Source organism: Pipistrellus hanaki, assembly GCF_964339955.1.
Source record: "Pipistrellus hanaki genome assembly, chromosome: 8".
Taxonomy (NCBI): domain Eukaryota; kingdom Metazoa; phylum Chordata; class Mammalia; order Chiroptera; family Vespertilionidae; genus Pipistrellus; species Pipistrellus hanaki.
The window spans coordinates 77,894,929-78,039,107 of NC_140510.1; the positions used below are offsets into that span (position 1 = coordinate 77,894,929).

The 144,179-nt window shown below is 44.3% G+C and overlaps 1 protein-coding gene and 1 long non-coding RNA gene across 5 annotated transcripts; one reads left to right on the forward strand and one right to left on the reverse strand.

Annotated features, from left to right (window-relative positions):
- Positions 1-18,223: 18,223 nt before the first annotated feature.
- Positions 18,224-111,028, reverse strand: KLF7 (KLF transcription factor 7). 3 transcript variants are annotated; one of them, XM_084892489.1, is made up of 4 exons: positions 110,432-111,028; positions 61,868-62,296; positions 27,028-27,151; positions 18,224-22,414 (listed from the first exon to the last, which is right to left on the reverse strand). In XM_084892489.1, exons 1-4 carry the CDS (start codon positions 110,531-110,533, stop codon positions 22,377-22,379), a joined length of 693 nt encoding a protein of 230 aa, XP_084748615.1. In that variant the 5' UTR covers positions 110,534-111,028; the 3' UTR covers positions 18,224-22,376. The 3 variants fall into 3 exon arrangements, with proteins under 3 accessions (XP_084748615.1, XP_084748613.1, XP_084748614.1); XM_084892487.1 differs by having other exon boundaries at positions 61,657-62,296; positions 110,432-111,025; XM_084892488.1 differs by having other exon boundaries at positions 61,660-62,296; positions 110,432-111,023.
- A 4,134-nt stretch (positions 111,029-115,162) lies between these two features.
- LOC311627089 lies at positions 115,163-126,181 on the forward strand. Of its 2 annotated transcripts, XR_014795832.1 has the most exons (5): positions 115,163-115,788; positions 116,455-116,512; positions 118,172-118,243; positions 121,714-121,812; positions 126,007-126,099. It is a non-coding gene; the product is annotated as an uncharacterized lncRNA (long non-coding RNA). The 2 variants fall into 2 exon arrangements; XR_014795831.1 differs by having other exon boundaries at positions 115,163-116,512; positions 126,007-126,181.
- Positions 126,182-144,179: the final 17,998 nt, after the last annotated feature.

A 144,179-nucleotide genomic window follows, 5' to 3' on the forward strand; every position in this document is an offset into this window, starting at 1 on the left:
TAAGCTGCAGAGAAAAATTAATACGAGTGAAGGAAGACAGCCCTGAGAGAGGAGGGGAGGATTCTGTACACAAAGAGGGATTGTCTAGACACATCCTTCCTGTTGGTTTCTCCCTTCCCTTCTCTTTCCATTTTTTCCGAAGCTCTGTTTTCAGACTAATTTGCCTAAGCATTCCTTTCTGTCTTTCCTCTTCCATGTCTAACTATGGGGGGGGGGGGGGGGTAGGGGCGGGAATAAGAACCAAATTAGCCAAACATTTTTACCTTGGGGACTGAGTGATAAAAATAACAGGCCGGGTTCAGCTCTGAGTCATTTCAATAGCATTGGAAGCATGTGGAGGAGCCACGGTGGGGGAGCTGGGGGAGAGGGGCTCAGACTCTCCCTTGAATTAGAACTTGATTTATTGCAGGAATCAAGTTCACAGTCTTCTCAGGGTCTGGTTTTGAGCAAAAGCAATGAAGATCTGCAAAATGCAAAGTCCAAAATGGCCACACCAAGAATGAGCATGCCTCCATCTCCTTCCTGGCATCAGGGAGGACCTGCAAGCCCATTGCTTACTGTGAAGCGTGCAAATCATGTTCCATGCTTCAGTCCAAGGGGGTGTGAAGAAATAAAAATGGTCAACTTTCTGTTATCTGGGGGATGTTTACTCAGTTTGTTGTTGATGCAAAACCTTTTTATTTCCCTCTTTTTCACTTGCTATTTGCCATGAACTCCCCTTCCAAAGAGGCAGGGAATGGGAAAAAATTGAGAATATCAGCAGATTGGTTGACTATTGTCATTTGCTTCAAAGCAACAATGGTGTTGCTTGTTTAGATATTTTTTTTCCTTTCTTTTTGGGTTTTTATATTTTTGAATGCACTAAAGTTTGTTTTGAATATGAAAAAATTAGGAAACATCCTAAGTGCCCATCAGCAAATGAGTGGATTAAAAAACTGTGGTACAGCCGAAACCGGTTTGTCTCAGTGGTATAGCAATGGTCTGCGGACTGAAAGGTCCCAGGTTCGATTCCGGTCAAGGGCATGTACATTGGTTGCGGGCACATCCCCGATAGGGGGTGTGCAAGAGGCAGCTGGTCGATGTCTCTCACTCATCGACATTTCTAGCTCTCTATCCCTCTCTCCTCCTCTCTGTGAAAAATCAATAAAATATATATTTTAAAAACAACAACAAAAAAAACACAAAAACCTGTGGTACAATTCTACACAATGGAATAGAATGCTGTGGTAAAAAGAAGGAATTCTTACCATTTGCAACAGCATGTATGGAACTGGAGAGCACTATGCTAAGCGAAATAAGCCAATCAAAGAAAGAGAAATATCACATGATCTCACTCATTTGTGGAATATAACAAACAACATAAACTGATGAACAAAAACAGATCCAGAGACAAAGAAGCATTAATCAGATCGTCAAACTTCAGAGGGATAGCAGGAGAGGGCGGGGGTAAGGGAGAGAGATCAACCAAAGGACTTGTATGCATGCATATGAGCATAACTAATGGACACAGACAACAGGGGGATAGAGGGCATGAGTGGGGGATGTTGGGGGGTGGGGGGCAATGGGGGGATAAGAACACATATGTAATACCTTAATCAATAAAGAAAAAAACAAACAAACAGGAGATGTAGGCAATCTTTCCAATAGATTCTGGTTTCGGTTTCTGGAGGAGAATTTGGGAGGGGCTGGTATGAAGGACATGGTTAGGGATGCAGCCCTGCCAACAGAAAGACTCTTTTCATAGAGACATCTGTGAAGGAGAACATGACCTCTGCTTAGACTCCAAGGTGGGAAGGAACAACGGAGCCACCCGAGGAGCAGGTGGCAGAGATGTGACCCTTTGGGGTGCATACTTGCCAGTTCTCCCAACACCCTCTTATTCGCATGTCATTTTGAGGTTTCTGTTCACATATCTGGTCTTACCTCTCCAGGTCAATGTGTTTCTTGGTCACCAAACCATAAGATTGTGTCCAAAGTCAAGGAGTTGGGCTATGAATGGTGCTCACGTATCCTGAAAAATGATGCTAATTATGTGAAAGCCAATACACTGGCTGAGAGAGTAGAAAGGAACCACATTTCACACTTGCAATGTGTTAATATGGGGCCTGTCCTGGAAAACAGACAGCTCTTAAATTGTAGACTCTCTGAGACCTGGACTCCTGGGATAGAAGGGAAAAATCTATTTTCTGCCTATAACATAGAGCCTGAAACATAGCGAGAGCTCAGCAGATGTTAGCTGCTCTTATTAATATTATCATTAACAATTCTCCCCTGGGGAAGGGGGAGTAGTCAGCCTAGAACAGTATGACCAAGGGGCCATTGATCATGACGGCTCAACCCAGTGCTTTCATGGCAGGACTTTCATGGGAAGTGGAGGGGGAGAGGGGAAAGGGAGGGAAAGGAGCCAGAAAGACAAGGGCCTGGGCTTCCCACTAATGAAGAGGGTCAAATTTATACTTTAATCATTTCACCAAATGAGGTGCTATCTTCAGCCTCAGAGTCCCCATGACAGGACGGAAAGTAGCCATTCATCATACAACCTTAAACTCTGCGCCAATTTTGGATCAGACTGCCTATGTGCTTCCCAAGAATTAATATTTTCATAAACTTTTAATTATCTTGTGAGATTCAATTTTATTGCAGTTTTATATTAAGTGTTATTAGGTTAACTGTAAACACAAATTATGGGATTCAAATGCATTATTTAAATGGCTTAAAGCCTCATTTGTCTTTCTCTTTATTTATTTTTTTATTACATGGAAGCGCCAAAACATCAGAAATGAGGCTGAGGGTTCCTTGCTAGAGATTACCCATTTGAGTGATTTTTTAACCGAAAGAACCCATCTGAGTCACTGGTGGAATTTCTTGAAAAATAACGCCTCACCCACCTCAAGAGTCTGATTCAGGAGGTCCGAATGTGTCCAAACCTGCACTTATTCTAAAACGCTCCCCAGCTCCCCAGTGTGCTGACCACATTTCTGAGTCATGTGCACGGATGGGGTCCGGGTGTCTCTCCTGACTCAGCATCCAGGGCTCCTCCCACCATTCACAGCCCGCACGTCATTTACCAACATAAGCCCTGTCGTGGAGGGCCTGGGGTGTGGGTAGAGGTGGGGTGCGTTTGCACTCCTTCAATATGAGTAAGCGAGTCCTTTGTTTCCTCTCATCCTTATTAAATCAGAGCCCAGAAGCAGGACACCATGTGGTGCCTCTTACTATGAGTATCTGGCTTCGGAAACAATAAATTAAAAAAGCCATTTCTCTCTCACTCTCTCTCTCTCTCTTTCTCAAGAAATTTGGTTTGGGAGGCATATGTCCCAAAACTTGAATGACTAGGAAGCTTGCTTTATGAACAGGACCTCGGTCCCTTTACCGCTGGGCATGGCAATGTGCTGAATTCCCCTCTCCCAGGATCCCGGACTGTGTCTCTGGTTTCTGGCCCTCCTCAGCACGCCCCCTGAAGAGGGGCTGGAGTCAAATGTCCCGGCTCCTCCCCTCCAGGACTCCCGAGACGCTGGGACAGCTGGCCCCTGGCGCTCCAGGAAAAGACTGAGCATTTGTCGCTGTGCCTTAGAGTCCTGGGGGACGGTACAGGACACAGATGCTGCCTGGAGTGGAATCGACCATGTGTCATCTTTGTGCTTCCGGAGGGTCAAGGCACATTAGCATTGGTCTTGCTGCCTCTCCGAGGGGCAGGGCGTTCGGTCTCCAAATTTCATTCAAATTCTGGACGGAAATGTCTGTACATTGACACTAAATCATATCCTGCCTCACGAAATCAATGGGCTTGTCTCCTGTCGCTGTCTAACTGCCTGTGAGTGCATCTCATCTCCCCGATTAGATTGTAGGTTCCTCGGGCAGGCACTGTAAGTTGTTCATCTCTGTGTCCCCACAGAACGGGTTCACTGCTTTCAGATCCAATGAGCAGCAGAGTTCAGGAAAGGAGCCCCCATCTAACTTAATGGGGCTATTTGTATTAAGTCACAACCAAAGGTGTGATCCTCAGGCCTTGTCCCTAATTGGCAGAAAGATGAAGAGCAGTAAAGCAGATCATTGAATACAGCCCTGTGGTAAGGGTGATTCTCTGCAAATAAATAGAATCATCTGTGGACATCACCATTTCAAGTTCCTAAAGTTCCTTGAATACTGGAAACACTGAGAAGGAAGATAAAAATGATAGTGGATGGCAAATGAGGTATATTGCTTTGGACTTCTCTTAGTGGAGGTATGGTTTTTATCAGCGACGTTTAAGTAGATGATTATCAATTGCTGAGGACTGAGGGAGTGAGCACTCTGAAACATAACTGGTAAGAGAGCAAGCCACTCTCACCTGCTATAAGCAGGACTAACACGCTTACATAATCCATCAATTCAACTCTAGGAACTTAACCTGAGGAAGTAATACAATGTGTGCAAAGATGTACGTTAAGAAAGTTCATGAAAATTGTAAAGTATTGGAAACAACACAAATGTCTACTAATGGGAGCTTTGTTGAATAATTTGTGACCTGACTATAAAATGGAATATTATGCAGTTATTAAAAGGTTAAGGAAAATTTTAATACTGTATTTCATGATTTATAAGATACCTTTTTAATTTTTTAACATCTCTGAAATTAAGATGTGTTTTATAGTCTACAGAGCATACAATTTATAGTCTGAGCATTTTTATTCTTACTAGTACATAATCTTACAATCACAAGTGTCTTTCATTCAGTGAAGTATGACATATTGACATGGATATATGGCCATTCCGGATTCAGTTAAAAAAGAACCCTATCTTACATAGATAAGATCACATTTATGTTAATACCTATGCTGATTTCTGGAAACCTATTCATTCATAATAGTTATTGTGTAGGTAGTGTTGTAAGAGCTTTAACTTTATCTGTTTTTTTTTTTTTTTTGGTAATAATAATTTGCAACGTTCATGTGTTATTAAGAAAAATGGAGATATTTCAAATCAGTTTCTTTGTCTTTTTCCCCCACCCATTATGAGAATTTCAGGACGGTCTGCCCACAGATGAGTCAGGTGAGCAAAATGTTTCTCTTCTTCAACCACAGTCCGCCACAAGTTTATGGTTCTCAGCTCTTAATCCAGACAGCATTCTGTGAAGCGAACTTGCCTGCCTGAGCTCCTATGTGACCTGTATCATGCTTAGTCTAACAAGATTTATGCCATGTTTGCTTATGATGAAGGCAGAGAGATGTCAGGGAGCCTTACGTGGTGAGGGAAGAAAGAACAAAGAGACAAGCCAGAGAAAGAAGCTAGATATCCTCCTTGTGGAAAAATAAGAAGCAGGAGAGGAGAAAACAAGGCATTTAGAAGCTAAGTTTGCCGTTTATCTTCTTCTGACCCAATGGCTACATAGGTTTAGTAGAGATGTAGGTGTAGCCATCAGGATATTACCTCCTTAGGACTATAGGACTGAACAGCTAACTGCTTAAAAAGAGAATTCAAAACATAAGGATAATCGCTTAAAATAATTAGGGCTTTTTAAAAAAACACATTTAACTGTATTACATTATTTAAACAACTATAATTAGATAATTACCAGAGTCATTTGAATTTGTTTAACGTGTGATTTTTAAATTTATAAGCCTTGTGCTAAGTAAAATGTTATCAATTAAATTAGCATTCATACCACTTTTGCTCTCCATAACTTTTCAGCTGCTGTTTTCTGCAATTTTAGTAGCATCTCATCAGTAAAGGCTCATTGTGGCTGGCCCGTCTGTTCCATTAATAATTTCTTAATTAAATGAGATGACAGCTGTCCCTCCTTGTCCTCACTACCTGTCACTGTTTCTTTCCAAAGTAATTTTTTTCTTCTCTCCCTTATGGCCCCCGGACACACACACACACACACACACACAGGCTTAGTGCCTGGTGTCTTTCACAAATGGATGTGGAATTTCTTCTCTGATCCTCACCGCCTACCCCAATCTGTTCCCTCTCTGTCTTCTTGATTTCAGTTCTATATATTTTTCTCCCCTAAAAAGCTTTTCTCACTTCTCACCATCTCTCATCTCTGGTTCTTTTGGTTGCCTTGGGTTTCTTTTCTGCTAAGCTCTCACTTTTTACCCTCAAACAATTTAACCACGTTACTATCCTTTTCTGTGTATTTCTCTATATACTTCAGCTAATGCTCTAAAATACCCAGTAATAATAACACAGTCCTTATGCAAAGAGACAAAATTAGTACCAGCTTCATCATGGAAACCCCTTATGGCCTCACAACTGTCATCACCATATATATATATATATATATATATATATATATATATATATATATATATATATAAAATCCCGATTGTAGCCATTCGTTTATTTGCTCAATTCCAACTTTTTTTCCCTAGTGAATTTTTTAAATGAGAAATGGAGAATGTTAATGTTGGAATAAGTCTACCTGATACCAAAATATAACTCCCAGGAGAATATGTTTCTGAAGTAGCCCATCTTGAACTTTTTTAAAAATCTAGGATTATCTTCAACTCAAGAATAAGAAAAGTGATTCAGGATTCAGCCTTATTTTATCTGGCTGATAAATGGACTTACCGGTCCCTCAACCGTGTATGTATAAATAGAGAAAGGATAGGATTAGAAAACATCTCATCATTGTAGAGACGAGGGCCCTGAAAGCATAATGCTTTGGGGCTTGAGCTGTCCAAAATAATAGCCAGTAGCCACGTGTGGCTATTTACATTTAAATTAATTAAAATTTAAAAAATAAAATGCAACATTTTTTGGTCACACTATTTATGTTTTAAGTGCTCAATAACTACAATGGCTGGTGGCTCCCACACAGGACAGCACAGATGCACATTCCCGTGTCAGCAGAAAGGCCTATGGGACAGCCCTGGTTTGGATGACACAAGGCAGAGGTTCGGGAATCTGGGACTCGGCCTGCCTGTAAATTGAAACCCCGGTGCCCTACAATAGAATGTATTTTGTAATGTTGTCTTACATTATAGGAACCTAAGAGGCCGAGTACAGAGGGAAACTGAATGAAATATAATTTCACCATGGTTGGTCGCTCATGAAAAGATGCTTTTCAGCTTACAAGGCATTTTCACATCCATCATTATATTTGAAGCTCACAATAGCCCCGTGGGAAGGAAGAACAGGTGTTACATCTTTATTTCCTAGAGGAGGGAACAGCAGCTCAGAGGCATTCAGACTTGTCCAAAGTCACCCTTCTTTTGAACTAGGACATAAACCAAAGTCTCCTGCTCCAAGTCCATCATGTTGAAAATCAGCAGGGGAATGAGTATTATTTTTTCAAATGAAAATTTAAAAAAAAAATCATGTGCATTAGAACATTCTAGAAGCCAGGTGCTGTGCCAAGGGTTTAAGTGCATGATTCTCCTATAATCCTCAGACTGAGCTTTAGCCTTCAATGTCCAATTGCCTACTTGACCTCTCCCCTTGAGGGTCTGATAAGTTTTCCTACATACAGTGTCTGAGGCAGCATTGCAATAGCCTAGAGAGAGAGTAACCTAAGTGAAGGTGGTGTTGGTGGACATGGATAGGAAGTCAGAGGCCTGGACATGGATAGGAAGTTAGAGGGTATTGTTCACTGGATTTGTTGATAGGAAAGGAGAGGGAAACTGATGAGCCAAGAAGGACTCAGTTTTTCACCTAAGCAACTAGATGGGTGTTAATTCTCTTTACCCAAGCATGGTGCTTGTTTAAAAGTAAATCAGGCAAGGGGACCCCCTCTGTTTAACTTCCTCAGTGGATCCCCATTGCTCTCAGAGCAAAGGCCCAACCCCTGACTTTGCCCTCCAAGGAAGGCACTTGGTCATCTGACCAATTTCCTACTTCATACCCTTTGGCTCAATAAAATTTTCTACATGAAGTGCAGGTGGGACAGAGAATGAATAGAAGAGTGGTGTTTTCACCTCTATCGCTTAGCACTTTTTCGACTTTGGGCAAGCCACTCAACCTCCCTGGACTTCAGTTTCCTCATTCAAAAGACAAAAACAGGGTAGCGAGTTGGGCTTAGACAACATCTATCCTACTCACAAATTTACGATGACTATTAAATGACATCCCTGATAAAAGCTACTGACAAGCTACTAAAACGATAACCAAAAGAGGTGTAACTTTCACTATTATCTATTGTCTCGCCAGTAAATACTTGGAGAAGTCCTTTACTCTTCATGTGGTACCTATGGAGAGTTGTTATTAAAAAACTAAATAATTAAATCAATTCCTGCAAACCCTACAGCAGCTTTACTACTGGAAATACTCAACCGGCAATAGGTTGACGAAAACCATTTTCCAAGACGGAGCCTTTTACATTCATAACAGTAAGTTAGACTTGCCTGGCATTTTATTTTGAAGGAAATCCAAATGATTCAACAAGCAAGCATTGTCCTTTTGGAAGGGCTGGGGAAACAGCCCCGGGAGATGATGCACAAGGGAAGCTGCTGGTGAGTGACAGCCAGAGGGAAAATGCTGAATCTCCTGCTCCTATCATCCAGTATCCTTAACAAAGACACTGTTCTTTCTGCACAAAAATAACCGATGCAGGAACCCCTCACAAGGCTTTCCCGCAGCTGAAGGAGCAGGCCGGACATGAGTGAGCGCTTAATCACCGCTCCCCTCTGTGCTGAGCTTCCTGCCCCCTCTTCCTCCTGGTACTCTCCAAGAATTGCAGGAAATCAGACCTCGAATATGGAAAAAATAACACTCAACAAAGAAAATGGCAAATATTTCCACCGGGGTTGTGTTGTCTGAAAACATAGCCATTAGCTTTTCGGGGATGAAGTCTCTGGAGGAAGAACAGGATTGAACCTCGGAAATGATCCCCCACCCCACACCCCCAGCCTCTCTGGCCATTGCACAATTAAGGAGAATCTGAGCTGGGCAAGGAATGGGGGGCTCACAATTGGGGTGGCTGCAAGAGAGAAGGAAAAACAGAGGAGCTGAGAGGCATGAATAGAGCTGCTTTCTCCACGGTCTTCCCTTCCCTGAGCTCAAAGCAGAGGCCACGAGCCCAAGGTTTGGAAAGCGTGTGAACAGCATGCCTATTTTCTCAAGGACTGAGATGAGACTCAGACTCAGGGCATTCTCCCCTGAGGAACTATGAGAGCCAAGGTTGTGTTTTGCTTTCCAAGGGGCAGGTGGACTGATGCTGGACGGGAAACGCCTTGGAGAAGATCGCCTGCAGAAACCAGGAAGAGGACCAGACCAGCAGGCCTGCCCGGGGAGCGGGCCTGGGGAGAGAGGGCAGCGGGAGATCAGGGCTGCCTTCCAGACATCCCATGGACTCCAGGCCCAGCCAGCCTCGCTCCCATCCCCATCAGCCAATCAGCTGCTCCTCGCCAGCTGCATGGGAGATCATCAAAGAGATTTAATAACGGTTGGCAAACGTCAAATTACATTGAATCTATACCAAATTCCAGACATTTAGGGCTGTGTAGTCATTAACAATCAATTAGTGAACTTGCTATTCAGTCAAAGCATTTGTTATACCCTCTCCTTCCCATGACAAGATAACACATGCTTTGCTTCCCACCCACCACCCCCTTACCCCCCCAGCTTGGCCAGGGAGGGAACAATCTAGTCCCTGTTCTCATTGCACTTTCCTTCCCTCGTGTGCTCCCCCAGAGGCACAGAAGGAAACACCCAGGGGCATGTGTACATCCCGTCCTGCAAGCAGGAGCTCAGGAAAGGGCCATCGGTCATTTTCCCTCTCTTTAGGGGGCAGCATGAAGCAATGGAAGCTAAAAGGGATAGAGAGAATCACCAGCAAGGATTTGGCCTCCTGGACCTGGAGGGGTGATGCAGCCATGGCACCAGGAGGCATTAGGTGACCTCGGTTCACCTCAAACCGCTCAGGTTCTGATGCAGCAGGATTACATTGCAGCCGCAGCGCAGTGTAAACATTGACCACAAAGCAAGACATCCCTCTATTGATTGCTGAGGATCTGCTTCGTCCTCCCCTTTCCAAATTAGCTCAGATTTATGTCCGTTCCCTTCCTGCTCCCTGAGCCAGCCCCTCGTCTCTCAGTGCTGCGGGTCAGAGGAAGGAGATAAGCAGGAATCTGTAGCCGAACATGTTCAAGATGAGCTTGCACAACTGGTCTGAAGCCTCGTCCCTTGTGCCTGTTTCCCTGCTGGGTCTTCCATGGCCGGGTTTTAGAGTCACTCTTCCAGACTATAGAAAAGGCCATATTGTCCACTGCCACATGGATTTTATGGTAAGACTGAGACATAAAAAGGGCTTTGTTGACAGACAACACACTCATTTGGTCCTCCAGGCTCTTAGTCCCAGGTAACTTTTGCTTCAAAGATGAACTGCAATGGCATGAAGGGGGCAGTGAGGAAGGGGGAACGGCTTCGCAAAAACAAATAGGACTTGACACAGAGAGGGTGTCTGAAGCCAAGGGCCAGACTCAGAATGGGGGAGTCTTTCAGGCTCCGTAACAGACTGGCATCTATGCCCAGGGTAGGGCCTCAGCCAGAGGTCTTCTCAGCACAAGGTCTGAGCCAGCAAGGCCAAATAAAAAGACTGAATCAAAACAAAACAAAACAAAACAAAACAAAACAAAACAAAACTCACTGCCCCAAAGAGTTCCCACCAGTAAATTTTTTCTTAAAAAAAGAAAGAAAGAAAAGAAAAAAAAGACACAGCCCGGCTGGTGTTGCTCAGTGGTTGAGCATTGAGTCATGGTTGAATTCCTGGCCAGGGCACATGCCCAGTTGCAGGCTTGATCCCCAGTAGGGGGCATGCAGGAGGCAGCTGATCAGTGATTCTTTCTCATCATTGATGTCTCTCTCTCCCTCTTCCTTCCTCTCGAAATCAATATATATATATATATATATATATATATATATATATATATATATATATCAATACACACACACACACACACACACACACACACACACACACACAGGGACACACCCTGGGAAGGTCCATGTCAGCCCACTTCGCAACGAGAATTCCTGGGACTTCACTGGCCAGCTACCTCCTGTAGGAACTGGTGATAGAGCGGTTCACATTGTGATAGATTCCACACAAAAGCAGTCTGACAATCCTCACTCTGAGAAGATCATAAGCACATCTGAAAATCCACATTTTTACAGAGTAAAAAAAATCAGAGAACACTTATTTGCATTTTAAAATGTTACTTTGTTTTATGTATGAGTGTTTCTCACACTATAGGGCGCTCTGGAAATGTCCCCAAGAGAACCTGCTAAATGCAGACGTCTAGCTCTCACTCCCAAAGAACGAGACTCAGAACACTGCACTTTTAAAAAGAACTCGAAGATTCTGATGCACGTGGTCACTGGTCCGCACCCTGAGAAACACTGCACGCTGCGTGCATTGAGACGGGAGTCACTGTCAACCTGGGGGATGATTATGTCGCATAGACCAAACCCCACCTGTATTGTAATGGACAGGACTGAGAGCTGAGAGAGAACATTTATATGTGAGGCTTCACAAGTTGCCTGGGATTAAGATTCACCACACAGTTATTTTATTATTGCTTATAGGACTTGGTAAGACGCATTCACCTGGGTATGTATGTGGCTGACACATGGTACATGACATGCACATCCCAGTGACTGACCACTCATGCCTGGCATATGACAGTGCTTAACACAGGAGGCTGTGCTGGGAGCTGGCATGCCACCTGCTGTTTTCTGTCTCTAACAGTACCTAAGGAAACCAGGGAAACTACTCAAACCATTCTCTTAGTAGCACCATCTATATATATATAAAAAGCCAGCAACCAAATGCCATAACAACCAGAATAACCAGTCGCTATGATGCCCACTGCAGCCAGTGAACGGCTCAATCTGGGGGTGGGGCCAGCCGGCCAACTTCCTGCAGCCCCTCCCCCCACCAGCCAACTGGGTCGCCCAAGACCATCAGAAAACACAAAATATTTGCATTATAATTCATAGCAGTAGCAAAATTCAGTTATGAAGTAGCAACAAAAATAATTTTGTGGTTGAAGGTCACCACAACATGAGGAACTGTATTAAAGGGTCGTGGCATTAGAAAGGTTGAGAACCACTGCTGTAGACCATCCTTTTGATCACATAGGGGGCTTTGTTGGCAACAAAATATTGCTTCAGTGCCTTTATGAAGTCATTTGATATCCCGTGTCCCTACAGTAATGAGCAAAGAGCTGCCTGCCTGGCTGCATAGCCCTCCCCACCTCCTGTCCCAAAGTTGGCCACCTGCTTCTATATTTTTTTTCTATTCATAATCCCCACATCTCTCATCCTCCTTGTACTAAAACACTTTCTTGTGAAATGATAAAATAAACTGATTCGCATTATAGTACACATGATGAATAAAACATAAAGAGTTGCCTCTTCCTGGCTAGTGGTAGTTTTAAAATAGGGAAACCTTTCAGCTATAAAGAAACATTTAATAGTAGAGTATCGGATGCCTGAAAGCTGGCTGGAAAAACACCTTGGGGTTGAGATGTATGTGTGTGTGCATATGTAGAGGGTGGCCTGGGGATCTCAGGAAACATGTCATAAAAGTGAGCACATTTTGGAAGCCATTTTATAGTATATGAAATGCATTTTTATAGCGTGTGCTCCTAGGCATTGGCCATTGATTGGGGGACATGAGGAAAAGGTGATTTCCTTGATGCAGCCTAATGGTCAGGGCTCCATTCCCAGAATAATGGCATGGCTTGGCCACACGCCCACCTACTGGGAGTGCCTTTCCCTGAGGGAAGATGGTTGTCCCAAGGATGGGAAGGCAAGGCAGAGGATGCCTGCTCGCTTCACTTATGGCCACATTATCTTCTTCCTCCTGAGAGACCTCTGGGTCCTTTAAGTAACTTCCCAGTCATCAAATCAGTCTTTATTAAATTTTCACATGCACTTAGTTTTAAATTCAATTTGAAATGTGCTCCAAGGAGCATCATATGGACTAAATAATTAGCTAAAGAGAAATGGTACAGAATAGATTTTAGAGAATGGCGCACAGCAGTGCCTCTCCAGTACCACCAGTAGTAATTGATGTAATTTTAATGTAATATAAAGATAAGTATTTTTATTGTGAGTCATATATTAATTTTCCATTATATGTAAAGGAAAACCAGTCAAATGAGTGGTTTTAGGAATACATTAGCTTTGGACAAAGCTAACACAGGGTAAGTGTTTAGAAAGTAGGTCCATTTAAATAAAAGTATTTAAAAAATAATGATATAAGGACTTTGCTAGAATTTTTAAAGCTATGCTCAAGTGATTAAAGTTTAAGAAACCCACCAAAACTAGTAGATCATATCTGCATATCAATAACCCTTGGTTGACGCCTGTGATGAAGATGTACTGATGACCTTGGGCAAGTTGCAACCTCTCTAAGCCTGTTTTCTTCAGGACAATGGTGGCCTTGAACAGGACCTCCAAGGTCCCTTCTAATGCTAGCATGTGGTGGTTTATCTATATTATAGGCTACCTTCTGTGGGTAATGAAGAGGAGATGGAGAAATTCAGTCAGTGTGGTCAATGGTGATGTCATGGCTAGACACACATAAGCATTGAGTTAGCTCCTGGTTAACCTCCCAGAAGCAGTGAGGAACAGAGGAAGGTGCACTAAATTGGGAGTCAGGGGACCTACGGGTGAGCTCTACCACTGACTACTACTATTTCCCCTCAGCTTCCCCGAAGTCACATGCTTTCTTTAACCCCCTGTTTCTCTATCAGTGAGGGCAAAGGGGTCATTACTGCGCAGTCTTGTTGGGCAGCTCAAATGCAGTGTGAGGAGACAAATTCTGCACAAACATAACTCTTGTTCTCCTACCCTCTTGTAACCATCTTTGTGTCATTTCATACTTTTTAAATAGAGTGTGGTGGTATGTGTAACTATATTATGATCAGACAGAATTTTTTTAAAAAAATAGGTTATATTCAAGCCAGTCAGTATTGATAGTTTCTAAGAGTTCCGATAAGATGGTTGATGTTGGAGAAGGAATGGTGAATTTTGGCTCATTGTGGAAAACCCCAGAAACCATCACCTACCAGTCACCTCTAATTCTTGTCTCAGTGAAAAGTTGTAGCCATCTCCTCTTCTAACCCTATCATCATAAGTGGAAGATGAGCTAGATATACTAAATTATTTATCAACCCCTCTGAGAGCACTGCTTTTTATGAGATTCCTTTCCATTAGCCAAGAATTCCCAATTGGAGAGGCGACCTCAGATTACAGCTCTCTCAAGGTTTGTACATTTCACTCCCCTAGAATAGCCAGGTTACACTTTCAGATTACTCCTTGTTAAATTCAAATTATGGTTATTTTTATGCAACTTACCAAGCTTGATTCTCTGATATCTGCTAGTTGATGAGGAGAAAAGCACTGTTAGAACGTGACACACAGAACTTGCAACTTCCAAATAGGGACAGCGCAGCAGAGTACAGCCCCTCAGTATTAAGTGTGAAGTGGTGTAGTGTGGGGTCAAGCAACCCCACCGCTTGGAGTCATCCCTGAATTTAAATTTTATTGCAAAAGTGGGTGCTCAAAAAGGTTGTGAAGTGGGTAACTTCAGTCATCTAGAATATAGTGTTCACTTATATAAACCATCTCGTTTCCTTATTCCAAATAGGTTAGAGACTTACCACCCCATCCTCTGAAGGTTTCAGCACAATATAGGTTGTCCTCCTCCTAACACGTCCAATTTGACATCCTTTACCAAGTCAGGCTTCCTTTTACAGAAAAATCAGCTTTGTTCTAAGCAGTACTACAAAGCTGTCTCATACTTTCTCATGCAAAGAAATTTCTAGGCGGACGACTTTGGTTTTGAGATGGTTCCATTGCTCATCTAGTCACGGACCTACTAAATCACCAGGGGCCAGTATGCAGAACTATGAACTACGGGCCCACCGGCCTTCCCACCTGATCCCATAGTTTCTCGTCAGTTAATCTTTGGTTGCTCTGTTCACTTACCTGCTCACTCACGGGCTTGAAAGATGTGACAGCTGATATTTACAATGTTCAAAAACCATTTTCCTGGCCCCTGCGGCATCCACTGTTCTCTTCACCTTAAGTTTCATTAGAGCGAGAATACAATCCCTCCGCTTCCAGAGCAAACCCACTGCAACACTCCTTACAGCTGCTTCCCTGTGCCCAGACATGACCGCACCAACGCAGAGAGGCAGCCACGGCAGCCAATCTTGCGCGTAAAAATCTATTGAAAAGCTTGTCAGATTCATCTGATGGCGGATAAAAGTGATTCACCATGGTACCCTTTCCCATAAGTCCAAAGTGTGACAAGAAAGCTTGAGCGGTGCTGTATCCCATGAAAATGACAGACGCGGTTATTGTTTCCAGTGAAGGATGCCACTTTTCTTGGGGAATCGCCCTGCAAAGGATGCTGGGATGAGAACACTAGGTAGACTCCCTACTGTCCTCCTTATTTTGATGTTCTTTCCTGGAAGTCACTTGTGGGAGAGATTTTAGCCAGTGTTCTTTTAGTTCTGAGCCTTTTCCCTACGCCTTCCCTCTTCCTCTTCTCAGTGCTCTGAGACAGCTTATATTTGCACCTAACTTCCTGTGCCATGGACAGGCACCCAGATTCCTCTGCCTCTGGTTAGTCAGCTCTTCCCCACCTGGCTACCAACTGCCTCCTGTAAATGGACTCCTCCCGCCTCTCACCTAAAGTATCGCCTCACCTGTGCCTTCTTCGCGCCTCCACTCATGGCTTCAAGTCATCCTTTCCAAGTACACTTCCACTCAACACTATCCCAGGACAAACTCGACCCCTTGCTCACGAAATAAACTGCTTTCAATAAGCCTCCTCTAGCCCCCTAAACAAATAACATCCCATAACCCACCCCGCTCTAAAATATTGCTTTTCATAACCTCCGACAATATGCTCCTTTCCTCCCCTCGAAGAAAGAAACCGTCTTCAGTGTTCCATCCTCTCTGGCACCGAGCCACCTCATTGAAACCATAAAATACATACCTCCCTCTCCCCTCTCCCCCCACACCCCAACCACACAAAACCTCCCAAACAAAGAAAAACGACCTCCCATGGTCTTCTGCCTTCCCGTTCTCTGAGAAAGAAAATTCTCAAGAGGTATATAAGGATCCATTTGTGTCTCTGAGGATTTTTCCTTCCCAATTAAGGAAGCTAAGGAGAGACAGAGTAAGGCATTCCAAGGCCAAACACATTCTACTGTTTATTACACATATTACATTCTTAAATAAAAATGCGTCACATAACATCTTTTGCATAGATATCTTACAATATACCAATTTAAAAAAGAATTATGAAACAGACCAGTAACAAAAATAAATTTTTTCTTCATTAATAATTTGTAACATTAACATACCACCATCATATAATACAAATAATAGTTTTAAATCTTAAGACTTTTGTACAGCAAAAAAACTCGACAAAGTAATATATTTATATTTATTTATATATATATATATATAAAAAGCTTAAAAAAAATAAAATGTCAAAAAAAGGCATAACCGAGGGCTATAAGACTGGGTACTTCTGTGATATATTATAAATACCAGAGAAGGCCTGAGAGAATGTGACCGGGGAGGTGGGTGAGGGGAGGGGCTGGGAGTAGGTCTCTCCAAACACACTTGTTAGACACATCTGGCAAAAAAGAAGATGGATAGTGCAAAAATAAATATTTTCAAGCCAACTGTTAAGAGGACAATAGAGATTTGAAAGAAAAAATGGTGGTGGCTGGGAAGTCGAGTGGTGGGGAGTAGGGAGGGGATGATGAAAGAGAAGGAATTTGGGGAGATTTGTGAAAAGGAAGGGGAGGCTCCAGAAATATGAAACATTTATTTTTGCCTCTGTGTTAGCAAGGAGATCGTGGCCATAACAGGTGTACTTTTCCTCCCTGGAATGAAGCAGAAGTGGAAGATAAGAAAAAAAAAAAATTAAGTCTGAGTACAGGAAATGCATGCTGGGAAAGAAAAAAATAAAATAAAATAAGGTTGAGAACCAGCCAATGAGCCCCAAAGCCTCTGAGGACCTAGATTGGCAGAACTTACTCTGTCTGGTCCAAAGGCCTAGGATGACAGGTCCCCTCTCCCCACCCTCAGCCCTTCCCCTTTATGTGGAACTCCCAGTGTGGTTTCAATAGACTGGCAATTATAAGCATCCATCCCCCCAGAAAGATATTAGGCACTGGTGGCTACTCCTCTTCAACGTCAGTAGCCTGTTTTCCTTCCGAGAAGGTACAGCAGGTACGTGGGCACACATCCGGGTGTGTGCAGACATACCACCCTCATTATTCTGACGTGGGGTCCATTTTATGGCAGTAGACAGAAGCTGGAGTCAAAGCAATTGGCGATTTCAAAGCTCACAGTTGAAAAAAATTGTATAAACAGTCCCCAACAAAGAATGGATCGACCTTCCCTCATCACCCTTAGAGGGAGCCCTGTTTGAAAAGAGTGTATCTTGTTCGGGATATTTGTGAAGCAATGGCCTAGGATTTCTCTCTCCATGTTTGATACCTGCTTCCCCAAGGACTTGTACTTAAGCGGGAAACACCTGAAGAATACAGTACTAGGTCGGAAGGGTGCACACAGCAGTTAATTGCAGCGTTAGCATCGCCCTTTCTGGGATCTATTAGGTACCAGCAGAGGAGGTTGAAGAGAGAGTGTTAAAAGCAAGAGAAAACCCTGAAGCCTCAGGCAGTTGGTCATGGGATCTCACACGGAGAAGCAGCTTTTGCTTCCTTGGACACTTTTGTGTTTGTTTGATCTCAAGTATTCCCAATGGTTCTCACTGAGGAAAGGAGGCTGTCAAAGAGGCCCTGACTAGGCGCAGGCCCTCTCGTGTTCACACGGAGGCATCACCATGTTTACCGAAATTTAATCCAGACCCAGAATGCAAATTCTCTCCTCCCAGCCCCTCCCCATGCTTGGCAGGTGGCCACTTCCGGAAGATGCCAGGGGACACTTCCGCAACCGGTTCTACTTAATGAATTCTCACTTTGGCAAAGATCTGGGTGCAAAAGTGGCCAGAAGTGCTGGCCCTCCTAAAATTTTTTTAAAAAAAGAAACAATAAACCTGATTTTTGTAAATTAAGTATGTTGCATCTCTGACTTTCCCCTCCCTTCTTCCTTCTCCTAAAACCAACTTCTGCAACAAAGAAGACAAAAGCACTTTGCACTGTATTTTCTCTTTTAGGAAGTGCCTTGCATAGAGGAAACTATTTTGAACCAATAAAACCAATCACTAGGTTTTTGGTTTTTTTTGTTCTTGTCATTCAAGTTTCTTTTCTTTTTTCTTTTTTTTCTTTTTTTTCACTTTGCCATAGAATTCAGGAGTGGGGCAGAATGCTCGCGGGCCCTGGGTGAGTCGCCCTGAAAGTCCCATGTCCCTTCTGATGCAAACAGACATGGCTCATCTGGAAGTTTATCCCAAACTAAAGTCCTTAAAAAATCTTCTCTGGCTTCTAGATTCAAAGAAGATTTTTTAAAACATAGGGATCAGTTCTGCTATCATGCATGAGGTTGGCTGTCTTTTTTTACCCTGTTAGAATCAGGCGATCAAAGATGTAAAAAGGGCACAAGAGGTGCAGGAGGAGAGAAGGTGAGGGTTTGAAGGGCTTTGCAAGGGAAAGCACGTAGAGAGGAGAAGGAAACGGTCAGCACGAAGTTCATTTTGGGGTCTCCGATCTCTTTATAAAACGCAGCTTTGTCATGGAATCCGAACGTCCGAACGCAACAGTCATCACCACCAGGCGTTAAGTTGGGCGGATTAACCATTAGTGGGGCAGGAGGAGGCCAGTAGCTAGGAGCAGCGCATCATTTCAGGTTTCCAAGTCTTTGACTTACAGCCGGGTGGTAGGAGACAGAAGCACAACTTGAAATAAAGAAAATTGTCAAAAATTGTCAGTGGCTTGGAAACACTCCTGTTCTCTATGTCGAACTCTGAACCCTGGATGAAGTGTGCTCGAGGGACCATCACAAGAAACACCTCGTCAGGTTTCTCCTTTCCGATCTGGGATCCTCTGGAATGCCAGGAGGTACCAATGGAAGGGAGAAAGCAGCGTGATGTGTTTCAAATGTCCATTGAAGCACTGTTTTAAACAACCTGTCCCTTTGGGAGCAAAACATTGTCAGGCCATTTCTTGGAAAGCCTGCTCACTCCAGCAGGCTCTTACCAACCATCTCTGCCATTCTGGAGATGATGGGCATAGTATCACCAATCAGCTTCCAAATGATAGGGGCCGTACCCCCGCTCCCGCGGACAGGACTGGTTATCCTTCATGGGTGTCGATTCCGCTAGAGAATAGTTTCCAAGCCATACCCTTAGCACCCACCAAATTCTCAGGCCAATTCTCACAGCCAACAGATGACTCTGAAGCAAGCAAGCGGTTCAGTGCCCCCTGCTCTGAGAAAGGTCAGGGGCAGATTACAAAGGACCTCAGTGATACAAGAGAGAGAGAGAGTAATTCCAGAACAGTTCAGACACTGATGAGGACCAAAGGGCCTTTGTTCCGCCACATTCAAATAAGGTCTTTTCCAGACCGCTGATGACAACAAGGGAGCAAACAAGCAATGGTGCCTCGTTTGCATTCTTTAACTTTCTTTTTCATAGAGCCCTGCATTGGTCGGTTCAAAAATTAAATTAAATATTCTAAACCCTTAGTAATAGCATTTCGAGAGGCCAGAACAGCTCCCGCTGGGGAGAGAACATTTGTAAATGGTGGCAGCCACGGCCAATGCCATCACCAGTGTGTGTGGGTGCATGTACATTCCTGCTAGAGGCTACTATGGGGAGGGAGACCAGTGAACCAACACAATCTGGGGTGTCTAAAGTTTCATCTAGTGCACTGACTGGAGGCGCTACAGTTTAATACATCTGAGGTTCAAGCCCCTCCCACCCCCCCCACATCCTTCACCCAGAAAGGATGCACCACACATTCAACTATAACCCCATGGCACACCCCGATGGACTGGCCACAAAATGCACTCCAATGCAGTAGAGAACTACAGGATTGTCAGCAAGCAGTGCTCCGGAAATTGTTTCTAAGTCATGTTTAGTTTTAAATCTTTGGAATAAAACTGATTTTTTTAAAATACCCTTCAACTAACATATACATCATTGCCTCTGGCAAATGGACAGATTTTTTTTTTTTGTGTGTGTGTGTGTGTGTGTTTTAGGGTGGTTTTTTTATTTTATTTTATTGTCGTTATTTTGTTATGGGTTTTTTTATTTATTTTTTATTTTTTGTTTTTTGGTCTAAATTGAAAAAAAGAAAAAGGAGAAAGTAAAGTGTAAGGGCCAGACCTCAGAAAGCCCCATGTGTCCAATTGGCAGCTACCACATCTGTGACAAAGAGGCTCCTTTACCCTCAGATGAGTAGATTCAACATTTCAGTGAAACCATAGGTTGCAGAAAGCTGAGAAACCAAATGCCAAGGATCTTGAAGGTTGCTGTCATAAATGTATTTGTGTTTCTTATATTATTATTTCCTCTTAAAGACTTCAGTGTTGCATCCCAAATAGGTATGGGGTGGCATTTTAACAGTCAAGGAGTCAAACAGTCAAAGGAGGGCAGGGAGGGGAGCCAGCTGGTATGAAGGAGCAGCAACCATGTGTGGACCAAGTGCCATTTTTGTGTTTTGTTTTTAGACGTGTCTTGAAGGGATGGTCCCAGAATATACAAAATATACAATCTGTCCTAATAACCACCCCTCTTGCTTGCATAGGCCATGTTATGGTCCTAAAGGCAGTCTTTGGAGTTGAGGCCAGTGCCAGCTAGCTAAGAATGCGGGTAGATAGAGATCGATATTGGATGTGTATAGGGGATGGAAAGGAAGGAATGTAACCCCTTCGGAGTCAGTTTGCAGAGTAAACGTGAGGCCTCTGTTGATCCTGGGTGCTCTAGGTCACAAGTCATGAAGGGCCTAGCCAGAAAATAAATTAGAAATATGTCTCTCCTTTTAGACAGATGTCTAGAGAAACATCTCAACCCTTTCCTTAAATGTCCACCCTTCATTCCCACAATGGCATTTTTGAATTGTGTGTTTTAACAAGTGGAGTAACAGGAGCTCAGTGGGCATGAGAGAGGAAGATAGATGATGTTTTTGAAGTCACTAGACTTGGGAGGCATCTTCCACTTTCCCCACTCCTGGAAAGAGAGATATTTTTTGGCTTTTGGTCAGGTCATAACCCAGAGTTAGGTTCAATATGCAGCTGCCCTTGGAGACTAGCAACATCTATGCTGAAACTGGGTACAGGGCAGCGATGACACACAGCAAGGGGTTGACCACTATGAGCTGAGGTCATGAAGCTTCAAGGGGATGAGAGAACTGTGATGTCCCATCTGATTGGCTGCTTTGAGAGCTGGACATCCAGGTGCTGAGAGAGTCCTGGTGAGGTTTAGTCCATGGAGGAAAGATAAAACATTTAAGCTTCCAAATAAGCTTTTCAAGTTTTCGTTAGCAAAAACAGAGAGATTAAAAAGAAAAAAATCTAGCACTGGCAATAGGTGAGGCTCAAGGGATAGACTGTGATTTATCATCAAGGACTTTATTCTCTTGGCCACTTTGCAGTCATGCTAGAAGTTTCCAGAATCCCTAGTGCATATGATGTGCAAGAGTCAAAAAAGTAAGAAAAGAAAACTCCTCCCTTACGAGTGAAGTCTAGAGAAATGCAGGCCAGAAAGGTGTAAGGTGTATTCCAGAGTCTGTCGCCGCTAAGGCCGTTGGTATTGACTGGAAAGATCTCAGTGGTGCTAAGAAGAACCAAAACCGATCAACAGTTCTTTGAGGAAGTCGGACGCACGAAATAGTAGGACTTTTCACACACAAAGGACAAATAAACCAAGAGTTAATTTTGGCTACCAAACTGCAATTTGGTTTTCTAGGTCATTTTCCCCCAACTATTTAGAAAGGAACAGTGCTACACATATGCAACTTTAAGACGCTGTGTTCTCCTATCAAGTTGCACGGAGAAGCAAGTTAGAGATAAGCCCCTCTTACGGCTGTCCACCTGCAGAAACGTCACATCCAATTGCTTTGATTTCCATTGATCACAGCGGGAAATAATTCCAATAGCGCTGGCGTGAGCAGCCAGTCTGCCTTGCTGAGTTCACCTGGTCTCCTTCTTCTTCGTCTTCTATCATCTGGCTAGGGCAAGGCATGAAGAATAGCCGTATATATTTTAAATATAGCTGGGTGCATGATAGTGAGTGTTTGGGGGGGGGTGTCTGTGCGTGACAGCATGTGTGTAAGTGTGTGACTGTGTGTGTGTGTGTACACAGAGGTGTAGAAGTGAGAACTTTCTTCTGCGAGGCAATGGGTCCCCGCCTGAAGTCCAGCCCCCTGCCTCATGGCGTTTCCTTCAGACAATGGCCGACATCATCGCAACTCTGGCCTTTAGGGTTTGTTTTTGTTTTTTTTAGATATGTCTCTTCATGTGGAGGGCAAGATGGTCCGATCTGGAAAAACACCTAAGAAATATAAACAACATCAAGGATATTAGAAAGGAACGCAACTGCCATCACCCCTTAAAAAATGATTAACCCTAACCCTTAGAGAGACAGGAGGTATGTTTTGAGCAGTGTATTAGGAAGGTGAGCTCAGGGGTCAGATTACTTGGGTTCAAATCCCAGCTCACCCAAAAGTTGTGTAACTCTGAGCACATTCACATCTCTGGGCCTATTTACTCCTCTGTATAATGGTGATAATTATAGCACTCACCTCATAACTTGGTTGTATGGATTAAGTCAGACCAACTATATAAAGTGCTTAATCTATTGCCAGGCATGTAGTAAGATCTCAATGAATATTAACTATTATTATCATGATTGTCATTATTAAAAAAAAATAGATTTTAAAATATATTTGTATTTTAGAGAGGAAGGGAGAGTGAGAGTGAGATAGAAACATCAATGATGGGAGAGAATCATTGACTGGCTGCATCCTGCACACCCACATTGGGGATTGAGCCCGTAACCCAGGAATGTGCCCTGACCAGAAACTGAACCGTGACCTCCTGGTTCATAGGTCAGCACTCAACCACTGAGCCATGCCAGCCAGGCATAACTGTCATCATTAAAGAAGAAATAAATATGCAAATGCTTTGTAAAAGTGTGAGAAAGAAACAAAGCAAAGACAAGCAATCTGCCTGTTCAAAAGGGAGACATGGGGATCTGAGATGGTAAGAAGTGAAAGAGAGGACTAGGCATTGGACAAAACCTCTCTCCTTTCCTTTCTACATTCTGGGAACTTGGAGGAAAATAGTATTGTTGATAGACCACTTCATTCGAAGAAACTGTTCAGTAATGCGTATGTTCTGGACTTTTATTCTGCCTTTACCAATTGCCTATTCTGTGCTAGGTATCTAGTAATATATGTACAAGCCTTCCATTCCTTTCAGGAAAAAGAAAGTGAGAAAAACAACAGATCTTTAACATAATATGAAATGTAATTGCACCCTACCAGAATCAAACTAGCGTCATTATTTGCTCAAATTCTAAGCAGCACATGATACTTAGCATTAGACTAGGTCCCTCACCATTGAGGTTTTATTTAAATGCAATACACCAGCAAAACTACTTACTCATGATTAATTTATAATTGCTAATTTATACTTACTCCTCATAGGAGCAGTAAAAGGTAATAGATAAACTCAGCATCGAGAAATGCAGGATCAACTAACTCTAAGGGTAATAGAACCCCAGAGGGTATTTCCAAGTATATAGCAGGCAGATGACCTTAAATAAGAAGGTCCTTAAGGACTGAAATTTGTTCATTACAGAGAACCAGTCGAAGCCCTATGGTCGTTTCTCTTGCCCATGAAAACGGCACACTATGGGCATGTGGGCAGTAAGCCAACAGCAATCCTCTTGGGCACCAACGAGTTAGATATAGGCTGATAATTTCTTACCACCTATAAGTGGGCTGATTCAATGATCAAAATGCCTCCTCTCCACTGCCCGAGACCTTGGAGATGCTACCCTGGGGAAGTCTCCCTGGATTATGTCTGTGCTGAGTCGGCATGGCCCGCCTATGGTGACTCGCGGAAGCAGAGACCTTTCACTGCCATCGGCAGCTGCATGCTCTGGGCTGAGAGACAAGATCCATCCTCCAGCAGCTGGGCACTCAATGAGCTGCACGGCTCAGTCCAATGGTTAAGGACATGGCAGAGCTGCCCCCTTCCTTTCTCCCCCAACCCAAACCTGAAGCCAGAGGTCATCAAACCCAATGTCTTATGGGGTCGGGCAGGTAAAGTGAATGTGGGCAGTGGGTCAGGTGTAAGAAACACACAGCCCACTTTGGATAAGTGGAGTGTTCTCTAGAAGACTCCACTTCGGATGAGGCGAGGAAATGCTGCTTTCCGTGAGAGCAGACAACAGAGCAGGGGTGGTGATCCACGTCAACGGACCATCCGTCTGCCTTCCTGTTGGGAGGCCGCAGGGAGTGGCGGGAACTTTAGGAATTAGTGACCAGTGGGTTCTGTTACTACTCAGCTCCAGGATACTATGGGCACATCATCTGCTTTTCCAGACAAAGCCAGAAATACGGAAATTTTTTAATGGCACCCAGCAATTTCAACTGTTAGCAAAACAAACAAACACGTGTCTGTTTTACTCTAGCTTATACATGAAAGTGTACATGGTCCACGCTTTCAGGAAAGGAAACCCCAATCCTGGCTTAGCTTCTAAATAAGGCAGTCTGACTGCTCACATTAGAGGAGGCAAGAAGGGGGTCTCTCATGCTCACACACCCGGTGATGCCAACAGGACCCAGTGTCCTGTGCAGGGCCACCGATGCCCTCTGTCTCTGAAGGTAGAAGTCTTCCTAGGAAGACTCCCCGGTCACCCCAGGCTTTCCTTTCACCTGCTGTGGGACCCCTCCACTTCCCGCTGCCACCGCCCAGACCTGCTCTATTCTTAGCACAACCCGTGCAATGGAAAGGCAAGGCGCTGCCCGTCATGAGACACCAGCGGGAGTCCAGCCCCTCTTTCCTGACATCGATAAAGAGGCAGGGTGACTGGCAGCCCCGCAGGACTTGGGGCTGTTCACAGTCTCCCCCAAATACCGCATCACAGAACCTGCACCGTCTGCTTCGAACGTTTCTAGCTCCAGGAACCATCCTACATTTGGATGAAGAAAAGAGAGCAACGAGACGGTCCATCTCTGACACAGCCTTCCCCGAAATATCTAGTGGGTCTGAATTATTTCTCACATAAGTCACCCAATCAGACTTAACCTGGATATGTCAACGGCTGCACAGTTGTAAATTCCGCAGTGAAGCCAGTTGACCTGAAGACAGAAACACTCTGCCCGTTTCCAGGGATGGTGGCAATCCGTAATGCGAAATCTCCAAGGAACAGCCTGGCCACCCTTCCGGGATGGGAGTGGTGTGTGTGTGTGTGTGTGTGTGTGTGTGTGTGTGAGAGAGAGAGAGAGAGAGAGAGAGAGAGAGAGAGAGAGAGAGCGTGATTCTGCCAATAGCCAGTATTCTCCTTCCTGCCCCTCCTCCCCATCACCCACCTCGCCATCCCCCTGGCGGCCTGGAACCTAGGGCCAGCCTTAGGTGGGAGTTGGGGGCAGTTGTCAAATAAGGAGAAACATGGCTAAGTATAGAGATACTTAGAAGTGCGGCTGGGACTTCTGAGCAGTGGGATGGAAGTGAAAAAACAGGCTGTGTTGTTGGGGAGCAGGAGAAAGCTAAAAGAAAAGAAGGACAATAGCTCCTCGAAGGGGACTTCCTCAGGCCTGGGGTGGGAGGTTATCTCTGGGCTCCAGAAGGCGTGGGGGCTTTATTTAGCTCTTAAAGAAGGAAGATAAGAGGAAAATAGCCTCTTCAGGAAGAGAGAAAAAAAAGGAGGAAAAATATGAATGCTCCTTTATAAGCATCTTAAAGGAGCAGAAGGCAACTGGCCACCTGGGAGACTTGGCCACCCCTGGCCTGGCCTCCAAACACACAGGACTCCAGAGGAAGGCCCGGGGAGGGGGAGGGGCAGCACCGGCCGGGAGGCAGGATGCGAAAGCGCTCACATTTCCTCCCGAGGAGGAGAGCCAGGCCTCCGTGGACATCCTGCGGGCCCTCCTGCCACCCTGTGCGCGGCTGGCCGAGCCGGGAACCCTGAGGCTCTCAGGGCTTTTATCGCATTAGAAGCATTTTTCTCATCATAACCGAGACCTTTAGGATTGCATTAAAAAGATGGTTAATTTTCTTAAGCTTCCTTCTAAACACAGAAATAGGATTAGAAGGATAACACGCTCAGATGCAAGCCCGTTATTTGATTATGTCTCAACCTAATCCTGCCTTCACCTTGGCCTGCAGAGTCTCCGTTTTGGGGTTTATTGGTTGATAATGCCAAGGCTGTCAGATACTATTACTAGGGTAGTTTTCTGCTGCTGCTGCTGCGTGCTCTTTCTCCCACTGTCAAAACGCTGGGGGTCTGAGATGGAATGACGGGATACATTCTCAAAGCCTTTCCATGGTTCAGACCTTTGTGCCTATTTTCAAAGGAGGAAGAAGGGTACAGGCCCCCAAAGGGTGGGAACCGTCTTCAGTAAATTCATGTCTAATAATACTTCAGAGGAAGGCCTTCTCCCCCACCATCCTTCCGTTCAGCTGGCTTTCTGCTCTTCGAGTTTTAAAGGATGAGGGAAAATGCTACTGATGTTAATAAAAAAAAAAAAAAAAAAAGATCAGAAGAACCAGCAACAGGTGACCATTCTCTATCCTATTACTTTCCACTCTGTACTAAAATGATCTGTCTCCTCGTTGTCTCAGGGGTAGGAGTCATGTCGTATGGATATCCAGGGACTAACACGGTCCCGGGCCCAACGCTGATGTCCAGGTAAATGCTTGTCTGATGGAACCAAGGATTCACAGTATCTGTTGACTGTACGCAAGAAGGCACCCTCATCTCGTGGGCTTTCTCAGTAAAGAAGTAAAAGGCATCCCCAGATCCGAGACTCTGAGAGAGAAGCTTGAAGCTTGTGATGAATCCAAGAGCCCTGGCAATCAGTCCCCCCACTCCAACCCCATCTCCACCCCCCAACCCCCAACCACCACGTCCAGAAGCATCGGCGTCTCTTTTACCTGTCGCAGTGGTTGCATTTGAAGGGCTTTGCACCTGTGTGTTTCCTGTAGTGCCTCGTGAGCTCATCGCTTCGTGCAAAACGCCACTCACACCCCTCCCAGGAGCACTTGTAAGGCTTCTCACCTGCAGGGAGAGAGGGAATGGCCATGGTCAATGGCAGAACAACGGGGCCACCTTCCTGCTCAGACTCGGCTCCCGGGGTGCCAGTCTTGGGAAAAGGCTGTGCCCATCCCCCCCGAAAGACCATGTCCTGAGGGCAGAGGGCCACGTATTCTCTGGTCTCCTGGTGTTTGGGTGGTTGTTGCTGCTGCTTTTTTGTGTGTGTGTTTTTTTTAACCTTCAAACGTGGTTTCCCAAGATCCCCAAATCTGGGGCTGTCACTGCCATTCCCAGAGTCAGAGCACTTCCTTCGACTGGGGAGGGATCAATTTTTATTTATTTTCTTATCCCCCGGAGCCCTCTGACCCCCGCAGCCCCAGCAGACAGGAAATGTGCTATTTTCATCCGAACCACAAATGCTTCTAATCTATTTTTCTCCAGAACCTACAGTAATTTACCATTTCAGCCCTCTCAGCCTCCTCCCGCCTCTTCTCTCCCACCACAAACTGTGCCCAGGTAGCTGCCTGCCCAGGCACAGGGCCCAGGTCTCCCAGAACCCCCGCTCCTTCCAGTAAGTGTGCGTGGACGGACGGACGGGTCAGGAGAAAGGGCCACAGTCTGAGGGTGAAGCAGAAATCACTCGGTGATTCCCGGCACTTCTGTGGAACACGGGTCCTATTTAAGGAGCCCGTCACTAATGACTCCGCGCGGTCCTATCAGAGAGAGGCACACATGGTTGCAAAATAGGTTCCAAGTCCATTTGAGGAGCAGGGGTTTTAGCCACAGGGAAGCTGCTTAAAAGCACGAAATTCGAGCTCTTGTACTCAAGTGACCTTTCGCACAGTAAATGCAGAGGGAGGGACGCAGGAAGGGAAGTGCATGGTTGTTCCTGTGCCTTTCCTTTTTTTTCTTAGCCCATCCATGCCCGTCCCCCAACATGACAAATATTTACCCTTCCAACTGCATGGTTTGTTGGCTCCAATTAAGAAGAAAAATGGTCTTTAAAGCCACATGGAATCGCGAGAGCTGGTGACCGAGCCCTGGAACAGAGGCAGGTGAGTGCCATGGTCAGGAGCTCCCACGCCAACCTTCCCCGGCTCAGCCTCCAGTTCGACCCCCCATCGTCTAAGCCTGCGGTCGGCAAACTGCGGCTCATGAGCCACATGCGGCTCTTGGGCCCCTTGAGTGTGGCTCTTCCACAAAATACCACGGCCTGGGCGAGTCTATGTTGAAGAAGTGGCGTCAGAGGAAGTTTAAGTTTAAAAAACGTGGCTCTCCAAAGAAATGTCAATCGTCGTGCTGTGGATATTTGGCTCCGGTGACTAAGGAGTTTGCCGACCACTGGGACTCTAAGTCAAGGAGCCTCTCTTTGCTCCTGTTTTCTTAGATGTAATGGCATGTACCTCCGAGGGTTTGGAGAGGATGCATTCATATTATGCGAATTAATATATGTTATCTATTAATTAGAACAGTGCCTGGCACGTGGGAGGTTCCCGTAAGCTGTAATCGTTATAAACTGCCAACCCCCACACTTCAGGGCACACAAGGGGCCAGAGAACCCTGTCTGGCTGCCCCATTATCTCTCCCTCTTCCATCGCTCAGCCTTCCCGAGGCAGCCCTGAAGGGGGCCTGGCCCCAGACGATCCTTGACTCACTTTCTTTTCCCCACCTTTTCTCTCCCCTTTAAGCCCGACTACAAAGTGATCACAATTCTTTATTTGTATCCCCTGGAATCAAACCAGACATGACTGAACACTGTGTTTCATTAAACCGGTGCCCCAGCGAGCCGCGCTCTGTGGCCCGGCGGAGAGGGAGGAGAAGGGCCGGCTCTGAAAGGGAGCCCGGGAGCCACAGGCGCCGGGAGCACAGGAGGGGACCGTTCAGCGCTGGGAACCCGGAACATGAATCACCGCACGGTGTCACAGGTTCGCCTTCGGCATCCTGAGAGCCGCGTTTTTACAAAAGGGCACCTGCCGAACTGCAGGTGGAGAGGGGAGATGTCAAACCCGCTCCGGGCCGAGCACGCCTGGGTCTGTCGGAGCTCATTGTGGCGCTGGGCCTCCGTGTCACCCGTCAGGTGCAGGGAGCCCCCGCGGTCAGGGCGAGGCTTAGGTGAGCCGTCATGGGAAAGACACGTTTCCTGAGCCTGGCACAGGTAAAGGTTCAACGAACTTGAACTCCCTTCCTCCCCAGGTCACCTGTGCGCTCAGGGGCTGCGGAGGAGACAGGGCTCACCAGATGCCAATAGGAACATTCAGAGTCCAGTTCCAGGCAGCTGGCAACCGGAATATTGGGAAACAGAGTCTGTGTAAGCTTTCGGGACGCTCTCCGTGTACTGGTGGGGAGGGGGTCAGGAGAAGCGAGCATCCTTTAGATCTGCTCGGGGTGAGGAGGGTGCCGAAGGGGAAAAGGGAGCCCAGCCCGCGGGAGAAGTGCCCTCTCCGAGTGGCGGGTCAGCATCCTTCTTCACGCTATTGATTGCCCACAAGGCTTTGTTACTTCAAGGAAATCTAGCACAAGAAGAACGACACAAAGAGAGCATGAGGCACCAAAGACTTCAGAAATTCAAAGCGCCCTCCACCCCCAAAGGCCTTCCTTCTAAGGCAAGTGAAACTGGAGGGCGCTGGAGCCCCGGGGACCCAACAGCCCAACACAGCCAGGCGCCTGGAAATCCCAGGACATTCCACTGCAAGGAGCAGCGACATCCGGTCCCCCAGAATCAACCCACCATCAAACCGGCCGTCCCTCACAGGCCACCACCTCCTGAAGGACAAGGAAGGACACGGAGAACACGAAAGCAGGAGGTTCCAGTGGAGGTCTTCGCGTTGTTTTTCCTTTTTCATTTCAAACCCGGTGCTTTTCTCCTGGCAAAATCTTTTAAATTAGCTCTCTTTTGTTTTATTGTGACAACTGATAGCCAGGATTTAGTTACCTCCCGTGAAAGAATGCAGGCTCTGAGTGGATTCTGGCACAGCCCCGCTGTCCTCCTCAGGAGCCATTCCAGGGTCCCCCTGGCAACTGTGGAGACAGCCACTACACAGGTGGCTTGCCTGGACGGAGTCAGGTCACCAGCACTGCTTCTGGCTCACGGCTCCGTGCTGTACGGAACCTCGCTGAGGACAGCCCCTGTCCCTGACAGCTTAGCCAAGTCACAGTATAGTGAGTCACCAAGCTATTTCCCAGGGTCTACTCAGTTTACCTGCAAGTTTCCATGTCTGCAAATACTCACTAAAAAGAAATTTAAAATTATATATTTAAAATAATCACTTTCAGTCAAAGGAAGGAGTGGTGTCTGAAACAGGCCGAGTTAAGAAAGCAGAAGAAGGAGGGGGAGAGATTAGAAATATGGCTTCATATTTAGGGTTTAGGAATAGTGGGATGAGGCTGACCTTGTTTCCGGGTTCTATACCCACTTCCTTAAGCCAAGTTCTACTCAAAAGGAGGCTAGAGAAATGGAAGTGTTTTTGCATAACCGAGATTCCCAGCACCACTGCTTCACCTTGGGGGTGGAGCCACCTATTATCCACAGTGTATGCGTTTTCATCCCAACAGCCTACCTGAAGACCGTGCTCACTTCATAAAAGCTTGAGGGCTTTTTTATAAAACAAAAGAAAGTTGTTGTTTGTTTGTTTTCAGAAACAAAAGAAGGGAAGGAGGAAAGAAAGGTAGGACGGAAGAAAGGTAGGAAGGAGGGAGGGAGGGAAAAGAAGTAGACAATTCAGTCATAATTGGAGCAGATTTCATGCTCTTCTCCCTCACCCTCCCTTCTCTCCTTGCTCCAGTGCGGATACTACTCCTGGGTATAGAACAGAGAACGTCAGACCCCTGCACAATACTAGACTGCACCGCACCTGGGGTCATGCTGCCACTCAGCTCACTCACCTCAAGAGCGAATGAAAATGTCAAAAGGACAGGCAGATGGGACAGAGGCTTAAAGCATTAGGACTGCAGTCCCGGCGTGTGTGAAGGAGGGCGGGCACACCCCCAGAGCGTGGAGGAGGGAGCGTGACAGCGCCTCTGTTCACAGTGCCAGAAGCAGAACACGCTCTTCAGAGCCCCCTGAATCTTAGGAGGAATGCCAACAATGACTTCTCCCTCCTGGAAATGAGCCCCGGGGAACTTGTCTCCCTGCGAGAGTCCATGTCACCGCCGCAGTGACAGCAGGTCTAACGAGGCATACACAGATCCATCACCAAACCAGGGCTCTGGGAGGGAGTGAAGGATGCTCGAGAAACAGGCCTGGCAACTGCAAGGCTGGATCATGGCAAGAATTCACGCTCTCCCACAAAATGGCCCCTGAAAGGTCACGTGGTCTAAACCAGTGTGGCCTCTGTTAGTTAGTTTCTTACAGAGTAAGTCTCCCTACATCATGATCATCAAGTTTGGTTGATCAAAAACACATAAATACTTTCTGGACACGTCCCTTTGGTACATATATAGGTTTGTTCATGAATTATATGAATACTTATGGTGGCAGTATCCATATAATTCACGAATTATATGAAAATACAGGGGGAACACTCTGTAAAATATATGATTATCTACCACTATGCTATAGACCTGAAACCAACACAATTGAAAGTAAACTGTAACTGAAAGTGAAGAATAAAAGAAATGCACTTTACACTGGAATTCGCAACACGCAAGGGAACATGTATATCCATGTTTGTGTTTCATGAGACAAACATTACACATGTGAAACAAAACCTGCTGTCTTATGGGTTAGTGAACACACTCTGATATTTCTATTCAATCCCAGTTCATCTACCAAAAAACAAAAAGTGCCATGACCCACTAACTAGGCTGGTGTTTTTAAAAAATTAGGGTAAATTAAATATGAAGAGAAGTTATAAATGTCCCTTCCTGCATTCAGAACGCTGTGCCGCGCACCCCGCCTGGGAGACGCCTGTCCTCTGGTATAAATTCGAAGAGCTTGGCCTCACGCTGGCTGGCCTCCAAACATCCATCCTTGGTCCCTCCAGTCTGCTGTCCGCAGCAGTCAGAGCAGTCCTCTGCAAACCTAAGTCACAGCATGCTGTCCTTCACAGGGGACCGAATTCCTTATATCCCCACATAACTGTTTCTGGGACGTCCTCTGAACTTCCTGTTATGCACTTGAAAACATCATTCTGCAGAGGGTCCCACAGGCTTCCCAAGACCACCAAATGAGCTTCAGAGCCAAGAAAGAGTAGTAAGAAGAAATTAAAATGTAAGTGCTCCAATCCCTTCCTAGCACTCTCAGAAGAAATCAGAAGCATTAAAGTCCCTCAGGTTTACATTTGCATCCCCAGACTTCCTTTCTAACCACATCTCCTACCCCACCCTCTCAGATTCCCCCGACCCATCTCACATGCTCCTCCCTCTGCCTGGATCACTCTGGCCCCCTCACGCCAATCAGATCACTGCTCAAATGCCTCCTCCTTAGAGCTGACCTACCTTCGCCATCCTCTCCTACAGCAGGTTCTGTCACCTTCCCCGTGTCAATCACTTGAAAATAAGATTGCTTCCTTTTTGTATGACTATTGTCTGCTGCTCCTACTAGAGCATAAGCTTCCTGCAGGCATCCAGTTTGCTCACTGTGGTGCCAAGGGCCCTAAGGCAGAGCCTGACTCAATGCCGTGGAACACATTCAGTGAATAAAGCATCCTGGTTTGCAACAACCACCCAAGCACCCACAGACCGGCAGGACAGCCTGTGTGGGCTCAGGCCCTCTCATTCTAGGTGTTAAACAGGCTAAAGAGTAGGTCATTCTTGCTTGCTTGTTTCAACCTGGCCACCCTTCTGTGACAGGGGCTGCCACGTGAAACTCCATCCGGGGTTTAATATTCCTCCCACCAAAGGGCATCTCCTCCCCCCCACCCCCCCCCCGCTTCTTCCTATCTGCCCAAGCCGAAAGGAGTATCCTGAACATCTTCCTGAAACCTTCTTCTCCCACCTGGGACCCCAGTTTCCTGGGCAACAGCCCCTCTGGGAAACCAAGTGCGTCACTTTGTGAAACTCATTTGTACAGGCTCTCACCGAAGATGTGTTTGGGGGAGCATAAGAGAGATGTCGGATGTATTGTGGTATAACTTGCCTTTAGGATGCAGACTGTAGCATGAAATATGAGCCTGTGTGTCAGGCTCTTGCATTCCAGGTTTAAAAGTCCCTTGAAAATAAACATCACTTAATGCAAATTTTGTGCATTCATTTCCTGATCTGCAAAATTTCAAGTTCCTAATCCAATTCCCAAAGGAGACTTAGGAACTTCGGCATGCCCAGTTTTCTGTTAGAACTAATTTTATCTATTTCTTTTTATTTATTTTTTAATGTGGTTACTAGAGTTCTGTTATCTGGGCATGTCAAGGTCCTAGTCTCTTTAGGACTTGGATTAGAAACGTGACGTTTTGCAGATGAGGAAATAGGAAAGCAAAATGGAAAGGGGGAAGAAGACTTTGTCATGGGTTTATATTGCCACTGAGTCCTTCTAGAGGAAATCAGCAAAGCCCTGGCCATTGCTTGCACAGCACTCTGAGCACTAGAGAACGTGAGCCACCTGGGGAATAAAGACGTCGAGAGAGAAAATGTCACCGAGCTTCCTTACCCCTGGAAAACGACTATGCCGTAAACATCACTCCGTCCCTCGGCAACCCCCTCCCGGTATATGGTGTCACTGAAAAGGACCTCCGGCTTTTAACTCTCTTTGGAAAACTATCTCAGCGTTCCTCGTCGTTTGCAGCTGAATTTTAACTATGCTCTTTTCTCAAGGTTTTTAAATTAAATGACTGATGGAAAATGAGACCAGGGCTTTATTTCCCAGAATTCCAAAGGCATTTATAACTATATCGTAGGATAGGAGGTACGCTCATTACTTAGGCTCCATGTTGATTTTTTTCATTTACTTATGACTTGCTCACCCCAAGGCCTACTAGGCTACTTGTTGGATTTGTACAGAGCATTAGTCACTTCTCAGGGCGTATTTGAGAGATGAAACAGAGGGGGGCTGGAGATCGAGATGCCAGGACGCAGGCTTTACTGAGGAGAAAAGTACCACTGCCAGCTGCTTTCCAGAGGAGAAAGAGAGGGAGGGCCGGGGTGCAGGCACCTGTTAAGGGGAGGAAAGAGAGGGGACGGGGCTTAGGGCACTCAGCACACGCTGACTGGTGGTTTCATGTAAGGCACTTGATTAGGCACCTAGGGACTTAGGAATCAGGGGCTTAGGGTATCTGGCAGGTGCTGATTGGTGGTTCAATGCGCAGTCCATATAGGGTGCCTGGTTAGGTGCTCAGGAATGTCCGGACTGCAGGTGGAGTTTACGTCATTCTCCATCCATCAGTTGGAGGAAGGGAGGATCTATCATCGACAAGCTGTATTCAAGCAACATTAGTGGTTGTTCTAATCTGTGCCGAGCAGTGACACTGCTGGAGACGGAAGGTCAGAGGTCCCTGCATCAGAGGAGCTCCCAGGTGGGAGAACCCCACGCGTGCATGCAAACAGCACAAGGCCCAGAGCGTCTGATAAATGCGTGTGACTGACATGTGGAGGAGGCAATCCCTAAGACTTTGAAGGACCATAGGGCGAGACTCTGTTGATGCCTCAATGGAGCTTGACTCATTGCTTTAGTGCAGGGGGGAGAAGGGGGAACATCCAGCCCGAGGGCTGAATAAGGCCCATGAAATCATTTGCTCTGGCCCTGCCAAGGCATTAGGGGTGAGTTAATGAAATGTTTGACCAAATATAACAGGCTTATTTTTAAGTTGATAATTTTGTGTGGCCCCAAATGATGTTATAAATATCCCGATGGCCCTTGGCAGAAAAAGGTTCCCCACCCCTGCTCCAGGGGTGCAAAATGGATTAGTCATCAAATAACGGGCCAATCCTCCAAAAACAGATTCTTCCAGTTCTCTCTTTGCTCGGAAACAGCGAAGTGGCTTTGTAGAGTCAATGAACTTCTTCTTTGAGACTTTCCATCCTTCACTGTGCGGAGAAGGAATAAAAAATAATCTGCTTTTTTATAGTTAGGAAGATTCAGTGGCATCTAGCGCATAAGAGTGACCGGTCAATTACAAAGCCCCAAATGGATAAACGGCGTTAGGATGATAATGACGATATCAAAGGGGAGTTTGCAGGCCGGCAGGAGGCCAGAGGTGGCCCTGGGACAGAGCTATCCATGACCTCGGGCAGGGCAAAGGGGCTTCTCCACGAGACTTAAACAGGAACCCGGCATCACAGTGAACCACTCCCCACGCTCACCTGGCCTTGTGAAGGAAGCACCGTCAGGAAAGGCACAGGATTAAACAAATCTTTGGGGCCATATTCCATTTTTAGTGACTTTAGCATTTCCAAAATGTTCCTTTAGAAGTGAAGTGTTAGATTCTTGGTGAATTTGTTTGAAATGTTGGAGGAAGACTGGGCTGGTTGGTCATAAAAGCTGGCAACCATCCCAGGTGCTGGAATAAGTATAGTTGTTGGCAATAGGAGGTTTTGCAACGTGCGTGCGACCTGTGATTCTAATGCATGTGTTTTTAGACACCATGGCATGTTTCTCAGAAGCCAAGGAGTATTGTAATATGTTCAAAGTCGAATTGATTTTTTTATTTAAATAAAAATGTATGCAGCACTCTAATATTGTTCAGTGGGCTGAGTGTGGTACAACTAGTCCCCGCCCCGACAAAGCAAAACAAAGAGCCACAGCTCTGTTTTTCTTTAAGATGGCAAAATTTACGTCATGTGCATTTCACCACAATTAAAAATTAAATTAAAACCCAGCACAGGGCCAGTAGAGAACAGAATGCATCAGAACACGAGATTTCCAGGAATTCCCACAGCTCTTAAAAAGGCAATTCCCAAAAACTGTAAACTCGCTAAGAACTTCAGACGTCAACACTCATACCTGAACTATTACGTTCTCAAGCTATGACAGATGCGTGTGACCATCAGGGGAAACAAAGGTTTTACTGGCATTGTGGGTAATTTGTTTTTAATTTTCTCCTTGTTTTGATTTTATTCTTTTTTTTTCTTTTGCTTTCATTGTTGTCCAAGATTAATTTTTTTAAATTATTTCCCCCCCCGCTTTTTAGGGATAATTCTCAAGAAAGTTTAAGATCAACTTAAAAATTTAAGTCTATTAAATTTGAAGGAAAAAGTTGTTAAAATATTCATCTCTTTACTGTCAAGATAACAACTGCCCCATGTGAATTTATTTGAAAGGATTCTGTGAGACGTTTCTCCCACTTATTAGTAAAGGTGTTACTTTGTAAGCCAGGTTCACACAATTCAATTTGATGTATTTAGGGAGACATTTAATTATTAAAAATGTGAATTGTAAAGTTATAGCCAATCTGGGTTTTGCATTTAAATATAAAAATAGCCACACTGCAGGGTACACATACAGAAATAGTCCATCATCACCACAATGGCCAAATAACTAAATTTTGAATTACTTTTAAAAATTTAACTTTAGGAATAAAGAAATGTTGCTTAAGCTTCACATATGTTCCAAGCTAAGTTACTATCGAAAGTCTCGTCAAGCCACTCTGAAAGTGGTGGTATTTCTAATGCACAAGTACACCCTTCAGAAATAAACCCACTCAGAATGGGGATCCTCCTCCCAAAGATGCAATCGGATTGCAGAAGTTGGCAACTCACGTGTGTAACTTCAAGCGGATAGAGGCAGAAATGTACTCTTCTGGCATGGAGACCGGTAGTAAGACAAGAATAGCTGTGGAGTACACAGCTTTGAGGGAGAATAGGCTACCTGACACCGACTGGGGAGGAATTAGCAGAGCCGGAGGGCAGTGGGAGAGGACGGTACCTGGGAGTCATGGAAAGAAGGGCATGGCAGCCCAGTACAGGGCGTGGGGAGGGGAGGCTAACTCAAACCTGCCCCAATCCAGGGCCCACGGTAGTCATCCATTAGCTCATGTCAGATTAGTTGATGCCTGTTATCCTAGGTACACTGATTTTTTTTCTCTTTGCTAACTAAAAATTGGAAACTATAAACAAATCATTTACTATTAGGATGCAAAGCTAACTTTCTGCTACCTATCTGATATACATTAAAAAAGAAAAAGAAGAAAAGATGGATCCATGGTATATATAAAAAAAAAAAAATACCAAAAACACACCATATGAGTAGATAATCCAAAATTACCTCACATCTGATTGGGGAAGTATCAAACGATTGGCTTCAGCATCCTGAATTTGTTCTGATTAAGCTCATGCCAATCTTAATTGTTATTGCCTGATTATATAAAGGCAGATGAAGAAGTAGGCTAAGCATATCAATATTTTATAAGGCAATTTGTCCTAAAATTAAAAAGAAAAAAAAAAGGTAACTTTATCAACCCTCAAGAAGCCCAAACTGCATCATTTAGATAGGGATGATGGAGAGTCAGACCTATGGACCAGCTACCATTCAGCTTGAATAGGTAAGGATCCAATTCCCTAGAGATTTTTAGAGGTAAATATTAAATCAGTAAAGATTTAAAACATCAATTTGTCTACATAACTGCCTTCTAAGGTGATCAAACACTTTTTTAAAGATTGAATTGCCCTCATTAGCTAAAGCAACCCAAATATGTACTTTACCTAGGCATGATGTCTAAAAAAATAGTAACCCCAAAGAAAAAATTTAGTTTCTTATTTTGACAAATAATAACCTAAGACAGATGCTTTTCACATATTATTGCCTACGTCCTTAGGAAAAGATGTCACAAAACCATCTTGTTTTATTTTTCTATTCTTACCACCACCACCACCACCCCCCCCCCCGCCCCCGCCCCACCACACACACACACACACGGCTCCTTACACAAGCCCCTCACTCTCCAACAACCCTAATCAGCCTCCCCAGCCTTTCCCACTTACTAGGATGTCCTCTCCTGAGAATGTGTCTGTCTTCTACATGTCACATTGGTCTTGAGTATTTCCTGGTCAGAAAACTACAGCCTTGTCTGAGTTTTTACCCTTTGGCCACTTATTTACTATGTCTTGAAGATATTTATCTTTTTATGCCCAGATCCCTTGCCCTGCTTTTCCCCACCCACACTACATGGAAGGCACTTCTTCATAAATATGAATTTGGGACATCTGACATCTCCCATTCAAAGTATTATCCAGGACTTGGGCCGGATGCTTTCTCACTTGCCTCCTTGTCATCACCCACAATGCCTAGCACAGGCTCGGGCACATTCTATATACTCAATATAATGCTTGCTCCTTAACATGTCAGTGAGTAATCAAAAAGCAATAGCACAAAAAACTTTGTCACCACTTTGCCTTCCAGATTCAGAAGCCCTAACATGCATTATCTCCAAAACGCCTCATCTGTGCCCACAGGTAAGAAGACAAAGTTAAATACTCAGACTTGTGGAATAATTCACTGAGGTGAAAATACAGCCTCCCCAGGGTGACATTAATTGTTAGTTCTAATATGTGCTAAACAGTGACCCTGCTGGAGACTGAAGGTCAGAGAGGAAAGCATCAGAAGTGCTCCCAGGTGGGAAAGCCCAGGCTTGCATACAAACAACACAAGACTCAGTGTGCATGGACGTGTGGAGGACCTTCCCAGGTGTGGAACCATCAAGGTCGGCGTTCCAGAGAAGATGAGCCTCAGAGAAACTGAAGGATGTGGGGACAAGAGCAGTGGGCATTTCAGGGAGAAGGAATAGTGTATGCAAAGGCCCAGACATGAGACAGTGCTTTGTCACTGCTGAGATGAAGGGTGAATGTATGAGAAGCAACTTCAAGAATGGACTTGAGAGGTGGCAAGAGCCACACCCACGGGCCTTCGAGGACAGAAGGCCAGCTTTAGTGACCTTAGCATTCCCAAGACTTAGAATGTTGGAGACGTGCCAAAGACCTTTCATTTACTTGATCGGACCAACATATGCCCATATTACTAGTCCTTTTTCAAACCCTCTTTTAAAGCACTGTAACCTAACTCTTTCCCCATCCTCTCTCTGCTGCTCCATAATAAAAATGATCGGGAAGAAAACACAATGATTAAAACCACCCATGGAATCCACATTAGCACACACACGAGCTCCCTCTCCCCCAAATCTGCAAACAATTCAGCACAAACATATTGACACCCACATATGCAGAAACACCCTCATGCAATCTGTCAGCCTCTATACCTCTAACCTCAAACAGCCCTAATTTTGTCAGTGCTAAACCCACAGCTATGAAATACTTTCTCTTCATGCTTCTACCAAATTTTCATCTTGCTCCCAAAATGTCAATGCAATGTGACTTTACACTTTGGAGGGGGGGGAAGGAGGAGTGTGAGAGATATTAAGATGTGGTCCATTTGACCCTTGCTCTGTCAAGTTACTAATTTCCTCATCACTTCATATTATTCCCATAATGCAATATTCTCACAAAATGTAAATTGTATGTTGTTTCTATTAAAAACTTCTGGCATTCCCCAGGAATCCAGTTTTCATGCAGTTATTTCGATTTTGCAAGGAAGTAAGATTTTTTCCCTTATCATGCACACATTTAGAATTTCAGATGTCAAGTGTTTCATGTTAAAACGTCTGCATTACAGGCTAGAAAGAAACTGCTCATGAGACTAAGAGCAGAGCAGCACCCGCCACATGTCCTATATTCATTCTCTCCTTTTCTCTAATAAGAGGTCCCCCAAATTTTAGTTGGGCTCTTGGCCACCCATAATAAAGACTCTATTTCCACACTCCATTGCTATTGCGTATTGGCACAGGACTACGTTCTAGCTGATGAGATGTGACAAGTGCAAGTTCAAGCTGTGCTTTTTTATAGCTGCATGAAAACTGGGTTCCTGGAAAGTAGGCTTGGGGGTAGCCATCCTGAATTGCATGGACATGGGCAATTCCTTAAGGGTGGAAACCTTTAGGATGGGCAGCCAATGGGATGGGAAGATCTGGGCTTCTGACAATTTCTCAGAGCACAGCTCTCTGAGAACCTGGACTTTCATGTGAAAGAAAAAAGTAATCGCACATCTTCTGTTGTTGGCTTGTGTCTGTTGGCTTGTGTCTCAGTCACAAAGAGTTTCATTCATGTTCTTATTAATTCAGAGGGTAACAGAAACCGATGAGTGAAAAGGATACATGCCCAAATGGCCCAAACTGGCAATATGTAAACATTATTTCACACCTGCATCTCACCTCTTTTATTTAGAAGGGTCGCCAGAGCTTCTGTAAATGGTGTTTAGTAGAAAAACACACACAGGACTCACAATCAGGAGACCTGGGTTCTCGTCCTAGCTTTTGCTATGACTAATTGATCTTAGGAAAGTTGCACACTCTGAGCCTCACTTTCCTCCTCTGCAAAATGGGGTTTACCTCTCCTTTCATGCTGGCCTCACAGGGCAACTGTGAAGTATGAAGAGAGATGATGTCTGTGTTGGTGCTTTGTACACTGTCAAGCACTGTACAGGCAAGGTGGTTAGTCAAATTCCCCAAACAATAATCCTGCTTTATTCACGCTGGCTCATATCAGACATACCTCCCTAGTGAACAAAGGGCCTGCAATCACCTATTTCTAGCTAAGATGGTTAGAGGTCAGTGTTAGGGTGGTGTTAGGAGTGGGACACCTCTTGGGGCTGGTCTTTCATTTAATGATCGGTGATGACACCCCAACCTTCAATCAACTCAACTAGCAATGCGTCATTGTTTAGAAAGCCAAAGGATTCAAACCAAACACCACAACCCAACAGGTATAGAAAAATCATCCAAAGACTGTGTACCACTTACAGTATGGTGTATAATATATTTCAACATGCCCCATATTCACTGAAATATATTGGCTTTCCTACTGGATATATGGAGGGTAGAATCAAGCCCTGATGAGATGTCTATATTTGCCTTTTCCCACAGGTATACAAAATGTCATATACAAACAAACTACATAATAAATGCATTTTTTTCAGAGATTATACCTTGAATGATTACTCTCAGCCAAGATCATGGCCCAATCCCACACAACCGTGACCCATGAGAGTGTTTTACAAACCCTGGGGAAATGTGCTATTGGCTAATATTTATCAAGCATTCATGATTGCTGGGCACTGTCAGACACCGACCAACGCCGTTATGTCTATCCTCTCCTTTAAACCTCTCAATAGCCCTCTAGCACGCATGCTATTGTCTTTTGCCATTTTATAGATGAAGAAACAGAGGTCAGAGACATTAAGCCTCTCACCCAAGTTTGCCAGCTTGTACGTGTACAGTTAAGATTTAAACGCAGGTTTAAACAGTCCACAGGCTAAACCACTACCTCACTCTGCCTCTTGCTTAATTGCCTACAATTAAAAACAAAATAAATGTTTACATTTGCCTTTGGAAACATCGTCAAATAAATCTTTACTGGAAAGAAAGTCAGAACTATTTACATGCACCCAGATAATAGCTGTTGTTTTTTAAAATAAGTGAAGGGATGACATCTACTGAGACCAGAAACCAGGGGTGTGACTAACAACGCGCTCTCCCTGCCTCAGGTCCCACGCTCTCACCTTCAGCTCACGTAAGAGTCTTCCTCGCTAGGATAGGGCCTCACTGAGGGGTAGGCAGTCGCATTTCCTCAGAGACTGAGACCACAAATGAACGCCACCAGTGTTCGCCCATTTCATTCTCTTCGTTTTCTAAAAAATGATCTGTGCCACCTGATCCAGCCCAAGGCAAACAAACCAAAGATGGAAGCCCCCAAGGCCAAACTGCAAAGCAAGGGCTTCACTCCTGAAAGCCCCACAGGGTAGAAGGAAGAAGGAAGATGGCTCAGGGTTGGACTACTTCCACCAACGCCTTAGCAGGGGTGGGGTTCTCCACCCTCCACCGCATCGGCTCCCACACCTCGCCCAGAAACTGCAAAGAGGAAGATCTGGAAAGTGTGAATGCAGGGAGAGGCACACACTGTGAGGCCGGAGGGCAGGTCTCTGCACAGGCTCAGAGGCCTGCCCGGTCCAATCGGAGTTCACATATGGCTCCCGAGCACTCGAAATGTGAGCAATCCAAACTGGGATGGGCTCCAAGTGCAAAACCCATGCCAGGTTTCAAAGACTCGGGAAAAGAAAGAATGTAAAATAGCTCATTAATCATTGTTTGTACTGGTTCCATGTTGAAATGGTAAGTTTGGATATACTGAGTTAAATAAAAGTCTAGTATCAAAATTAATTAATTAGCGCCACTAATGACTCTTTAAATAAAGCTCCTGGAAACATGTAAAATCGTGCACGTGGCTTGCATCCTATATTTCTATTGGACAGCGTTCGTAGGGACCACACTTGAGAATTTGGACGTGATCCTAAGAACAATGGGAGCCATTGTGAGCTTTTAGGCAGAGGCATGACACGACTGGGTTTAAATTCTTAAAACTATCATTCTGGCTCCCAAATGGAGACTGGGCTGCAGAGGGACGTGGGCTGATGTGGAGGGGACCCTCCTGGAGGCTCTACCATCATCTGGGAGAGACGAGACAGCGGCTGAAACATGGAGCGAGCTGCGCCCAGCAGCAGAGATGGAGCGGAAGGAAGGAATACAAAACAGGTGCAGGCAAGTCAGGGAAATTGATTGGGTTGGGAGAAACACAAGGGTGTGTACCCCGAATGCCGCCCCGGGTTCTGCGATGCAGCGCGAGTGGCCATTCAAGCTCCACAGGCCGCTCTAGGAATGACAACATTCAGGTCACACGGCCCCTCAGGCCACCCGGGCCGCAGTGCAGTCCCCTGCCAGGGGCATGCATCGCGGATGCTCGGGGTACCCTGGAGCTGGTGCCTGCCGTTCCAGAGTGCTCTCCTTCTAAAGAGCCCCAGAGCAGGTGATTCAAGATTCTGCCAAGACAGGAAACACGGTGGAAAGCCGTTGGAAACGGTGAGGGTGATCGCTGGGAAGACCAGGAAACGGGCTGAAAGCACAGCAAACAGGCTGGGGCTGGGGCTGGTCTTTACCACCCCAGTGCCCCTCTCCTGGCTTCCTTCCTAGGAAATCCCAGCAAAATACTGCAGGAGAAGGGGCAGACCCAGCCGTAAATGTCAGCTCGGCCACTGAGCAGCTCCCACATCTGGGCTTCCGTTGTCCCCTCCGAGGATGGGCACCTCACCGCCTCCCTGGGAGGACTCAGTGGCTGGTGCCTCTGCTCCAGCAGGACCAGCAGTTTCTTCCTGAAAGACTCCGAACCCAAGCGTGCCAAAACCTCACAAGGGGAGCTGGTATTCCCTCCAGTTTCCGGGAAGGACAGTGTCCGTGTGACTACTTCAGTGCCCTCCCCCTGTGTGCTTATTTCCAAACCAGCGAGCGGCACAGCTCTTCCAAGCTGAGTCTGAACTTGAATGACACACCATGGCTGTACCTTGGAGGACCTGCCATGTCACAGAGCCACTCAGACGGATGTCAATGGCTCGGGTACAGCAGCGGCCTGATTTGTAGAAACGGTGCCCCCACCTGGGCCTGGGACCCCTCCGCCTTCTCCTCCTTCCTCCTTCGCTCAGAAAGGGACAGCACCTGAAGCACAGACCTCCAGCCCTCCAGCTCTCTGCCTCTCCCAGGGAAAACCGGGCCATCTCAGGAAAGGCTGGGCAGGCCCCTGCTCTGGACTGAGGGGCCTGGGAGAGGGGGGGGGGGGGTACTCGTGGGGCAAGTGCTATCATGAATAATTCAGGGAAGCTCTGCTCATTAAAATAAACGCAGAAAGAATGCCTCTGACACAGCAGCCCCCCCCCTTTTTTTTAAATTTTTTTGGGGGCGGTTGGTTTAGGAAACCCTTCTTTTCTCAGTGAGGGCTCTCTTTTGATCGCCTTCAGAGGCCTCCCAATCAATTTGGGTAAATTAGCAAGCCTCTCCTCCATACGGCGCCGCAGCCATCCATCATCAATACGAGCGGGTGTAAAAGTCTATCGCACGGGCCCAGTGTCATAATAAACACATTTATATTTTATCACGGCCGTTTTCTCCGGCTTCCAGCGGCCCGCTGCCTGCGCCCCGGGGGCTGGCAAGCACTCCCCGCCGGCCTGCTGGGCGTCTTGCTTTGTGCGCAGTTTTCCTGCCTCCTCTGCTTGGGCAGAGACGGAGATCTGCCAAGTGCCAGCAGCCGGTCTCTGTGCCATCAGCCCGGGAGAGACACAAGGAGCCGGTGACCTTTCAGACTGGGGCCACGCGGGCCCTTGACCCCAGGTCGGTGGCTCCGCCGCGCAGCCAGCCAGCCGAGGGAAACCGTGTTTGCACAGTGTGATTGTGTTTACACAAAGATTTAACGCCTCGATAGAGCAGAGGCTGTTCAGTTCATTTTAATTATTGCTTTATTCTTCTCGCAACCGATTAAAAAAATGTTTAACAGGGAGCTCGTGGTAATTGATCCCGTAAGCTCTGTGCCTAGGGTCCCTCCCAGCTCACGCGATGACAGTCCTGGGGAAGATGGATGGAAGGCTTCCTTGAGCTGAGAGGATTCTTTCCCGTCCCTGCCTTTGCTTATTAAGCATTCTCCGTGGGGAAGATGGGCGCCAAGGAAAACCACAGGAAAACGATGCGATCTGGCCGTGGGAGGGGGCAAAAGACACAAGGGAAGGGGGGGGGGTGGTTAAAAAGGGGCCTGAATGCTTAGCGGCAAATCCGAAGCTAGGGGAAGGCGACTATGCCATGGGCGTGGGGCCTTGCCAATCACAGTGATTTATGACGGTGTTCCTTTGGCAGGTAGAATACACAGAAGGGGCATGTAAATCTGAAAACACTGCGATGCACAGGAACACGAGATCGGACAAAGAAAACAATCTAGTATGCCTCTGAGGCAAGCCATCCTGCGAAGTCAGTCCCATGTGCTATTTCAGGAATTTGTCTTTTGGTGCTAAAACCTTCTCTTCCTCAGATCCCTGGGAGACCATGCCGATGGCCGTGGCTGGGAGGCTCAGAGTGTTAGAAGGCAGCTCCCAGGCTTTCGCGAACATGGGGGAGGGGTCGCAGCACACACAGCAGACTATCCCCCTGAGCTCGGGGTCGTGTGCTCACTGGGGAATTTGTAACTCCTGTCCCGAGCATGTGTTTTTCTCTTAGGATGTGTAACACACCCATTAAAGCGGGACAGAAAGGAGATAAAACAGAATTATCTTTAACTGCACATTTATTATATAAATTTAAAAAACACACACATTATTTTCTCAAGCTCCCCTAGAAAAACTCTAGTGTACCCAAGACAGGTATACATACCTAAGAGAGCTAGGCACAACTTACACACCAAGATCCATCCGCCCACAGCTTCTCCCAAACACTTCTCTAAGACATCTCCGCTTGGATTTTCCAGGTTAGTGATAAAAGAAGACTGCATAGGCGCATTCAAAGAGAAGTTTCATCTTATAAGTTCTCTCCACAAATTCTCTAAAATATGCAATGCGCCTGGACTGAGGTATCGCTCTGAGAATCAATAGTGTGCATTGGTTGCATCTTCAAAACCAGCTTGCTTTCTTAAAATAGAAAAAAAACTAAGGCCAAGGATCCTTAAGTTAAGTGCAAATAGACAGAATAGATAAGATGATCACTCAGTTTTCTTAGCTATTCTGAATTTGCTGTCACATCGGAGAAGATAACAACTCACAAGTTACTTGGTGTATGTGTGAAGTAAGTAGGGAGGCAAATATTAAGCCATTTATTTTGCTGAACTATAACCACAACTAAATTAATTTCTATCCTTTTTATTTTAAGCACCCCTAACACAGAGCTGATTTTTAAAGGAAATTCTGTTGAATGGGGTAGGCACTACCGTTTGGCAGAGAAACCTTTTAAAAAAAAATCACTCTCGAGCCTCAGTTTTCTCATCTATAAAATGGGAATAATGAGAATCTCCTCCACATAGGCAGGTGGGGGCTGTGTAAAATGAGGTACATGAAAGCAGCTGGTAAGCTATGAAGAGCAACGCAGTGGACATTATCATTACTTACTCTCTTGGATCAAGCCATTCCCAGGCTTGATACCCAATGGCCTTCTCGTTCCCAAAGCCAATCTGAGCAGGAACACTTCAGTGAACCCTTCCTTTAGCACAGCTGCTCTGGGGAGCTGACTAAACAGCCATTGCATCGTCAGGTCATCAAGATAAATACTACTAATTCGCCACTGGGCCTAAAGCTAAGGCCTAACAACAACTGAGATCCCAAACACGGCCCTTACCGCGACCCCAGGAGGCCCGCTCACCGAGTGGCAAGGGAGAAGCTAATCGGTGTGAGAGACACAGATGTCCCGGACTCCCTGCCACCACACTCACATGGATGAGGAAGAACAATGTCAGCGTACGATCTCCAAACAGTTAGGACAATGCCACGGAATTGTAATAGCATATGGTCCATTGTATCTGCGGATGACACGTCTGACAAGGCTATTTTCTAGGCACGTGAACGTGGCGGGAAGGGCCAGTGCGCGATTCCCATCTCCTGACAAATTCAAGCAGAAAGCCTGTGTCCATTCGATGATGCCATTTAAATCCTTTTACCGAAGACCCCCCTTCTCCCTGGAACCAGACCAGGGAGTGAAGGGAAGTGCAAGGAAGTACCACATCCTTCAACACCGGTTTCCCGAGAAAAGTTCTATGTTCTGACCGAAACCACTTTCCCTCAGTCTTGTTTCTGCCCTGCCAGTCAATCCTCTTTTTGGCAAGAAGGAAACGCTTGTTACAGCTCAGCGAGGCTGCTGCAGGTGAGAGGACAGGTAGAAAATGATGTCTAGTCAGTGAGGCCCATTTCCCCGCTAGAAGCCTCCTTCCACCCCCCAGCCTGGCAGCTCCTGGGATTCAAACCCCCGCCTCAGCAACATCTCACATTGCTATTGGGCAGGAGTCTCCAGCAAGAGGGGACTGTGTGGTCCCAGCCAGTTTGGCTCAGTGGATAGAGCATCAGCCTGTGAACTGAAGGGTCCCAGATTCAATAATGGTCAAGGGCACATGCCCAGCTTGCAGGCTCCATCGCTAGTAGCAGGTGTGCAGGAGGCAGCTGATCAGTGATTTTCTTTCACCATTTATGTTTCTATCTCTCTCTCTCTCTCCCTTCCGCTCTGAAATCAATAAAAATGTATTTTTTTTTTTTAAGAGAGGGAAGCCGAAGCCAGTTTGGCTCAGTGGATAGAGCATTGGCCTGAGGACTGAAAGGTCCTAGGTTCGATTCTGGTCAAGGGCATGTACATTGGTTGCGGGCACATCCCTGGTAGGGGGTGTGCAGGAGGCAGCTGGTCGGTGTTTCTCTCTCGTTGATGTTTCTAACTATCTATCTCTCTCCCTTCCTCTCTGTAAAAAACCAATAAACTATATTTAAAAAAAAAGAGAGGAGCCTGTGGCTGGAGGAGAGCCGCCATCACAAATGCTAAATCTAGAGAGCAAAGTCTCTGGCCATGTCATAGGTGAAACAGCACGGCTTCTAAGTCGTGACAGAATTAACCAATCACACAGCTCTTCTACTTTGCTCATTTTAAAATGATCATAAAAAGGAAGGCAAGACCTGTCTAGCAGTCTTGGAAGAAGGAGGAAGTACTTCGCTGGTGCAGCATAACGCAAACAGAAACAGAGAAGGGGAGCTCAGCTTCACAGGCCGGTGGGGTTCTCCTGGCTGCTGACATCCGGGCCCAGTGGCATGGCGGGGTGTTTAACAGCATCCCTGCCCTCCACTTACCAGATGCCGGGAGCAAGCTCCACTCCCCTCCAAGCTGTGACAACCACACAGCGTCTCCGCACATTGGCAAATGTCCCCCGAGGGGCAAAATTGGCCCAAGCTGAGAATCGCTGCATTAGGCAACTAATGGCCTCGCATTTGGGGAGAACGGCCAGGTTGGAAGCTTCGCCCTCATGCACCACAGCCTCTTCAGCCCCCGAGAGGAGGTCCCTGCACCCCTCCGAACGGCCCTGTGGCTCTCATGCTCCTGCTGGACCCTCATTAGCCTCACAAGCTCTCGGAGGGTCAGGGGAGGCCCAGCGGAGTGGGTGGGCTCCTGTGGTGAGCAGAAGGCCACGGGAGGTTGTGAGCACAAGGTGTCCAGCTGAGGGGCTGATGGGGCTGGATCCCACGGAAGAGGCACCTTTATCTGGTTAGCGCAGACGCACAGTATGGGTTAGCAGCAACCCTACCGGGCAGCCAGCGGACATCGGAGTCCTCTCTCCCGGGCTTGTCCACTGGTTTCCCTCCTCTCAGAGGTCGTGGCTTGTGTGGACGTGGGAATTAGCAAAGCAGGCTTTGGGGACTGAGGAGAATCATAGGGGTGAAGCAGGTGGTGGAATGTCTCCTTTCTCAGGCCTCAAAGCAGGCCTGAGCTCCCACTATCACTGTAAACATGAAAATGTCCCGAGAATAAAGACCTGCCCACCAGGAAGAGCATAAGGAGAGGCAGCTTGGGAGCAGGTGCCGGTGTTCGCTTATGGCTGGGCTAACCATGACTAGCCCACCTTGGGTTTCCCAGGTCTGACCAGAGCCAGAATGCAGGTATGTAACCACCCCCAGCGCATGCTGGAGGAGTGGACAAGACAAACACCCCGGACTTCTCCGGACTGTTCACTCCATGTCCTGCTTCAGTCAGCTAGGGGCAATCCGTAAAACACACTGGAACGTTGTTATTCTGACAGTCTGCCGTCAACAAAGCCGAAACACCGAAACAATCGAAACCACCCCCTTCCAAAGTCAGAAGATACAACTTGTCCTGCCTTCTGGCGGCTCCTCATCATCACACGGCTAAGTACGTTAATGGACACGTTCATCTGCATGATTAACAACTAGTCCTCTCCGTAGAAACAGCAGAAATAGGACTCCACCTGATCCCTGGTTATCCTCTGAGAGTAAGGTTTCCTTTGTAGTCTGAACGTTACCAATGGCTAGCTGGTTGCCTTGAGAGCTACGGAGTGCCGCAACGTTCTCTCCATCATCCTGGCCTAGTCCGGGGCCCTTTATTTTAGGGATGCTACTTTAAGCAGAAACGATTCCATAGAGCCTGATCGGATCCTCTATTTTCGGGATACTACTTTAAGCAGAAACGATTCCATAGAGCCTGATCGGATCCTAGAGTGGCAGGGCTTACTGCTCAGAATAGAGCTCCTTCTGCTTCACTTTCCATAGAGACGATGGAACTCGTTAGCATGGGAAGCCAGGGCCAGCCATTAGCGTCAAGTAAGAGGTGCCTTTGCTAACTATTTCCGCGCACAGTCACCAGCACGTTCCGAGTTTTCTCAAGAAAACAGCGCCTTCCCAGGGGGCTGAAGTTGCCTCCTTATGGAGCCCCGATTTACATACACTTCCTCCACTATTTACCATGAGATCTGCCGGAAGCATCACTTCACCTTTAAAGAACCCTTCTCCCCACACTCCCAGAGAAAATTTCAATATTGATGAAATGGAAGCCTCTACTTAGATAGGAGGTACCAGTATATGGAACACAGTTACACTATTTTATATCACAAAACTGATTTTAGGCTTATTTTGCACCACATTTGTTTGCTTGTTGTAGGTTTGCAAGACGTTCATTCTTCCTCTGTACGTGAAATAGATCACCTAAAGTGTCTGAGGCATGCTGGGTGCATCAGGGGGACGAAATCTATAATGCAAAGTCCTGGGCCTAGAAGCTCCCCTTCGCTCCTTCTGAAGGAATAAAAACACTTGGGAAAATCCCATACCTGCTTTTAGTCCATTTTATTTCCTACTTTATATTCTGTGTGATAACGAGAAGAATGGTGACAAAGGCATCTGGTCCATCTAAAAGATGAGTTGGTAACTATCCTTAAGCTGTTAAAGATGCTGCCTTGTGAATAAGTTAGAAGTTTTAATGTTTGCACAAATTCTATCGTGTCCACGACAGATACAGATGTGTAATAATTTGCGGGTTCTTTCTTAAAAAGACCAAAATCCATCATTTAAGCAATACGTCTTGAAATGCCTTGTTTCTTTTAAACCCTAGTCAGAAGGTGTGCGGAGAAAAGAAAGCCTTCAAGATTCTAATGTTTTCATAGCTGAAGGATTTAGTTGAGAAAGCGGGATGAGGGGACGCAGGTGCCAGACATTGTGTAGAATTTGCACTTATGCTCCATTAATTGCCAGCATATCCTCCTTTCCCTTTCCCCTCCCCTCCCCCCATTCAGTCCCCTCGGGAAAACAGTAGAGCAGCAGGCCCAGACTGGTACCCAGCAGCAACACCGGGAGCAGAGTAGCCAATTAGCCTCCAGAATACAAAGGGTGGGGGGGGGGAGGGAAATGATGCAGTTACCTAGCAACCAGAGAGAGCAGAAACAGCTGTGTAGCAGGCCCAGGCTGGTACCCAGGCAGAAACAGGATAGCCAATTAGCACACTGTATTTAATGCTGATGTGGTTTCCTAGTAACAGGCTGTACAAGTCTGTCTGATGCATTTTCTTTCTCCCTTCCTCACATTTCCCTCCATCATGCACAGTATTACTACTTGCCCTAATTACTGTTTCTCCATTGCTTCCAGGGGCCATTATTTTGTCCCCAGAGAAATTGGAAGAACTCAGGAAAAAAAATCTTCTGTAATGATAGTATTTAGTTTCAAATTCAGATTAGTTGTAAGCTTTCAGACACTAAACAACAACAACAAAGAGTAGTAGTAGTAGAAGAAGAAGAAGAAGAAGAAGAAGAAGAAAAACTAGCCTATGCTACCTTTTCTACATGCTAATTTTGCATGTGGGTGAAGCAAAAAATACTTAATAATGCATGCTGTCATTTTGCCATTCACCACATTTTCGAACAGGCTGGATCCCGTGTACTTGAATTTATTCATATTGATTTCAGACACTCGCTGCTGAACACTGGGAACATAAAATGTCTATTACCTATATCAGTGAAGGAAGATGTACCTTCTGATGCTCTTTTTAAAATACCAATACTAGTTTTCAATAGGCTCATGACCAACTGAGAATTCACTATGAAGAATCATTATTTCCTTCCTACGACAGACGTTGAGTACAGGTGAAGAGTGTGTATATCCTATAGTAAGGGGGTTCAAACACCATGTTATAAGTTCATAATCACACTAATGAATTCCAGTGAGTTGACAATAAATCATGTGAACCCACAAAATGAAGACAGACAACTTTTAAATAGGACTATTGCACAGCTATTCTAAAATATTCCCTACTGCATCTTGCTACTCTTTTTGGGGGGTGCGGTGGGAGGGTGGGGGGCGCAGCAAGTCAGTTTAATGTACAATGTGCCGAGATTTGATGCCATATGATTGATTGATTTCTTTCCCATTTATATGATGATGAAAGACCTTTCACAACTAAAGGTTAATTTCTCACTCTGCTTGGACATTCTTGTTTATACTAGAATATGTACCAGAATCAACCTTTTTCTTGGGCTCTATTCTTCAGGGCACTGATTATGTAACTCTACATTAGACAACTAGAACCTCTCTCATAACAGTGGCTTTCATATTGGAACAATCTATAGTCCTTCTTATAAAATCTTGATAGGAACACAGCAAGGGTTCTGGAGGAAGACATTACAAACCATAGCACACCTGTCTGGGCAATACTCTCCCATGAAGGAAGAGCTTTGTCAGCTGAGGATGGCTGCTGGCTTCTGTCCACAACAAAAGGACTGGTGGCTTTTAATCAACTTCAGCCACCTAGCGAAATGGTTGAAAGCGTTCCATCCCAATAAACTTAGGATTTTTTAAATTTTTACAATGTTACCTGAAAACAGCATGCACAGTATTGTTTTACTTTACTGAATTCCACAAATTAAGTCAGTTATAGTAATGGAAAGAGGTTATACTCTAAAGGTAGAAACAACAATAAAACCCTAAGTTATAGTTTATGATACCAGATATGTGGTTTTTATAACATAAAATGAGTTTTAAATTATATATGCATGTTATTCTGCAAACAAAATAAAAGGGGTCTAGCCTGAATGCAGATAACCTTTGAAGAAAAAAAAAGAAATAATGGTTATTTTTTTTAAAAATTAGTTAAACCCTAACAGGTTTGGTTCAGTGGATAGAGCATCAGCCTGTGGACTCAGGGGTCTCAGGTTCGATTCCGGTCAGGGGCATGTGCCTTGGTTGCGGTCACATCCCCAGTGGAAAGTGTGCAGGAGGCAGCTGATTGATGTTTCTCTCTCATCGATGTTTCTAACTCTCTGTCCCTCTCCCTTCCTCTCCGTAAAAAATTAATGGAATATATTTTAAAACATTAGTTAAAATATAAGGACAGATAAAAAAATATTTGTAAAATATCTACATTCAGGCTAAACCCCTTTTATTTTGTTTGCAGAATAATATGCACATATAATTTAGGAGGAGCATCTGCTGAGTGGGCCTGGTTTGGGACAAAGCTGGACTGAGGTTCCATATGGAATTGGTAAAGGGGCCTGGCCTTCCAGCCCTAAAAGAACTATAACCTCCAATCCTGAGCACAGAGGATAGAGAAGGTAGGGTGCACAGAAATGTGGGACAGTCCATGACAAAGTTATTCTGACTACAGACACTCTTACATCATTTAAGTGGCTTGACTTACAATTTATAAGCTAGTCAGTCCTAACACTGACCACTGGTTGGCCAATTAACCGGCATATTCAAGTCACTAGCTTTTGATAACTTTGAACGGTCTTGCTGCTGCTAACATTTAGCTTAATAACTGCCATGACCCTACATTACTTTTTTTTTAAATGATTGCAAAGAAGTTACTCTTTGAAACTGTGGAAACTCTAGTAGTGGGGGAGAGGGTCAAGGTGGGAGTGGAGGTGGTGAATGCTGCTCTGGCTCCATCACCCCTCACCCCCAGCTTGTCTCACAGAATCCTGAAACCCCATGGAGAGGCTCCCACGGTTGAACATTTAAAATAATAATGAAGAAAGATTTCCAAGTTGTACCCTGGTTGATGGATGTGTGATCTACGGACGGACCCAAAGGGCACTGCCACCAGACACTTTGTGCCACAAAGGAGGGTAAAGGAAGGCTTCAGAGGCCGGAAGTGGCTCCATGCAGGAAACGGCAGGTAGAAGGTGGGGCGTGAGAAAGGAAGGAATTGAAATTTCAGAAACAGGTTTGCCCAGGGCCAGCCACTTTGCCTCCATTAGGGTGGGGACGCATCAAAACTGTCTGGCTTCCTAGGAAGGGCCAGGCTCTCTCCGTTGGTACCCGAGTCGCCTGGCAGAGCTCGGAGTCCCCTTTCACACAGGCCCAGGTAAGCTGTCAGTTATCAGAACCAACTTCCTTAAATAAAAAGTATGTTTGCTCATGATCCATTTTCAAGGTTTTAACGCGAATTTCTACTATTTTCAAACTGGATCGTCTTCAAAGAAAAATACATCATTTGACAAATATTTTTTACCTGTCCTTATATTTTTTAACTAATTAAAAAATAATAATTATTATTATTATTACAAGCCGATGTGGCTCGGTTGGTTGTAGCATCATCCAGTACACCAGAAGGTGGCGGGTGCAATTCCCCCCATCAGGGCACATACCCAGGTTGTGGGTTTGATCCCTAGTTGGGAGGGGTGCTTGCAGGAGGCAACTGATCAATGTTTCTCTCTCACATCGATGTTTCTCTCTCTCCCTTCCTCGCTCTAAAATCAATTTTAAAAATGTAAGAAGAAAAAAAAGAGATTCCTTAAAATAAATAAATAAATAAATCATTACACAGTTTTGTTTTGTTTTTAAAAAGGTTTTGCTTTTGCTTTTACTTTTACATATGGTTTCCTTAAACTCCTTTCCCCCCCCCCCCCCCGACTCAAACAGAATTACTCCATTAATGTTTCAGCTGAAGGAGACATAAAAAAGATTGCCTACTACAATTAATTTTTATATAATATTAGCCTGCACTCTTTAGAAAGCTCCATTTAACTTCCCTCAAACCTCCTAATATAATATGTATTGAATGGCTATGATCATCATGGGCATTAACATTCGTATTATAATAGAAACGCTTCTGTACATCATCTGGTTATTTAAGGGGACAGTTTTCCTTAAACTTCACGCTGGCCTTCCCCATGTCATTCCTTCAACTATGCAGTCTCCTCATGACCCTCCTTCTTTATCAGAAATGACTTCATCTTTAAATCCTCACATTTATAAAAAGCTATTGCTTCCACTGCCTTTTTTGAAATGCGATTCCTCTATTCTCTTCCCTCCTCCTTACCTCCCACCCCCAACCATGCTCTGTTCTCTTTTGAGATCGGTTTCCAAATATAATGACTCGATGAAAACATATTTTAGGCTTTTGCATCAAAAAGCAAGATCCTGCCCTAACTGGTTTGGCTCAGTGGATAGAGCGTTGGCCTGCCGATTGAAGGGTCCTGGGTTCAATTCCTGTCAAGGGCAAATACCTTGGTTGCGGGCACATCCCCAGTAGTAAGTGTACAGGAGGCAGCTGATCCATGTTTCTAACTCTAGCCCTCTCCCTTCCTCTCTTTAAAAAATCAATTAAAAAAAATTAAAAACAAATATATATATATATATATATATATATATATATATATATATATATATATGGCAAGGTCTTCAGAGATGAGGGAAGGAATAGTGTCTCATATAGTAGGTTTTTAATAAATAGTGACTGATGAAATATTAATTTCATGTTTTGACTTTCTCCTCCATCCTTATTTTAACATGTTCATTTACTTTGTGACTACTAATTATCCATTAAAGGGACATCTGGCTGGAATAGGAATCTCCCAAAGCCTACATTTATTACCACATCATAGTGATAAAATAAATGTGCTTGCTGTGTATATGCTGAGTGTAAGATATACCCAATGTATGTTTCGCTAAATTTATCTTCATAAATGTTAAGAGCTAGCATATTTCTAAATTATCATGGGTAAAGCTCAAAGATTTTCTGATTCATAAAATTCTCCCATCACCTCATTCACACACACACCCTTTTTTTTTTTTTTTTTTACAAACTCTTTCTCTTGAATCTTGTATATGCTAAATCCAAGACGCCAAATGCCCCCATTTAAACTCTCTTTACTTTGTGAACTGAACACTTGACTCATGTTCTAGCTTCCCTCCCATCATCGGGGTTTAATGAGTTTCTGCCTCAATACATGGATAAACATTAGCAGCCCTGTGCCTCAGAATATTACAGGCTCTTTAGTGTCTTAAAATTGCCCCCTTTCCATTGCTATTGTGTAAATTCAAAGGATTCTTATCTGTGGCACCAAGGAGGTTGAAAGTGGTTGATGGGCCCCCTAGAGTTCTAGACTGAGGTATTTAATTTAGTCCTGCTGCTATGTCTGACCTTGAATTAGGGCTCCTATTTATATAAATTAGTGTTTTATCACATTGGCATCATTTAAAAACATGAACAGCATCCATAAACGCCCTGTCCAGAAAGAGAAAAGCGACTTTTTATCTCAGAATCATCCATGCTGCTTCTCACCAGTGACAGGAGCCGCCCCCCAACTCCCCCCTCAGTTAACGCTTTGTCTTCCTTTAGCCTCTCCCCCACCCCCACCCCCAATTCTATACATCGCCTTTCCTTTCTCCTCTGCTGGTCCCCGTGGCACAGCGCCTGACATCTGCGGGTCCTTACTACCTGTTCATGGAATGACTGAGTGAACGAAGTAAATGAGAAGCAAGAGGATCTACTAAATACGGTGCAAGCCTGAGGGGCAGGAGATAGTGGTCACGTTTTACTTCTGCCCGCGGCGGGTTGTATAACTCGGGCAAAAACATACTTATATTTTTGGCCCTCAGTTTCTCCTGTAGGTGATGATGTTTGCCTTTCTTATTTCACAGGTATAGTCTTAACATTTGTCATTTTAATGAGTGCATTGGGACTGTTATAAAAAATAAAAATAAAAAATAAAAAGTCTCTCTTGGATCCTAAGGTTAAAAAACCGGTTTAATAGCAATGACCACATAACAGTGGCTATAAGTAATAACAACAATGGGGCTGGAAATGGAAGGCCATTTCTTTGCCATTTCCTTGTTCCGGGTCTTAGTCATTTGATGAGGCACTATGTCTTAAAGACCTGCCCAACGTCTGTCTATTTAGGAGACACTTAAAGTATTTTTCATCGTCAATTTGTATTTCAGCTACTTGCTTCTCATTTCTTCTTACTAACTGGTTATTAAGGGAAAAATACCTACTTGATTTCTTTTTTCCTTCATTAGCTAGCATAACAGAGCTTGGATGGAAGCAACAGTGCTTTGTGAGAATCCTGGGCCAGCCACTTAAGAGCTATGTGAAGTTGGACGAGTTACTTGACCTCTCTGGACCTCATTTTCCTCATTTGTGAAATAAAAATAGTGCCTATGTCATTATATTAATAGGAGGATTAAAAGGGTTATATTTTTAGAAGACTTCAAAAAATGCCTTGCAAGTGCTTTGAGTTTGTTGAATAAGTAATATATATTTCACCTTCAAAGGACTTTCATTATATGTATAAAATAAGCACTTTGTTTGCCTCTTAAACACAATGCTCTCTTTCTGTCTGTAATATTTTTAGACACCTTTTCATTTAAAAGCAAACTATTTCCCTAAATCCTAATTAAACTTAAGAGATTGTACCACATCTCAATTTGTTAAGACCTGCCCCAAAGCAGATATAAAATGCTAATTGCACACTTGTGTTACCTTTCCACCTGGAAACATCCCTTTACGCCTCCCCTGCAAAATCTAGAATGTGCTCATCACCACCCATAGATTAGACTAAAGCAAGCCCAGCCCCCAGAGAGGCCCCTCCAGACAGCACATGTGAGAACGTGGCCTCTTTTCCCCTTCCCCCGTGGCCAACAACCACCAATTTCACTGCTGGCCTTTGTCCTGAGTACCAACTGGATTCATTCTTACTCATGTAAATGTGAACAAGCTTTCCTATGAATTTCCGTACCAGGAAAGTCTGCTCATTAAACATAAAGCATCATTTTAATCAGAGGCTTCCCCCCCACCATCTCAGACGTGATCAAGAAGAAATGTGAAAAATAATTATTTTTCTTTTTGCATTGAATCTATTAGCAGTTTAACATTGACTTTTGCTAAAAATGAGCAAAATAGTGATTTGGGGGGAAATGGAAAGTAAAGATTTTTCCTGCATCAAAATATTAGGATTCCTTAGCTGACTCCAAGAAGATGGATAAAATGATGGCCATAATGGCTGAATTACTGAGAAAGAAAAATACATTATACAAAGACCAGCGAACAGGGCGGGAGAGAAAGGTCTGTACGGCTTGGCTGCTGAAGGACATTTATCCTCATGCCAGCACTAAGTGCTCCTCCCAATGAATAAACCATATGTCCGTTTTTATGTGCTTCCTTTTCACCGAGATCCTGCTACTTCACAATATTCCCTTTGTCCCGGGCTCTGCCGCATCATCTCCCACCCCACCCCCCACCCCCTGGATCCCCCATCCATAACTTTACCTCCTTAGGTAATCAGCACTTGTGCCCAAGTTCCCAACTTGAACATCTGCTACCTGGAGGAGCGGAGGGGGGCGAGCGGGGAGGCGGAGATCACCTCGTTGCCTGACATCCTCCAGGGCAAAGGGTTTAAAGGATTCAGCATCCTCAAAAACCAACCGAAGGGTGTGGGGTTGCAAAGGCTGCGCGGGAGGGCGGGGTACCTTTCTTTTCCAGCTCAGTAAGTTCTAAATTCTAGCTATACAAAGATTAAATGAATAACACTTTAAAAATTCCTCAGTGCAAGCAATTCCAGCTTACTAACAAAGTACTGTCTTTCTTAGGTACAGACAGGGACCCACACATTATTTTATTTCATTTTTTCCACTGTCCCCTTTTCAATAGATGAACATATAGAGGAGAGAGCATGCATATATATATATATATATATATATATATATATATATATAATCTAGAAAACAAAATGCCAATATTTCCCCTATTTCTCTTGAATAGTTTTCTCTTTTCTTTCTGTCCCAAAACACTTCCTTCACTGAAAGATAAGGAAATATTTTCACTGAGTGAAAGTGAACCCTGTGTTACCAGAACCCATTTTTTTTAAAACTTTATTTCAACCTTAGGTCAGCAGCTCTCCCCAGCCCACTCACGCCTATCAGCAGGCTCTTCCTGAACTCTCATCGCCATATACCTTTGCCCTCGGGCTTTTACTAGTCCATTTCCTTGATATGCTTGCACTTAATTTGATTCCATCCTTTATGCTTCTTCCATTATTCTTAGTTCATCCACACCACATAAATTATCGCCTTTGTTTGCAGTTCCCCATGTGCCCCATTCACACCAATTCCAAATAAATACTTCTGATTCTCATCCACTTAATCCAAATTAATTCATATTCCCGCTCCCTGTCCCTCATCCCCACCTCTGACTCTCCTGTCTGTTTCTCTTCCTTACAGCAGCGACTCTTCCCTCCAAGCTCGGCTCCGATGATGCCAGGCCATTGCTTCCTATGTTGTCTTAGCAAAGCCCTGGTCTGCATCAGTGACAACACCAACGGCCAGTGCTTGCACGTCCGGTCTCACCCTCCACAACCAGTGTCTATGAACATCGTCAGCCCCACACAGAGAGTGGGGGAGTGAGGGCATTGCTCTTTGCCTATATTGAACGTTGGCTAAGTGACTTAAAGTCGTGGGGCTTTATTTTCATGCAGTCATCACTAATCAATATCAATAGCAATAGTAACATCTACAACTAACCACCTGCTATCTATAATAATAAAAGCATAATATGCAAATCTACCAAATGGCCAAACAGCACAACAACCTTCAGGACAACCTCCCAGATGAAGCCAGGGCTGTGAGGGCCTACTCTTTTTTTTTTTTTTTTTTCTTTTTATTGTCTAAAGTTTTACACATGTCTCCTTTTTCCCCAATTGACACCTCCCAACCATTCCCACCCAGGCAAGCCCCCACCGCCCCAGTGTCTGTGTCCATTGGTTATGCTAATCTGCATGAATACAAGTCCTTTGGTTGATCTCTAACCCCCTCCCCCTACCATTTCTCTCTAAATCGATCCATTCTTGTTCATCAAATTATGTTGATCATTATATCCCACATATGAATGAGATCATGTGATATTTATCTTTCTCCAACTGGCTTATTTCGCTTAGCATAATGCTCTCCAGCTCCATCCATGTTGTAGAAACCATAAAAATCCTACAAGACTTCATAGGCAGCAAAATAGCAGACATTTGTCACAGCAATATCTTTACAGACACAGGTCCCAGGGCAATGGAGACTAAGGAAAAAATAAACAAATGGGATTATATCAAAATGAAGGCCTACTGTTGCACAAATTTCATGCATCGGGCCTCTGGTCTTTTAATAAGCTTTTACAAGTATTTTGCATATAGTTTCTCATTTAATCTTCAAAGCAATCTAGGAGGTGAACACAGCTGTCCCTGTCATACAGATAAAGAAGATGCGACTCAGTGAAGATAAATAACTTATCCAGGTCATAAATCCAGGAAGTGGTAGAGCCAGAGCTCAAACCCAAGTCTACCTGCCTACAAAGCCCTGTTCTCAGCCATTCTGCTCCACTGCCTTTCCAATAATGCATGGCGTCTCCCTGCACGACTTCCCAATGTGGAGGAGTCCACCACATACCCCACGTAAGTGGACATAGGTGCTGGGGAACATCGTGAGCTCCACCTTGATGATCACCGAGTACATAATGCCCCCCAAACAAAGCACCAAATACCACAACACTCCAGGGAACTGTCCTTTTGGGAAGAAGGGATTAAAAAAAAGGGAAAAATGCTCTGGGCTCCCTCTCCCTCAGACGGAATCTCTGCTTCCCTGGGGCTGTCCAGCCACCACTCGAGATAGGACATAGCCTGTCTTAGTGTCAATCGTTCAGAAATGTGTCCACCAGCATGCACTCCACACCCCAAACAAAACCGGACATCCTCACCTCATCCTGCCTCCTCTAGTTTCCTGTGGGGAGCGGGAGATGAGTCACTACTGAAGTCTGGAACACTGCAATGTCTTGTCATTGCTTCACTCATTGAACTTGAGAAGGAAACGACCTTCAGGACAGTATCGGGGAGAAATGACGCTGACAATAGGAAGCCTTCTCCTCGGTGTATGTGGAGTGGAGAACTTGAACCCAAACTCTGACGGGCAACCGTGACTGGGACTCTGTACCTGAGTTCCCAGGGCTCAGAAGTTATGTTAGGAGACCTTCCCATGAACCAAGCAAGAGCCACGGGGGATTAAGCACAGAACTGGAGGGGTGCATGCCCAAGTCCAGTGCTGAGAGAAAGCAATGTCAGCCCCCTCCTGCTCCCGTGGGAATACTGCAAGTCCGTGATTCAAAACAGTGACTTCTGGCCACCTCATACATCTCTGTTCAGGAAAGTTCCTCCGAACTAAACAAAGGCATTCCACAGGCCCCGGGGCAGTAGAGCTGGCAGGGGCTTTAAGAGCCAGATTATATGACAGCTGTGGACAACGAGGCCCATGAGGTGACGGGACCCATTCGAGGACACTGAGCCAGTACGTGGCAGAGTTAGAACTAGAACCCAGGTTTTCTGCTTTTCCAGCCAATGAACTTGGCGCGGCACACCCCCTTGGTGGCACAGTCCACACACCAGCCAAGAGCACCGGGAAGACAAGCAGTGAGCCCCAAAAGAACTCTTGCCAGACTCCTCCTATCTTAGGTTTATCACCCGCTTCTCTCTTACAGTACTTAAATTCTGTTGTTAGATGTGTGGAGGCTTCCCTGTTCAGCTTATACTGTGCAAGCCCGTAGGCAAAGACCATACAGGCAACACGCTCCCAGGAACTCATGTAAAAGCCACCAACAACAGTCATTGCTCCGAGGATGCTACCACCGAGAAGAGAAGCCAGCCGTAAGCTTCCCTCTCAGAGCAGAGAACAAAGACCGGTTCCAAGGGAAACGCGGATGTCAGCTTTTCCTCTGTAAATCCCGCTCTTCCACAGGCCCCCATTTGCTCCGAAGATCAATCCGATGCCTGGGAGTCCCTACACGCGTCCCGAGGAAAACACAGAGTCCCCACCCGCCCCCCACCACACACACGGCAATGCAATCACTCCAGCAACTCCTCAGTAACAAGCTCATTAAAAAGCCATTCCGCCATCTCGCCATAAAGCATGCGCCAGAGAACAATGCGAAAGAGGAGATGCCAATTAATTATAGAATGATCGCGTCTAATGAACTCTGAAACCCTCCTGCTGTTGGTGACTTTGATGAAAAATCAGGGATGCTGGGGGAAAGAGGGAAAGGGGACACGCCGGCCTGCTTGTTTAACTGTGAATTCTTTTCCAATGCACCTCCTCAGATGCTGGGGCTGATCAGCCTGCAGAACTACACTCACAACACAATGGCAAGTGTCAGAGAGTGACAGGCGCACGTGTCACGGAGGGCTGTGAGTCACTACCCGCTCCGGCATCCTGGGGACGGCTGGATCCTATGCTGCGGTTGGCCTGGCCTCTGAACGGGTCTCCCAGCCCGAGAGGGACACGCCCAGGTGCTGTGTGTGCCCAGGATATCTGCAGATCTCCAGGCAGCAAGGGAGTCATGTGCGTCCCCACCCGGGCCCCCCCGCCTCTCTGTCACCTCCCAGTTGGCAGCGGTGCCACTTCTTGGAGCAGAGAGAAGCCCTTCCCACCGGGAGGCTAAGGGAGGAGAGAGAAGCAGCCACGTGCGGCCGACTTGTACCACTACCTGTGTGAGTCCTCTGGTGGGCCTTTAGGTGGGAGCTCTTTGTGTACACTTTCCGGCACCCGTTAAACTGGCAGCGGTGGACCCTCTTCTTGTTTTCGGGGCACGCCTCGGCCCCCGCCCCGCCTTGTTCGCTGTCGCTCTGGCTCTGTCCACTCTTAACCGTCCCGGCCGCCGCCACGGCCGCCGCCGCCGTGGCCACCCCTCCCACCTTCACGGAGCCGAGCGCAGCCTTCTTGGCCACCAGTTTCAACGTCACCGTGCCATCCACGGCCGAGAGGGTCTGTGAGGTTTTGACCAGATGGCGGCTGAGCTCGGGGGACGACGGGGGTGTTAATGAGGTCACTGCGTTGAGCTGGGCCTGGTTGACGGCCGTGTAGCTGTCCAGGGAAGAGCTGGTGGGCTGGAGGCTGAGGCAGGTCTCCGAGAGCAACTTGTCCCGAGAGAGCAGAATGTCCACGGCCGAGCTCTTCTCGCAGATGGCCGCCTCCACGGGGAGCAGCAGGGGGTCCAGGCGCCGGAAGCTCTCCTCGATGCACGGGGGAGGAGAAGCCCGCAGGAAACAGTCCAGGTCCTCGCCGAAGGTCTCCGAGATCCTCCTGGGCTCCGTCTGCAGGTAGCGCTCCAATTCAAGGCATGTCTGCAGGAGGGGGGAGAGAAACAGCTATCAGAGGCAAAGAACACCAGGAGGCCACATGTTGACAGGCACGGACAGTCAGGAAGACACGGACAACGGCTTCATGGCTCGGATGTGAAATTCTCCCACGGAAAGGTATGACCTTGTTATCCACTCCCTGAGTGCTCCTGACGGGTTCATAAGGTCACATTCTATGAGTTCAACTAGAACTGATGGGAAGCGAGGGTCCCAGAAGGGCCATATCACACCATCAAGATCTCAGAGAACATTCAATGTCAAAATGGCCTCCTGCCCCACCATCCAACTCAGCAGATGAGAGCCTCCCTAGGAGTTCCCATCTGAACACAAAGCAACGGAATCAGGCAAGGTTTTCATACCAAGACAAGACTCCCCACAGTGCAACTTCCTTTCTCAACCAGCTGGGCGAATCACAAAACTAAGCCCGTTTCCAACTTGCTCTTGAAGAACAATGCGTGTCCATCCAAACTAAGCGGTGACCTAAGGCACACGTAGCCCACATCAAGGCCTGCCTGGAGCATGGATTGCCTAACCATCAGGAATGTTCTAAAAGAAGGCCTTTATAACTTTTTTTTAAAATTAATTTCTTTATTGATTAAGGTATCACATATTTGTTCTCAACCCCCCATTCCAATCTACCTCCACCCCCACTCATGCCTCCACCCCCTATTGTCCTTGACCACTGGTTAGGCTCATATGTGTGCACATAAGTCCTTTGGTTGATCTCTCCCTTTGTACAAGTCAAAACCCTGTGTTTACAGTAAGTTATTAAAAATACAATTGCTACCTACTCTGTAGCAAGGAGCACGAGTCCATTACCATGGGTTAACATCTCTATGAGATAAAAATAAGTTCAAACACAGCTATTTGACATGATAAAACCCAATCTAATTCAACATAAGGCTTCCACCTGGGAGAGAAAAGGGGATGAGAAGTCCCGAGTCTCAAAGTCTGCCAGAATCTTGTACAAAACCATGGTGCTAACTTACACCAGTTCAATTTGTTCTAACTCCTGGACTTCAACAAAGAAATACCGACAGCAAATTTAAAAATGTGCCTCCACAGAGCTTCTCTGTTTTCAACCCATGTTCTGATTCTAGGGCTTTTATTCTGTTAAGAATATGTTTTAATGATATACCTAGCTGTGTTGTATCTGTCAGAGATTTTACTGTGGTGACATTTCAAAGGATTGGTTTTGTAACCAACCTCTGGTAAAACTCTGCATTACTGAATAAGAAACACAGATTTTTAGCTATGATTCACCTCTGGGTCCCACTACTGGTTTTTAATCGTATAAACCAACGACTGGTTCCAGCCTTCATTCAACACTCATGTCACAAGTGTTCATTCAACTACAAGTGTCCACAGCAAGGTGCGAGGTTCTCTGTGTGTTAGAATGAGACAGTAGTAGGTCCATGTGATGCAGGGACAGAATAAACAATCCCAAGCTAAAAATGACATGAGTTTACAAAGCAAGGTGATAGCAAGTAACATATTAATAAAGTGTGGTGATGAGTTCTTAGGGGACGAATGGGCAAGGAATGCTACACTCTATAATGTGGAGGTATTAATCAAGGAAAGCTTATTGGAGAAGTAACTTTTGATTCTATTTTATTTATTAAGTAATAGCTCTTGCCAAGTAGCTTCCAACCACTTTATATCTGAAAACAGCACTTCCACCTTCTCAGGCTAGAAATCTGCATTATCCTCACTTGCCCCTTTTCTGAATTCCATGTCTCAGAAATTGCTCTTTCCTTTTTCTATCTCATTACTGGAAATTATAGCTTTATTCTCTCCAGTAGTAAAGCCCTCAGTGTTAGCTCCAGTCAGTTCACTTCTGAATTAAAAGATCTTACTCCTGAAAGCTCCCCTTCTCTTTGCAAGCCATCACCTCCCAAGCACAGCGTCTGGCACTCGACAGGTACATGACGACTAGCAAACATAAAATCAACTTTACTTTAGTCATGCTACTTTACTCTGATCTACACAAAACCATCTGCTGACATCCTATCCTGGGCCCTGCTGGCGCTAGCAATCCTAGGAATGGTCACCAGTGAATGAATGTGTTCTGGGACAACTGTAGTGCTTCTTCAGCTCTGCCCAAAGGGCAGGACCAGACCTTTGAGACACAGTATCTTCCAGGTAAAAATCGGCTGAATCCTGGGTTATAAGTGGTACTTGAGGCAGTTCCCTGCCTCACACACTCCCCCAGTCACCACTGTCTATAGATAGAGCTTTTGTATGCCATGTGCTCTTAATATACTTTGTAGCTCAACTATTTGAAAGTCACTAAGAATTGCTGTGATTGTTAGAAAGCTCGTTATCTCTTGGTGTTCAGACTTCTGAGGAACTGAGATATTCTCCACACATTTACATATTCTTCTGGGAGGATTTAAAAATAACCTATCTGCCCTAGCTGGTTTGGCTCCGTGGATAGAGTGCTGGCCTGGGGACTGAAGGGTCCAGGGTTCAATTCCAGTCAAGGGTACATGCCTGGGTTGTGGGCTCGATCCCCAGTAAGGGGCATGAAGGAGGCAGCCAATCAGTGATTCTCTCTCATCATTGATGTTTCTCTCTCTCCCTCTCCCTTCCTCTATGAAATAAATAAAAATATATTTAAAAAATAATAATAAACTATCCAGTATGGCATAGTTTGAGTCCCAGGTGAATATGAGTCACACTAATGATCTCAGTATAAAGGAAAATCTGGACCACTTATAAGAGGCTGTCACTTGTAATCCTAATACAGGACATTCTTATTCCATCTAAGAATTATAAAAGCATGAGTAACCATTAGGGTATACTGATAGGCCTATGAAATCACTGTGGAATAATGTTTGTCTTGAGAAATCTACTTCTTGTAATATCTGCTAAAGATAAAGCTTAGACAGAGAAGAAGATTTGTCAATCATAAACCCATCAAAAAATGTTGGAAATGGAAATGTTAAGAATGAGGAGGGTCTTAATTTTAGATTATTTCTAAGCCAATGAAAAAATTTGTCTCCAATATTCTTTTTTAATTATCATAAGAACTCCCTTAAGAAATGCCTATGATGTTTAATTAGAATTTTAGGCATCATTATTTATACACAGATTTTAATACACCCACATAGAAATAAATGTGTATATACATATATGAGTCTATATACTATATTGTCTAAGGTAGGGGTGTCGAACTCAATCAGAGAAGGGGCCAAAATCTAAAATCCAGCCTAAATCGCGGGCTGAATGGTTTACTGAACAGTCATAAACTGACAATGTCATAAACTGACAGTGGAGTGCAGTGATGACAGCGTGGTGCGGGCCACATGGCCCGAGGGCCTTGTGTTTGACACATGTGGTCTAAGGGAAGAATCTACAAGCAAAGACACTCCACAAGCAATGAGAACACCTGGCACCGTGATCTTGGTTTTTAAATATCATTATCCAATAAAGGAAGCAGGACTCCTTGGAGAAATAGTTGATTCAAAGTCTGGGACAAAGACTAGGAAAGATGAGCCTAGACTATCTTTTGGTACCAGAAAGTAAGGAAGTGCTCTTTAAATGATGGAGGTATGTCAAAGCCACTCGGGAGCCAGCTTGAAGGATCTCTGAATGGCCAATTCTGGACACTTTGAACAACAAAAATGAATGATGGCAATAATGGATGCTAACCCATGGAATAAAATGAATATCTATGAGTCCATGGTGATATAAATAAATAACTGGATAAATAAACAGATAAAGAAGGGCCAGCTCCTTGTTACAGTAAAATTACAATTAATAAACATAGAAGGGAGGATGGAAATAGAAAAATCTTCATTAGGCAAATGACAACGTAATAATGACTATAGGCAGGAATCAACAATGGATGTTAAAATTGGAAGTATAATGAGAAACAAGGTATTTGCCTCCTCTCAAAATGTATCCCCCAACAAATTATGAATTACAAAGACAAAAAATAATTTTACAGTAGAGAAACCTGGCATGTACCACCTTCACCCTATGGTCAACATTGGCAGCACTAGTACTAAGAAACATTTATATCATGCACCCTAATATGATAGGCCGACAAGGGCACAATGTTTCCCTGTGTCCTTCCTGCTAAAAATAAATAACCTCAACCTAATCATGAGAAAACATCAGACCAATCCAAACTGAGGGGCATTTTACAAAGTAACTCGCCAGTATTCTTTAGAAGAACCAAGGTCATGCGAACAAGGGAAGACTGAGAAGCTGTCACAGACTGAAGGAGACTGGGGAGATATACATAACAACTAACTGCAATGGATCCTGGCCTGGATCCTGGATTTTGAAAAGGACGTTGGTGTGGAAAATACATATTTCAAATAAAGTGTATAGATGAGTTAATGGTATCATATCAATGTCAATTTCTTGGTTCTGATCATTGTGCTTTGGTTATGTAACATGAGGGGAAGCTGAGCAAAGTGTAGATGGGAACTATATGCATTATTTTTTTGCAACTTTTCTGTAAGTCTAAATGATTTTGAAAGAGAGAGAAAGGAAGAAAACAACCCAACAGCAAACTAGAAGCATCTCCAGATTGTAAATTTGGATATAGAATTCAAATGTTTGTCTACCAAAACCAACACTCTAAGCAAACTCCAAATCGGACTTGGCATATCTTAATGACAAATTATGTATGTCTAGTACCTCACCTTGGAGAAATTAAGCTTCCCTCAGCCTCACCTAACAATACAACTAAATGCTTGAGCCACTGGCTCCATCTTCACCCCCTCAAAATCCTTTAGAGTCAGCAATGGGAAGGAAATGTGCCCAGTACGAAGTGACCTTCTCAGTGAATCACAGATGAGCTTCGTGAAAGCTTTCTGATACCTTAACTTTGAAATGCATGGTTTCTTCTCCCAGTTTCCTAACAAATAGCACATGAAATTGGTTTTGAAATGATCATCCTGAAATCTTTTTAAATACCTTCTCCATTTTGTTCAGAGCCTTATTACTAGTTGAATTGCTTATTAAAAGAGAAAATTCCTCTTTCCAACCCCCCACTAACCCATCTTTATTATTTTCAACAATAAAGATAATTTTTTTAAAGAGATAATCCAAGACCTAGGTGTTTTTTGTTTGTTTGTTTGTTTGTTTTAAAGTTCAAACCTATTACTGTCAGGCCTACTACTTCCATGATAGGTTTCAATGTCAGAAGTTGATGGAGAACAGGATATCCCAAGTCTTGTAGCACAAATTATCAATAAGTTCATCAAAATCTCCTTGCTGTTGGCAAAAGGTGGTTATTGTCACGGAATCAACAGATATGTAAGAAATTTGGTTATATATGGGGCATGATGATGCCAAGACTACCAAAATAACTTTTGTTCAACCTGTCCTTATCTCATCATAAATTACTTATTACTGAAACTTGCCAGTCAGGATTACAAACATCCCTAGGCACGTTTGTCATTTCCCCTATAACTCTCCTGAAAGGGTATCCTTCGCCTATTTTCCTTTACTTTCTGTTATGCCCACATGCTTGGCACAATCTTTCATCTTCCCTCCCACTAATCATTTTCATTCCGAGTTCAAGATAAAGTCTATTTCTTGCGAGAAGCCTGGTCTAGGAAAAAAATGGAGTTAAGAAAATACGCTGACTGCCAAGTGTTGAAAGCCACTCCTCTTCAATCTTGAACAAATAAACAGTATCTCCAAAATGAACCTAAGAGCCCATAAACTGGCGATATGGCAGGTTTATTAAGAGCATGATCTCCTTAAAGCAATGATCTTAACGACAAATTACGTATGTCTAGTAACTCACCTTGGAGAAATGAGGCTTCCCTCAGCCTCACCTAACAATACAGCTAATAGTAAAAACACGTGAGTTCTCAAACAGTATAAACAATCATTTAGAGCTAAATTTGTACCTGTGTTATTTCGAATGGCAGAGCTGTCTGAAGTGGCATAGAGTGTAAGAGTAAGAACTTTATGGGGGGGGGGGGGGGAATGAGCTGGAATCACCTCATGACCCATTCCATCACCACCACTGTAATTATATCTATGTTTGTTGGGCAGACTCTAATCCAGGTTCCTCAATGCTATCCCTTTAAAACCAAGTGCTTAGCCCTAGTCTGTTTGGCTCAGTGGATAAAGAGTCGGCCTGCGAACTGAAGGGTCCCAAGTTCAACTCCGGCCAAGGGCACATGCCCTGGTTGAGGGCTTGATCCCCAGTGGGGGTCGAGCAGGAGGCAGCTAATCAATGATTCTCATAATTTCTCTCTCTCTCTCTCTCTCTCTCTCTCTCTCTCTCTCTCTCTCTCTCTCTCTCTCCTTCTCCCTCTCCCTCTCCCTCTCTCCCCTCTTCCTTCCTCTCTGAAATTAATAAAATAAACATATTTAAAAATAAATAAATAAATAAAACCAAGTGCTTAGAACACAAAATGTTCTACGTTTTAATTTCTGTGTCTTTTCATTTTATCAGAAGACAAAGTCGTTGGAAAAAATTCTAGGTTTAATTTCTGTGTCTTTTCATTTTATCAGAAGATAAAGTCACTGGTTTAATATTTTTGCCACCACTCAAACTCAATAACACGGCCCGAAGTATTTGGATCCATGTATACTTGAGTTGGTGAGTCAAAAAATAAATAAATAAAAGAAATTACATTTTGCTAATGTTTCCCCTTGCCCCAGAACACTACAGAGCCTTTGATATAAAATGCCACCCTGTTTGTAATCAATTATTAGTCATTTGTGCTTCCTTTAGCCAGCTGCCCTTAATCCCAAATATTTCACCTATTTCAGTCACTTAAAATACCCAAGAGTTAAAAGTGCAAAGAGAAAACAAACTGGAGAAAGAACACTGATGTAAATTGATGGGGAAATACAGCTTCTAATTCAGGGAAATTTTCAAAGTCATACTTCTTCTGAAATGAGACCTTAACCTGGTGATGATGATGGCAATATTGATGATGTTAAAGATGCTTTTCCCAGTGAAGAAGGGGTGGACTTGGGTTCCCAGAAAGAACGCTCACCCTAGTAACTGTACACACAGGTGAACTACTGCACTTGGCAGCCCATGGGAGCCCCTTCCCGACATTCATTATGTGTGTTTTTGTCACGTGCTATTAACCATGGTGCCCTGGTCCCCAAAGAGCATGAGGCACAGAAACAGGGAGATGAATCTCTCATCTTTCTCCTGGGAGTGTCCCAAAGCTCAATTACTCTTTTATGCTTTGAAATCTTCATGTACATCCCAGAGTGAAAATTTCAACTGACACAAACAAACTACGGGTAGTAGGTGGTTGGGGCTCCTTTTTAAAAGTGATCTTCTAAAATACTCATCCTTTTCTAACGTAAAATCTTTCATTTCTTTGACCCCTGACACCGACGTGGAAACCTCTGTAAGGCTGTGAAGATTGACATTTATGGGAACTGTATGATTTAATTTCCCTCCCGAGGATGATATGATGTAATGGTTCTGACACATTTCTAGTCTTTTAAAATTAGATCCCATTTGAAAGATGGGAAATGAAGTAAAATACATGGCCAGAGAGTTCTGGTACCATTTTCTCAAGGGTTGCAGGAGGGGAGAGAAGCCCTTATGATTAAAAAACTCAGGAAGCCCATGAGAGAACCTCAGACACCAGGCACTTAAACTTTGCTGCCCATCTTCCGAGGTTTCGACGTTTCAAAACAGGTTTGAGAAGGAGAATCTAACACTGAACCTAATCCAGGGCAGGGAGCATATATGAACCAATGACAACAATCAGCCTTGTAAGCTCTAGAAAGTGAGGCTTATAAAATTTTCAAATAATTATTTTCTTTTTCTTGGCTTCCGTTGCCAAAGAATGTTAGGGTGGAAGGTTAGGAGAGAATGGATTCAGTCTAGAAAATGTGGGTAAGCAAGTATATGGGATAAGTGGAAATCTCTTGCTGCATTTCTTAGCTATTAAGTTAAAAAAAAAAAAAAAAAAAAAACACGCAACATCGACAGCACACCCCAGAGTGCAGCACGATTCCACGTCGCTCAGAACTGCTGCGCTCTGCACAATAACCACAGTGCTGGAGCCGCACAGGACCGCATTCCTGTCCGCCGCTGCTCACACCAACCGGCACCTGGAGCTGAAACCCGATCAAATATTCTTCTCTAGTCATCTGTCAATTCTGAGAGACAGTGCCGTGAAAATTAACTGAGTTCTGAATAATGGTGAGCGTTAGGGAATTTCTACTGAAGCCTCTTCGTGGTTTCTCCTCCCCAAATTATTCCAACATAATGGGAAATATTTGTTCGTATATTCAGGGTGTCCCCCCAAAATGTATGCACACTATGAAGGTAGTGTTTATTAAAATACATTTCATTTTCTTTTCTTTTTTTTACTTTATTTTTTAGCTTTTTTTACTGTCTAAAGTTTTATATATGTCTCCTTTTTCACTACTCGACTCCCCCTCCCCTAGGCATTCCCACCCTGGGCAAGCTCCCACAAGACCCTGTGTCCATTGGTTATGCTCATACACATGCATACAAGTCCTTTGGTTGCTCTCTTACCCCTCTCTCCCCTTCCATTTGTCTCTGGATCTATTCTTGTTCATCAAATTATGTTGATCAGTATATCCCACATATTTATCTTTCTCCAACTGGCTTATTTCGCTTAGCATAATGCTCTCCAGTTACATACATGCTGTTGCAAATGATGAAAGTTCCTTTTTTTTTTTTTTTTTAAATAGCGGTATAATATTCCATTGTGTAAATGTACCACAGTTTTTGGATCCAATCATCTGCTGATGGGCACTTAAGTTCTTTCCAAATCCTAGCTATTGTAAACTGTGCTGCTATGAACATAGGGGTACATATATCCTTTCTGATTGCTGTTTCTGCTTTCTTAGGATATAGTCCTAGAAGTGGGGTTACTGGGTCAAATGGGAGTTCCATTTTAACTTTTTGAGGAAACTCCATACTGTCTTCCACAGTAACTGCACCAGTCTGCATTCCCACCAGCAGTGTACGAGAGTTCCTTTTTCTCCACATCCTCACCTGCACTTGTCGTTTGTTGATTTGTTGATGCTAGCCATTCTGACAGGTGTGAGATGGCATCTCATTGTTTTGATGTGCATGTTGGATGATTAGTGACTTTGAGCATGTTTTCATATGTCTCTTGGCCTTCTATATGTCCTCTTTTGAAAAGTGTCTATTGAGGTCCCTTTTCCCATTTTTTGATTGGATAGTTTATTTTCCTTTTGTTAAACTGCACGAGTTCTCTGTAAATTTTGGAGATTAAGCCCTTATCTGAAATATCATTGCCAGATTTGTTCTCCCATGCAGTGGCTTTTTTATTGTTTTGTTGATGGCTTCTTTTGCTGTGCAGCAGCTTTTTATTTTGATGTACTCCCATTTGTTTATTTTCTCCTTAGTCTCCATTGCCCTGGGAGCTGTATCTGTAAAGATATTGCTATGACATATGTCTGCTATTTTGCTGCCTAAGGAGTCTTGTAGGATTTTTATGGTTTCCCATCTTACATTTATGTCCTTTAGCCATTTTGAGTTTGTTTTTGCGTATTGTGTAAGTTGGTGATCTAGTTGGTTTTTTGGGGGTTTTTTTTTTTTGCATGTATCTAAATTTCCCACACCATTTATTGAAGAGACTGTCTTGACTCCATTGTATGCTCTTGCCTCCTTTGTCAAATGTTACTTGAGCATGATAGCTTGGGTCGATTTTTGGGTTCTCTGTTCTGTTCCATTGGTCCATATGTCTGTTCTTAGGCCAGTACTAGGCAGTTTTGAGAACCATAGCTTGGTAATATAGCTTGATATCTGGTATTGTGGTCCCTCCAACTTCATTCTTCTTTCTCAGAATTGCTGTGGCTATTCGATGTCTTTTTTTTATTATTATTATTCCAGATTAGTTTTTGGAGAGTTTGTTCTAGATCATTGAAGTATGCCGTTGGTATTTTAATAGGGGTTGCATTGAATCTGTAGATTGCTTTGGGTAGTATGGACGTTTTAATGAAGTTGATTCTACCAATCCATGCACATGGTAAGTTCTTCCATTTGTTTATGTCTTCCTCTATCTCTTTTTTCAACGTTCTCTAGTTTTCTGCATATAGGTTCTTTTACCTCCTTAGTTAAGTTTATTCTAAGGTATCTTAAATTTTTTTGGTGCAATGGTAAATAGGATATTTTTTCATTTCTCTTTCTGTGAGCTCATTGTTGGTGTATAAAAAGGCCATAGATTTCTGGGTGTTAATTTTGTATACTTCTACATTGTCAAATTCATTTATTAGGTCTAATAGTTTTTTATGGAGTCTTTGGTTTTTTTATGTATAGTATCATGTCACTGCGAATAAAGACAGTTTTACTTCTTCTTTCCAATTTGGGTGCCTTTTATTTCTTCTTCTTGTCTGATCTCTATGGCTAGCACTTCCAGTACTATATCAAACAGGAATGGTAAAAGTGAGCATCCCTGTCTTATTCTCATTCTCAGGGGGAATGAGTTTAGTTTTTGCCCATTAAGTATGATGTTGGCTGTAGGTTTGTCATATAAGGCTTTTATTATGTTGAGGCATGATCCCTTTATCCCCACTTTGCTGAGAGTTTTTATCAAGAAAGGATTTTGAAAAATACCTTTCATTTTTAATATGTAATTGAATCTGCAGCTATCAGCTATTAAAGTGTATAGGTGTTTAGGGACACCCTATACATTTTTCCTTGGGGAGGTGGGGAGGCAAGGAGACAAGATTAGAGGCCTGGGAAGAGGGTGATGTCTTTGAAATAGTGGCCTCAAAAAACCCCTTCACCTCCCAGGATGCCTTAGTTGCAGCACATAAAAGGAATCCCCAAAGAACTCAAATCTGAATTAAGTGTTAAGGTAAGTTTTAAAGGCATATAACCTGGGCAGAGAAGGTACCCAGGTCTCATGCTCCTTGAAAGAAGGCAATGGGTTCCTCCCACATTTCCAACTACTTGGAAAAGCATTGTCTTCCTTCACAGTGTCTGTGATCCTTAAAACAACCAGTCTCTGCATGAGACAAGATGGCCCATGAACTCAGAGGTCTCTGTATGTTGGTCCAGGGTTGTTTTTCCAGATGTTACTTTTCAGAACATACCAATTTGAAGTCTGTCACTCTGGCCTACAATTGCTGCACCTAACCTCCATCAGCCCTGAAGAAGAGTTGTTCACTGTTACTTGGCCAGTTACTTGACCTGAAACTAGATTCAATCTTCTGAGTGGTCAAGAGATGCCACTGCTCATGTACAGCTGGTTCACACACTTGGGTCCACTATGCCTTATGTCCCAACTAATCTTCTATTCATTCCAGTGGTGGGGAACCTTTTTCTGCAAAGGGCCATTTGAATATTTATAGCATCATTTGATTAATTGAATTCACTTAATATATTGTAAATGTACGTTGCTATGAAAAATGCTCCTCTACTTACTGAATTTCAAGTCCCGCCTGCGGTGGCCTTGGCAGGACCAGACCCAATGATTTCTCGGGCCGTATATGGCCCATGAGATGGACATTCCCCACCTGATTAGGTTGGACACACACCAGAGGAAATCCCATTTATTACTTTATAACTTGAAAATAAAAAGTTTCATTAGCTGTCCCTGCTTTGGTCATTACATTTTCATAGACCAAATTAAACTCATGCCTTAAGCGTCGGTGAAAAACCATCCTACACGAGAGCAAAGATCTAGGTCTGGGCAGAAAGTGAGGCTGCAGACAGAAAGCAATGTGGAAGAGACACTCCTAAAGGATAAACCCATCCCTGTGTATGAGGGTGCCAATCAGTCCTTGTCCTACCAAGTCGTGAGAACCCCGGGGACCTGGGAGAAGGCCTCCCCTCTGAGGAGTGATGGCTTCCCAAGAACAACAATGGCTGTGACAGTTTTCCAGTTTCACCATTAATTTTCCATAAAGAGCAGTTTTCATGGGAGCGCTGGTGTGTCAGGCAGGGCCTGATGCTTCAGAAACCTGTAATTATTCTTGGCTCCCCACCCCCCACAGCCTCTGCACCTGTGTCAGCTCAAGGCACCAGCTGGCCATGTCTTGCCTCCTGCCTCTTAAAAGAGTGGGGAGAGGGGGGCAGGGGACATTTCATTAAAAACCCAAACTCACGTTACTTACCACTTCTTCCAAAATGCAAAACAAAAACAATTTTAAACTCACAATCTCATCCCTGCCCTCGACAGGTCTTGCCAAAGGAAACAAACAAATATTAATTGGCTGGAGAGCCTTCATTCAAACAAAAATTACTGAAAACACAGGAACAGGGAAGGGTCTGACAAGAGGTGATTAATCCCGTTTTACAGCCTGCTCTTCCTCGCCCCCACCGGCTCCCGTTAACTTTGTACACACCCTCCCAGAACTCCCCGGGCCCTTTTGCACAGAGTGGCCAAGATGGGAACATGCCGAACCCATTACGTCATCTCTCCTTCCTCTCCTAAATCACTTGCTCAGCCTGGCTCAGGCTATTGGGATTTTTTTTTTTTTTTAAAGCCAACTCATTTCATTGACTCCCTTCTGAAACAATGTGATATCCTTCTCTGTTGGGTTAATTGTTAATTAATATATACCCGTACCTCCAACTCCACATAAAAATATATACACGTGCGCAATTGCTTTTATTACCCCAAGCACACCTGCACACACATGTACAATGTACACACACACACACACACACACACAAATGCACATGCACGCTGACAGTTTGAATTTACCGAGAGCAATAGTTTCCAACCCCAATGGGGTCCTCAGTGGCAGATGCAATTTAGTGGCTGGTGAACCCAGAGAATATTTTCAAAACAGGGAGTTTTTAGCTTCCACTATGGAATGTGAAGCACAATGGGGGTGGGGGTTGCTCAGAGGAATGTTTGTCCTACTCCCCAGGCTGTGTAAGATGGCAGCCAAAAAATAATGAAACCAAGACCGAGGCTGCTTTTCCTGACATGGATGTTTGTGCACTCACTTCATTTGAGGGATCTGGAATTTCCCAAAGTCTTGAAGATGGCTGTGTGGATGTGCTGCTGTGCGGCTAAGGAGAGACTGGTCCTAGTACAGAGGGGCGGGAGGGTGGGGGGGTAAGTTTATTGGCCCTGGAGCCAGACTGCCTGGGTCCAAACTCAGGCTACAAGACTTACTCAACCCCTCTGTGCCTCAGTGTCTTCACCTGTAAAATGCGATCTTAATACAACCAACCGTACAGGAGGGTGTGAGAGTTCAATCACTTGATATGCGTTAAGTGCTTGGAATAAGGCCTGCTATGCTCGCTGTGTATGTCGTAGCTAATATATAATGTGTAATTTTCATTACACATCCAAGAAAACAATAAGTATAAAGCAATGTATCAAGGGCAAAGAGGGAAAATAAACAGTACCAAATAATTGTCCAAGTAAAGTAAAGTTGTTGTATATAAAAGGTTTACTGAGTAAGGAACTCTGGCTCAGTGGCTTTCCTCCCTGGGATCGGGTTTTCTCATCGACCAGGCAAACGTGTTGAACTTTGAAGGGACCTGTGAGTCTGGAGTTCTATAATGCCGTGAAGTCAAAAAGCAAAGACTGAAAAGTGAGAGCAGCTCATTCAGACAGAACAAAAGAAACCGGCACATGGCTCGGGGGCCCAACTGGGTGGTGAGAGGAAGAGGCTGGAGACCTGGAAGAAGGTGGTCCATGGACCTCCCTCTGCACAGGGGCCTCCGGCCTCACTTATGAAGCCTAAGACACCCACTGATCCAAGTTAACAGGAGGCTTTAACACTAATTCTCGATTCATCGAGGATATCAGCCTTACCAGCAACTAAATGTAAATGTCACTATAATGTGGGCTCTTCAAAGACACCTAGACTTGTGGTCTGCCTCAAGCATGTGTCAGATGGATGATGGGTGGATGGATGGAGGCGGGAGAGTGGATGGATGGATGGAGCAGTGACCCAACAATCCAGTTGAAAAGCCACAGTGAGCACAATCCTAGTCAGGCAGGGGTTTAAGAGGATGATGAAAATAAAAAATTCTTTTACCAAAAGAACATTAGAAACAATATGTATACATTTACTATCAACATTTCTTGTAGGATACATCAGTATTTTAAGATTTATTATAAGCGATATTTATCTATTATCTCTTCAGTGTTTTTCATTTGAAAAAATATATAATGCTTACTATCTGGCACAGATCCAGTCTTACAAACTGAAAGGCACATTTAGGTTCATAAACGGCTAATGGGCAGCCGGAGAATTTCCCGAAGTACCGAAGACGGCTGTGTGGGTGCGCCACGTCAATCCCTATGTCGGAAGTAAAGGCCATTTCCTCGCCCTACAGAGTGACCGCCTCCCTCTGCCAGGTCCTCTGGCCCCCGGAAGCCCCCAGGAAGAGTAGCAATAAAGACAAGTGGACAAGTGTTATTTTCATCTCTCTAGGTCTTTATTGATTTTTAGAGAATAGGAAGGGAGAAAGAGAGAAACATTGATGAAGAGAAATATAGAGGGGGTGCCTCCAGCACAGCCTCCACTGGGGATTTAGCCCGCAACCTGGAATCGAACTGGTGACCTCTTGGTGCATGGGTTGATGCTCATCCACTGAGCAACACCAGCTGGGATCATCTCTCTTTTTAAAAAAAATATTTATTTTGTTGTTGTTGTTGTTGTTGTTTTTGTTTTGTTTTGTTTTTTACAGACTGGAAGGAAGAAGGTTAGAGTTAAAAACACCAATGAGAGAGAAACATTGATCAGCTGCCTCCTACACACGCCCTAATGGGGATGTGCCTGCAACCAAGGTACATGTCCATGACTGGAATCCAACCTGGGATCCTTCAGTCTGCAGACCAACACTCTATCCACTGAGCCAAACCGGTTAGGGCTCATCTCTCATTTCTTATTGGTGAAAAAAACTGAACTGGGAATAAGGTTCAATAGCCCCCTTTCCTACACCACCTCTCTCCTTCGCCACTAAACTACTAAACCCAAGCAGGAAGTTTACTTCATTCTCTGTAAAACGAGTGACCCACACTCTCAAGACCTCTTCCAGCTCAAAAGTCTTACAGATAATCCTTAAGTGACTTGTCGTCAGACTTACTTCCTTGCCATGGCAAATCAGACCCTCCGAGAGCTGGCCTTGGATTCTTCAACTCTTCCTCCTCTCCCACTCATACAAACCCACCAAGCCCCTCTCTCTCTCTCTGAGCCATAGTGCCTTGTGCTCCTGCATCCCAGAATGCAGATCCCAGTTCACTGCCTTCCTATTTCCTTTTCATCGGTTAAGTTTGGGCTTAATTGTCTTCAGTTCAGCATCCTTCTTTGATCTGTCTGGATAAATTAGCCTGAACATTCTATTCATTCTCTATCATATTACTTTCCTTTGCTTGCTTTTTAGTACTTACCAAGCCCTGGACAGAGCTAAATTATTTATTTGCCTGCATGTTTATTGTCTATGTTTCCCTGTCAGGGTGGAAGTTCCAGGAAAGGAGAGACTTAAGTACCCATGAATCCTCAGCAGGCAACACGGTGCCTGGAAAAGGCATCCAACACCTACTTAGCTGAATTAATAAATGGATCAACTGATCCATAAATCCTGGAACTCCAGAGAAGTTGTTACTCGGTCTCTCCACCAGGAAATGTATCCTAACGTGTCTTACTTCAGGAGGTCAAAAAAGGCTCAGTCATCATTTCTCCTCAGCTCAAGTTTTAGAATTGAGGATGCACTTGCTGATTCACACTCTTCAGACAGACGGGAGGAACATGGAGCCTCTTCTCAAGACAAAGGGATTATCCGGGACCTCGCATCTGCCCATTTCAAACAGATGCAAAGAGGGTGTTTCTTCTCAGCAGTCCCTGTTGCATCATACGCCCTCCTGAGTGTCAAGGAGATTAGCAAAGCCCACCCCTCTTCCGGCCTCCACATCAGGTGCTTATTAACCGGTCTCCCGAGGGAACAGATGAAAGATAAAGGCTCAACCCACTCTATATCATTTATGGCCATTTCCATCACCCAGATGAGCCTCCCTGAAAAGGCAACGCTAGCCACTGGCCTCAGAAGCACTTGAGGGTCCCTTCAGTTTGGTCCCCGATATTAGGATCCCTACATGCATCATCCCTCTAATGAAAAGCCCATTCAAATCCAAGTTCATCAAAAACTTGTCTTCTGTTCTCTGAAATAGCCACACACACACTCTACTTACAGAGGTGGGGTCCCTGAGAGTTCCTGTTTGGGCGCATTTGGGGGACTTTCCTATAAATTCCTAAACACAGCAGCATTTCTTTCCTCTGCACTCCCTTTAAGAATTTTACATAAAAAGACATCTCTGCTGAGAGGCGCTATTTATTTCACAGATACTGAACCTCACACGCTGCAACTGGAAGCGAGCCAAAATCCAATTAAGAGGGGATGGCGTTTGAACTAGGCAAGAGGGAAGGTGGAAATACTGAATAGAAGCTTTGCAGGCTCCGTGTGTATGTGTGTGTTCGTGTGAGTACGTATGTGTGTGGACATGTGCCTCTGACAAGTGAAATGTAGGTTCTTTGTAAGGAATTCCGGGTGCCTTTTTCTAAACCTGTCTCGGTCCCCACAGTCACAAAGCCGTTCTCTCTCCTGTTCATGAGCAGGGATCTGCCACGTGCCTGCTGGTAACGGTGGGGGAGAAAGGAAGAAAAGGTTTCCATCATGTAAAGAAAAGCAAAATTGTGCGCAGCTATTTCTGAGCCACGTTACAACAATGTATGTTTCAAATTGACAATGTGATCCAAGTTGCCAGGGATGAGTCAGGTGCCGAGGCCCCGGAGTTTGGATCCCAGTAGCTCTGGCTACTTAACCTTCAGTGACTCGGCTGATAGCGGGTGACATGCACTTTGAGGCACACCAGACGCTCGCTGAAGAAGAGACACTAATTTGAATCATCACTGCCATCCCCTCTCCCCTTTGTTCCTGTCTGAACCAATTTCCATACAGTTTCAAAGAAATCATCAGCCCGTGCAAAGGGGAAGTCCCCATGGAACAAGAACTACATTAGCAGCATGAGGGGGAAAATCTAATTTCCAATCCAGTTGCTTTGTTGTTTCAACCTCCAAAGAAGCTTGCTACATAGGCACGCCGTAAATTAAGATTTAAAGCACTGCCATGATTTAAAATTGGTGAAAACACTCACAGGGAAAAGGTGGTTCTTGGTACAAATCTCCTTACACCGTGGAGGTTGGGTCCACCCGAGCTGGTGGGTGGGCTGGATCTCTGAGGTCTCAATCATCTCGGCCACCATAACATTTTAGAACAGCACATACTCATTGAAACCAATGCACATGCGACTTAATAGTTTAGAGCAGTGAAAGGCAAACTCATTCGTCAACAGGGCCAAAAAGCAACAGTACAACAATTGAAATTTCTTTGAGAGCCACATTTTTTAAACTTAAATTTCTTCTAAAGCCGCTTCTTCAAAACAGACTCACCCAGGCCATGGTATTTTGTGGAAGAGCCACACTCAGGGGGCCAAAGAGCCGCACGTGGCTCACGAGCCGCAGTTTGCCGACCATGGGTTTAGGGTAAAAGAATCCTCAGCCTCAGGCAGGATCCACATGAAGAACTCTTAAACTACCTTGTTGAAAGACCTCTCTCAGATGTATTTTATTGGTTCAAATTAAGGATTCCTATTTGGCACAACAGGATATGCCAATGCGATTTCCTTGTGCCCTCACTTACTGGAATAAAACTCATGGCAAGACACCAGTGTGACTACATCATTAATTAACCTGAAGCACATACCGGAACATTGCTGCTAATAAAACTCCCCTATAAAGAAAACATGTTTTCTCTGCTGAGGATCCTGGAATGTGGGCCCCAGCAGAGCCAGCGCCTTAATTAAGGAGATATTTTGATGTGTCTAGATTTGAGATTGCCACAAAATTTGGCCTTATTTGGCTTGATCTTGAACAACTTGAGCTCTTGCATGTATTTTAGGGGAAAAGAAAATGACATCCACACTCTCAGGATTTGCAAACAGCTACGTGAGCGAAAAGAGCACTTCGGCTAAGGGACAGGGTGCTTTCTGTATCTGGACTTCTCTTACCGCAAAAGCCCACTCTGAGCGCTCCCCTCACACTCCACTCAACCAGAGCTCTCTGGAAGCCTTCCTCCCAGCTTCTCTAGAAAATAGGCTGACAGAATCAGGAACAAAGTGAACCGAAGCAGCCAGGTGAAACCTGGACTTTTCCAGTCCAAGCCATATGAAATGACATACTTTTTTTTTTTTTTTTTTTTACCAAGAATTCTGTTGTGAAAAGCTTCTGAAAATGCTCATCAGTATGTCAGTATGGGTCATGTAATCTCAGAATCCCCCTGCGAGACCAAGGAGGCTACAAGGATTAAAATCCTCATCCTATTTGTGGGGAACTCACCCTAGTATAGAAAATTGGGTTTTCTGCAGTTCTGTATTCATACTATCAATAATACCAGAAACGAACCACGTTTCCTGCCTACTAATGAAGCTTTTTCTGGCCCAACTCTGAACCTTCTACCAGAGTCTCAAAACATTCTAAAAATTCAACAAACTATCATCTCTCAGTAGCCTTGAAGGAACAGGATTCCTGACAAAGGCTCAAGATCTTCCCAAACTGGAAACACAGCAATCAGTCCCAAACTTCATTTCACAAGCTTTCCAACTACATATCTCTATGTAATTTCTCCCAGGGAGCCTGGGGCAAGTGCTCTTGGGTTAGCCAACACCCTTTATTAGGAGATTTCTGAGTTCTCCCTGGCTGTTCCATATCTTGTTGGATTTTTAGAAGTAAGTAGAATTTCAGTCATTCCAACCTGTCAACATCAAGTGTAATCACTGAGACAGAAATAAATAGAACTGGTGTTTTTGTTTTTGTTTTAAAGATAGGAACTGAGAAAATTTATAAGCACAGTGAAAATTTAACTTTATTTATTCATTGGATTAATGCCAAATATATGGAAACTAGAAGTGATATATTTTTTTAATATATTTTATTGATTTTTTACAGAGAGGAAGGGAGAGAGATAGAGAGCTAGAAACATCAATGAGAGAGAAACATCGACCAGCTGCCTCTTGCACACCCCTTACCGGGGATGTGCCCACAACCAATGTACATGCCCGTGACCGGAATTGAACCTGGGACCTTTCAGTCCGCAGACTGATGCTCTACCACTGAGCCAAACCGGTTTCGGCTAGAAGGGATATATTTTTTTAAGAAGCATGATTTGAATCTTTTATACAACATTTTTTAAATTTTCCTAACTTTAATAATCATAAAAATACCAATTTGATCAAACCAGATTCAATGTTCCTCCCCCTCCTCCCCCATGTTCTTCAGAGGAGTAGTGGTTCTTGGCTCATTTTCAACACCTGTATTATCAATTACTCATCGCTTTGTTCCAATTCAAATGGAAAATTCAGCTAAAAAAGGGACATGGAAGGAAGAGCAGTAACAAGAGGAAAAAGACAGGGAGAGCACAGCATGGAAACAGGTGAATTGTAAGCATCTCACGCCTGTGGAAAAATCCTGGATACAACAGCTGGCTCTTATCAGGTAACACACCTCCAACAAAGGGAATCCATCAAATTCTGGGCAGCCGATCAGCTCACGGGCAAAATTGACACTTAGCCCTGTTCTCTACATGGAGCATAAACATTAATTTTAAAGTGGTTTTGTCTATAATCATCTGGTAGTAACAACCGAAAAGGAGCGACGGCCAGTGTGTGCAGATTACTGTGATTCAGAAAGGTGTGGTGTGGAAGACCATCTTTGTTAAAAACTAAGCAATTAGGCATTCCTTAGCCAAAGTGATTCAACTCTGTCTAGTCCACCATCTTGGATAGTAAAGTCCTTCCACTTTGGGTACATGGGTATATAAAGTCAAAGGCAATGTGATGTCATGGAGACCGCACAGACCAACGTCAAGGGGACTTTTTACCAGCTCCTCCTATGTATTGGCTTTGTGGCCTTCCTCCAGCCACTTCCTCTTTGATCCTAGTTTCTTATGACCAAATCCTACTTGCCTAAGGGGAGCGAAGCATGAAAAGACAGAATTGACTACCCGGATCGCTCTGCTTATTATAGAAGTGCCATGCCTCCGGGTATCTGTTTCAGACTGCGGACTGCGGTTGCTGTCTATTCTCCAAGACACAAGGCCACATGGTTGTCCTTGTGGTAGACAGGAGGGTGATTTCCTCCAGACGTTCACAATGCCCTCCCTGATAAAACGAGGTTAGGATCCACAAACTCAAATTCCTACAGGGACTAGATAACATGCATGAGGAATGTGACAGTAGAGACTGGTGGGGTTGGTGAGAAACACATCCCACAGTTTTCCTATGACATTCCTTATGTGAGACATTCCAGCTGGAGGCAATCTTACATGACCCACACTGTCATTCGTCTTCTGCTCAGCTACGCTAGCCCAGTGCCGTCCAGTGTGGATCCCTGCTCTGAAGAAGGATCTCAAACAAGAAAGGGAAATTTGCAGGGATGGCACCACGAAATGTCAAGGAGGAGGAAGTGAGCGCACTAACAAATCTACAAGAGCCTGGAGGTTCTGACACCAAGTTTCAAACTTCCCCTGGGCTGAGCACACTGCCTGTCATAATCACGAGCTTCTCAATAAATACTTCCTAAGTGAATTTTTTAAGTATCTCAATTAGGAGCCACTATTACCTCTCACCGCACGCTCTTCTCTGTGGCAACTGGACCAGAGCAGTGGATTTGCCCCATAGGTAATGGCCAGGGAGAAAGAACTCTGTCAGGAGAATTCTGTTGGCCTTTCAGGGACAGGTACTGTGTCTTATACTTGTTTTCAATCCATGTAACAACTATTTACTGAGCTTCTTCTTTATATCAGACACTTTGCTTGACACTTCAGGGAATCCTGGGGCTCAGTGTCTGCCTATAAGTTGCATTGGCATATATATATATATATATGTGTGTGTGTGTGTGTGTGTGTGTGTGTGTGTGTGTGTGTGTGTATTTATGTATACACACACATACATGCCTATATCTATACTAACAAAAGCAAAACATAATATGCTAATTAGACCGGACATCCTCCCAAGACAAAGCCAGGGCTGCAGCCATGGATTGAGACAGCGGCTGTGGCTGTGAGGGAAGGATCCAGGCAGCTGTGGCTGAGAAGGCCTACTTTTGCACGAATTTCATGCATCAGGCTTCTAATACACACACACACACACACACACACACACACCCCACACACATACTCTCTCTCACACACACACACACACACATAGAGGGATAGAAATATAGCCAATGAAAAATAGCAGGGTATGTGTATAACTAATAACTAGAGTGAATAAAGTATTATGGCAACACACAGAAGGAGCCAACTCACTGCCCTGGACAGGTCCGTGAAGGCCATGTGAAGACATCACCTTTGGGCGAGGCTTTTGCCTGCTGGAGAAAGGGAGCAGTCACGTGCCAGAAAGAGCACCTGACATGAGCAGTGCTGTCCACACAGGAAAGCCCGGCTGTGTGCCTGGAAAGGTGGTGTTCTGCTGCACTGGACACATGTTACAGCGCACCAAGAAATGTGTCCCTGGGGCCCAAAAAACGCCAGCTATGTCTGGCTGACAATAATGTCGTTGGTTTGCTCTCCGCTCAGCTTTACAAATATACTTACTAAACAGAACTCACTTGTTTTTCTGGATAACAATAATAATAATTCAGGGGAAGATTAAGAGCTTAAAAGACACTAGTGAGGCCCAGGGGTCAGTTCATGTTGCCAAGTAATATACCTGAACCTGTGTGTTCTAGAAAATCATCTAAGGTACTTTCCTTTTCACATCTACTCTCCTAATTTAAAGCACACATACAACAAACTTAAAAATGATATAAATATAAATGAGATAACATGAGATTTTTTTTAAAAAGTAGGGAAAAAATATTACTCCCCCAAAAAAATCTTAGCTAAAACAATGCTACCACATCAAGCACAGAATTAAACCCGGTCCTGAGTTTCCTAGTAGCCAGGGCAAAAAGCTCAATGAATTAAGAAATTCTCACCATCAAATAAAAACAGTTCCTCAGAGATGGGGAGACCTGGGCACAACAGGTTTAAAGGAAAAAGAGGAGAAGGAAAAATCATAGAAGAGAAGAACAAAAGGAGGAAGGAAGGTGATTGAAAAAAAAAATATCTCCCACTTAAAAAAAAAAAAAAAAGTGAAATTCCCTCATTAAAAACAGTGCCTGGGTATGTCTCTCTCCTTCATAGCCTCTCTCTGTGGATGTCTCTCCGGCTTTCTAAGCAGAGGAAAAACCTCACTCAATCCTGTAGACATGCATTTACGACCACATTCTCCCGCCAATAACCCTCCGTGGCTCCTCAAGTGTGCGTGTCAAGCAATTGGATCTGGTTCTGAAGCTGCTGCTGCTGCTGCTCAGATGAACAGAGCTGAGCTCAGTGAGGGCTCCAGGGCAGAGCCAATTCATTAAGGACAAGATGTGCAGGCACACTGACCTTTGGAAACCCATCCCCGGTCGGTCGGAAGCTTCCAGATTCAAAACAAAAGCGCCAGGGCTGGAAAGAGAGCTGGAGGAAGCACACGGGAGCGCTGGGCCCATCCCCCCCACTCATTCCCGGCCACTGGGGGGGCTCATAAAACCAATAGAGCAGCATTAACTCTGCAACCTCACAAGAGAGAGGGCTCTGCCCTCTGCCTGGGTGGAGAGGGAGGACAGGGACAGGCAGGTTGGCTCCAAGGGAAATAGATGCTTCCTTAAAGTCTTAGCTCTGGGAAGGCCACTGCCCTGTGAGCTTACCCAGGGGAACCTGCTGTGATAACCTCCCGTAAAAGCCATGCCTCTGGTCGAGGCGTTGTCAGTGGAAGAAAAGTACAGCTCAACCAAGCAAGGTCTGGAGGGCAGAGACTGGTTGTTCATTGTGGACTTCCAAGAAGTCGTGCCAGGGGCTGACCCAAGGCAGACGTTTTAAAGACATAACGCAGATCTGGCACGATCACGGGTAGGCACAAGTATTCTGTTGTTGCGAATTGTCCCTCTGCTTTCCTGAGTCCCCCACCGTGGTACAAGTACCAAAATGAACGTCTGCGAGTGTTTTCACCAGAACAAGATACCAGTGCTATTGCTCTCTGCGGGAAGCCTGGCAATGAAACCACCACCCTAACCCTGTGACCGTTCTGATGTGCCTAGGTCTCCTCCCTCCCTCCCCTTCCAGCTGAGTCAAGGCTTCCCTCTTCTGGGTCCTATGACCCAAACCCATTGCTTCTATCACCACATCAGCACCACCAACACCCACACACACCCAGAAACAGCCAGGGGTTCGCTGCCTCTTGCCCTTCTTCTGAAGATATGTTGTGGTCTCTCTAGCATCCTGCCACCATCTCTCTGTGGTGCCAGTAGCTCCCGGCGAGGCTGTAAATCGGTAGGTGTTAACGGTAGACAGAGTCAGTTTTCAGATGCATCTTAATCCCAAAATCTTTCCTCTAATCATACAAATCAAGCAATAGTCTTAGCTTTATAAAATCCACATTGTATTCTGGCATTTGATTCTAGATAGATGAAGCATTCCTGTGCAAATCACACTTACAGCAATTCAATCCATTTGCTGTTAAAAAATAAATAAATAAATAAATAATAATTAAAAAAAAAAAAAAAAAAAAAAAAAAGCAAGCACAGTTCTTCCCAGAAAGTCTTTTCCTCTAGCCACATACCAAGCCAGAATCAAAGAAACTCGGCCAGATAAATGTATTAATCTTATTTACATCTCTCAGTAGGAAACCAGGACGACTCACCAATCAATCCTGGGGCAGAATTAAGAAAATTCTGCTCATATATGTCTATTTTTAAAAATTGCCACCGCTGATGAGGATAAACTACCTACTGCTTTTACATAGACAGGCTTTGTTCGGGAGTGCTACACAGCAGCATATCATTAAGGTCTTAGCTGACAGACTTAGTCAAATCTCTTGCCCGCGATGATTTGCTATGTGACAGGGGAAGACCATTAGCTTTTCCTTTTCTCTAATTCCCTCATTATTTTTCCCAATGGAAGGAATATTACACATTTTTTAAATGAAGCTGAGGTTAAAAACAGACCTTTAAACAATAGGACTTTTACTCAATGCCAACAATATATATAGGATATGAAGTGTAACAACGGTTTTGCTTAGCAGGATTAAAACTCCAGCCTCGTATATATCACACGTAGCAGGAAAGATCTAAACCCGAGAGACCCATAAGAAATGGTGTCTACTCCTTGTAAGTGTTCTCTATTTCAAATGTCTGTTCCACTTTAGATTCCTTTTGAGCAGTAACTGCAAACTTCCAGGAAGAAGTTCTGAAAACATGTTGGGGAAGTATATAAAATGGCTGTGAGATGAACAGGAAATTCCTGGATTCTTTCAGAGGTGGCTGGGAAAATCACTAAAGAAATACGCTCTCCTGGCACGCTGCTCTTTTCCTTATATCCCAGGCCACAATGCACATTTCTGCATGTATTTATTGATGTTCTGGGTCCCCTTCTAGACTCTAAGCTCCATGAGAGCAGAGACAAGGTCTGTTTGAGTCACCATGGCAACCTCAGACCTAGCTCTGTCCTTGGCTTACCGAAAGCCCTCAAAAAAGGAAGTGAGGAAGGAAGGGAAGGAGAAAAAGAGGGGGGAATTAAATGAAATTTTAGAAAAGGAGAGAGAGAGAGAGAGAGAGAACCAAGAGAGTGATGTCACCAAGATGTTGACATAGGTCATTGCTGACTTCATTTCCCCTCCCAAGAAGAGCAACTAACAATTACGCATGGACAGGGCACCACTGAGAAAAGAAAGAGAACCAGGAATAGAAATCACAGAATGGACATGGAGCATGGCTCCAAAATGAAGCATTCTCTACTTCCTTCTCAATAACGCCAATGGTTTACTAGGAACAAGGGTGTTTATTCCAATGTCTTCATCCCCTGCTGACACATGACACACCCTGATCAGCAAACGCTGGCTGACTTCAGACCCAAGGGGTGAGTTCTGCTCAGAGGTGAAGTGGCCAAGAAGGGACGAGTGGACAGGTGGGAAGGTAAAGGACAAAGCAGTTTCCAAAACAGAGTATTCTGGAGACAGGGGAGTCTTCCGTTCTCATCTTTCCACCTCTACAGTGGTCCCCTCCACCCCGCGGTGTCACGTTCTGCCATTTTAGTTCCCGGTGGTCAACCATGGTCTGAAAACATTAAACGGGAAAATCCGGAAATAAACAATTCATACGCTTTTCAAACTGCATGCCTTCCTGAGAACTGTGATGAAATCTCACGCCGTCCTGCTCAGTCCCACCGCGGACATGAATGATTCCTTTGTCCAGTTATCATCCTTTTGTCCAGTGCATCCATGCTGTATAGACTCCCCACCCATTAACCACTCAGTAGCCTTCTTGGTTACCCAATAAATTATGAGAGAGAGAGAGAGAGAGAGAGAGAGAGAGAGAGAGAGAGAGAGAGAGAGAGAGAGAACACATAACTTTCATTACAATATATTGCTTTAATTGTTCTATTTTATTATTAGCCACTGTCCATTTCTTACTGTTTCTCATTTAAAAATTAAATGTTATTGTAGGTATGTATGTATAGGGGGAAACATTGTACATCCAGGGTTCAGTACTATCTGCTGCTTCAGGAATCAACTGGGGGTCTTGGAATGTAACCCCCGCAGATAAGCAGCGACTACTACTGTACCCCTCTCCCTGTAAGGCTCTGGGTCTACGGTGCTCAAATTCTTTCCATTTTCACTTGCTTCCAGTCCCTTTCTGGCCAATGTTCCTCAAGTACCACGGCCTAGGACTATGTGCCCAGGCCCCTCCACTGAGAGCAAGGCAATACCATCACTGCTGCTTCCTGTCCTCTCCTCCACCAGTCTCTCCCCCCACACACACACACACTCTGCTGGGCAACTCTGCCCCTTCCTGGGGCATCCCCCATGGACATTTGCTCCCTCTTCCTCATTCTTCATTCTGCACGGGGACTGGGGGGCTGGGGGTCGGGGGAAGGGGAGGGAGAGCCTTTCCCTTCTCTCATGTTTCCCTGGGGGCCTCCTCTCCCAGAGTAAATCCCTCCAAGAAAACCCTGGAAGTAACACTTCCTTTTACTTTCTTCACTCACTCCTGCCCAAGAGAGAAAGTGATCAGTGATACTGAGAGAAACACAGAAAGAAAAAAACACAGTGCAATGCTCACTCATCTCTCAGCACCCTGACCCCTGAGTGCTTTACATTGCCCTCTTCCCTGGGGGGCGCCCTTCCCTCTTCCATGGGGGGAGCACTCCCGCTGGCGGCCATGGGAATCCCAGAGACTGGCTTTCTGTGAAGACCCTTTCCCACAGGGGTCAGCTCATAAGCCAGCAGGGGGTGGGGATGGGGTAAACACTGGGAAGTCAGAATGAAATGGCACTTCCAGACTGGGTCTACATGCAGTTTTGTCATGATAAATAAACCTGGTTTTTAACCTCTATCTCTGGTTCCTGTATGTATTTTCTCTAATGGGGAGAGAATGGGGTTCACTTACTGGCCCCACTAAAAGAACAACTGTTAGCAGTCCAAATTATTGATTGTCTCAAGAAACTTGGTATATATTTAATTAGCATATATTTAACAAAACCATATTGAAGAAAATATAAGTGCCCTATTATTCCATCACCTGGATTGCACTTCTAAAAAATAAAAGTAATGAACACACATGAAGGCCAAAAACATTTAAATGGAACCAAAAAAATGTATACAAAGTTAAAATCTCCCTTTCCTCTTTCCCAGCAGTCTCTCCTCTTTCCCCCCTTCCCAAAAACAGTCAACTGTACTCATCTATCCTTTTATTTGAATGTTATGTGTATGCCATATAGAAGAGATATTTTTATTCCTTTTTCTCATTTAAACAAGAGATAATTAGCTTTTCATTTTATTTATTTATTTTTTAATATATTTTTTATTGATTTTGTACAGAGAGGAAGGGAGAGAGATAGTTAGAAACATCGATGAGAGAGAGTCATCGATCAGCTGCCTCTTGCACACCCCCTACTGGGGATATGCCCGCAACCAAGGTACATGCCCTTGACCGGAATCGAACCCGGGACCCCTCAGTCCCCAAGCCGATGCTCTATCCATTGAGCCAAACCAGTCACGGCTAGCTTTTCATTTTAAACAGCTGAGATGCCTCAGGTACAAAAGGGTGGGGTTCCTTCTTGGGCTCCTCTTTCTTCCTACCCACAGCTCCCTTTGCCCTTCCATAGCTTCTGATCGATGATTCTCTCTCATCAACGTTTCTAGCTCTCTATCTCTCTCCCTTCCTGTCTGTAAAAAATCAATAAAATATATATTTTTAAAAAATAATAGATTAAAAAAATAAAAGAGAAACATGCAAATTGACTGTACCTCTGCTCTACCTAGATGCCACACCCATAAGCCAATCAGGAGAGAGTATTCAAATTAACCCAACCAAGATGGCAGTTAATTTACATGTCCAGGCACAGAAGACTTTGCATGAAGACTGAAGACAGTGCAGAAGGAAGCCAAGCACTGCCGAAGGGAGTGAAGCTGCTGAGAAGCAAGCAGAGAAGGAGGGAAGCAGGCAGGGTGGTGGAGATGGCGGCAGAAAGCCCTATTCTTGCAAGATTTTCCTGCAACGGGCCTCTAGTAGCTATAGAAGATGTCACCATTGGGGGAAGCTGAATGGAGGGTACAGGGTATTCTGTGTATTATTTCAAAGTAGAAGTGTTTTTAAAATGATGGATACAGAGACCCAGAAGCATAGAACAGACTGATGAATCTCAGAGGAGAGGCAGGGATGAGGGATGGAGGGGGGAGATTAACCAAAGAACTAATATGCATACATACATAACCCATGGATACAGTCAACAGTGTGGTGAAGGCCTGGTGGGAGGGAGGGGGCAGGTGGAGGGGTTCAATGGGAATAAAAGGGAGTCACTGCCAGATGGGGAAAGTCACAGTGGAGGAACCCTGAAGTGAGAGGAGAAGAGGAATGGATGATGGCAAAGTTCTCTGATAACAACGTGAAGGCCAGCATCAGCCCCTGGCCTCTGCCATTTCCCTGGTGACCACTGGCCAGGACTGTAGCGTCAGTTCTGAAATGTTTTAGTACCGGGTTTGATTTTCTTTAAAGAACAAAGCAATGTTTTCCCAATAAAGCCATTTGTTACGAACTTGGAAATGTTTCCCCTTGATCCTAAACATTTCATGGTGGTTGGTTTGTTTTTTGTTTTTAACAGTTGAGTAAGTTTCTATCTTCTTTTAAAAAATCAAAACTGAACCTTAAAAGTACATAAATATTTAATTTTGCAAAGAAAGGTATGGCTCTCCAGATGTGGAGCCCGTCCAACTCATGATCTCAAGCATTTTATGGCCACACTTCCCTGCAAATCACATCGATGGCAAAAACCCAGCTGCATACTCAAGTGTTTTGTCACATTCCTGATTCCAGAATCAAATTTCTCTTGTGGGAGGTTGAGCCAAAGGTATGTCCTGACAAATCCCTACAGAAGTGGGTCAAAAGGCTGACATTCCTGTCCCTCTCCATTTCTATTTCCCCCTTGAAAGTCTGGAGCCAGGGCAAACTGGAAGCTGTGAGCTTCAAGGACCCCATCCAACTCTACCGAGAATGACGGGAGAGCCACGTCTGTGTTTTGATCCAGGCAGAGAGAGCAAGAGAGGCCTGCACTTCTCAGACCACATGGACTGCACCCCAGGGCCATCCTAGATGCAAACTTTCACTTCAAATGGATGTATACGGAGCTATTCAGCTCACAATAACAGAGGTGGACTAAAAGCCCTTTCTTAGAGATCCAGATGTGCCCTCATTTCTCCCTGTGCCTCAGGTGAAGCTGCATAAGAGTGGACCTTTGGACCTGACACTGTGGGATCCCAAATCCTTGTCAATATGGCACCTGTCTTAAGTAGCATGGAGACCTGAGCATGCCCAGTTGAACAGTTCTTGGGACTTGACCAACACAGGCAGTGTGGTCCTCATGTCAGAAAGATCAGCCTCCCCTTTATCTAGTCGCCTCCTATCAGAGTTGTCCCGGGACGGATGAGTCCATGTCCCCCATGACTCCTGTGGAGCATAAGCTGGGTTCCCCTGGAAGTCAGGCTGACGGGTCCTGGTAAGTCTAGGACTTCCTACCCAGGTAAGTCCCCATTTCATCATCGAATGACATGTGACAGTGCATTGTTTGTGAATCATTTTAGGCACCAAAAACTTCCACTTTCAGAAGCGAACTGTCCTCAGGTTTTCACTTCTATATAAAACCCAAACTTCCTTCACCCCTGGGTACCAACACACACATACACACACACACACACACACACACACACACACACACACACACACAGTGTATCATGAGTGTGATAAAATATTTTAATTTTTTAAAATGTAAAAAAAAAAATGTATAATTTTTTTTTCAGTGTATTTAGCCCAGCCAGCATGGCTCAACGGTTGAGCATCAACCTATAAACCAGGAGTTATGGTTCGATTCCCAGTCAGGGTATATGCCCAGGTTGTAGGCTCGGTCCCTATTGTGGGACTTGCAGGATGCAGCCAATCAGTGATTCTCGTTCATCATTGATGTTTCCATCTCTCTCCCCCTTTTCCCTTCCTCTCTGAAGTCAATAAACATATATTTTTCAACAAACAAACAAGCAAATAAATAAAAATTTATCTAAAAATAATTAAGCAAAATATATTATCTTTAGCCCAAAGTTTTGACACACTTCACATACTATGGACTAATTTTACTTTTTGAAAATTTCAAAGCTAACACATGCACACCCATAACAACAAATCAGGAAGTTTTATGCCCCCACTTTTCGACCACCAGTAGGAAAACTTTTTCCAAGTTCCATGAGTCAAGCACAAAAACAGCCCCATATAAACAAATAAGAAGCTATTATGTTTTTGCTCAGAAAAAATGAATATAAATCATGAGGAAGAAAGCCAACAAAAAGCATTAGCTTAAGGCTAGAAACAAAAGGCTTCCCTACCGCAGAATAGAAAACAATAACACTATATACCATGTGACAGTTTACAAAGCATTTTCACATCCACATATCATTTGAACATAACAACCCTATTATTATAATCCCCTCATTACAGATGGGAAAATGCAGCTTAGCAATTTGCCCTAGTTTATATACCAACAAAGTCAGGACTAAATCCCAGGTTTTCTGACTCCAAACCCCCTGAATTTTTCTACCACATCAGTATTTCTCAAGCTTCATTTTCATTCCACCATCATTCATGTTTTTATCAAATCAGCATTTCATCGGCACAATCATTTCACTGTTATTTTTTATTTTGTAATTGCCTCACTGAGCCATTATGTATTAGGCTGCATATTTTAAAAATACTTTTCCTGTAAATGTCCATCAATACAACATCATCATAAAATTAAAAACAACAAAACCAAAATTATATTAACATTTTGCTGGATGTTTGCCTGTCAAAAGTTCTCCGTCTGTCCCAGCTGATGTGGCTCAGTGATTGAGCGTCGACCCATGAACCAGGAGGTCATGGTACGTACGATTCCTGGTCAGAGAACATGCCGGGATTTCGGGCTCAATCCCCATGCAGGAGGCAGCCAATCATGATTCTCTCTCATCACTGATGTTCCTCTCTCTCCCTCTCCTTTCCTCTCTCTGAAGTCAATAGAAACATTTTTTTTAAAGTTCTGGGTCTGAGATAAATCTGTTCCCTCTTCATTAGAAAACAAAAGAAAGAAAAAGAAATCTCGAATAAAGAGGAGGAAGAGAAGGAAATATTATTTTATAAAGCCTTAGGTGTGAAAGACATACTGTCATAAAGCTCCTTGAATCAATCAGAAGGTTTTGGGGAAAACAACTGAAAGGGTCATAATATGATTCTGGTAGTATTTAACTCTATGCTCAGGGAGTGTTGGGGACACCCTTCAAGAAGCATTGCATTGTGCACTGTGTCAACAGGCAAATTCATTTAAAACATTAAAAAGGGGCCCCCAATTCTTGAAAGTCTACTACTGACTTAGACTTAATGCTCTCTAACTTTCAGGAAGGTTATCTACAAACTGAGGAAGGACTGCCATGACATGTCAAGTGGTCCTCGAAATCCACCATTTGTAAAACCCCAGTCTCTATGAATAGGGAGCATAAAAAAGAAATCACAGATGTAAAATAGGAGGAAAAGTATGCAGGCACATGCTGGGCTGGAAAACAAATGCTTGGCATTCTGCTTCTCTTTCACAGGAAAATTGCAAGGACATTCACGTCCACATGATGTCTGCCTTCCTTTCTTTTTCCTTCCTTCCTAGAAGTATGTTTTGAGAAATATTTTAATAATGATAATTCATATAGTAAGATAAACAGTTAATTAGTTTAAAAAGCAATTAAGATATATGTTAACAAGACAGTGAGCCTGGATCTTTACTTAGCACTCACATGTATTTAAAAGCGGGGGAGGGGGAGTAATTGCCTATTGGAGAAAACGGGGAGGGATGCCCAGCACCAAGTCATTCAAAGGAATGGCTTTTTTAACAGGAAAGGAATGACCCTGAGAATCACCATCTGGTCTACCTAAATGATATCCTTAGTAATATAAGGTAGCCAATAAAAAAGAATACTTAAAAAAAAAAACAAAAAAAAAAAACACGCCTAATGTAGAATAGCATCCTGAACGCATGAGAATATAAAGGCCAAGTGTCTTGCTGGCGGTATGTGAGTGCCGAGGGTGGAAAGAAAGCAAATTACTTGAGTCTCAGGAAAGTACTTTAATTCTAATGCCCTGGAGTTCTTCACGCAAAAAGCATCACTTCCTCTGTGAAACGAGTCACATAAAAATCCACTTCCACAAAAAGTAAGTGGTGAAAGCAGCTAATGGGATTCTATGCAACATGCCTCCATGTCATACTAAGAGACCTCAGAACTGGTCACATGCCTTTCTTCCATGAAAAGGAGCTTTTCTCACCGCTGACCACTTGGGTCTCTGGGAGTGAGAAAAGAAACCACAACAAACGTGGTCATTTGTTAATGAGGGCTGTCCCACCAAAAAATATATGTGTGTGTGTATATTTTGTTTGGTATTGTTCCATTTGCTCACATTTAGACTGAAAAGAGGCTGCCTGCTCAGGAAACGGAGAGTCTGTTTCCAAATTGGACGATGTTGCAAATACCAGCCAATAAGGAATGAACGTGCTCTGGAGCAACTGCTCCGCCCAGGAGGGGAGAGGGGTAGACCAGATGGTCTCTTCCATCCCAGATTTCAATGATCTACAACAGAACCTGGATAACTAAGAGAAATTGACATGCAATTTGGAAGCTGCTTTATAAAACAGGGTTCTGGACAAAGACACTGAACAAGGCAGCGAAATCTAAAAAGAAGGGAAAAACAAATTCTGGGTGAGAGTAGAAAGCAAGTCAGCTTGAGATGGAGAAATGAAGGGTGTCCTCGAACCACAGCGTTCTGGAGAAGAAGAGGCCTGAGAGGGCTGCCAGCCTGAGGGTCACAAACTCCAGTGCATGCTCACCAGGCCAGAGATCAGAAACGAAGCAAGGTGGAAATAGAGGGGACAAGGTTAATTGAAGAGTGCACGATCTGTCTAAAAGCATTTAAGTTAGAAAGAAAATTGAAACATGCATGTTGGCCAAATAAAACACCTCTCCGAGCCAGTTCAGCCTCGGCGCTTCCTGTTTGTTCTCTGATCATGTAACTGTTCCCAACTCTACCCCACAATATACACACAAGGACACTGAGGACCGGAGAAGTCACATCAGTGGGTGATAAGCACAGAAGAATGAGTATACGTGACTGTACCAAAGTGCTAGGGGTATGTTGCACCCTGAGATGCTGTTAAATAGAAAAAATTAAACATCATTAGGTAAAAATCCTCCTCATGCTTTTGGTTCAGATGTACTAAACTCACATGGTTTTTATTCCTTCAGAGAAAAAACTGAATTATCACCTAATTAAACACAAAGCGGTTGAGAACAGGGGAAGATGTATGTAGGGAGAGGTTGTGCTAAAAAACACACAAAGAAACAAAAACCCTAAATAGTCATAGTCAGATATTCACGTTTAAAAAAAAAAAAAAGTTAAATCTGTAGTTCAATTTGTCATAATGGCCCCAAACAACAAATGGCAAATGGAGTGTCTGACTTCCATTTTACAGATAGAAGTGAAGTACTTAGAACCCTCACAGCTTTTAGGGAGAGGAACCAAGATGGCAGCATGGGTTAACACCTGGACTTGCTGCCTCCCACAACCACATCATAATTAAAACTAAAATACAGAACTATCCTCATCCAGGACTGCTGGAAAGCTGGCTGAATGGAAGTCCTACAACTAGAGAAATAAAGAAGAAAGTACACTAAGGCTGGTAGGAGGAGCAGAGACCCCGAACCGGCTGGTCTGGCACCCACATGTGCCCCTTTTTCAATCAGGAGGGAGAATGTCTCTGTAGAGGCCATCAGGAGGAGCAAGAGATACCAGCCCTATACCAGACCCTCAACTCAGACTCCCAGAGCTGGGGGGAAAAGTCCCCGTAACTACTGGCTCTAAAAAACAGTGCAGATTGGGGCTCAGTGACACAGAGGATATTAAAGACCCAGCTGTTCCTCTTAAAAGGCCAGCACCATGAACTGAACTTACAAGGTTCTGCTTCCTTTGAGCTCCAGCACCAGGGCAAGGCTCTGGGGACACATTTGTCTGGCATCTGGATAGGAACTTGGGGGTAGCTTTCTCCCAGGAGAGACGGAGCTACTCGGTATTCACAGAGATCACTGTTCTTGTGTTGGCACTTCCCTGGTTGCAGGGCTGACTGTCAGCCATTTCTGTTTGCTCCACCCTGGTGATTCCCTAAGACCCCTTCCCATTCAATTTACAACCCCACCCAAAATGCCTGCAACTGCTTTTGCATATGAATAGCCTGTACTTAAAAATCTCAAATAAGCTGCAGCTGGGTCAGGGAGCCCCAAACCAGCACCAGCCTGCCTTGTTTCATAGCTGAACCTCCTCTGGGCACTTCCAAACTCAAGACAAAGAGGAGGAATCTGCAGATCTCTCTGTAACTCATGCTGGGTGGCCCCAGGCAGTGGCTGACTTTGTACCTCCCTGGATACTCAAGAGCCAGTGTATCCAGTGATCAGTGTCAGACCACACCAGATTACAACGCTAGCGACACATTCAAGGGGAAGACTCATTGAGCACCAAAGCACCACTGAAGCAAGTCCTGCTCCATAGGGGTGTCTCCTGCACAGCAGCTCTTCCACTGTAGTCACAATTGGTCCTCATAGCCAATTGGCCTGGACGTCAATTCCTCCAGTGACACCAATAGCAACCAAGGCTCAACTACAAGAAGACTGTGCTCACAGCCCACAAAGGAGTGCACCTAGAGTTCCCAGCTCCGGTGACTGGGAAGGCTGAGCCACTGGCCCCAAAAGGATACCTCCTACACAAGGCCACTCTACCGACTCAAGGAGACCGCAGAAGCTCTATCCAATACATAAAACACAGGGAAGCAGCCAAAATGCAGAGACAAAGAAACATGTCACAAATGAGAGAAATGGAAGAAAGCAAACTGCTAGATATAGAATTCAAAACCACAGTTCTAAGGTTACTCAAGAATCTTCTAGAAACTTAGTGAGACTTTCAAGGATCTTAGTGAGAAGGCCAAACACATAGAAATGGACCAAACAGTCAGAAATTAAGCAAACACTGACTGAAATAAAGGATAACATACAGGGATTCAACAGTAGAGGATTCTGAGAATCAAGTCAATGAAGAAGCAAAAAACACCCAACCAGAAGAGCAAAAAGAAATAAGGTTCCAAAAATATAAAGGTAATATAAGAAGCCTCTGGAACAATTTCAAGCGTACCAATATTAATATTATGGAGGTGCCAGAAGAAGAGAGAGAGCAAGATATGGAAAACCTATTTGAAGAAATAATGACAGAAAACTTCCTCTACCTGGTGAAAGAAATAGACTTACAAGTCCAGGAAGCACCAAGAGTCCCAAACAAGAGGAACCCAAAGAGGACCATACCAAGACACATCATAATTAAAATGCCAAAGGCTAAAGACAAAGAGATGGTCTTAAAAGCATCAAGAGAAAAGCAGTTAGTTACCTACAAGGGAATGCCCATATGACTATCAATAGATTTTTCAACCAAAACTATGCAGGCCAGAAGGGAGTGGCAAGAAATATTCAAAGCGATGAATAGGAAGGACCTACAATCAAGATTATTCTACCCAGCAAAGCTATCCTTTAGAATTGAAGGTCAGAGAAAGAGCTTCACAGACAAGAAAAAACTAAAGGAGTTTATTACCACCAAACCAGTATTATATAATATGGTGAAGGATATTCTTTAAGAAGAGGAAGAAGAAGAAAAAGATAAAAAAATATGAACAACAAAATGGCAACAAACACAGACCTATCAACAACTGGATCTAAAAATCAAAATAAACGAATAAGAAATCTAATGAACAGAATAAACTGGTGAATAAAAAAGAAGCAGAGGCAGGCATGGAAATGGAACAGACTGACGATTCTCAGAGAGAAGGAGGTAGGAGGGCAGGAAGAGATTAAACAAAGATCTTATATGCATATATGCATTACCTATGGAGACAGACAATAGGGTGGTGAAGGCAGGGCGGGAACCGGGTGGAGGGAGGCAATGGGGGGAAATAGAGAGGCATCTGTAATAAACCCAACAATAAAGATTTAAAAAAATAAAATAGTTCCATCAGTCTTTTAAATGTATCCAATAAAATCTAAATACCATAATGATTTAATGCCATTTATTATTTTTAAATATAAAAAACACTTTTTAAATTTACAAGTTCAGGGTTCCTTGTAAATAACCCTCAACGAGCAAGATTTTTAAAATTTTATTTTTGGTATTGGTTATTGTGTGTGTGTTTTAAAATTGTATAAGCTTAAGACTTTTTTTTTTTTTTAAGAAAAAAAAAAATCTCATTGCAATTTATTAAGTGGTGTGAAATCTTCCCAGGAAATCCAGGAAGTGGGGAGAATGATGAAAACATCTATCCATGGGACAACTGAAAAATTCTTTCCTGGAGCCCTCCACCCTCACCCCAGCCAGCCAATAGGTATCTATGTATCTAAGAAAACACAAATACATACCCCTGAGAAGGAGGGAATGCAGCCTGCACACAGGGCTGGCATCTCTGAAATAAATCTCTCCATAGGTGCTGGGCTAAACCTTCGATATGAGGAAATAACCTTTGAGTTTTATAGCAACATATGCATGATTCTGCCCCCTCCCCCACAGAACTCCCAACACGAACAGCCACATCAAATTATTGCTTCTCAGAGGCCAATTCGAAAACACCCTACTTCATCACAGAAAAAATATTCCTTGTGTATGTGAGTGCTTCCATTATGTCTTATTTGAAGGGGGAAAATGAAATAAAAATCCTATCTGAGATATTTATAGATCTCATAAAACCTCATTCACTCTCATAAGCTGCTGTAAGCTCAGTCATCAGGTAAGGCAGAAATGGCAGGTATAGTAACCAGTACTGTATTATGTTATATGTGCCTAATTCTGGCCCTTAAAAAAAAATAACTGTATGCTGGAAAAACTTAGCAGTAAGTCATAAGTAAAACTGGAGAGCAAGAAAGGGGAACGGGTTGGGTATTTGCATGAGCAGGCCAAGCAAATTCCAAGGATGTCAAACTAAGGTCAGTCCTGGGGATAATGAGTATTGCTTGTTTTTCCCCCAGTTCTAAGTACAAGTAACTTCACGAGAGCCTCTCTTGTGGATGGATAAAAGAATACCATGTCCCATGCTCAGCACACCCCCTTGCCTAGCCTTCATCATTCACCTTCTCTTAGATATGCCAGGATCACTGGGATTTTAGAGCAGGGGGCGAGGAGGGGGCCTTTTTAATGCCAGGGGCCATTTGGATATTTACAACATCAATCCTGGGCCATACAAAATTACCAACTTAAAATTTAACCTGCTAACTTTTGGTCAAACATTTAATTTATTCACCCCGAATGCCTTGGCAGGGCCAGACCAAAGGATTTCCTGGGCCTTAGAACAGCCCACGGTCTGGATGTTCCCCCACCCTTGTCTTAGAGAGTCAAGTGATACTATTTTAAAGAAGACCATGGAGGGGAGGAAGAAGAGCTGAAAATAGGGGAAAAGAGAGCATCTGTTGAGTGGATGCTACGTGCCAGACACAGGACCAGAGAGCTTGCCTGGCCCCTTGTAGGCGTGATTACTCCGTTTCACAGGTGATGGAATGGGACTCAGAGATGGTGTGTGGCTTTCCCAAGGATCCAGCTCTGCCAGATTTCAAAGCCTCCAAGTAATTTAACGACTACAAAACACCATGACCGTAAGGAGATTTAGCACAATCTAGGCTTTTTATAGGGAGAAAACCAAAGCCCAGTAAAAAGACCCGAGAACCATGCAACTCCCCGCTACAGGTCCATCGGTTGCCAGGCTTAGGCTTCTGGCATGGTGCCCACTACCCAAGGGGGAGTGAATATAAACATAAAAATTCAGTGCTGAGCTGACTTCCCGGGTCTGGATCCCAGCCCAGCCACTTCCACGTTGTGTGACTTCAGGCAAGCCATGTAATATCGATAACCTCAAAGTCTCCATCTGCAAAATGGGAATAAGCAGAATATGTAATACAAAGCGTTGTGAGTTGTATTGAATGAAATGCTGCATATAAGGTGCTCAACAGATATCTGTTTGAAGTATTTGACATATATTAGATAGTACTAATGACACTTATTATGATGATAGGAGATCAGCCAAGTGCAAAGGGGAAAGAGGGAAGGGGAAAGTGTGTTCCACCACTGGTTTTGCAAGTCATTTGCTCTGCGGCCACATTAAGACGGCTTGCTAAATCTTCCTCTGCCCCATGTTCTCACCTCCGAAAGGGAAATTCTGTAACATCTGCCTGCTCCTTAGTCACCGAAGGAATGTGCCAATGATGAGATGGTGAGCAAAAACACCCTAAGCCTTGGAGAACAAAAAGCTCAATAAAGGTGTTTGTTAGACTTTCCCAAGCAAACAAGAGAAATAATCTCTTGGTCCATATTAGAGAAAAGGAGCACCTTGATGCAGAGAGGCAAATGCACAGGCCAGGGCTGACCTTGGAACGCAGTAGGGAATTTACATTGAGTAGCACCTCAGGTAGCTCACGGGAAAATCCTATCTGCATTGGGACCTCCTCACAGAGGGCATCTTCACCCTCATGGGCAGGAGCTGTGCTCTGTGAACAGGGTCTACCGTGACCAAAGGAACCAAGAACAAAAGCTCAAAAGGTGAAAGCAGAAGGAACGTCATTCTACTCCTTTGTACACCGAGCAAATGTGCTGCGTCTCCAAAACTCAGAGCCTGCACTGTGACCTGTCCACTGCCCTCCTGCTAACGGGGCCCTGGAAGGTGAGGGTGGGAGTGGGGTCAGGAGCAGCAGCCGGCGGGCACTCCCTTCCAGAGCAATTGCTGCATGGCTAATTGCAGTTTTCACAGCTGGACTGAGCTTTCCAAAAGGCATCCTTCCACCCTGAGCTCCGAGCTCCTCTCATGATGTTCTTTCTTACCCCCTTCAAAGACAGTTTATAGATGAAAGGATGCAGCTACAGTACATACATTCTGGCAAACATCACAGCTGGAAACAGAGGCCTGTCTAAGGCTTCTTTGTGAAGATCGCCACATGCCCATGGTCATTGCCACAAGAGGTAAGCCTTCACAGATGGGGAGGCAGCCTCCTTGCCTGAATGTCCTCAGTGGCAGTTCTCCCACAGTTTATTTTTGCTACCCTTACTAGAAACATGGGTCCTTTGAAATTCCTTATAAACAGAGTCCACTTCCAAATAGTAAGGTCAGTAAGAAATATGGACAGCTGCTACCGAATGCCTATCGGCATCATCCAACCTATGTTCGTACACGCATCCATCCTTTACAACCAAAGCCCAGGCGGAGGTAAGTGGACAATCATAGTCAAGGGCATTCCAAGAATGAATTATGTGAGGCACAGCATGGCCAGAGTTTAATCCCAACATCACAAAGGTACCAGGAATGGAATTTGACCAGGTTCAGCAAACCTCTAGCGGGTCACAGGAAATGGGAGCCAAATGAGCATTAGATACTACAAGGTGAGGAAAACCAAAAACAAAAAGGATGAAATAACACTTAAGCAGTCACTGTTCATCAATGAGCTACGTGAACTATGTCCACCAGTACTGCCCTGCTTTAGTATAAACCTCTGTTACACTTACATTCAATGACATAAGAAATGAACTATTTCCATATATAGAGTAGGTGCCTACAACTCTGATATATATATATTAGCCCTATAAGCCTTGGCTACATATTATAATCACCTAGAAGCTTTCAAAAACACTGATGCTTATCCATTCTACCAAATGGATTCTGACTTAGTTGGTCTGGGTTGCCCCACAGTTGAAAAGCATTGCTATAGACATGGGCAAATCTTCAGTGAATTCATATGATAATCCTTAAATATCCATTTAATGCCTAGCACAATGCTCTTTAAGAACCTGATCAATTCTATGCCAAAAGTATATTACCAAAATTATAACAAAGATATCAAGTCTGCTCTACGTTATACAATCCGACTGGAAAACTAAGACAAGAAGGAAAAATAAAAAATAAAACAAAAAGGAAAGCTCTACTACAAGACAAAACTTAAAAGCAGCATGAGGAAGTACAAAGTTCTACACAAGAATGTAATAGTAGCAATTACTGTTGGCCAAAGAAAAGGGGTGGAGTTTCCTAGAAGGTAGGACATCATGTTAAAGGACGGGTAGATTTTGGACAAAGAGAATCGGATGTGAAGAGGAAGGAAGGAAAGGCTGACGGAAACGACATAAAAACAGAAACAGGAAGAGCACAGTCATCCATTTGGATGGCATTTACTACCCAGGAAAGGGGGAAACGTGTAACTATTCTCTAAACCTAGTCTTGGAATGTCTTGACTCTTAGAAGTTTTGCTCGATCCTCTGTGTAACAGGGTGCCACTGACAACTTGCAACCATGGTGATGGAAGTAGAAAGTCAATCCAGGGGAGGTGACAGGGGCTGCCTTCAGGCAATGGCAGAGGGAACAGAAAAAAGTTGAAGAATATGACATATGGGGGGAGTCAAATCAACAGGATTTCTCAACTGATTGGATTTAAGAGAAAGAGAGGAGCCAAAGATGACTGAAGCTTCAAACCTAGCTAATCTCAAGAAATCAGAAAGCCAGGAAATGAAGGAAAAAAGTTGATGAGTTGAAGCTAGTGATCCCGGGACAACCGCAAAAGACTGTAGTATTGCCAGTCTCATGTTTCCAATTCAGACATGTGAGCCTGAAACTCGGGGGAAAATATCCAAAATTGGAGATGTAGATCATAGCTTTGAGGAAATGAAGTAGCATCCATTTGAGATGGAAATGTCACTTCTGAAGATTTTGGAGGTGAAACAGATTTGTGAGATGATTTCCAACAAAGAATGTTCACCACCATAACTACCAGAGACTGGGTCGAGAAGGGCAAACACTCACTGGACAGAGGAGTGGAAAGCAACCCTATGCTTCCTTTCCCCCCTGGGGACATGGTGAGAATGAGGCCTGCTTCAACCTCTGGCCCCAAAAGGGCTTATTGAGAAGCCTTCCAGAAGCTGACTCTCTTCCCAACTGCTTATCACAACAGTCAGTATTTTGTGTTTAAATCTGTACAACATCACAACCTCCCTGCCTATCCAATCCTCTCAAGAAATGTAAAAACACGTCTAAAAGATTGTTCTGAACTGGCACATGATTGCTGTTAGTTTCTGGCCGTCCCTTTGTTGGAAAGGGGTCAGAGACAAAGCCATTTCACATCTGACGCTTTCTACATAAAACGCCAGTTCTATCACCCATCCAACTCCCCACCACGTTACCTCAGTTACCCCCACCCCCTCTCTATTTGTTATTATTCCAGTGGCATTATTCTGTTTTGTTATTCAGGGCAACATACATTTTCCAGGTGACCACACATTATTAAAAGTGGAAACGGGATTAAGTTACATCTATAAGCCTTCTTCAAGATACTCACTTAGGGCCAAATGGTTCCACAATTCCATGTACTAGTACTGTCCCAAAGTCAAAGCAAGATGTCCTTGCCTCCCTTTAAGGGGAGAGAGTGAGAACAGAGGGAAAGATGCTAAGTGACCCCGAGTTTATTTAGAACAGGGTGATGAAAAGCAAGGGAGCTGATCTCGGCATCCGAGAGAGTTCTGGGCCCTTTGGCGAGAACAACAGTGGGTGACCGTGGAGGATCAATGGCTTGTTTGGCTTTCACAACCACCTGGTGCAGCCCTCATGTTTGAAGACCCTTTTAGGATAATAAATCCTAAGAGCCTATGCTCCTAGCTCCGGTATCAGGCCTGGGGCCTGACTTTCAATGTGACCCTCAGGAAACGTCAATAAACCCGTATTCAGAAATAGATATTGCATATGGCTCCACATTAATTATGTTAATCACCCCTAATCACTTCCGAATGACACAGACACGGATGCTGTTTCCTGGCCATTACGGACAGACATGTGTTTCCACGCTGTACACTCATTTGTCCTGAGAGGGCCACCAGCCCCTGACGGACATGCCATTAGCTAAAAGAACAACCGAACGTAGTAAGACTCGGGTGTGTTTTATAAACAAGGTTGCAACCAAGTGGTAAGTACAAACAGACACACAGTTCAGTGTTCAAACACTCAGAGGACTTAAACGGTCTTTATTTTGGCATTTGTGTTCTCGTTTTTTATTGCTTACGTCTAAACATGCTTTATTGTCCGCTACAGACGTCAAGCCCATCCAGGGCAGAATCCAGATCCAGTTCAACTCTGCATCAACCAAGCAGGACTGTGCCTGTAACCAGATGGAGGAATGAAGCACTTGCTGTTAAATACTGTCCACGTGTTAGGATAAACAAAGAAACCCCCACCAGGTGTGACTGGGTGCATCCACCAGGCCCGTCAGGAATGGTTTCACTGTGAAATCAGAAGTCCCATCTGTAGCAGGCTGACCCTGGGCCCACATCTCACTGCTGCTCAGCTGTAACCTGGACACAGCACACGCGTGATGGACGAGAGCGCCGCAGACACAATACACTCAGCTGGACCAAGTTCTCAGGGTCAAAACACCAAAACACCCAGTGAGGAAACCGAAAGGGACTCATGGCAATAAAAATAGTTCTCCACATCAGCAGCAGAGAATAAAGGCAAAGTAGGGGGAGGAGCAAGACCAGTGACCAGTGTTAGGTAAAAACGTGATCTATTAACGGCAGTACCTGGTTTATTTCGGGGACTCTGTTTTTTAATGGTTGACAGTATTACAGATGTCCCCCTCTCCCCCCTCCTTCTCCCTCCTCCACCCAATACTTTCCCCTCCGCAGGCCTTCCCCACACTAGTGTGTGTGTGTCCATGGGTTATGCCTCTATGCATGTAAATTCTTTGGTTAATCTCTTTCCCCCTCCCCTCTGAGATCTGTAAATCTGTTCCATGTACCCAAGCCTCTGGACCGATTGTGTTTGTCCGTTTATTCTGTTCATTAGATTCCACGTGGAAGTGAGATCCTGTGACCATGTGCCTTTCTCTGGCTGGCTTATCCTGCTCAGCACAATAACCTCTTACCCAAGTTGCATAAGGACGTTTTCTCCTGTGGAGGTTCTAAGATAACACATCGCTGGGGGAAGGAGTGTTTCTCCCCTTGTCCGCGTGGCCTGGGCCTTTAAAGGATCAGACACCAGCAGAAGTGGCTGTGGAGCTTCCTAATCCCTGTGCTTGGCAAGACTTGATAATTTGGGTTAAAATGTCTCCACCCGCGTATGCAAAGCAAGCAATCCCTGACTGGTCCAGGAAAGCCAAGGGGTTTCTCTGTAGAGACTGAATCTCCACCCCTCTCGCCCTCCTGGCACCGCTCAGGTTAGGCTGGGGAGCTGTCCTAAACTTTCAGCAAGTCGCACGCCCAGCACACAGGCTAAGCGCTGCTCTAACGGAGGGAACCAGGATCGCAGAGGCGCTTTCCGCATGTGCCAGTCTTGGGGTTCAGCAAAGGTGGCTTAAAAAAAAACACACACACACACAAAACCCTCACACATGTTGCGAACGGCAGAGAGAGAGGGCATCTGCTAACCCGCGTGGCCGGCTATCCCTCCAGCACCAGCCAGCTGGGACCGGCTGGAGTAGGCTGCACTCTCCTTCCCCCAATAGGCACGGAGTGATTAAAGAAGACTGCAGTGCCTCCTGGTACTCAAAATGTAAAACACGGGCATTCTCCGAAGGGAGAAGAACCTGAAGATTTATAAGAGAACGGCTCCTAAAAGCCCCATTAGGACCCTCTCTACACTCTTCCCGTTTAAGTGGACAGGCAAACAGGCCCCACCGGCACTTATATTTAGAGTGGGTGGGGAGGCAGCAAGAGCCTCATTTGGAGACTGGAGGTCTCGGGCATGCCCGTCCATAAATCACGCCAGGGTGCGGCTGTCACAGCGCATCTCCTGTCCTGCCCTCTAAATGGACCGGACCCCAACATCCCATCCTCCATCGGGATAAGAAGTGGGGGGGGGAGTTTCATGGAGAACAAAGAAGTCGCCACTTCGTGTATGGCCCCCCCAAACACACACACACACACACACACACACACACACACACACACTGCCCACTAAAGACAGAGGTAGCAGAAAAATCTGCACTGTAACATTCACCCACTCGCAGACACCAAACAGCAAACAAGTTGAGCGAACGGTAACGGCTGAGAACCCCTACCCCTCCGCGAAGATGTATCTGCTGTAAAGAACATGGGAGTGCATCTATTCGAGAAAGGCTAAGTGTGTGATGGATTGCGTTCACACGTGCTTTCATTTGCAAAGCCACCTTTTCTTTAGGAACTGCCTCCTTACACAGACATTCTAGAGAACGGGCAATTCTAATTTTTTTTGCCCCCCCCCATCTACCAAGACACTGTTTCAAATAAAAATAACATATAGACTTATGGTAACTGAAGAGCACACCAATCACTTTTTTTTCTTTCTTTCTTTCTTTTTACAAAGCAGCAGCTATTTTATCCTTTCCGTGTGGTTAGCAAGGCTCCTTTGTGTCTACACATTTCCCTGGGTGGTGCTGTTGCCAAGAAATTCTAATTCATGACGAGGGTTCCTGCAAATTGGGGACAGAGGCAAACCTGCGGAGGCAGGGACCCTCCGGCTGGCTTTGTCTTTCTGGCTGAGACAGCACCCGGCTGCTTGGGCCCAGAGAAGGTGGCCTGCAGAGGCCAGGTCATCTGCGAGAGGGAGAAGCGGCGCAGCTCACAGATCTCAGCCCATCCCTCGCACCACGAGGCTGTTCTTGGAAGGCAACCATTTTTGGAGGTTGTCCCCCAGAGACGCCTCGTGCAGAAGGCCCTTGCAAGAGTGCTTCAGGATGTCTGAAGCCGAGCTGAAATTGCAGCGCTACGGGGACGTTTGAGTCCGCACAGTAGCCAAGTATGCCATTAGTTTAAAACAATGGGGAAATGGGGGAGGAGGGAGGAATGTTCTATGATTTATTTATTTGTTTCCAGTAGCAGTGGAAAATTTTTCTCTGAGCAAAAGGGAGGCCTGAAGCTGACCCCATCTGCCAATTATGAATCAGCATTAACAACAAGCATAATTCCATAAGAGACGGCAAGTAAACATGCCATGCTCCTCAATGGCATGAAGCACAGCTAAGTGCAGCTAAGACTCAGACAGCACAGCTAAGTGCACATTGTTGCTTGACCTGCACGGATGGAAGAGCAAGCTGGGGATAAAGAATATATCCCAATTCTAAAAGTCTCTGTAGCTTCCCGCAGGCAAACAACCCAGAAAATTTTTATCAAATCCTCTTTATTTATAACTCAACAGTGGGTCCAGAAAAGAAACTTGTTTTCTATTGCCAACAAAACTCATGAATGGCTCTTCTTTCATCCATCACCAAGTGGTACCCTATAAGCTACTCTTGCGTCTGTCATACTTTTGACTTTTTCCCTACTTTTGCCCAGACAGCTCCTGGAAAATTTTCCTGCAAGTTTCCAAAGAGGTGAAGGCTGGTAGCCTTAAGACTTGTGCATCAGCTGAATTCCATAAAATAATAGACCACATAAGCACAGTGTAATTTATAGTTATATGACAGGCAGGGATGATGTTACTTGGGCCAAGTGCTTAAGTGTGCAGCCAGAGCCCAGGAGTGGAGAGCAGTTAATGTAGGAAGTCCATCTGGGTTTTAAAATTACGCCCGCAATGATTTTCAGAGTTGGGGTTGCATGTGGACACGGTATCACTGCCTGAAAACTCAGTGTCAAAATAGGAATCCGTGGCAGGAGGGCCGTCGTAGGCTCGCTGACTATTAAGCAAGACGGTTATCTCAGACCATGTGTTTAAAATAAAACCCTCCAATATAGTTCATCCTCAATTTCCAAATGCACAGATGTTCCTGGGTTTATCATCCAAGCCATTCCTTCTCCATAAACGAAGTCAAATCAGATTATCGGAATCTCTGTACTTCACTCGTCTCCTCAAAACCAGGTACACTGCTTACTTTCAGGAGAACATCTCATAATTGCTCCTTATTTGACCTCTGCAATCTGATTACTCCAGAGCTTGGGGAAACTTCCTCCTGCCTGGGGTTCTTGAGCCTTTTTTGAGCAAAGGAGTCTCAACCAACATTTCACCATCTGATGGTTGATTTGGAACCAACAGTGCATATAAGCACCCCCACCCCCACCCCCCGCCCGCCTTACACTCAGAAGAGGGAAGGGGGGTAGGAAGAAAAGGGAAGGAAGAGGTAGAGGTTGGAGGTTTTGTCGTCAGTGTGAAGTTAAAGAGTCAGAGTCACCTTTATGCAGAGCAGCTGTGACTATAGAGTCCACAGCAGCCAGCTTCTCGGAGCCATATGTTCCTTAGCAGTGCTTCCCCACAAGTTCTGCTTCGGTATGTGTGTGCTCTGGCACGGCTCGGCAAAGGCTCTTAGGAGGAGGTTGGTTGGCAGTTGGAGAGGGTTAAGGCAAGACAGAAGGAGGGAGGTGGGGGGGGGGTGAAAGAGGTTCCTGGAAGGGGGGGGGGGTGGAGGGGGGAGGGAGAACAGGGGGTAAGGAAAAGCTGAGAAGGCTTCTGAGCAAACAATAGATGGAACACATCCCCGAATTGTGGAGCCAGTGATGTTTGTTTACAGATCTAGACTTTCTCAGGGACGGGCTCAGCCGATCTAGAAAAGCCAGTTTCCTCCGGAGAGGCCTTCCCCCAAAAGCAGGCTTTACTACTGTGAACACTTGAACCAAAACAAAGTTGTGTGATTCATCCGGAGGGAACGCTGAAACAAATAAAGCCAACTTTCTTCCGTCTGTTCGTCACAAACAAGAGCTGCCTTAGGCAGGCTGACTAACCCAGCGGATTCCCTTCCTAACCTGTCTAGACAGTTGCTAATACCCAACCATTCGACACCAGCGGGGCTGACCGTGCGGAAGGAAGGCTGGTTCAGAAAATGGAATTCCGGCACTTCGGTTTCATTAGGGTGTGAACTAAGAGGAAGGAGGAGAGATGCAGCTTTATTACGGATGGAGGGAAGGACGCCCTGAAGAAACACACCTTCCGCTAAACAAACAAAACAAAAACGTGCGAGTTGTGTGTGCGTTCAGAGGGAGAAAAGTCAAGGCATCCTCGGGCAGGAATGCCTGTGTGGACACCCAGACCCTGGAGGCCAATGCCTGGAGGGGAGCTGACTGGCAGGCTGTAGTCAGGGTCCGCAGTGGCTGGTAACAATAGTACAGTCAGGATCAGCTCAGCTGCTGCGCTGGTGGTGCCGAGAGCCAAACCTCACCCGCTAAAGCAGCCACTGTTGCAGCCCAGCCTCAGCCTGGCAGTCCTGCCCTGGATCCTGGCAGAGGAAAATCAGCCGTTCATTAGCCCTAACAAGCCGCTGTCACACAGCGAAGTTACAAGAGCAGCCACACACCGAGCCTCCCTCCGCAGCCCTCCCTGCCCAAGGGCCAGCGGGCTTTCTCCGAGACAAACTGGGCAAGTTCACACTTTTCCCATGTGCACATCCAAGCCGTGTCCTCGCCCTTTCCTTCGTGCACGTTGCAGAATTAAAATAATAATAATAATTAATAATAATAATACCCAGGGCCCCCCACCTCCCACCCACCATCTTTCCTGCAGAATGTCCCCCCTGGGCAGCCCCTGATCCTTGCTGTGTCCGCAGCAGATCGCTGGTACTTGTCACTGACCAGCACTGGATTCCGCTCCACCGAGCCCAGTGAACTTGTCACCAGCCCTGCTCTGCCCTCCCGGGGACGCCCGGCCAACTTGGCACCGGTGCCCTTCAGCATCCTCGGAGTTTAACTAGTCCTCCAAGACCGAGTCAGAGAGAGGCACGGGAGCACAGGCTGTCCCTTTGTCGGAGGTTGTGCTGTCTTACCCCACACAAAACAAAACAAAACAAAACAAAACAAAACAAAAAGAGAGAGAAACAAGGACACCCGGCAGGCATGGCATGGGGAAACCTACAATGCACGGTCAGCGTTACGCGCAGCTTCCCGTATCCTGGAGTCTCTTTTGTCACCACGCTCCTCTCTCTCTCTGTGGCTGCTGCCCACCTTCCCATCCCAAAATCAACTTCCCTTTCTCTATGGATACTACCTCCCCTCGCCCCCCCCCCTCCACCCCCATCGGATGGCTGTCAGCACACAAAAATGAACCGGATTGAAGGCTCCAAGCTCGTGCATGTAGGGACGCGGTATCCTGTCCGCCACCACCGCTCGTAAAACCCCCTGAAAACCCACATTCCCACTCGCTGGCTCCCCCGAACCCCACAAGTGAGCGGAGGCAGGTCCCTGCCGGGGGACAGCCAGCCCGGCGGCGTGCGCGCAGGGACGCGTGCGGGTGGCTGAGGCGCAGGCAGCTCCCGCTGCTCCGCTCGCCCCGCACGGTCCCGGGTGACAGGCGGTGGGTGCAGAGGTAAACGCAGATGACTGTCTCCAAAAAAAACAATTTAAAAATAAACAGCCCCCCTATAAAAAAAAAAAGGGGGGGTGGTGGTGAAGAGGGGTGGAAGACAAACCAAAAAAAAACTCAAACCCCGAAGCCCACACCAACGCAGCTGCCCCTGCGCCTCCGCCGCCGCCGCCGCTACACGGTTCACACAAGTAATTTAAATGGTTCACCTGCTGCCAGGTCTCCTCCAGGGACGGCAACGCGGAGAAGTAGCCGGTGTCGTGGACAAGTTGCAGCTCCTGGAATATACTATAGCTAGCCAACACGTCCATGCTGCCGCCGCCGCCGCCGCCGCGCCGAGCGGGAGGCGAAGCCCTCCCCGGAGCACCGCGGGGTCTGCGCGCGTGTCAGTCTGTCTGGCTCACCCCCCAAGGAGGCAGACATCCAGCGGCCCTTTTGTTTTGTTTTTGTTTCAAGTCAACTAAAAAAAAAAAAAAAAAAAAAAAAAAAAAAAGGAAGGGGGGAGAAAAAAATCAATGCAGAAGAGGCGGTGAGAGCGGAGAGCGTGAGCGGGGCGGTGGATGGAGAGGAGGCATCGGCGGGTACAGTGCGGGCGGCTGCCAGGCGCGGGGACTGCTCCCCGGGAGCCACAGTTCCCTGCCAGGGCTCCGGCCACTCCGGCGCGTGGACCAGGAAGGGGGACGCGAACTCACTGACACGGAGCTGCCATCTATTTCTGCAGCGCTGTTTCGCTCCTAATGCAATCTTTGCTCTTTATTTTGGGAGGTTGCTGCTTTTTTTTTTTTTTTTTCCTCTCTCTCTCGCGATCGCTTCTCTCCCCACCCCCCCTTCCCTTCTTGCCTCCCCACCCCCACCCCATCCTTGCTAGTTTGTAGTCTCCCCTCCTCCCCCCCCTCCCTCCTCCTCCTTTTTCTCCTCCTCCTGCTCTTCCCCCCCCTCCCTCCCCAAGCTCCCTCCCTCCCTCCCTCCCTCCGCCCGGCTCCGCGCGCAGCCATGGGATCTCGGAGGAGGAGGGCGTCCTTTCGGCCGCGTGTGACCATGTACGGTAAACAGGGGGCTCATGAAGTCACTGAGGACCAATGGGCGGCGCGGAGCGGGTCCCGGGGCGGGGCCCGGCCCCGGCAGCGGGCGCGGATTGGCGCGCGGAGCGGCTGCCGCCGCCTCACTGGGCGGCGCGCGGCGGGCTATTTTTAGAGGCCTATATAAGGGGCGCGGCCCGCTCCGGCCCGGAGCGCCGGCGAGCGCGGGGGACGGGGCGGGCCGCCGGGCGGCGATCGCTCCGGCTCCGGGGCGCCCGGGCGGCCCGGCTCGGCCGAGCACCGGCCCTCCGAGCCGAGCCTCGGTGCCCGGTGGAGCCCAGGGCGCCCCGGAGCCGGCGCCCCTCGGGGAGGAGGGGAGATGGGGGTCCCGCGTCGCCATCCCGGTGGCCGGGGCGGGTCCGGAGGTGGCCGCCGGACGGCGGGGTCGGGATGCCTCCCGGAGGAGGAGCGGGCAGCGGGGGGCAGTGTCCCGCCCCGCCCCTTCTCGCTCCCAGGCGCGGGGACCCCCGGCACCGCGAGGGGGAGAGAGGCCGTGCCGGGGAGGTCTAAAAAGTAAAACCGAAAAACAAGGAAAGAAAAAGGCACCAAAAACCCCTTCCTAAACAATTCCCCCCGGGCTGCCCGGGTGAGCGCGAGATGGCCCGGGAGGAAGTGCGGGCGGCGGGAGGCTGCGAACAAAGGGGAGCGGCGCCGGCAGCCGGCCCGCCCCCCGCGCGGCCCCGCGGCCCCGGGTCCCCGCCCCGCGGGCTGTGCGCGCCTCCGCCGGGCTCCGGACCCCCGCGGGGGCGGCGGGGTGTGCGGGCGGGGCGCCCCACTCCCAGGGCGGGGGCGTTTGCCTTCAGTGTGTTAAGAAGAGAGGGGACCTGGGCGCAGGCGGGAGCCCGCAGCTTTGGGGGGGGGGGGGGGGGGAGGGGCCGTCGGGAGGCTCCCCGATAGCTTGGGGAGAGGTATCTCCGTGGCTCCGGGGCTGGAATAACAACGAGAGGTGCAGATGGAGGTCCTGTCGCCTCCGAGCTGGAAACCCTGCCCCGCGCGGGTGCTTAGGGTTGACCGGTGGCTTTCTTGACCTTAAATGGTTAGTGCACTTCAGGCTTCCCCCCGAAATGCGCTGTGCGCTGAACTTCCACTTTTGGAATGATTGCCGAATTCGGTACTTATTCAGAGATGAGAAACTTAATTCTTCCCGTAATGGAAGAAACACATCCCCCTTCTCAGCTGTCCCTCCTTCGGAGACAGTGTGGGACTCCGCATCGCAATATCTGGAAGATTCCGCTTTCTAGAACGAGCGCAGTTTGAAATGCAGTATTTGCTAGGGGAAATGGAGTAGAAATGACTGGGATGGAGGAAAAGGTCGTTTATTTACTTTTCTGATATCTGGAGTTGTGTTTATCAGATCTACAACATCCACTGTATAGTCGGTGTATGTATTGCCATGTGTCTGCATGAGGATTTAGTATTCTGTATACACGTTGGTGGTGCCGGGCGATAAAGTGGTATAAAAAGGTTAAAAGTGCCCCGCTGTCGTGAGCCCATGAACCACGAGGTCACCATTCGATTCCCAGTCAGGGTACACCCCTGAGTTGGGGCTCCATCCCCCTGTGGGGTGTGCAGGAGGCAGCTGATCGATGATTCTCTCTCATCGTTGATGTTTCTCCCTGTCCCTTCTCTCCGAAATTAATAAAACTAGTTTTTTTAAAAAGGTTAAAAGTCACACATGAATAAGATGGTGTGATGGCACAGATAGGCGTTAGCGCCAGCATGAGAGGGCCGCTGGCCTCTCTGGAAGACAGGCCTTTCCCAGAAGTAGAAAAGCACTGAGAGCCATGGCATGCCGATGAATGCATCAACTTGATCCTTATGGCCATTGGTGCCGCCGTCACCAGAGCTGTGTGACTTTGAGCAACTCACCAGCTCACACCTTCGGCCTTCCCGTCTTAAAAATAGGGAAGGTGGTATCTACCTTGCCTAGCTGTTATGAAGCGTCAAAATAATGTTTGTAACTCACCTGGTGTGTAGTCTCTGGTGCTATTAGGCAAATACCAAATGTCAACCATTGTCACCTCCTGGCTTTAACTGAGTAAACAGAATAATATCTGACCTACTCGGACCCATGGAAGTACATACCAGAGTCTTAGAGAAGGAGGGGACGTAGAATCTCCTTGCCAATTTGTAATAAGATCTCCCCACCCCCACCGCCCCCTCCCCTCGCTGTTCCTGGGGGCGGGGGGCAGGGAGGCCATTGAGAAACACTGGGGCAGAAATGAAGTTCGTGGGGGAAGTAACAGAGGAAGGCTCAGATATAGGAAACTCCAGGGGCAAAAGACCAAAGCCTATAATTGGATGTTTGAACCTCAAGTGAACTTAATTTTTGTTTTTGTGTTACACTTTTACTATTTTTGAACAAAACATGACATACCTGTTAACTTGTGAATTCAAAGATTTTATTAAAAATAGTCAATAATTACTAAGCACCTTTTATGTGCTGGGCTGTATGGACACGTGAACGTTTTATATGAAACTAGAGGCCCGGTGCACGAAATTCATTCACAGGGCGGGGCAGGGGGAGTTCCCTCAGCCCAGCCTGCACATTCTCCAATTCAGGACCCCTTGGGGGATGTTCAACTTTTGGTTTAGGCCCAATCTGTGCGGACATCCCTCTCACAATCCAGGACCACTGGCTCCTAAGTACTCGCCTGCCTGCCTGCCTGCCTTCCTGATTGCCCCTAACCGCCTCTGCCTGCTGGCCTGATTGCCCCCTAACTGCTTCCCTGCTGGCCTGATTGCCCCCTAACTGCTTCCCTGCTGGCCTGATCACCCCTAACCACCTCTGCCTTGACCCCCAAAACCATGGCTTTGTGCAGAAGGTCGCCCATCCAGAAGATGTCCAGTCTAATTAGCATATTACTCTTTTATTAGTATAGATATCCTCATGACAACCCCAAGATAGGCATTATCATCATCTCCAACTTCATGGATGAAGATACCCAGCTTAGAAATATTATGTAGATCAAGTGGGGTCACACAACCAAGAAGCAGTTGAAGAGGGGTTCCAATCCAGAAGCATCTGACTTTCAAGATTGTGCTGTGCGTGGGTCTCTCTGTGTGATAAAAGACAGTTTCTTACTTTTAAGCAAAGATTTTTTATAAAATTTTTTTTAGTGTGGAGAAGGGGGGCTTTTATTGAGGTTTTCCCCATGTAAATATCAACCATCTCACTTACAGAAGAAGTCAACCAAAATTTCACAATGTAGATTCTGAAAACCTCATTATGACTTTTTCAAAACTTTACAAGATAATTTAGAATTCATTCTAAGAGATTTACCCAACAAGGCATTCCTGAAGGTACATTTTCAATATTAGTCATATTTAGCTACTTTTAATATAGCCTAGCTACTTTTTACAGCCTAACAGCCCTAGATGCACATTGCAAGACACATGCAAAGATTCTGAATGTATAAAATAATCAACAAATTAAGATCACAAGGGAACTTTGGCAGTCAAACAAATAAAAAACAAACAGCACTGCCACATTATTGAATGCCTTCTCTGTGCATGGCGATGTACACATGCTCGCACCTGACCTTCACCACAATCTTGTGAGGGAGCTGTTTTGCTTCATTTTCACAATTGGAAGATACCCAAGTTTAGAGAGGACGCATAATTTGCTCATTACCATATATGCCTATTTAGTGGCAGAAGCAGATTCAAAGGTAAGTCTGACTCCAAGTTGATTCCAAAGTCTGTGCCCTCTACATGAGCTGCCTTTGGAGACACTAATATTACTTTTAATAATGTCACCATTTGGAAGGGATCTGACAGGAAACACCTAAGGGTAAATAAGTTATCTCCCCCCCCCAAAAAAAAAAAAATGGAAAGAGGAGGATATTTTATGAAAAAAAAAAAAAGTAAAATTTTAACATGTAAATAGACACAAGACATCAGATGGTTACTACTAGAGAAGTTCTGCCTCATTAGTGTAGGAAGTCTTTATTAGCACTGTGTGATCAGCACTGGCAAAGCCTCCTTAACGTAAAGCTACTTAAAACAGGAACCACGTTTCAGAGCTATTAGTGAGGAAAAGGTTTGCGGGGACTTTTTTTGAAAATAAAACACAGTGTTACTAAAATACATTTATTCAACCCTATATTGAATAAAATTTATGTTGTAAGTACACCTATGTCCATATTAGAATGAATGAGTAATAAATCAAGGAGGTATTGTTGGCGCAATTATTTTCTATAAAATGTGAAGCACCTTATAACATGCTTCCTTTCACATTTGACTTTCATACCATAGTCAAAAAGAAGATCGTTTTGTAAACTTTTGTGAGGGTTTCGCCAGTTTTCCCAAGGGCCTTGATTAATTATTTGACACTCAAAGTATACTCTTCTAAAGCATCAGTATTGTCATCGTCCCTGTTGACTTACCTTCATTTAACTTTATAGATCCTTTGCCACCTGCTTTACCAACTTCCCTTTCCTTGATATCATGAAACCTTCCACTTCTGTGAGAAATGTATTTGGATTGTAAGTGTTTGCCACCATGGGGGGTATGGTGGTAAGGGAAGGGGTCCTGGGATTTAAAAGAAATATTTGAATGGGAGACTAATTTATAAGTTGTCATATCATTAATACATACTTTTGTCCCCCTTCACAATCTTACTATAGTGGAGGAAAGTGTGAACTTGGGAAATCTACTTTGATAGTATAAAAAAAAAAAAAGTGTCAGTAAACATGACTGTGAGAGATCAACTTTGCATCTGGAAGAAAATGTATGTGTCTATACATGCAATTACATAAATGCATAATGCAATCAGAAAATCATTTCTAGTTGAAGAGAAAGATGGCAGCTTCATCAGGGCTATCATGTCCTCTATAAACATATTCCTCGAGAATAGACATCTTTTGTTTTCGTTCCGTACTCAGCCATAATTTGGCCTCCCACTCTCTCTGCCTGCAGGGGGAAAATGTGCTGGTCACAACCACAGGAACCTGGTGGTCATTGTTCCAGTTCTGGTTATTATTGTCCATGCAAAGACATTTTCGTTACAACTGTGGTCCTTGGGCATTCAGTTAGCATGGGTCTGACTGTGTCAGTTGGAGACTCTGACGTGTTGACGTTTTTGAACATAAGATGGGGGGGAAAAACACCCTCCTCTTGGTCTTGGTGACATAACCAAAAATTCTTGGCAGGTTGCCTGCTGATCTCCAGAAAACATCTCAATGTTGCTATATGGACCTTTCAGAATTGGTGAGTATGTTATAGTTTAACAAAATTTATTTTTTTAATAAAATTTAAAATCCAACCCTGAATGTTGAGTTTTGCATTGCAATGGGTCAAACAAAAGGGGTTAAATAAACAGGGACCTGGGGGGGGGGGGGGGCGGGCACATTGCTGGGGATGAGCATGTGGCTCTGACTCAGGTAGTCTATTGCTTAACAAAAATTGCCTTCCCACGATGATGAGGGTAAGGAATTCAAGAATTCAGCAGAAGTGTACTGTCCGGAATGTCCTGCTGGACCTTAGACTGCTGGACAGTCTATGCTATTGTGACCTGTGGTGCACCGTTCCTATGGAGATTGGTATCCGAGGTCATTTTTCCAGTTTGAGCTACCAGCACTTAGGAGTGTCAGTATCCTTTAATTTAGAACAAAATCAATATTTAAATTGAATCAGTCACTCAATATATTATTGTGGGAAACATTTGGTCATTTGACATAAATTATGAAGTGCATTGGTTGAGAACAAAATGGTAAACACAGACACCTTGCCAATGTTAGATAGTAATACTGTCTCCGAAGTGAGGAAAGGCCTTTGAAGGATCTAGTTCAGCCTTCAGAGATCCACATGTCCCTCTTCAACACTCCTTCCAGGAGATGTTGCTCCAATGATGGGCAAATCCCAAGAGTGTGTGTGTGTGTGTGTGTGTGTGTGTGTGTGTGTGTGTCACTGAATGAGTTTCAACTCCTGGTGGCCCTGTGATGGAGGGCTGTTCCTAATGTTCTGTCCTCAGCAGTCCTGCTCAATTCCTGTAGACATACGCCGGTGGCTTCTCTTACGGAGTCCATCCATCTCATATCTGTCTCTTCTTTCCCTGCTTCGTGTGTTTCTTCCAGCTTGACTGTCTTTCCCAGAGATCCCTGCTTTCTCTTGATGTGCTCAGAGTAAGACAGCTTTAGTTTTGTCAGTTCTGCCTTTAGGGACGTTCCCTGCTTAATTTGCTCTAGGACCCAATAAATCACTATGACTGAGTCTGCCTGGCTAATTTTCCCCAACTAAGAACAACATCACAATCTATTCCGGGGGTTCTAGACAAAGATTTTGGGGAACAGAACCAGTAGAAAATGAGACAAGACTTTCAGACAATAATAAGAAGTCCTTCGGCTATATAATGATAGAAATGCCAAGACAGTTGTGAAACTAGTGAGAAATTAAGTTGCTGGTGTTTGGGGAATTGTTACCCTCTGCAGTATGTGAGACACAGTTCGTAGGATTGTGTTGTGTTTTATCTTGACCATATTTTGGTTGTGACATGTTGAATACAGCACTTTACTGTTAATATATGAAATATCACTGTCAATGTTTTATCAGAATATCCTTTTTTTCTTTTAAATACGTCATTTCCAAAGGGTTTGGTACACGGTTAATGGGATTTAACAGCAGAATGCATCTCAGATTTTGTAATGGAAATCAATAGGAGAATAAGATTGATTTGATTGAAAGTCTCTGCACTTCAAACTTTGCTGACAGTGACCATTCCTTTAAGTCAGGGATACCTAGTCCACGTGTGCCCAGTGATGAGTTTTCGTGTGTCTGATAGATCAGGGTAGTTTGGACAATGAATAATGTCAGCAGCAGGTTTTTGCTGACAGTTTGCCCATTTGAATGACACTGAATTTTTTTTTTTAGTAGAAGGATGCTTATGAGAACGGTTAGAAGAGCCAGCAAAGTTATTAATACCGGTTGCTGTGTTTCTCAGGGGTAAGTGAGGCCAATGGCCCGACCTTGCCTTTATGCATTCTAAATGGGGGGGAATGCTTCAGTGTCCATCTCAGAAGGCTTCGAACCTTCTGCCAGCTCGCGAATCTCTCCCTTCTGCTTTGCGATGTTCAAACACTGTTCTAAGCAAATGTGGTCATGTTTTATACATGGTTATTTCACTTTGGCCTCTTCCAAGCTGGGTCTCACGTACAACATGCAATTCTGCTTTACTTCAGCATTAGTCATTATTTGAGAAGCCAGGGAAATCCCATTTGATGAAGGCCAAAGGGCAAAATTACTCATAAAGGTCCCCTCCCTGCACCCAATCTGTCCAAAAGTGAAATTCTACCCAGCTCCTTCTGTACCATACAGAAACCTCTCCTTTGCTTTTCTGTCCTTCCCACATGTTCCTGTGAATCATTGCCCTTTTGAGGCTATAAATTCCTAGGGGACATTTTTCTGTTCACACTATAGATAATCTAATATCTATTTTGGTACACATAAACTTTTTAAAGCTAACTTTAAAAAAAAATCACACAAAATAATTTTAGTAAAATTCTTAAATAACATTTTCATTATTGTTTGGGCATATATCTCTCTGTATGTACCTATTATCATAACCTCAAAATGATGAAGTAAATTAAAAGAATTAAAGGAGAACTAGAAAAATCTATAATCATACTAATAGTGTAATTTTTCTTGCTAACTGAAAGAACAGACATAGATCAGTAGAGATATATATATAAAAAAAAATGAGCAGCAGGAGGTGTACCTAATTGTCAAATATAAAATATGGCACTTAGTTCCATAAAATTACCAAGTTGGGTCATACATAGTAGCACTGACCATCACTGAGAGCTAGTGTAAAATGCAGACTAACTAGCGGGCCACACTCTAGACCTATTGAACTGCACTATACATTTTAATCAAGTCCCCAGGTACTTTGTGTGCACACAATGTTTGGTAAGCATTCTTATAGGCCAAGGACACACGACCTCTCTTTTTCTGAACTTGTTATAAAGCCTAGAACCAATTCCATCTGGCCACACCCACCTACCTGATTGCTATTTACTCTGAGATAATGGGGCTGTTTCCTGTGGTGTCACTTCCACTCCATCAATTAATACCTTCTTATCGGTAAGGATTTGATTTAGAGGAATGGTTGTTATCCTTCACTTCCTCTGATTTCTCAGAGAAGGCTATTTTATTCCAACTTCATTTCAAGCTCAATTCTTTCCTCTTTAATTATCTTTTTACATCTGAATAGACTGTCATATTTTCAAAAGTAGTTCCATGTCTGTTATATCACTCGGTTCTGACAACTGTTTTATGATGTAACTAGTGCTGAAATGTTAAGCAAAGAGATTAATATTTCCATTTGTGAGATAAAAAGGTTGAGGCTTAGAGGTTAAAGCAACTTGGGCAAAACCATATAGCAGGTCGTGGCAACATCCAGGCCCCCTGTATTCTTGCACAGCTTTGTCTCCAAAGCATTATTTCAAATCTCTGAACAATGTTGGAGGGAGAGTGATCCATCCTGGTGCTTACCAATCATAGGCACTTTCTCCCCTGTGGAAAACGCTCTTGGTTATCCACCCAACAGCTCATCTCCTTCTCCAATTTTAATTCCCTCAATCACAGCAAATAACCTCTTTATCTCCTGGCCAGATTTTTTTTTTTTTTTTAATTCACCTAAAAGATCTTATTATCGCTTTGCTTTTGTGGTTTCTTTCTCTTTTCCAGCTTAAATTTTTTTTTTTTTTCCCACTGATTTTGAGAGTAGATCAGTATGTCAAGTTTTCTCAAAACATTCTTTAAAGCCATTTCTGACTTAAATGCCTAGAGGGCAGAGCTAAATGGGGCCACCAGGTAAGAAAGCAGGCCAGCTCCACACACTTAGAGAAGATGAGGAGGGAGAAAATGGAAAGGAAAAATCTTATTAGGTTTTGTAGGTCAGGGAAATCCTTTCTAGCCTGGATTTTTAAACCTTCTGAATTTTAATTGAAAGCATTTCTCCAGGGTATCAACGTTAACATGACTGTGCACTCTCAAAAAATATTCCCTGTCCATATTAGAAAAAAATGTTACCAGTTCCAGAAAGACAAGATGGCATTAGAAGGAAGAATTTGACGCTGTGCCCTTTCTGCTTCGGACAGTAAATGTGAAATTGCTGGCAACCACAAAAACAGCCAGACGTCTCTGCTGGGAAAAACCCAGTGTCCATGGGTGTGATACATGACTATATGCTTCCACCTAGGAATCACCATTAATTCTTTAAGAAAAGTGAGCAATACTTCTTTTGAGATGTATGACCAGTCACACCAGAATTAGACAGTAAAAGATTGGTTTTAATATATCAGGGGGTTATTGTTAGAAAAGAATGAAAATTAAGGAACAAAATTTGAAGTTACCCTGATTTCCAGTTCTGACCTTGAATGCAAAATATTGCCATATATGCCCTAGCTGATTTGCCTCAGTGGATAGAGCATCGACCTGCAGACTAAAGGGTCCCAGTTTCGATTCTGGTCAAGGGCACATGCCCGGGTTGTGGGCTCAATCCCCAGTGGGGAGAATGCAGGAGGCAGCCCATCAGTGATTCTCTGTCATCATTTTGTTTGTTTTAAATTTTTTCTTTTTTTTTTTTTCTTTTTTACTGATTAAGGTATTACAAATGTGTGGTTATCCTCCCATTGCCCCACCCCACCATCCCCACAATCCTGCCCTCACCCTCACCCTCTATTGTCTGCTTCCATTTGTTATGCTTATATGCATGCATGCAAGTCTCTTGGTTTATCTCTCCCCCTTATCCCCACCTTCCCCTACCTTCCTTCTGAGCTTTGAGCATCTGATCAATGCTTCTCTGTCTCTGGATCTGTTTTTGTTCACTGGTTTATGTTGTTCATTATAATCCACAAATGAGTGAGACCATGTGATATTTATCTCTTGTTGACTGACTAATTTCATTTAGCATAATGCTCTCCAGCTCCATCCATGCTGTTGCAAATGGTAGGAGTTCCTTCCTTTTTTATAGCAGCATAGTATTCCATTGTGTAGATATACCAAAATTTTTTAATCCACTTATTTGTTGGTGTGCAATTAGGCTGTTTCCAAATCTCAGCTATTGTAAATTGTGCTGCTATGAACATAGGGGTGCATATATCCTTTCTGATTGGTGCTTCTAGTTTCTTAGGATATATTCCTAGGAGTGGGATTACTGGGTCAAATGGGAGTTCCATTTTCAGTTTTTTGAGGAAACTCCACACTGTTCTCCACAGTGGCTGCACCAGTCTGCATTCCCACCAGCAGTGCACGAGGGTTCTTTTTTCTCCACATCCTCACCAGCACTTGTCATTTGTTAAGTTGTTGATGATAGCCATTCTGACATGTGTGAGATGGTACCTCATTGTTGGTTTGTTTGTTTTTAAATATATTTTATTGATTTATTTTTATTTTTATTTATTTTTTTACAGAGAGGAAGGGAAATGGATAGAGAGCTAGAAACATCAATGAGAAAAACAATGATCAGCCGCCTCCTGCATACCCCCACTGGAGATGTGCCGGCAACCAAGGTACATGCCCTTGACTGGAATCGAAACTTGGACCCTTCAGTCCACAGGCCGACACTCTATCCACTGAGCCAAACTGGTTTCAGCCTCATTGTCATTTTGATTCTCTCTCATCATTGATGTTTTTATCTCTCTCTCCCTTTTTCTTCCTCTCTGAAATTAATTTAAAAAAATATTGCCATATAACAAAGAAAAAAAATCAATTGATAGCTAAGAGTTATTACTCTTTTCTTAATTCGTATGTACATCTTCACCCAAACTAGAAATTACTCTGTTTTCTTCTTTCTGATACATACATGTACTACTATTATATAACTATAACTGTCATTATTAGCAATAATGTGGATTACAGAATACACTTGTTTAAATAGTACTTTTTGTCTTCCTGGCTCAAATATATGTTTTTATACTGTCTCTTCTCATCTTCATTATGTTCCTATAATGGAGATTATTTATTTTTTACTTATAGACATAAAAATCAGGGCAGCAGAAAGGAAGATGACATACTGTGAAGTCAGAGAGTCATGACAGATTGGTCCTTCAACTCACTTCCTATATTCAAATTATTCAGCTCTCTGTAAGGACCAACCATGGAGTATATTAATATATGAGTTTTCAATTGAAAACTGTGCTTTATCATTAGCGCACGTTTCCAAATGAGCAATCTTTCCAAATGCCTGCAAACACAGCCCAGGGTGTTTCAGAGGGTTTTCATGCTGATCCACCTGAGCCTTGACATTTGCTGGCCAGCCTTGTAAGGACGCTGAGTGGAATTCTTGGGATGCTGTGACTAAGTGATCATGCCTTGACTGCTTCACCCACCTCTTACTCACATTTTCCCAGCACTTTGCTTGTGAAGAACCACTCTGGCTCCTCTCTGGGAACATACTTTTCCACAGTATTTCAGAGCCTTTGCCGCACTCTGTTGCAATGTCCCCGCATGATCCTGTGCTCCCTGCTGTGGGGGTAGAGGCCAGGTTCTCTTCCAGGAGACCCCAAGCTAGATGGGGGTCTCCGTGCTAACAGAGGATGCACAGCCTGCCCATGGCTCAGCCACCCGTTCCGTTCCACTGCCCCGGGCAGAGGTGGCCCTTCTTTCCAGGATGCTGCCTGATCCATAGAAACCAACCCTCTACCCACCTCCAACTCTGGTTCTGTTCTGCAAGTTTCAGGTTCCTCTACCGTTATGGGAGTCTCAAAGATAGCAGTATGATGGCAACATTTAGCCTACAGGATGATTCAGCCCATGAAACGAGAAGGTGGATGGACGTGGAGACGGGAGGCAACCACCTTCCACCTCTGGAGCTGTGGGACAGCTGACCTCACTCATTAGCTGTGGCGCCAATCAATCTAACCCTCGGGGTCTCTGGGCTCTGATTCTAGCTTAGGCACTCCCTCCGCCTTGCTTTCACATTCAGACCTAACAATGTTCTTCTTGGTGATGGCTACACACCCGACACATGTTCCCTGCTTTGTAGATAAGATTTCCATCAGGCAGTTATTGATTTTGGGTCACCTAGCATTCTGAATCCACTGCTTTGCTACCCCTACTCTGACTTGCCTCTGAAAACGACCTCTTTTCCAGTCACAACCCAGGAGCTTTAGGATGGGGTTGATTTCTTCTAACCTCCAGGGAGGAAGCGTGAAAACTAAGCCTGGCCCATTAGCATTCCATGCATCCCTGAATTATGTGGGTGATTCAGGGGCGGACAGCCAATCGGAGTGAATCTCGGAACTTAGCTGCTTGAAGAAACTTCCTCTACCTCTACTGACCTGAGTGTCAGGCTTGTCATGCTAGGAGCCTAAAGCCACTGAGCCACACACCACATGGAGCCTAAGAGTGAGCCAGCCCAGACGAAGCAATGAGGCAGAGCCAGGAAATGGACCTTGGCAGCCTTGTTGAAGACTGAATTATGCTGACCTGAAGCCATATCTATTCTGATACTTTTAGTAATAAAAATCCCTTTTTAGCTTAAGCCAGTTTGAGTTGGGTCCTCTGTCACAATTTCTATTAAAAACATTCACTAACTGGTACACTATCTCATTTTTTTCTCACTGCTTAAGTTTGCATGAAAACTGGCTGAGCTAATACACTATTGTTGTGAGCAGCAAATAAAATAATACATATCAGATAAATTTCAAGATTATAAACAGAAATATAAAAGATTATTGTTGTTCTATCATAAAGATAATCCCTTCTTGCTATTTCTTCTCTTCAATCATGATGTTTAAGATCAGATTCCTGTGAAGAAATCATGCAAACTGTGATTTATGAAAGACCTAGTCCATTAAAGTTTACTTGCCTTAATATTTCTTTCCTTCCTTTTGGAATTGAGCTAAATAAAATCTAACACCCAGTGAACAAGACTCACCTTAAACTCTTGCCATTCCCTACCCCTGCCTCCTGTCACCAAGTTCTATCAAATATTTCCTTAATGTATATTTAGTCCATTCATTTCTTGACACATGTATTGCCACTATCTTAAACAAGATTCTCACTATTTTTATGTGAATTGCTGAAATTAGATTGTGGTGTACACCTCTGAGGAAGAATTACACAGAAGTTTTTGTTGGAGTTTTGGTTATATATTTGCTAAATGACTCCCACTGTAGTGGCCCAATACAGTAAACATTTTTTTTTTTCCCCACACAATTTCTGTGGTGCAAGTTTCAAGAATGGCTTAGCGACATGGTTCTGATTCAGGGTCTTTCACAAGGTCACCATCAAGATATTGGTGGGCGTATAATCAGATGAAGGCTTGACTGGGGCTGGAGCTCTGTTTCTAGTTCAGCTTACTCAGATGCCGGGCAAGTTAGTGCTGGTGGTTGGTAGGAGGCATCTTCCATGCCCCACAGTTCTCTCCCTAGGGCTAATGCGTGTCCTCCTGATGAGCAGCAAATGATCCAAGGGCAAATGATACAAGAGAACATGAAAGAAGCCAACAGTACCTTATTACTAAGCTTTGGAAAGCACACCCTGGGATTTCCTCAGTTTTCTTTTAGTTACACAGATCAGCCCTATTAATGTGGGAAGGGGTACACAAGGGCATAAAAACCAGGAGGGTGGGGATCATGGGAGTCATCTTGGAGGCTGGCTACCACTATTTGGGGACCATGAGCACAGTCTTGGATGTTCAGTAGTGAACGCAAAGTACTTATGTAGTATCGAGAGCGGGGTGGACAGGAGAGAGCTGGGCTTATGGCTGTGGTTCAGGAGGCAGATAAGCACTGGGAGTCATCAGCATAAAGACAGCAGCTGAAGCTGTGAGAGGGAATCAGATCACCCAGAAAGAGTGAGAAGAACATGAAGGACTGAACCACCAATATCTGAGCACGGACAGAGAAAAAAGGCTGCACAGAAGACAGAAAAATCAACTTGAGAGATGGAAGGAACACCGGGATACTGGGATATCGCCAAAAAACAAGGGAGATTCAAGGAGGGAAAAAAAAAAATCTCAAACTTCCCATTGAACTCTTGAATTCTATGATTCCAACTGCAATTGTAATGATACTGAGTTTTGCTAAGGGACTAATAGAAGTGAAATAGAAGGGGGTGGGGTGGGGGGCCTTTTGGCTAGCAAAGTACTTAAATTTCTCATTGTTATTGGAAACACAAAATGAATGTTTCATTTTTGGTGGAGGTGATGGATTTTGTTTTGCTTTACAAGTCAAATGTTTTCTTTCTCTATACATTCCATATATTTCCATATATTTCCTCAAATTATTTCCTGGTCATTAAAATAATACTCATTATTACCTGGAATATCAAACTTGGTTATCAACCTCTTCCATTCACATCCTGTCTCCAGAGGCAGAAATCATTACATTGTTTTCCAGGATTTTGTGGGTTCCAGAATTTCTAGAGTTCCCTGTGATCTATGACATCATGGACTATCACAGTTTGTAAAAATTCTGTCAGCCTCATGGTTTGGTGTTAGTTGGTGTATAGTTGTGAGAAGAAAGCTTTAGGAAACTATATATGTTGAATAAAAATATGAACTAGTCAGGCACACTTTAAATGTTTTGTTTGTTTCTTTTGCCTTTGAAAGCCTTCAGGTTGGATCTGTATGCCTTAGAGATTTGTTTTGTTTTGTTTAGGACTATTTTAATCAGTCTGTGATCTATTTATCCTGTATCTGACCAAATATATTTGCTCTGACTTATTTCATAGATAACTGTTTGGTGTTTACTTTTCAGGGAGAAAAGTGCTTGGTCAGCCAAGGAAAATACAGCAAATGTTCGCAAGAGAATCTTATGTGACAGCTTAGCAAACTAATTGTATTTTGACCCTCCTCTATATTCTGAAGAGTTCAAATTCAAGTCGCTGCAAGTGGAACTGAATCAGAAGGAAAATAAACCAAATTTGTGTTACTATATAGATTAAATTCTATGAAATTGAAACCCATGAGTAGGATTAAAACTTGTATTCCTAAATACTTATAATAGTCATTGACAGTATTAATGTCTCCAAATTTCTCTCCTCTCCTTTTTCTCCCATTACGGAAAAGGCACAGAAAACATTTCATTCATTTCTGGAATATAGCCACCTCTGGTATGGAAAGCAACAAACTTTATTTAACAGCTCCACAATACAACCTTTCACAATGGCGTATAAAGATAGTCCTGGCCAAAGAAAGCTGCTGTCCAGTGTGAATTTAGCTGTAGCTTAGCTGGAATGCTGTTGGGATGACTGTGCAGCCATCACCTTGGGGAATGTCACTATTTATGTGTTGAATTGTATTCCCCAAAAGTCATATGTTGAAGTCTTAACTTCCAATATCTCAGAGTGACTGTATTTAAAAATAGGTCTGTAAAGGGTTGTAAAACAGAGTTAAAATAAAGTCACTAGGGTGAACTTTATTCCCTTATGACTGGTATGTCCTTATAGATGTCCTTATAATATGATATGTCCTTATAAGAAGTTGAAATAAAAATCACAGACACCCAACGAGGGAAGATCATGTGAAGACACAGGAAGAAAGTGACCATCTATAAGGCAAGAAAGAGGCCTCAGGAGAAAACACGCTACCAACCCCTTGATCTCAGACCTCCAGCCCCCAGAACTGTGAGAAAATTAATTTCAGTTGTTAAGTCGCCCCTTCTGTGGTACTTTGTATGGCAGCCTTAGCAAATGAATACAACACAATATTGGGCATAAAGAGCTTGCAGATTTATTAGGTGAATCTGAGAAACACAAAATTCATTAGGCAGTGTGGTTCTCTCCGTTTTTATCCTTGACAGCTGATCAACCTCCTCTCCTGAGTCTCTCCTCAATTCACTCTTAGATTTAGTTTTTGTTTTTGTTTTTGTTTTTGTTTTAATGTTTTTTATTAATTTTAGAGAGAGGAGGAGAGGGAGAGAGAAACATTGATGAGAGAGAAACATCAATTAGCTGCTTCCTGCACACCCCACACCAGGCATTGAGCCTGTAACCCTGACATGTGTCCTGGCCGGGGATTGGACCAGCAATCTGTAGGTGCATATAAAGATGCTCAATCAACTGGACAACACCAGCCAGGGCTGGATTTAGTTAGTTTTTAAGCATGTATAAGACCTTAAAATCTTACCTAGCCCCAAATGTGTGTGTGTGTGTGTGTGTGTGTGTGTGTGTGTGTGTGTGTGTATATATAGGCAGTGACTGTGACAACCAAAACGACTGATGGACTGACTGGATGCTCAACGCAGGAGCTGCCCCTTGGTGGTTAGTGCGTGGCCCTCCCACAGCAGTAGCAGCCACTCAGAGGGAGGGTCCACAGCCGCTGGGCTGACCCCCACTGACCGCCCCCCATCAGTATATGAATCACAGCACTAAAAGATGGTGGTTGCGGATCAGGATGAGCGATGCTCCCACAGCAGGCTGATCCCTGCAGGCCACCGCCCACCAGTGCAGGAATCACAGCACGAAAAGTTGGCAGTTACTAAGCACCATCCTTGTGGCGGGCGAAGGCTGAGTACTCTCCACAGAATCTCAGATAATCCCAGGACCCGCCTCACAGGGCTGATCTAAGGGTTTCTATTCATAGATTTCAGAATGGAATGAGATTATTAGCTTTTAAGTAGTTGAGGGAAAACACACACTGCTCCTTTTTCACACACACTTCCTCCCTCTTTCTTGCAAGAAAATACCAACTGGCTCCCAAGGCCCCGCCCTGAGCGCTGTGCCCCTGCCCTGGCCCTCAGCTCCAAGTGAGTCTGCCTTCCAATGGCCTATACGCCTAGCACCACTGCCTGCACATCTTGGTCAACCCGTATCACCGGCTGAGCACCCGCCCAGGCGATGCCCGGGTGCTCGCAGAGCCGCAGGGAACCCGCCGCCCAGTTCTACAGAGTGTGCATTCTGCCAGGAGAGGACGGGGGAGTGGGGAGGAAACAGCCTCAGACAGACATGAGGTGCAGCTGTTAGAGGGCACGGGCACCGGGAAAACATGGGAATGAAGCCACAGAGGGGCTCCTCGAGGGGAAGGGCAAAGGGAGGCTTGCTGAGGGAAAGGCATTGGGCAGAGGGCACAGCCTATGGAGGGGCAGCAGGATGAGCAAGAGGCCGAGTGGGAGGGGGTCAAGGCTGGGTCAGGGGGCACACTCTGCAGGGATTGAGAGCCTGTGAGAACCTGGCATCCCCTGAGTGAAGGCAGAGGCACCAGGGCTGTAGGTGAGGACCCACTGGCTTCCATGTCAGGAGCAGACTAAGGGGGAAGAGGAAGCAGGGAGACAGCAGGAGGCGACAGCACCCTCCTGGAGGGCAATGCGGAGGCAGTGGAAACTGGCAGCCAAGATGGCAGCTTTGGGGTGTGTTGGAGGGAAGCCAGAGTGTGAGGAACGATGTGGGGGAACGGGGAGGAGGCCCCATACTCCTCTCAGTCCCTGGAAAGGCAGGGTCTCTGGCAGGTGCTGGCAGGGGGCTGTCTGCTTTGAGGGTCCCAGATTGGAAAGGGTGCAGGCTGGACTGAGGAGATTTCCCCCACCCATGCACAAATTTTGTGCACCGGGCCTCTAGTAGGTAGGTAAGAGAACTACATTTCTTTCAGCACGTGCACACACACATGCAAACACACTTTCTGTGTTAATAACCAATAAATATTCTACTAAGTGTTCTAATGGCCAACAAGAGGCAAATTCTTAGCAAGCCGATGTACTCTTGTAAATGAGTTACATGGGAGAAATTCAGAGTCCATTTATGTTATTCCCCTTCAGTCATATATTATTTCATAGGAATTTAATATGAATCTGTCAGGTATACTGAAAATCGTCTCCTACACTTTTTTTTTTTTTTTGCATCTTAATTTAGTTCAGAATATATATTTGGGAGCATGCCCACAAACATGAATTAAACATAGGAAATGGAGCCATTAACATATGAACTGAGTGCAATAAAACCATTTTTTAATCCGAATTAAATTAGCCCAGTTAATGCAGAATGTTTATGAAATTTCTGCTCTGCAGGGCAATAGGATTTTCTCTGGACCTCCAACTTCTCTGGAAGGAAGGGGGCAGAACAGTTCCGTTTACAAATGGAGAGACTCTGCTTCCACCATTTAATGCTTGTCTTGACTGGGCACCCCAAATAAAATCTTAAGCAGGCTCCCTGAAAATACATCTTTCATTCATTCCTTTGTAAATGATCTATGTGTACTCTGCAGTAATGTACTGTATACACCCTAAAGCATATAACAGAGATAGAGGTGTTGTAACGATGAATTTAAAATTTGTATGCTTACAGATTATTCTGGGTTCTCTTTGCTTTGGAAACCACAGAATTATTGTGTGGGATGAGGGAGTGAGGAGGAGGGGGGCAGATTCTTGGGCTCCCTTCAACACATCTATTTCACCATCCTACTTCTCTCCAGTTTTAAAATGTAAGTACTTTTGTGTGTGCAAAGGAGTACATGCCCTTGCATGCATGGCGTATACTCAGGGCCACCGTATTCATCACACTAGGAACTCTGTGAGGATCACATATTAAGCACAAACATATAGCCTTTCTTTTCTTTCTTCTCTTTTAGCTGGGCTGTACCTATCCTCATGGTACCATTGATCCAAATACTCAAGTTCAACTAGAGTTACACTCTAAGGTATGGGCCTGTGTTGGACTTAAACATCACAATAGAAGAAAGTAATAAAGTGATGCAAACGAGTTCAGCATCAAAATTTTTGGTCTCTGTACCTTTTTGAACGTGTGAAGTAAACTAAGTAAAACCCACACCTCAAACCTATATGTTCATGTTGGCCAATGTCACCCTAATAAATTTAATTTAAAAAAAAGAAATAAACTAAGCAAAGTTCTTCCCCCACAGCCAATATTTGAGAGCAAACATTTATTGTTCCCAGTTAGGATGCATCCGAGAAGCAACCAAATCAATGTTTCTCTCTCCCTCTCTTTCTCTCTCTAAAATCATGGGCAAGGATTAAAATATATATATATATATATATATATATATATATATATATATATATATAATAAAAACTGTTCCTTTAAATGAAATAAGTCATGTATTCACATTTAAGTGAATGAGTAAGTAAATTTAAAAAATTGGTTGCATCAAAAGCCGTAAGGAGGCCTCGCAGATTCTGGCAAAGCAGAAAATAATTGTATTTTGAGGGGTTACCTGCACATGCTGCCCCTGGAAATAAAAGCATGCTTAGCTTGAGGCTCACCTCCACCCCAGTGGAGACATCTCCGCGTTCTCTTGCACTGTCTGCATCATGGTCAATGGTTCCCCATCCACAAGATAACTTGCTCGACTTGCAAGATACTCCCTCAGCCCTAAAATCAATACATTTTCTTTTTACTTATGTTAATATTGATGAAAGCCCCTCCTCATCTTTATCCTGGAAACCTGGAATTTTAAAGATAATGATATTTCAGAAATCATCCAATAATGCAATCCCCTATATTCTTCTAGCTGAGGACGTCACAGCCCAGAGAAGACAGCCTATTGCTGAAGGTGAGCAGTATGTTAGGGACGGAGCCTGGACCGTCACCCTGTCCTTCTGGCCCCAAGCTCAATAACAGCCGAGTATGTTGACTCCAGGTTTAGTACATTTCAGGTTTTCATCTCGTCCTGGCTTATTACTCCCATTTATGGCTTTATTATTGTTGCAGTATTGTTGTTAGGAGTCTCAAACCATTTGTGTCAAGTAGTGGGGGACTAAATATTTATGTTGGAAAGTTTAGGACTGTTCCCCTCACCCTCAACCCAGTGCTCTTTCATAGGAGGGTAGCGTGCCAGGGTCGGGCTCACTGTTACTTCACGGGCCCGGACGATGCTGCTGTCTCCCAGGGACCATGAAGACTTGCAGTACCGAGCAGCACACTGTGCACACTTACGGGCTTCCTTCTAACTGGGAATTCCTGGGCAACGATTTCTTCCAATGTTTTTGCAGGTGAAAATAGAGGCAACTTAAGTATCTATTCAATACAATGACCAAAGGTTAGAGTAGACATACTTGTTAGAAACCATGACAATCTGGACTTTTGCAAAACACGCACCTATTTGAGAGAAGAGAAATCTGTGCAAAGTACTTTTGCATTGACTTATGGACAGAGATAAAAGCTGGAAAAGATCCATTTGTAAAGATGGTCTGAGACAACATCAGTCAATGTAGAAGACAATGCTTAGGAGAGATATTCTTTACAAAAGAGGTACTCAGTTTTGGGAAACACATTTGATCTCCTAACTTTCCATGGAAATAATCTGTGATATCGGAAAGACAGGGAGGTAGAAAATCGCAAGGGCTTTGACTGACTAGAGAACCAACAACAAAATTTGTTAAAATGTTTATTTATGTAATACTTGAATAGTGGACCAAAAAAAATTACACTGAATATTCCTGACCCTGAATAAAACAAACTAATTAGTCATAACACCAAAAGGAACAGTAAATTGAGCTTCCAGGATATTAAATTAATAATGATGTGTAAAAGTTCAGTTCTAATTCACTTTCTCACGCTAGAAAATGAATTTCTCATGACTGCTCACAATTGGTGTTGATAATCCTTTAGGCAAGTAAAATTCTAAGGAGAAAATAAACTCTTACATTAATACATTACATGTTTTTATTTTTATTATCTATTTCTACTCTTTGTTTGAAAGGCTATATAACTAAGGTTGTGAATTGTATATATTGTATAGCTTACTTACATCCTGCTTTATTATTGTAACAGAACGAGGTGAAACTGATGCCATGAACACACATCCATCAATTGCAAGTCAAGGAATAAGAAATCTCTGTTTCAGTAAGGCTTAGAGATAATGCAAACCTTTCCGTGGTCAAACACAGAAACAGGACTCTTAATTATTCTTCTGCAGGTGGGTGGTTACATATCATGGGAATTAGAAACAAAGAAATGCAAACTCAAAACAAAAAAATTGTAGACATAAAAATTATATTGAGCAATAGCCTATGACTTATTTTATTTTATAGATTAAAATAGAGAAGTATTCATTATCTTGTTTGAAAAAATAAAAACCTCATCTGTAAAAGTATATTGATTTCATCTCAATAACAAGATCAACAGTAAAAATAGTAATTAGATAGGTGTCAGATAATCAAGGTTTTATGTTCTGTTTATTTTATAATCGTCCTAATAGAATCTCAAAGTGTAGCTTGAAGAATTAGCTTATTTTAAGGCAATTATATGGGAGGCACCTAATAAAATTACATTGAAGTTATATACACTTGTCTTTCCGTAAGAACCACAGCAATCAAATCAAATGAAATTTAAAAGAATGCCCTAAAATACTCACCACTCAAAGGTGAACAACAGATCTTCTTTAAGTATCTGTGATAATTAGGAGGGGAATGTTTGATTTGCCCATAAAACTCATTATTTCTTTTTCTATTTCTGGGATTCATTTATCTCACTTACCTGTGACCCGTTTAGTATGGATCTGGGTCACTTTTAAATTAAAGAGTATGCATTTTGGGGTAATGAGATGTCCACAAAAAGACTGTGAATATAAATAAAATGCAGGCATTTCCTAAGTTACAAATATCCAACATACAAATACATATACACAAGAGCAGAGGCCGGGAGAATGAAAAGGCCTACAGGATCATGCAGATAAAGTAAATGAATAGAGCCCCTCTCTAGATAAAGGCAGCTGCTACCCAGGCCACGGAATTATTATCAGGTGGGAATAAGGAGCAGCCAATACCCATTTTTATAGAAAATCTCTGAATGTTTAAATGTTGGACACACCAATTCAAAGTATTAAAAAATATATGTTTTTATTTATTTCAGAGAGAGAAAGGGAGAGGGAGAGAGAGATAGAAACATCAATGATGAGAGAGAATCGTCAGTTGGTGCCTCCTGCATGCCTTCTACTGGGGATTGAGCCTGAAACTCAGGCAAATGCCCTGACAGGGAATCCAACTGGTTAGGTTCATAGGTCGATGTTCAACCACTGAGCCACACCAGCCAGGCCCAATTCAAAACTTGTAAAAACTACTGTGTAGGCCACACAAGAGACTTTTATCAGCCACCATGAACCTCAATGTAAAACTCATAATATTCAAGGGGAATAATTCTCTAGAACGTCTTTATTTAAAATGTGTAAATCTAGTCTGTACTGCTTCTAAACATGTTTCCAGAATGTAACAGAGCTCATCTATGATTGGCTAAGAAGGGAATTATGTTAATAGAACATAACTGACACGTTGGTTCACACAGATTTTTCTGCCAGCACACTGATGTTTTGTGTCATATAGTCATGGCAGCTGGATGCAAAGTATATTAGCCTCGCTCAGTGCAGCAAATCACAGACCATTGTTCTGTTCACCCTATTCTGTCTTAGATATGATTATTTACACAGCTTTCTCCAGTCTTTTGTATTTTGTTCTCATCTCCACCATCTGCAAGCTCGCTACTTCCTTTAGCATCCTTTGCATTAACCTATCTTCATTTTTTTTTAAGTATATATAAGAGTTAGCATGACTTTGACTTATAAAATACTAGAACTTAATTTAAATTATTGTTTTATTGGTCCTCTGTTTACAATGTTGCCTCAGCATTAATTGGTCTACCTCAGTGTTATTTTCCCCAACTGTAAACCTACTTTTGCCCGGCCCTGTTTATAAACGGTTCAGTAGTCTCCACAGTTTCAGGCATCCACTGGGGTCTTGGAACACATGCCCCCTTGAATAGAGGGAACTACTGTGATTCATGTTTTGGCTAAGCCTTTTGGTTTTAGTCAGTTCATGGAACTATAATGAAAATGCCATAGACTGGGTAGCTTAATCCACAAACATTTATTTCTCACAATCCTGGAAGCTGGGAAGTCCAAGATCAAGGCGCTGGCAGATCTGATGTCTTTTGAGAGCCCACTTCCTGGTTTGTATATAGCTGCCTTCTTACTGTATCCTCACAGGGGAGGGAAGGAGGAAGGAAGAGAGAGAGAGAGAGAGAGAGAGAGAGAGAGAGAGAGAGAGAGAGAGAGAGAGAGAGAGAGGTCATAATGGGAGTTCCATTCCCATGAGCTCATCTAAACCTAATTAGCACCCAAAAGGCCCCCCTCCACCTCTAGCTACTATTATATTAGGGGGTAGAATTCAACATATGAATTTGGCGGGGGGGGGGGGGGGGTGGAGACACACAAACATTCAGTCCGTAGCACCTTTCCATATATTATTGAATTTTCTCAAGGACCTTGTTATCTACTCAGCAGCAACATACCAACTGGAAAGGATGCCAGGCAGCCTGCTAGGCTCTGAGGACACAGGGTCCACAGACAAATCTGACCCTTACCATCACAGAGCAAAGCTCCTCTATCAGGTACATGTAATTATTCCGATTACAAATGCTTACCTGTCCTGGACTGAAAGGCTGTCTACGTTCAAGGAGCACGCTCGTCCCCAGAGGCCAAGCGAGTGAGAGGGAGCCTTTGTCCCTGGTTCCTGCCAGTGCTCCTGGGAGGGGGATCTTCTCACTTACCACATACTTGCCACCCCCAACCCCGCTCAGCACCACTTAAAAAAAAACATCTACTCCCAGGGCTCTTTGTTGCCTGAGTAGCTTGCCTCACACTGAATTCTCAGCTGTATGATTCTTCCTCTCTGGCCTCAGAACTCGGTGGTATTTGGTCTTTCTGAGGTTCGAACCTCAGTTTTCCCTATATTTTCTAGCTTAAATTGTGCCTATGCTCATGGTTCTCTGATTTCTATCTTGCCTGAGGCATGCATTCCCTATTCCTTCTCAGCTGTGCAGAACGAATGTCTGCATTTGACCTGCAAAGGAGGTGTTTGGACTGTGGGCTCCATTCCTACCAAGTCTGGGGCTCCTGCACAGGAATTGCTCAGTCCCCCCACGACCCCTCCTTGCCATGCTGTGGAACCACTCTCCTATGGAAACAAGGTGCCTGCATGCCTCGCTAGTTCTTTAAACACATTTGATTTATAATCTATGCATTGAAGGGTGTGATTTAGAAGGGAGAACTGAATGGGGCTTTTGAGCAGTGGGATATCTCACGGAAAACCACAGGAGAAGGGACAGACTTTACTTAGGAGATAGCAGAGAGCACAATAGAAGGAAAAATGCCGGTGGTTAAGGAGAGGGATTTTTAGCTGCTGTGGGAGGGAGGGGCCTTGACTAAAAATTGGGACCTATTAAACAGAATTTTAAATTCTAATTTGAACCTAAAAAAAGAATTCTTTTTTTAAAAATATATTTTTATTGATTTCAGAGAGGAGGAGAGAGATATATCAATATCAGTGATGCAAGAGAATCATTGATCCACTGCCTCTAGCACACCTCCTACTGGGGATCAAGCCTGCAACCCAGGCATGTGCCCTTTACTGGAATTGAACCCAGGACCCTTCAGTCCCCAGGCCAATTCTCTATCCACTGAGCCAAATCAGCTTGGACCAGTAGGGAATTCTTGAACGGAGGAGTAACATGATGGTCTCTGTACTTGAGGATAGTTGCATTACCAATTAGTTTTAGCAGTATTGGACCAGAGATGAAAATTCATATAATTAAGAGACCCATTCTACCTATTATCTATCTATCTATCTGTCTATCTATCTATCTATCTATCTATCTATCTATCTATCAAAGAGAACCCAAACAACAAAAGGAGTTAGAAAATTAAAGGAAGGTACAAGCTCAAGGGAGTTTTTAGGAAGAACTTTGTCAACCAGATCATCACTCCATCTTCAGAATAATGACCTCACCCTAAGGAACTTTTCCATTGAAAACCTTCAGAGAAAAGTCATGGGCACAAAGGAATTTCCATAATGAATCAGACCCATGGCCCTTTCCCCCCAATATCAGGGATGTCCTGATAACACCTGTTTCTCCTCCAGGAGACCAGATGCGGGGTTGGAAAACCACCAAGGGTCTGTATGTGTGCACATGGTCTCAGGCTGTCAAAGTGCTAAATGCAGTTTAGGGAGGTATGTTAAAGAAAACGATCACATGCCAGGGGCAAATGACAGGAGTGTCCTAGAACTAGCTCTTCCTGTATTGAGCAACATCCACTGAGGAAGGAAATGGAGACCTGATGCTATTTTTTTCTGCTTTGAGCATGTGAGAAGGTTGGTCCTCATTAAAATCACTACCATCATGTCCTTCACTTTCAGCACCTAATCCAAAATTCCATTCATATAGGAAACATTTTGAGGTCACTTAGTGTTTTTCCTGGTTCAGAAGCCCATCCTATCAATAAAGAGGAAATATGCTAATTGACTGTCCTGCCCTCACAAAGATGGTGGTGCCCACAGCTAATAAGGAGGGGATATGCTAATTTACCATCCCACCATTAAAGATGGTGGCACCCACAGCCACAAGATGGCGATATGCAGTCCCCTCAGACTTGCCAGGTCACCTGCCTCTGGAGTCCACCAGTCCCCTCAGTCCCCCAGCTGCCCAGGGCTGGCCTGAGGTTCAGGCAAGCCTCCAATGGCAGCTTCCAACTGCCCAGGGCTTCCTGAGGCTCAGGTAACCAGGGCCAGCCAAGGCTTGCGCTGCTGGCAGAGGCAGCAACAGAGGTGTGATGGGGGTGTCACCTTCCCCTGATTGCTGGGTCACCTCCCACCCCTTAGGGCTCCCAGACTGTGAGAGGGGTAGGCTGGGCTGAGGGACATCCACCCCCCCACTCCAGTGCATAAATTTTCATGCACCAGGCTTCTAGTAGTATATAACCGACTTTAAGGAATAGAGAGATTCACACACTTCAAAAATTTTAATATCAATAAATTAGATTATGAAAGACTATTAGGCTATAAAGTTAGACTCTAGACACTATTTACCATAAAGGACCCCTGTAAAATAGCTCCTTTTTTTTCCCCCAGTGCTTTATAAGATTCAGTGTGTATTCTTCATTTTAAGAATATAGCTAATGCACTATGTATGTGACACAACTGTGTATTAATTTGGCACCTCTTATTATTTGTTTTGTAATTGTACTCTTTAATCATTTTATGAGTGCTTCTAGCTCTCTAGTAAATTCCCTGTGGACACAAACCTAGTGTGTTAATTTCTTGGTATCATCCTGTAGCTTCCACTGCTTTTTCTTGGTACACAGTGGACATTCAATAAACGGCCTTCCCATTAGATCAAGTTGTTAAGTCAGAAGAGAAGTCAATGGTTTATAGTTATGTCTAAATCTTTTGTGACTGGAGAAGAAAGGAAATGAGCAGGTATTTCAGCTTGAAAATGGCATGGGAAATTGGTGTGTGTTTTTTCTCTGCAGCAATTCGAGTAGATGATATTGGATTTACCATATAGTAGGGATCATGGACGTGCAATACAAAACCCATATGACAGTATGAAATCTATTTTGTGTGTATTTACAAAATTCCCCAGAATCAATCACCATCCCTTTGATGGAGTTAATATGAATTCCAAGGGCAGTAACCCACAGACCTCTAATAGAATTCGCCATTGGGAAATAGCACCAGTGCCCATGGAGGCATTGCCTTCACTGCCGACTGTGATCTATAGATGACAGCCTCCTAGAAAACACATTGACACAATAGGCTGTAATGGCTCAGATGGGGCCTTTATGTGATATCTGGCCAGTGATCCGCAGACAATGTCTCTCTGGGAAGTTTCTCAATTGCCTTCTCCCAAGCTTCCCCTCCAGTCTCAGGTCCTGTCCAGGTACTTTCTGGGGCTCAGGGATGACTGTGGTCTAAGGCTATTGAAGCTTGCCTCGAGGCATCTCCATTACTCTAATGAGCCACCACCAAGTGAAGAGAAAATGAAGACTAGCTACAGAAGGAAGGCTTTCTCCCATTTGCAAGGATGTGGGTGTAGATGTATTTGCCTTAAACTGTGATTAAGCTCCAACAGTCAGATTTGGGCTTTCTTATCAAGCCCTGTTAACCAGTTACAAAACCTGTTTTGTTTACCACTAAAGAGGGCCTACTTTCCCCTGGGGCAATGTATGTCAGTCAAGGAATATTTGGTAAATGTCCTCATCTGTTGTGTAAGGCTTTCTTGCAGACATAGGAGAATTTGACTTCTGCCCTTAAGGAGCTTTTCATAGAGTGTGAAGAGGTGAAACTGACCCAGGTATAATTAGGGCTAAACTGCTGGGGGGGTGGGGGGAGGTTCTGCATTCTGGACTGTTTGATGATTATGCATTCAAAGCTGCCTAATAAACACCAGAAGTCCGCTCATCATTACTTTATACAGTGACACAATGGACATGTGAGCTGGCACTGAGCAATAACTCAGATAGGGAGTACATGGCAGGGGAAATAGTGGATTTGCCAGCAGCTGCTGAAAAGACCAGAACCTCACATTCTTACAGTAAACAAGGGCATGTGGAAAGGAGGACTGGGGAGAAGGCAGGAGATAAGGACTGACTAACATTTACAAATACCAACTATGTCCCAGATATTTCACCAGTCGCCTCATTTTCCCTTAACAAAGGCCCTGTGAGAGAGACATTAACAACTGTCATTCTGTCATTCTACACATAAAGAAATAGCAGCTCTGAGGAATGATATGCCTTGCAACAGGTCACACAACCAGGAAATGATACAGCCAACACTCCAACCCAGGTCTGGTCCAAAGTTCACACTCTTTCCACTCCACCATCATCCCTATCACACCTTCTATCATTTTGACCAAAGCATTTGAATAACCACTGTCTCATGAGTAACCACTTCTTCAAAACAACCTCTGATTCTGGGTTGAGTGGGAAAAGGAGGCGATCAAGCACAAGAACAAATTCTAGACGCTACCTTCTGCCAATTCACAAGCTCAGGACAGGGCTGGTGATCTGCCAGGATGCCCCATCCATCCAACTGGCCAATGCAAAAGCCATTTAGAATGTGACATATTTTTAAAATATTTTGACCCATAATGTCATTAATGGGTCCCTGAAATTTGAGGACATTGACTGTTGGTTTATGAGAGGAATAATGTCAAACGTGACTATAGCTCTAGGTTAAAAGAAGGCAATGTGAATGACATTCATTGCTGGGAGAAAATTAATACTGAGAAAAAAAATCAATTATTTCAATCAAATACTATATATATATATATATATATATATATATATATATATCATACATATATATATAAATTATTAGGAAGCTAGCACAAGGTTTTATGTAAAAATTGGCTTGTGCTCTGGTCTAAACATGGAGAACTTAGATTTTCATTTATTGAATAGATACTTAAAATATATAATAACTATTCTTCTAGCTACCCTAATCCATTACCCATACCTAACTTCTCAGAGATAATCACCTTTAACAGTTGAGTGTGTCTCTAGATTTTTTTCTATCCATAGAGGAACATGGACTATATTTGAAATATGTGTTTGTTTTATAAAGATTTAGTCATATGTATTACTCTGCAGCTTGTTTTTTGTACATGATATACCCTGGATAATATTTCCTTGTCAAGACATAGAGGTCCACTTTGTGGTTTTGTTTTGTTTCTGTAACTGCATGGTGTTCTGTGTATAGATATAGCATAACTTCAAGCCTTATTGACATATATTTTGTGTCTTCAATGTTTTGATGTTATAAACAATGCTTCCCAAAACTTCCCTGTGCATTTTTGCACATGTACATGAATATTTTCATAAGAAAAATGTACCCTTTAAGGTAACTTAATTCCCTTATAGCAAATTAATATCAGGTATTGGTCTGTACCTACTTCATAGAAATCCATGCATATATTTACCATTACTCTGTGTGATTTCCTGACATATTATTACACCAATATGATAGGTTGGTATTATTTTTACAGTTCTTGAATAGATACAATGGCTAAATATAAAACTGCATTTATAGTTTTATAGCAACTCACTTTTAGTTCACAGGCACCCATAGCAGTGAAAATGAGGCACTATCCTGATGTTACAAAATGCGCTGTCAGAATTCAGAGTATTAAATCAATGAGTATTGGAATCATCGGAGGAGGTTCCTTGGAAAAGTTGAAACTTCAGCTGTGCCTTGCAACATCAGAAGGATTTGGATAGCCTAAAACAGTGATCGGCAAACTGGAACTTGAGAGCCACATGGAGCTCTTTGGCCCGTTGAGTGTGGCTCTTCCACAAAATACCACAGCCTGGGCGCATCTATTTTGAAGAAGTGGCATTAGAAGAGGTTTAAGTTTAAAAAATTTGGCTCTCAAAAGAAATTTCAATCGTTGTACTGTTGATATTTGGCTCTGTTGACTGAGTTTGCTGACCACTGGCCTAAATGATGGAATAGCCATGGAAGTGAACCTGAGAAGTCAGGACCATCGACAGCAGAGGTGTCAATGGGAACTTTGAGAGGAGTCATCTGGGGTAAGAGAGGCAAAATATAGCTTTGAAAAACAGTATAAGAAAGCCTAGATTTAATCTAGAAACAGGAAATCAGGATCAACAAACAGTTTGGGAGAGTATTTAAGAAAGCAGACAGCTATATGAAGAAAGGCTTGAAGAGGAAAGAGAATGAAGCATTAGACCAGTAGTAGATGCGGGGCCTACACCAGGATGGTAACCCCACAGATATAAAGGAAGAATTCAGGGAGACATTCCACAGAATGAACCAACATGACTCACATAGAACTAGTGCTTAGTGAGAGCTTACTGTGTGCCAGGCTCTGTGCTAAATTCTCTAGTTATATCATCTCATTTAATCATCCTGTGAGGACCTTTTGAGTCTGGGTGATAACTAACTTCATGATAAAGTATGCTGAGGCTCAAAGAGTTTAAGTGACTTACCCCACGTCACAGAGATTATAAACTACAGAGTCGGGATTCCAACCCATGCTCAAATCCAAAACAGGAACTGGAGCTGAAATGAAGACATATGTCACAAACATCATGAAGATTCCATTTCGTATTAGCTCATAGCTTCAAAAAGGAGATGTTCCCTCTTTTTCCCCTGTGTTTCCCTCCTTCCATGGAAAACTTAACACATTAAGCATCCAGTCAGTCACTGGTGACTGACGTTATACTTTCCGTCCAGAAGACAAAACAGGTTGGACGCTTAATGTGTTTTGTTTTGTTTTGTTTCGTTTTTTAAAAAAAGGCGGGGGGGGGGGGGGGGGCTGAGTTCAAATCATCCCTAGGACAGTCCCACCCAGGCTTACAAAGTCCTTGAGACTAAAAATAACCAAATTCTCATTCCAGTTCTGTCAACTCACTGACTTACCTCACATGATGTCACCTAATTTCTTGGAACCTCATTTTGTCATTCAGATAGAGTAAACAACATCACAGATGCCTCCTGGCTCCTAAATACCACAGTGCTCTTATTTTTTGTATTGTTGTTGCCAAAGGACAACAATTAGAGGACGGAGCTAACAAGTTAAGTCTTTACTGGCCCCCCAGGAGTAGATATAAATCTTTTATAATTGCCTTATGCATTCACTGATTTAATCCTTTATACGCAGTGTTTCCCAAACTTTTGACATATGTGTACCCCTCTATAATTTTCGTAACACTGAGTATCCCTCGTACTCATGAGAACATAGAATTAGGCACAGCTAAGCACAGTGCAGTGCATATCCCCACCAAACTCTTCCCGTACCCCTGGGGGTACGCATACCACACTTTGGGAAACCTGCTTTGTAGGATGAATATTTCTTGAGTACCTACTATGTATCACTTTTATAAATGCTGTAACTCTAGCAAGAAACAAGACATTGACCTCATCTTTTAGTAGAATAACGATAGCTAACTTTTAGTGTGTCCTCTATTCTTATGTATGATTTAAATATTAAATCATTTCCATCTTGACACCGACTCTTTGAGGTATTTCTTCACAAGAATGAGTCACAATGACAGTAAATAACTTATCAGAAGCAGGCTTTCCTCGGGCATTTTGCATTTTGCTTCTCAGAGTCGCCTTTGCCATCATCCTGACTGAAATGTTAAAGTGACTCCATCCTAAGTCAGTCTCCCCTGCTGGCTCAGGGCTCCACTCTTTGGACAATGCTCTAGCAAGACTCACCCACCGAAAAAGAAAGGCTGACGTGAGCATGTTTATAGATATCTTTCATCCTGGACACTGGCCACTTTGTCAGGCGTATTTTAGCAGGAAACAAGGTAGCTGGCTTTCCAAAGTGCCTGCTCTCGTGTCTCATAACCCAAGGAGGAGAGCAGCCTCTTTTTCTTTCTTTCTTTTTATTTTTTATTTTTTATTGGCCCATAACCTTTTAGTTATGTGAGTTTGGCACAAATGACAGCTGTTAACACAGCAGGCCACCTCTTGGCATTTCAGTGATGGCTATATTAGTGCCACCACAGGCCCAGGCCTGTCATAGCCTTTCGTGAATCAAAGTGCCACTAATTTTCCCCTTATAAAGACCACAAGATGGTATCCAGGCTGTGCCTTTCAATTTATATTGTTCTGCCATGCAGCAGCAAGGTCATGAATTTTAAAAGACTGCTGTGATTTGATCCTATAACTGCACCATGGGCCCAATGCCATTACTGAGAGAATGGTGCAAAATAAGTATAATAATATTTTTACAGTGAAATCTGCGTATAATACATCCTGAGGACTGAGAATAAATTCTGTTGAGGATCCTCGTTAAATACGTGTTCCCCTTTCTCCTTCCCTGCCTCCCCCTCCTTACTTCACACTCTCGCACATTTTATAAGCCTCATCTTACAGGACTCAGCCTAGCACCAGGACGAGGGAGCATGAGCACCGTCCTGCCTTGGGTAGATGCTGGTAATAAAGGGAAGAGATAACGGAATTGAGATTGAGGAGAAGGAATTGGAGGCCCGTTGATTGTGGCTTCACTAATAATTCATAATCTGTCTGTCCAAACCAAGGCTTTCTTCTAACTTGCTTTCTCAAGCAATTTCACAATTCTTCGAAAATCCAGGCTTGAAGCAATAAAACCAAATCTTTGCCTTGTCCTCACTTAGCTCCTCACTCCCAGTCACTAGGTCTGTGGATATTCCTTTCACAATATCTCTCACCTTCATTTCCAATCCCTCTGTTATCACTTTAATAGTCGTCATCATAACTTAACAACTAAATTATTGCAATCATCGACTCATCATAAAGTAGATAAGAATTCAACTCTGGATGCAAACAAATCTGGGTTCAAATTGCTGGCTGTGTGACCTTGAACAAGGTACTTCACATTTCCAAGCCTCATCGGAAAAATAGATATAACAATAAGTAACTATCTCTAAGGTTGTTAAAATAATCAAGCTGATGTGTGCAAAGTGCTTAAGTTATTTTTAAACTATTTGCATAATCAATTTCTTCCCTCTTTACTTTGCTCAATATACCTATTTCAAAATAAAATAAAACAACAACAGGACGTTTTCTGTTCCAAAGCCAGATCCCCAGCATCTAATACAAATACCAAACACTTTGGCCTCTCATTCAAGGCCTTTCGCTATCAGATCCTAAGTTACCTTCCTGTCATTACTGTTCACTGGTCATATGGTGGTAGACAGTTAGACAAACAAGAACAGAGCAAGGACGATGGGCCAGCTACAGAAGGTCATCAGGTCAAACGCCCCAGGTGCCTAGCTAACAGACAATTGTGGGGGGTGCCCTCTCCCCCACGGTGACTTTTCCTCTCCTAGCATGTGGCTGACCTTTCCTCCCTAGAGATAACATTTAGATCTCAATTGTATTTCAGCTCCAGGTCCAGAAAAGCAGCAAAACCAGAACAGGGACCACCATGGCTGACCTCAGGATCTGTTGCCTGGTGCTGACCAGTCAGTCAGTGGAGACCTAGATCCTGAAGGGACACACCTGGAAGACAGCTGAATAGTCTATTAAGATCTTCCCACGGGACCTCCCCTAGAATCTCCACCCTTAAAACCTTTAGGTTGCACTCTCCGTCCTGTGAGCAGCCCAGTGCTTTACCTTTCCCTCTTCCTTCCCCTCCCCCAGGCATGTTACCTTAACCTTCCTCACTCCCAAGCTCCATGAGGCCTTCCTTT

Excerpts from the sequence above, each read along its gene's own strand:
- KLF7 (XM_084892487.1), bottom strand. The coding sequence starts at position 110,533 with ATGGACGTGTTGGCTAGCTATAGTATATTCCAGGAGCTGCAACTTGTC. Across the intron at positions 62,297-110,431 it reads TGGAGGAGACCTGGCAGCAG|ACATGCCTTGAATTGGAGCG; the intron begins GTGAACCATTTA and ends CCCCTCCTGCAG. Across the intron at positions 27,152-61,656 it reads CCAGAGGACTCACACAGGTA|GTGAGAAGCCTTACAAGTGC; the intron begins GTGGTACAAGTC and ends CTCTCCCTGCAG.